The sequence below is a fragment of the Pituophis catenifer genome, unplaced genomic scaffold (assembly GCF_029215685.1).
Source record: "Pituophis catenifer annectens isolate HBS135680 unplaced genomic scaffold, rPitCat1.0.hap2 SCAF_1, whole genome shotgun sequence".
Lineage (NCBI taxonomy): Eukaryota > Metazoa > Chordata > Lepidosauria > Squamata > Colubridae > Pituophis > Pituophis catenifer.
The window spans coordinates 200,047,748-200,191,926 of NW_027256881.1; the positions used below are offsets into that span (position 1 = coordinate 200,047,748).

The 144,179-nt window shown below is 37.7% G+C and overlaps 3 protein-coding genes and 1 pseudogene across 4 annotated transcripts in view; 3 read left to right on the plus strand and 1 right to left on the minus strand.

Moving 5' to 3' along the window:
* The first annotated feature begins 7,286 nt into the window (after nt 1-7,286).
* On the plus strand, nt 7,287-64,953 carry LOC139327205 (sodium channel protein type 1 subunit alpha). Its single transcript, XM_070956933.1, has 26 exons — nt 7,287-7,550; nt 14,087-14,205; nt 18,953-19,042; nt 19,762-19,890; nt 21,062-21,153; nt 22,186-22,461; nt 24,096-24,159; nt 25,207-25,348; nt 25,495-25,701; nt 28,501-28,800; nt 29,969-30,349; nt 31,755-31,887; nt 32,959-33,197; nt 34,453-34,626; nt 35,383-35,739; nt 36,817-37,299; nt 40,743-40,860; nt 41,186-41,340; nt 41,770-41,943; nt 43,079-43,201; nt 52,980-53,261; nt 55,523-55,576; nt 55,830-55,967; nt 60,597-60,701; nt 61,361-61,631; nt 63,779-64,953. Exons 1-26 carry the CDS (start codon nt 7,287-7,289, stop codon nt 64,951-64,953), a joined length of 6,045 nt encoding a protein of 2,014 aa, XP_070813034.1.
* Nucleotides 64,954-75,921: 10,968 nt separating this feature from the next.
* TTC21B (tetratricopeptide repeat domain 21B) lies at nt 75,922-119,520 on the plus strand. Of its 2 annotated transcripts, none has more exons than XM_070956935.1 (29): nt 75,922-75,957; nt 77,977-78,106; nt 78,902-79,012; nt 80,547-80,716; nt 82,533-82,655; nt 85,419-85,576; nt 87,017-87,101; nt 90,213-90,311; nt 91,373-91,565; nt 92,732-92,829; nt 93,605-93,805; nt 96,072-96,201; nt 96,948-97,105; nt 97,854-98,072; nt 101,336-101,574; nt 102,090-102,162; nt 103,278-103,388; nt 104,653-104,791; nt 105,276-105,382; nt 106,258-106,446; nt 106,545-106,655; nt 108,185-108,266; nt 109,789-109,939; nt 111,553-111,714; nt 112,519-112,714; nt 113,401-113,625; nt 114,187-114,307; nt 118,718-118,785; nt 118,975-119,520. In XM_070956935.1, the coding sequence occupies exons 1-29, from the start codon at nt 75,937-75,939 to the stop codon at nt 119,050-119,052; spliced, it is 3,948 nt and encodes a 1,315-aa protein (XP_070813036.1). In that variant the 5' UTR covers nt 75,922-75,936; the 3' UTR covers nt 119,053-119,520. The 2 variants fall into 2 exon arrangements, with proteins under 2 accessions (XP_070813036.1, XP_070813035.1); XM_070956934.1 differs by lacking the exon at nt 75,922-75,957 and adding an exon at nt 76,432-76,488.
* Nucleotides 86,207-86,302, minus strand: LOC139309204 (U6 spliceosomal RNA; annotated as a pseudogene).
* A 17,960-nt stretch (nt 119,521-137,480) lies between the features above and the next one.
* GALNT3 (polypeptide N-acetylgalactosaminyltransferase 3) overlaps nt 137,481-144,179 on the plus strand; it is a 22,718-nt gene continuing 16,019 nt past the window's right edge. The window contains exons 1-3 of the mRNA XM_070956936.1: nt 137,481-137,995; nt 139,098-139,270; nt 142,386-142,535. Coding sequence (XP_070813037.1) covers nt 137,481-137,995; nt 139,098-139,270; nt 142,386-142,535 — 838 coding nt within the window. The remainder of the gene's footprint in view (nt 137,996-139,097; nt 139,271-142,385; nt 142,536-144,179) is intronic.

Genomic DNA, 144,179 nt, shown 5'->3' on the forward strand with positions numbered 1-144,179 from the left:
TCATTGCTCATATCTCAAAGATAGCTTACCCAGCATGCTGACTTAGTAGAATACGACAAATAATAAGAACACCCTGATGAGTTTATTAAAAACATACCAATGTCATGTTTGTCATATACATTGTGTCTGCCTTACATGTGTACATACACACCTACCGTCTGGACTATTGTAACACTCTCTACATGGGGCTCCCCTTGAGGAGCACTCGGAGGCTCCAACTGGTGCAGAGTGCGGCCACGCGGGTGGTTATGGGAATGACGTGGCGTTCCCATGTAACACCTCTCCTGCACGAGCTGCACTGGCTCCCAGTGGTCTTACGGGTGCGCTTCAAGGTTTTGGTTATCATCTTTAGAGCGCTCCATGGCTTAGGACCTGGTTATCTACGGGACCGCCTGCTACCACCAATAGCCTCCCAGCGGCCAGTACACTCCCATAGAGAGGGGCTCCTCCAGGTGCTGTCGGCCAAACAATGTTGACTGGCGGCCCCTAGGGGGAGAGCCTTCTCTGTGGGGGCACCTATGATCTGGAACGAGCTCCCCCCAGAGATATGGAGGATCCCGGATCTGCGCACCTTCCGTCGCGCGCTCAAGACTTTCTTATTTCATCAAGCTGGCCTGGCCTAAATCTTTTCCCCTTTTAAATGTAAATTTTAATTTGTTTTTAAATTATTGGGTATTTTAAATTTGTCTCAGCCAAATTATTTAATTTGTTTTTATTCTATTTTAAATTTTTGTATTTATGTGTTTTATTCTGTGGCTGTTCACTGCCCTGAGTCCTTCGGGAGTAAGGTGGTATATAAATCCAATAAATAAAGAAAATAAAATAAAAAAATATAAAATGCCCGTGACTACTCAATCCCAGGATGGAAAGAAATTGGCCACTGGTTTCCTGGGACAAAAGGGTGGGAGGCTGGGAGGGCCCAAGAGTGAAGAACTAGTTAATAGGAGGACAAGATAATCAATCCAGATTAAATCCCTTGCAATATGTGGCCAAAGTTGTCTCTATTCAGACAGTGTGAGGCCATACTATGAGTGCAGACACATGCCTTAGAATCTCTCCCAAGTATCCATATTTTAAGACACTGTGCTGGAGGGCCCAAGCAATGATCAGAAAGTATGGGTATAAGAGAGGGGGAAATGAATCTGAAGACTCCATCCTGGAGGCCTCCAATGTTTGTCAATCTTGGCAACTTTAAAATGTGTGGTTATGTATATTGCCTAGGGAATTCTGGGAGTTGAAGTCCACACATCTTCAATTTTCAAAATTGAGAAACACCAATCTATATTTGCTAAACACTGCAAAATGCAGTTTTGAATAGACAAGTGTTTCCATTCTAGCTACCTTCTTTCCATCACCCTTTCTTGCCTCTTGAGTTTTGGAAAACATGAAAGCCTGCAGCCATTTTGTAAATCTGGCCTTTTTTTTTCCCTCAGGAAAATATTCTTTTGACAAAGTATTGCACCATTTCAAACAATAAAAAGAATTGTTTCCTTTTTGTCCAGATATGTGTGTGAGAGAGAGAGAGAGAAAGAGAGAGGGAGGAAGGGAGGAAGAGAGACATATTGAGCCCAAAAGCTTGCAATCACTGAGTAGATTGATATGTAGGTCAGATAAACTCTTATAATCTACCACATAACAGTAAGTAAATATTGTTATTATTATATTTTTATTTAATCTTTTAAATATATAACTACAGTGACCATACATCCTTTATTATAAATGACAGTTCTTTGTTTCAGAAAGCTGTCCTTTAGTTTTATTTATTTTTCTAAAATTGACTTTTACTTCTGAAACTCACTTCACCTTTGAATTACAATTCTTTCCAAATGGTATGTTTCCCTGACATTGAGGGCTTCATGCAAGAGAACAGTGTTCTGCAAATAGTTTTATTTTTCTGGACATTTCTCCTGCTCCAAAGTGATAGGTTATAAGGAACATCCCTTTGGGAGACTATTAACTTCCATAAAATACAATTCTTGTTGCTGGCAAACAGGCATCTATATCATTTTTCTACAATTAAAGCTAAGCAATATATGACAAAACAAAAATTCAAAAAATGAACAAAAGTAATAAAGCCATTTTTAAAATACAAAGGGGAAAACAAAGTATTAAGCTAAAAATGCAGCATGGGCCAACTGATAATATAAATTTTAAAAGAGAAATTAGCCCCAAATTTGTCTGTCTGTCCATCCATCCATCCATCATCTATCTCAGGATGTCCAACCTACCTATTGTAATATTCTTACTGTTTTTCCTCAAGAAGCAATCAAACATTGAAAAACAATTTAAGAGCACTTTTCTTATCTTGATGTGAGCTTTTTTTGTACTTTGACAAGCCTCCTTATTTGCCTAAGCAGACAATATCTTCAGGGGCTTATAGTGCCAATATTTTTTTCCCTTTTAGTAAAACAACATCAGATTGAAGTCACAACAGCTAGTCCAGTGTAATGCACAGCACTGTAGCTGTAGTCATTCCCTTAGATCAGTGGTCCCCAACCTTTTTATCGCCGCGGCCCGCTGAGCGTGCGCAGGGGTGGGGGCACGGCCCAGGAGCTTTTGCGCACGGCCCATTGCGCACGGCCCAGGAGCCTTTGCGCTGCAGCATTCATGTCCCCCGGCCGCTGCGCGGCCCGGTGCCAGGTACTCCACGGCCCGGCACCGGTCCGCGGACCGGGGGTTGGGGACCACTGCCTTAGATGTCCCCTTGTTCCCTGCCCCACCTCATTTTTTTAAAAAAAATTAAACTGAGTGAGGGAAAGAGAGTGAGAGATTGCTTCTTATTTTATAGCATGCCAATTTCCCATTTAATGCTTTTCTTTTTTAAAAAAAAAACCCTATTGCTATAAAGAGGCAGCCTTCAGTCTTATCCTTATTTCCAGAAATATCTTGGATCCACATATAGGACTCAGAAGCTTTATTGAAAAGTAAAAATAATAAATGGCACCAGTCCATTGCTCTGCTTACCTAATTCCATAGAGAAAAGAGATAGGTCTCTACTACCAAGGAGTTCCAGTCTAAAACAGAGGAGCAGCTAAAATCAGATGTTTGGTTGCTTTTAATATGATTACTTTTTCAAACTTTAAAAATAATCTAAATAACAAATGAAGGAAACCCAAATGAGACTGGAATACAATACTGCTTAGTGTAAGATATCTTTCTCTATTTTAGTACTATGGGGAAAAAACCACTAAAAGTGCTATTTACCGCTGAAGGAAATTTCTATTTGTTCCAAAGTTTTCCTCCTTGAGTTAAAAGCAGTTTTGAGAAGGCCAAGATTTTCATTCAAATGTGGCATGGCAGTGACAAAGTGAAAATAAAATAAAATCCTACATCATGTTTAAAACATCTGTCCCTCAGATGTTAATAATAAGATATCATCAGAAACTGAACCTTATCAATTATTTGTTGTAAGTAAAGGGGGAAAATAGAGGGGAAAGACTTGGGGACAGATTTTGAGCCCCACTATTTTAAGTTAGTATTATCTCTAAGCCTAACTCACAGGGTTGTTCTTGAGAGAAAAATAAGGTGGGAACACTGTATATGCTATCTAGAATTCCTGTTAGGAAAGGTGAATAAATAAATGAACAACATAAATTTGTATACTTATCCTTCAGAAAAACAAGTTTACTACATTAACCCTGGGATCATTTAAAGGAAAATATAAATATGTATAAATGAACACAAGAGGACGAAGGATATGCTGGGAATCTTTTTTTTTCCCTTCAGGTTTAAATTCCCAGGTATTCATAAGGCTAAATTTTGTGCTCTTTCCTTACCTACTTCTGCCATAGTTGTTCTCCAGGCTCCAGCTCTTCTATAGTTTGTTAAAATGAGAGGCAAGGCAAATTTGGTGGAATTGTTAAAGGGTTTGAATAATCAATAGCACCTATTAACTTTGAGTATTTAAGAGGATGGACAAAAAAATTCAATCACTCTGTGTTTTGTTGAAACACTTTGGGAATTCTGTCATCCCTGGTCAGAGTTAAGAGTGGGAACTGAAGTGCAACAAATGGAAGTGGTGTGTTTACAGTAAACGGGCAAGCTCCTCTTTTGGTTCCTTCAACATCTTGGGGTATGGAGGGTGGTAAATTCTGTGCTGCTTTCGCTCTTATCCCAGAATTTGACAAGATTACTGTTCTAAGATTTTTAATATTACCATTTCAGTTAGAGCTCACTTCCGTCTTGATATTGAGTTGTGTGGACGTTAGGAAAGGAGAAGAACCCGTAACAGATGAGTTGATAGATAGCTTATTTTGCAGCTTAGCCCCAATGGGAGAAATCTAAAATAAAGCATTTCAAAGTATTATAAGAAATTTCACCTTAATTACTCATTAAAAATGAGGCTGGGAATTCCTGTCGCAATTTCCAAGATTCGATGCTGACCTCAAACAAACAATCAAGAAACCTTCCAGAAGTTTTAGTCTTGCACAGCTGTATGGGGATGGACATTTCTACAAGCTTTTCTTTACTGCCAAGTTAAAAGGACCAGAACTTGTTCCAGCAGAAAATTACACTGGCACAAAATTTGCTTTTCCATTGCCAGTCTATCATTTGTTTTGCTATTCAGTGGTGACATCTTGTTTTTGATTCATGCAGTATATATTAAACAAAGCAAAAGATAAAACCCTCTGAGTGCTGTTTTCTTGTTCTCTATCAATGGGCAGGAAATTGTCTGGAAATCAGTGCAATGAGACTGGAATGGGGCTTGGTGTGTGTGTGTGTGTGTGTGTGTGTGTGTGTGTGTGTGTGAGAGAGAGAGAGAGAGAGAGAGAGAGAGAGAGAGAGAGAGAGAGAGAGAGAGAGAGAGAGAGAGAGAAGTCTTAACAGGTGACTGTACCACCTCTCTTGTTTTACTGCATGAGTCAAAGTGGATCAAACCTGGAATATGTAATTTAAAGTACTTAAACCAGGAGTGTTAAACTGGCAGCCCATGGGCTGAATGTGTCACATGCAGGCCATGACCACCTTAGCTCCGAGAATGTGAAAAACTTAACAAAACGTCATATGATGGCAACGGGACACCACGAGTTTGACACCCATGACTTAAACTGTCTCTCTCAAAAGCACATCATCCGGATGCTAAAAAACAAACAAACACGAGGTGGCCAAGGTGTGTTCATACTATGATGAAAGGCCTTGCTTAATTCCTTTGGCAAATGTGGTCAGGATTCATCATACTATGTTGAAATAATTCAATGTACATTAGGAAATCTAGGGCAACCATTTTATTGTTATCACCAGGGAATGCTTGTAAAATTACAGAATTCTTCTATGGTATGCCTCTGCATAGTTGGTTTGATTTGCAAAACAATATTGTGATTAATTCCAACCTTTGCTGCATTCATATTAGCATGTCGCCAAATGAAGGCTCTATGTTTGAAGGCTGAAAATGACATTAATAAATGTACATGTCTCTGTAAAACTTCGCCAATTATACAGTACCATCAACTACTTTCTGTGAGAAAATATAGGTGACATTCCAGACCACTGTGATCATATTTAATGCTTAATTGATTCTACTTGGTTCATAGTCAAAATATCTGAAAAATTTGAAATTGTGTCCTAACTGATATATTCCTCATACTCCTTTAAATGTTTACTGTATTCAGATATTAAACCTGAGCTATACTGAAATGCATCCATTTAACAGATGCGGTTAAGGGAGACCTTTGAAACCCAGGCCTTATTTATTTTGCAAGTACATTAAGGATCCATTAGCTGTTTTTGCAGTGTAGGGCTTTTCCCGCTTCCATTAAGGTTTTTTTCCCCTTTGCCTCCAAACACTGGCAACCAAAAGAGAGATCAGATCAATAAAATTATTCCTCTTACATAATTGCAAAAGGTTTTTTTTTTACTTTATTTTCCTGCTCTTCCTCCTCCTTCTCCACCCTCCCTCCTTCTTCCTTCTCTTGTCATTCTGCTTTGCCTTCTGTTTTGCTTTTTTAATGAATTTATTTATTTCTGGGGCTCATGTCCCTCTTTCAGTATCTTTTTTCAACTCTGATCGTCCTTCTGACCAGGTTCAATTTTGTGCTTCTCTGCTATTCCTCATCTTTCCCTTTGTCTGGCTAAGTGCTCTGGCACTAATAATCATAGGCCTACTTCAAGGCAGACTGCCAATGATGAGACAGCAGTCACAGAAGTTTAATCTCTAGAAATGAGATCTTTTGCTTTCTACCCACTGGACCTCTGAAATCTGCAAAACTAAAGAAACCGTTCACCAGCATAAAAGATATAGAGCAAGCTAGTCCTTCCCATCAGTTATCAGCTTCCCCACATATCTCATGGCTTTACTGACCTTTGGCCACATGCTGTATTTATGATAATATGTTATATTCTTCTTAGGCACATTTCCAAAATAGTATATTAGATCCATTAAAAGAAATAAAACCATCTGCTCGCAGGCTGTTCTTTCCCACATATCAACTTGATCTGTGTGTTTTTTTTTAATGGCTGCTTCAAATACAGAATATAACATCCAATGGATTTTGTCTCCCCACCACAATCCACCACCCCCTTTCTGACCTGATTCTGAAAATCTGAGATGAATCCTGCTCAAAATAAATGCACAAAAGAAATTGCTGAATGAAACCTTTTCGTAATTGACAATTGTGGTTTAATTAACTAGTCCTCTCCTTTGGGCTTCTACATTAGAACAACTTTCTCAATTTTTATAATTAATAAAATACTGTTTGCAGTGAAAGCATTTTTGAATATCTTCAGATAGTACAATCCTTCACGTTGCTTGCAGTTTTAAAAATATTCAGCTTGTAGACTGCCTCATTGATCAAGGCATAGTCAGGAAGCAACTAGGCTCATATCTACTATTCACTGCTGTTGGAAAATGCTCCCCTTCCCTCCCCCATGCTGCCTTCTAAAAAGCCTCATGGTAGAGTCCTAGTGTTGTTTCACAGCTCCATGTCAAACAGATTAATGTCTTCTTATCCCTGAACCTTCATGCCAACAAAAATGTTTTCTGATCAATTTTGACTGGTTCGGTTACCGTTAAAACTACAAAAATTTGCCAGTAAGGTGGGGGAGGGGAATCTAAAACAGCTAACAATCTTATCAACCCATAAGAATTCCCCTCAAAAGTAAATAGTTAAATAGTTAAAGTCTTCATTTTGTTACTCTAAAGGTATAATTATTTTCTTGAATATTATGTTAGCTTAATGAAGAAGTGATGGGAATTTTTGCGTTGTTGATTCACTCTTTGTTTTTCTCTTTTCTTCAGTACTTCCTTATGCAAGAGAATAACTAGTAATTAAAATGTGCAGGATGACAAGATGGAGCAGCCAGTGCTTGTACCACCTGGTCCGGACAGCTTTCACTACTTCACTAGAGAGTCTCTTGCAGCTATCGAACAACGCATTGCTGCAGAAAAAGCCAAGCAGTCCAAACAAGACCATAAAGACAATGACGAAAATGGGCCAAAACCAAGTAGTGACTTGGAGGCTGGCAAATCACTGCCATTTATTTATGGTGACATCCCTGCTGGAATGGTCGCTACTCCCTTGGAAGACTTGGATCCATTTTACGTTAATACAAAAGTGAGTGTTTCACATTATCGTTGGTGTTGCCTCTTTGTCTCCTATTGGGTATCTGCTTTGATAGTCACCCTTTCAGGTTTTCTGACGTCAATATACAATCTACAGTTTGCACAAGGTTCCCTTTGAGAGCTCTGCAACTGGTGATATACGTCTGTATTTTTCGATATGAAGAATTGTTATACTGTATAACTTTTTATTTATTCTGTATAGGAAAATGATCCTAACAAATCACTGAAAATGTATATTTCAAAGATGACTAAGAAAGTTCCCCAGCAAAATTAAAAGAAAGATCACAATGTGTGAGTAATGTTAGAAGATGAGTCTAAAAATTATAATCTGTTTTACAGTAGATCATTTATAAGTGAAGTTGGTCCTTTCTGCAAGATGACTATTGTGCTGTTCTGAGATTGGCACAGAAAGTTGCTAGAGTAACAACCTGGCATTCAGTAGCAGCCTGTAATGAGGCCTTTTTCATCTGTGATTAAATCATGGATGGGAGAGCTAACTGAGAACTGGCTGTGCATCTGGGGCAGATCCCCTCTCTGAAATGTACTCTACCCATAGGACAGCGGTGGTGGATAAGCTGTGGTCATTTGGGGAATTCCAAGAGGTGCTGCTGTACAGATAAATAGATACAAAATCCTGTTGTTACAAAATCTTGGACTGCTGGCAATAGTGGTTAGAGTGATTGGTGCCCACTAACCACTCTAGAGTGGTGGTACAGTGGTTAGAATGCAGTACTGCAGGGCTAACTCACTGCTCCCTTCAGGAGTTTGATTCTGAGCAGATCAAGGTTGATTCAGTCTTCCATCCTTCCAAGATCAGTAAAACGAGGACCCAGATTGTTGGGGGCAATATGCAGACTCTGTAAATAGCTTAGAGAAGGCTGTAGAGTACAGTGAAGCGGCATATAAGTCTAGGTGCTATTGTGGGATTGTTTTTTTTTTTTTAATTTGATTTATATGCCGCCCTTCTCCGGAGACTCAGGGCGGCTTACAATGCGCTAAGCAATAGCCTTCATCGTTTTGTATATTTATACAAAGTCAGCTTATTGCCCCCACAACTGGGTCCTCATTGTTGTTCTTGTACCAGCTTCCCTGCTGTGTTACAGCTGGTGGTGCAGTTTCCCAGGCTTATAGCGTAGGGAACTTCAACTTGCTTTCCCTGGGATTGATCTCTGAGGTAGCTTGGGAATTCATAGTCACCATCATAGCCATACAACTGACCTAGCTCATTGAAGGCCTAAAATGTATTGATGATTATTTCCAGATCTTTGTGTATGTGTGTGTGTGTGTGTGTGTGTGTGTGTGTGATTGTACGTGTGTCACAGCAATGGTGGTGTAATATTGGAGGAGATCACCTTCACCCCCCCTATCATTGTCAGAGCATTGATTGGTTCATCCTAGGCAACTAATAGACCCAACTGGATTTCAGGGGGGGGGTCAGGGGGTGGGTTTGAAGTCTGGTACACAGTCCGACTGAAGCCTTAGTTGCTGCTTGGAATGAGAGGATCTGCTAGGGCTTTGGATCGGAGCTCTCTCCTTTTGAGATCCCAGAGCCCCCCACCACTTTGGATTATTGAGAAGCTGAGAAAGATGAAGTATGAGAATAAGGGGTGAACCCAACCAAGCATGAGTTAGAACCATTATTCACTACAGCTACCTTATGATACTAAGAGCAGCAAAACATCAACGTTTTCCCACCCTTATTGAATTTGCAGATAGCTGCCCATCATTCCTGTTTAGAGTAATTGAAGTTTTTCTTCAGACCAATATGAGGATATATGAAGCTTCTGTCAGATAAGGTCAGATTTACCCCAGGTTGGACTTCTGCCTTGAGGCAGGTCCTGTAGAGCTAACTGAGGCCCAGTCTTACCAGTTATCTGGGGTGAATTTGAGCCTATTAGTCCTGATGGTCAAGGTCAGGGTACTTGGAATTGTTACCATGGCCACTTATGCACTGAATCCATGTTCCTTCTGATTAGCTAAAGCTTCCAGGTAGACGATATGCAGAATTCATCCTTGAGAGTGGGTGCAGTCCTGCTGTTATTTAAAGAGGGAACATCTTATCCTCTCATCAAGATGCCATTGCTAGATCCAACCGTTTTAGATAACCTTTGACCTATCTGGACCCTTTTTCAGTCAGGTTTCAGATCTGGAAATGGGTCTGAAATGGCATCGCTTACTTGGAATGATCTCTTGCAGGAGCGGGATGGGGAGAAGTGCATCCATCCTTACTCTTCTCTCTCAGTAGTGTTTGATATCATTGATCATGGTATCTGTCTAGACTGACTTCAGGGGTTAAGATTGAGAGGCACAGTTATATGCTGGTTCTCCTTTTTCCTTCAGGAGTAGTTCAACTGATATTTACAGAGGATGAGAGATCTATTCTATAGCCTCTTCTGTGTGGGGTAACATAGGACTTGATGTGCTTCTCCCTCCTGTTTAAGCTCTTTGAATCCACAGCATCTACTTTACATCTCTGCCCCAGATCAACCAAGTGATACGGTGTAGGTTCTCTCTCAGTGTCTGGAGGATGTGTAGGATCTGTATCAGTGTCTGGAGCTGTGGTGGTGCAGTGGTTAAAATGCAGTACAGGTAGTCCTCGGCTTACAACAGTTCATTCAAGGTTACAACGACATTAAAAAAAAGTAACCGATGACCATTTTTTCACACTTACGACCATTGCAGCATCCCCTTGGTCATGTGATCAAAATTCAGGCGCTGGGCAATTGGCTCATACTTATGATGGTTTCAGTGTCCCAGAGTCATGTGATCACCTTTTGCAAACTTCTGACAAGTCAAGTCAATGAAGAAGCTGGATTCACTTACTATAACAACCATACTAACTTTAACAACTGCAGTGATACACTTAACAACTGTTTACTCTGACACACTCTATGACTGGAGGTTAGATTGGCCTCAACTCTGCTGGTCTTTCACAAAGTGCTGAATATCTGTAAGTGCTCCAGAGCAGAGGGGTTGAAAGGTTAGATGGCCTGTGAGATGTGTTTGTTGATTGTTGATTGACTTTGTTTTTACTTATCATTGTAGGTTTTTATCCTCTTGCTATTTTTCCTTATTGTTTTTAATATGTTATTAGCTGCCCAGAGTTGCACTTTCAAGATTAAAAGTCATGTAAATTGATTAAGTAAATAAAGTCGTTGTTCACACTATCAAGTGGCTTTTGAGAAGCTAAACCAATTGCATATTCCTTCATAGCCTATTAAAGAGAAAGCTGCAGAAACAGTTTTATAACACTTTACTTAAAGCCACTGATGGGATTGCCTACCTCCAGGGATTTCTTATCCTAACCAAACCCTCCTGCCACACTTTGAAGCCATCCCGTTTCACCCTCCCAGGTCTTCATAACGACAGTGAGAATCAGCATTGCCACTTCCTCCATATAGTGGCTGATCAGGGAGGTTCCTTTATTTCCTCAATGTTGTGGCCCGTCAGCGGCCTGTGCAGACTGTAGCTGATTCCGACAACGAGGAGACTGCTGTGGTGCTGTGCCAGCAGCCTGTGCAGCTGGCGCTCGAGTCGGACAGTGAGGAGGCTGGAGAAGATGTGGTGCCAGAGGCAGGGATTCAGCCAGGGCCTTCAGAACCTCCAGAAGCTCCTTTAAGTGAACAGGACGAAGAGGAGGAACCTCTTCTCAATGTACGGGCGCGCAGAGCTGCCAAAAGGCAGGAGTGGCTTCTCAGGAGGAGGTCTCCTCGATAGTAAGGCTTGGGGCTAATTGGCCACTCCCTTAGCCTATTTAAGAAGGAACGCCGCTTGCAACAAGCTGTAGAGAACAACTTTAGTTCACTCTCCTTCACGTCTGCAAAATTGCTTCTGGGCTTTGTGCCAACTCTAGTAAGACTATGATTACCTTATCTTAGAATTCTGGTAGGCTGTTAAGACAGTTCATTAACAGCCTTTGAATGATAAAGACTAAGTTATTTGAGTAAAATACGCTTTGTATAGAGTTTGTGTGTGCTGCGTTCTTTGGGGTCCATAGCTAAGGCAGAACACTCAATGCCACATAATAATACCTTACAAAGGAAGAAAAAGGAAGTAGGAACTGATTGGTTGATTGTTTTTGGGCTTCCAATCAAAAGGAGAGCCTATTGGCTCATGGAGAAGAAAAAGAGGATATTTGATTAAGTAAGTAAATACTTGCTGAGCAACACAAAAATGGTTGTGGAGATAGTCAAGGGTCACCAGGAAAGGGATATACTTTGACTTGAAGCTCATCTGATCTAGAATTTTCTAATATTAACTGTACCCATTGTGGCATTTATATAAGTGGTAATTATTTGGAGCTGAGTTTGGATTAAAAGTGAACTATCGAGCTGGGTTTATTTGTAACTGATTTATTTTAGATGCAATTTGCAGCAGTGTCACATACAGCACATTGCATCATATCTTAACTTTCCCATTTTCTTAAAGTGCATGTGAGTTGACGCCATCTCTTGATATGACTTTCACTTAACCCACCTGCCCCCATTTAATTCTATATATTGCTCCTAATGCAGATCATATCATACTTTCAAAATGTCCAATTTTTTATGATTCTTCTGGCCACTTAGCTAAATTATTTCCTGATAATAGTTATTCTCTATAAAGAACATGCCTTTCATATGCTTTGGTTCTCACTTTTGGAAGTTCTCCTTAAGCTTATTGTTTAGACACAAATGTTTAGCACCAGGGATCCATGGCTTAGTTTACAGAAAACAGACTACCGCTGTTCTCTCTCACATTCTGGCGAGAGAGAAATTCCCTGAGAGTGGACTCCAGCTCAGAAGACTAAACCTCTGGTCCTGGTGACTGATCCAGATTGGCTGTATCCGATGGATTTTTGATACTGCAGTATTTTAATGTCATTCCTCATAAGATAACATGTGTTTACTACCATAGAGGCTGCTGCTTTTTCACATTTTGAGTTATGCAACCAGGCAAATCTTTAAAAAATAAAATCTTCACATTAAATCAATTCCTGAAATGGTGCAGCTATTTATATAAAGGTGAAGTTTGTTTACAACCCTAATAGCTGTTAAAAATAAATTTAAAATATACAAAAATACTTTATCCAGATACAACTTACTTTCTACAAAGACTAAATAAAAGCAAGAGACTGCTAAAATGAAACAAAGAATAATTGATAATCAATGCAAGAAGCTTAAATGTCTGTCTACAGAAAATAGATTTTGCCTGCTAACTGAAGGCCATCAAAGAAGGAACTAGAGAAGCTGACTCAAAAGTGAATTTGGAACTTTGTGTGGGAATCAATAAAAAAGCAAAAAAAACCCTACAATCTTGTTAGTTTTAATGCCTGCATTGGGCAAGAAAATAGATTGACATGCAATAGTCTACAGACATTCAGAAATAAATACCAGTACTACCATTACCAAGAACCAGTATGGGTTTATCTAGAGTTGTAATGTCAGTAACTCTACTCCAGTGGAATGACTAGTTTGGTAAATAAAAGGAACACTCTATATTTTAATTGAAGTGAATTGGTAGTCATGATATTGCTGTGGATAAAACGAATAAATGTGAGCAAGAGGGTATTGCAATCCAGTGAATTTGCAACTAGTTGAACAACCACTTAAATGGTTCTCGTAAAAGTTCTGCATTGACCTGAAAAGAAAGATTAAGTAGACTTCCATTTTGGCTTTGTGCTATTCAATATTTTTGAAATGATTCTAAGGATGAGATGGAAGAGAATGCTGATTTGCAAATCTAGGGGGAATACTAAACATTAAGAGGAGAACTTCATAATTCAAAGTAAACTTGGCAAGCTTAAACAAGATTAGATCGAACTGAATGATATTCAACTATGAGAAATAAGGTCTTATATATGGGTGGGAAAACTCAAATGCATAAATTTAAGATTGGAAAGACTTTGTTTTGTGGCAGTACACAGAAAGAGGATTTTAGAATGCTAGTGAATCACTATAAAGTGTGAACATGGGCTAAAAATGCTAATGAGTTGGCTTGACTGAAGGATTACATCCAAGTCATAGCAGATCATAGTTTACCGATATGAGAAAGAATGTGAACATTAAAACTTGAAAATTACCGAGATGAGAAAGAATGTGAACATTAAAACTTGAGAAAAGGTTAAAAGCTGTAGTAGAAGACTTTAGAAGAAGGGAGAAAGAACAGCAGTAAGGGATCAATATCTTATTCTTTGTTGAAAATTAAGTCAGGACAATGGATTGGAATTAAATGAATGAAAACTGAGTCAGAATATTTCTGACAGTAACTGCTTTTAAGCAATGGTTTACCTAGAACTTTTCAAATGGAAGCAGCAGGGTTGGACTAGATGCCTGATAAGATTCCCTTCTAACTCACATACCCTTTGACATTATGTTTCTATGCCATGGCAAATGCTATATTGTTTATACAGTAAATAATAAGTATTTTTACTGCAAAGTTTGGTTCAGGGTTGTCTGGATTTTCCTTCTTGGAAAAAGCAAACACAGAAAAATTAATATAACATTGCATATGCTTAAATTGCTTTCACTGTTTCTTTTTTTCTTCCAGACTTTTATAGTATTGAATAGAGGGAAGGCAATTTTCCGATTCAGTGCCACCCCTGCCCTATACATTTTAACTCCTTTCAACCCTCTTAGAAAAGTAGCTATTAAGATTTTGGTACATTCATATCCTTTTCAAGTGGTTGTTAACAAATAGTTTTCTCAAGATAGCAATTTATAACTATAACTTGTTATTTAATTCCTTATTTCTATATTGTTTGTTAGGTTGAAAAGAAAGTTGTGCCAAACTATTTAACTGTAAAATGAAAATCTAAAATTCATGGAAATGCTTGGCCAAATCTCCACAGAATACTCAAATAAGCAAATGGCCTCAAGAGCCAGGTACATTCTAGAAATGAACACTGGTTGTGCCCACCATAGAAAGATATGCCTACTTTCACTTGTCTTTATGCAGTTCTCTGCTATGAAGTATTGGCCTGCAGCATAAAAATGTTTTCAAAATTGGGTGTTTTTTTATGCCAGGATCCTTCAAGAATACTCACATTGGTATTCTGTTTAAACTTGATGGGCATCAAGCACAGTCAAGAGTGTTTGAAAAGTTCTCAGTATTTTGCATTACTACAGTCCTTTAAAAGTCCTTGTACAGGTTTACTCTGTAGTAAGTTTAATGGATTCCAAAGATTCCTAGGTAAGTGATTACAGAATCACAATCTAAATTATCTAAATATATTAAGATCTTAGATCTTAACAATTGTCCACTAAAATTTATCAATGGTAAACTGGAATAGATTGCATCAAACCATTGTCATATATGCAGGTGGTCCTCGTCTTACAATAGTTTGTTCAGTGACCGTTCAAAATTACAACAGCACTGAAAAATGTGACTTATGAACATTTTTCTCATTTATGATCATTGCAGACTCCCAAGGGTCACACGATCAAAAGTCAGATGTTTGATAACTGGTTCATATTTATGACGGTCGCAATGTCCCGAGGTCACGTGATCACCTTTTACAGCCTGAAGCCGGATTCAGTTAACATACTAGTAACTAACTTAACAACTGCGGCAAGAATGGTTGTAAAATGGGGCAAAACTTACTTAACAAATTGTCATTTGGTAACAGAAATCTTGGGCTCTGTGGTCATAAGGGGAGGACTATCTGTATATGTTGTTGTATTTTTTCACTAAATATAGATTGTATTATAAAGTCAGATTATAAGTCATTATTTCTGGGGATTTTTTTTCTAGAAACTGGATGTTAGACATATTTACAGGATGGCTGTTTGGAAAAAAGCTGATAAAGAAATTATTGAATATGACACTTAAAAATATTTTAGTTCTTTGCATATGATATAAATAAGAAACTCCAAAATTGTCTGTATAATGCATTCAGATTTATGTTTTCAATGTCTGAATGGTATGAATGATACGACAGATTTGTTATACACAGAGCCTAGTATTAACATTTATCATCTAGTAGTTGATAAAAATAATAGAATATCATTAGGCAAAACATATTGCATAGAACTGAGTGGAAAGAACATGTCCTGCTTAAGGTAAAGGTAAAGGTTCCCCTGCACATATGTGCTAGTTGTTCCCAACTCTAGAGGGTGGTGCTCATCTAAGCCGAAGAGCCAGCACTATCCGAAGATGTCTCTGTGGTCATGTGGCCAGCATGACTAAACACCAAAGGCGCACGGAACGCTGTTACCTTCCCACCAAAGGTGGTCCCTATTTTTCCACTTGTATTTTTTATGTGCTTTCGAACTGCTTACTCCAGGGCAAAAACATCCTGCAACTATTTATTGAAGATGTGTGAAACCAACCTTGCCCATTACAAGGGCAACCTCTGCCTATCTTTGAAATTGAAATTTTCCACCTTCTGCTGGCATGCACAGTAGTATGAGATGTCTGTCTGGTACTTGATTTCATTTCATTGTAGATGATGAAAGTAGGATACGTGGGCATTCAGAATTCTGGTAGACTTGTCTTCAGAAATATCTTAGTTGTAGCTTACCCATGCAGTGCATCATTGCATCTCCAACTTGTTATTCAGTCAGTTTGGAAGTTGGTTAAATCCTTTATCCCAGACCCTAACCATAAACCATCACTTCTGTACATATCCAAGCCTGTCCCAACAAGGAGGACTTCTACTGTCAATAACTGGCACCAACAGCAACTTTCTATATTTTCTATATTGCTTCATGTGAACAGAATCCTGATTGTGTTTCGTTGCTAAGGTAAAACAGGAGTTGGAAATGCAATTAGGACTTCTTTCACACTGGATATTAACATTTCAGTGCAAATCCAAAGTTTTTGGTGCTACCATTTAACCAGGATAGTGCAGTATAATAAGTAAATGCTTATGTTTTAATATTAATTTTATTAGTAATTGCATTTTGGCTTAAACAAGAAATATCTAAATATCAGGACCTCTTTTTCTTTTCTGGATTCCTCTCTAGTTGTAAACATAAGTATTCAGATGCTGAGGCTGCAAATAATGCATAAGAATAAGTATGTATGTGTCATAACTCTTCCTTCAAAATGCATTGCTATTAAAATCATTAGTTGAAAATTAATTATGTGCCATCAGTGGGTTGTCGACTCTTGCAGCCACTTCCAGTAGATAGAATTTTTCCAGGATGATTTGCCCCCAATCTGGTCATCCGGAGTTCCTAGTGATGCACCAATTTTTGATGTAATTAAATCCATCTCTACCTTGCTGGTGGTCATCCTCTTCCTTTCTTCTAATCTTTATGGTATTATGGGCTTCTCACAGGAACTTTCCATAATATATCCTGTTAGAGTATGCAGGAATCCAACCAGCACACAAGTAAATAATTCAGCAGGATTCATTTATATAAGAAACTTATTTATATACAATACCATACAGCAGAAGCCAGAACCAGAACTCAGAATCCAGAAGTACAAAATCTATAATCACAGAAGTTATAGAATCACAGAAGCACTCATATATACATACATACATACATACATACATACATACATACATACATACATATATATATATATATATATATATATATATATATATATATATATATATGTTTTCTGAGGTTTACAAATAAACCTCAGAGGTTTACAAATAAACTAGATGATACCTCCCACCTACCAGCCATTTGGAAACCTGCCCTCATTGACAAACGAGTCCCTAACACAAAGAATGACACCAGACCCACACTCACAAAAATCACACAGGATGTCACCACCACACATCCACGCAAAAAGCAAACCCACACCGATGAGGCACGACCACAAACCAGAAGCCAGACCACAGCTGCATCATTAGCCACTTTAAACCTCTCCAATCCATACATGAAGCAAACTGACACCCACCATGAAGATGTGGCACGACCACGAACACGAAGCCAAACAACAGCAATGCAGCTCACTAGCTCAAATCCCCCTGCAACTCAGACTAACCCGAGCACAACCAAGCCCCCACCTAAACAGAACACACCCCCATCCAATCAGAGCACAGCCAAACCCCCATCCAATCAGAGCACAGCCAAACCCCCAACCAATCAGAACACACCTCCATCCAATCAGAACACAGCCAAGCTCCCACCCAATCAGTTCACACCCCCACTGGCAGTTAAAAGGAAGAAATAGCTGCGATCACACACATTGCTCCTAGAAGCACAAAGCCGAAAACACCAGCCTGAAGATGACGAATGAGACTTCGTTGAAACGTCGCCAAGACACTTCCAATTTTACGCAGGAGAAAACCCGAATAACCAAAGACCTACATACACACAAACACACACACACACACACACACACACATATACATACATACATACACAGATCAGTGAACCTAAGCCACGCCCAGGCTCCGAGCCATCTGGGTCACCAAACAGTCCCCATTGGCTGACCTGTTACCATGTCTATTCCAATTCATGAACCCTTATATACTGACATATCCAAAGAATGGTTGTAATTTGAGCCTGGTCATTTGTGCCTGGAGTGAGAACTCTGGATAATTTGTTCATTGATCCATTTGTTTGTTTTCTTGGCTATCCATGAATTCTCAGGAATCCTCTCAAGCATCAAACTTCAAAAGCATCAATACTTTTTTTATCCTACTTCTTCAAGTCCAGCCTTTGCTTCTATAAAGTGCCACAGGGAATAATACTGCCTGCACAATTCTAATCCTTGTAGCTATAGACATGACACAACACAGAATATTTTTTCCAAGGCCTTCATTGTGTTTCTACACAAACTGTAGCATATTTCTTGAATGTTGGTTTGATGAGATCTTGTGGGATTCCCATTTTCCTAAGCATATTCCACAGTTTGACACAATCAACACAACTGAAGGTCTTTCTGCAACATACTGGCTTCCTTCTAGTATTCTTTGGCTTTCTCAGTTATCCATTAGGTGTCAGCAATAATGTCTCTTGTTCCTCAGCCTTTTCTAAAATCAGCTTGAATATCTGGCATCCCGCTTCCCATATAGGACTCTATTCTGTGTTTGGAAGATATTATTTTCTTGGAAATTTGAAGTAACAGATATTGTACAAATATTTGCACTGTTTCTTTGGTACCTCTTATATATTACAATGTTTTTTGTATCCAGTTACTGGATTCTTTATTCCACCTGCATCAGTTTATTAATTATACCTTTTGCCCATTTCTAAAAATAAAATCAAAACAATATTCAGAGGTTTGTTGTGGAATAAAATGGAACTTTCTTTCATCTCAATTGTTTTTATTTTACTTATATATGATATAGTCCTAGCCCTTTAGAAATTTATATACATTGTCCCTTAATTGTAATTATATTATCAGACATACGTATTTAATTAAAACAGAACAATCTATTAAGACGTATTTATTTATTTATCATTGTAAAAAAATTACTATATGTTCCTTAATAATATAACTCACATTATTCAGCATGCTCATTATGTGCACTATTTTGACCAACTGCGTATTTATGACCTTAAGTAACCCCCCTGAATGGACAAAGAATGTAGAGTAAGTGCAATATTATTCTTAACTGCATGTTTGAATGTGTTTTTGTGGGATGTAGAAGACCTAGTAGAATAAGCTCATATGCATGCTCATATACAACGCACATATAGCATAGCTGTGATCTAGTGAACTTTAATAAGCAAAAATCTGCATGCATCCAACTGATTTATCACTTTCCATTCCAAAAACCTCCCTGTTACACTTCACAAACTCTTCCTTTTAGCCTAACAAGATGGTGTAGGGTAAGGAGTTCAGAAAATAGGCTAGGCTGATTGTTGGAGGATTAGCAGTATTTTCATGTTCAAAAACAGTACGCTTGTGAGTGTCAGTGAAGAAAAGGCTACCATCTTTATACCATGTAGCTTCTCATGTAAAGTTTGAGTGGAGCCAAGCCTCTTCTTATACTGTAAGTCTCTGCATGCAGGAAAATACAGCAAGGCTTCTTGTGTTCTTGCAGTTGCATGCAATGCACAGGAGCATCTCCTGATAGCATATAATATGGTTCGTTCCCACATATGTGTTGCCTGAATGTCTGAGAAGTAGAGAGTAAAGCACGGGCTTTTTTCTATGGGTACCTTTGATTTCTTCAATAATATGGGAAGGAGTCCCCATATTACCCACAAAGGGAGGGCTTGGTAAGATCTAGGATGGTAATTCTGACTTATCTGAGTTTTTAAAAACCATTTGCATTAAGAATGAATATGCTGTTTTGTTTTTACCAGATATACATTCACAGGAATATATACCTTTGAATCCCTTATAAAAATAATTGCAAGGGGCTTTTGTATAGATGGTTTCACCTTCCTCCGAGATCCCTGGAACTGGCTTGATTTCACTGTCATTACATTTGCGTAAGTTTTCCATTCCTTTTTCTCCCACCCTATTTTTATTGACATATATTGATGTATATTCGTGTATTTACTCCAACTTGATATACAGGAGCATAGAGGCTATTGTAATTAAAATATGCTTTAATAAATCAAGGATCAAGATAATGTTATGACCAATACATTTTCAGTAGTATTACTAAATCCAACTATTGAACTAATTTATTTTTGCTGGAGAAAATTAAAAAAGAGCAGACAATATATTCTTTTGTCACCATTGTTATTTGTAATTACAGTATATACACAATAAATTAAGATCGCCTCATTTGCTATTTTTTCCTTGCTTGCTTGATTTGAGGACAATAATAGTATTCTTTTGTTTGTGAAACCATAAAAGTGCATTCATACAGCAAAGTAAATCGTACAGCAGCTAGTAATGTAGAACACATAGTACATTAATAGAGTAGCTGTCGGAGAATCTCTTTCAAAAACTGTATTTTTCGTCTTTCTAACAGAAAAAAAAATTTTTTTTCAAGCACCCAAGATTATGAATTAAGTTTCTTGATGTAAGAATGGTTGATTTTCCCCCCATTCTCTGCCAAGGGGCACAATCCCTTGTTTTTTCTTAAAATGTTCATACCTGACATGGATTGAACTTAATTCTGATACATTCATACAGGCTGTAATGTCTGACCTAATATTGGGATGATGATGACGACGACGATCCTTTCTCATTCATTTTTTAAAATATCTGACATAATGAGAAATTTTGGAGAATATGGTAGCTTGTTCATTTGTTGTGTCATTTGGGTTGATCAAAATAAAGCCATTTGTCCCTGCGTACATGTTGTTCTGCTGTATAAACTGATCATTGTTAAAAGCTCTTAATGGAAGATGTTGATATTTATTTTTCCCCCAAAGTTACCAAGGGGTCTTGATGAAGCCCCCAAGTAAGTATCGTGAAGTCTACCTCAATTCTGAATAACTGTGGTTTAATTCTACAGGTATATAACAGAATTTGTAAACCTAGGCAATGTTTCAGCTCTTCGAACTTTCAGAGTATTGAGAGCTTTGAAAACTATTTCTGTAATTCCAGGTAAGATGTAAGTGGTGTAAGGTGTTAGGTCCCTTGTACCTGTCCAACTGTTCCTTTTTATCCTGTCATTGTGTTTGTGTGTGAACTCCCCTATTACAGATATGTGACAGAGTTTGTGGACCTGGGTAATGTCTCAGCGTTGAGAACATTCAGAGTTCTCCGAGCATTGAAAACAATATCAGTCATCCCAGGTGAGAGCTAGGTTAAACCCAGAGGCTGACTTTTTAGAACTCCATGGGAATTGAAAATACATTTTTTCACCATAAGCCTCGTTGCTTGCTCATTCATTTAAAAGAACCAAGAAGAAAAAAGCAGGAATCATGTATTGAAAGAAATTAATCTTGTGATCCTTTGCTTTTTGCCATTTGCTTGTTCATTTTTGAAATCAGCCTTTGCGTTTAACACATTGTTGCATGACATGCTGCAGAACACGGCCTGTGTGATTTGCATCACAGAATGTCAAGCTTTGAGGTCAAGCTGTGACAAAAGCATAACCATGTAATCTTGGTTTAGCCATCTGTTTTTTTACCTGCAAAATGGAAAATGATGTTTGTCCTTAGTACTTTAATGGAACTCATGTCTGAATCGTTATTTGGCATCATGAAATATTTGAAATTAGTCAAATATAACAGAGTAAGATATGTAAGAGTGGAGAGAAAGAGAGGGTGTGCATAAGAGACTATTATTTTTCCAATTTCATTTTCTTCTACCTTAATTTGATTCAAGGGAAGAATAAGGCATTGTAAGTCTGATGGTTTGGGGCAAGAGAAGTTGGCAGTTAAAAAAAAAAGCCATTAATCCATTCCAATCCATATGCCTAAACGTGTTTATGCTGGAGCAAGTTGCGTTGATAGCCATATTCCTTATTTTGGTGTAACGTGCTTAGGCTTAGTGTGATTGGAAAATTTCCTCTGTGAGGGAAAAAGCATGATAGCACACGCACTTGTTTTATCATTAAAACAAGTTATTCTTCGTTTAAAAAAGCACAATACATTTTCATCCACAATTTCAAGGAGCATAAACTTCTGGGCCTCATCCTCACAAAATACATTGTCACAAGTGACAGAACCATTTAAAACGTTAGTTCACAAACCAACAGGGCCATTGATTTGAGCTTCTGCATGAGGGTTTCTTTAACATTACTGGGGGTCACCATTTTGTTTTTGTTGTTGTTTTTTTCATCTGTCTTTTCAGTTGTTCTCAAGATGTTCTTCTGCTTCCAGGTCTGAAGACAATTGTGGGAGCTCTCATTCAGTCTGTGAAGAAACTATCCGATGTGATGATTCTGACGGTGTTTTGTCTGAGTGTCTTTGCTCTCATAGGACTCCAACTGTTCATGGGCAACTTGAGGCATAAATGTTTGTTTTGGAATCCACCAAATTCTACGAACGATACTGATATATTTAATGCTACATTTGGAGAAAACAGCACATTGAACATTACCCAATTTGACTGGAATGCATACATAGAAGATGAAAGTAAGAATATACTTTTTCTGGGTTTTTTTCTAATGGCATTCCTTGATATTGCACAATTATGGTTCAGATTTACTGGCAGTGTTAAGACACAATGAGATGGAAGCTGCTGTACTCTATCAAATTATGAAATGTTGTCCATGCCCATCCTCCCAGGTTACTTGGCTTGATTTAGCCAAGCTGTTCTCTATTGTCTTAAATTTGCCATTGTGAGAATCAGTAAGCAATGTCTCTTTGAACATTATATATTTTAATTTTGAAAGACATGTCAGTTCTCCCGTCATAAACATTTATGCTAGGGTAGTTTGCCATGCCGCTTAAAATCAGAATGAAAATACATATGCAATAAAATAATTTAAATAGTGAACTCTCAAAATGAAAGACCACTGCCTCCATCTCCCTGGGTTTGATTAGGATGATTCATCCAGCTCAGGAAAATAACTTAATTTCCAGGTCTTAGTTAGTTATAATTCCTTTTTTTCCCATAGGAATAATCTATTTCTAGGAAGGGATCAATATTTTGTAGGCACTTCTTTGATTATGTGCCATCACATGAGTTATTGACTCTTAGAGACCAAATAGATAAATATATTTTCTCTCTGACAATCTATCCCTATCTTGATCTTTCAGATTTTCCCACAGTGCACCTATTGCCATTGTAACTGAGTTTACCTATCTTCTTTCTGGTTGCCCTCTTCTATTTTATTCTGCCTTTCACAGCCTTCTCCAGAGAGCTAGGTCTTCATATAATGTGTCAGAAGTAGGATAATTTGAGCCATTTGTAGCTTGAACAATACCTCATTGTTCAATGATCCCTTTGGTTTTTTGGGTCTCCATGCTAGCTGCTACCTGTATAAATGGGTTAGGAAGTAAAGTTCTTTTTTTTTAAAATTCATTCTTTGATTCTTGTGGCTTTTCACCTGGGTTTTTGTTTTTTGCCTCTATTTACTATGGTAGGATGAAAAATGTCTAATGAAGTTGGAAATAAAATTTAATAAAATAAAAATTAAAAATGGGTGGGAGGAGATTAGCCTAGTACTTTATAAGTAGTTTTTTAAGATTTCTCACAAGTTGGAGTTAAGTATTTGGAGGATCCTACTAAGATTGAGAACTTGGGAAAAGTCATTTTTTTTCAGTCAAAAATCAAACTTATTTGCAACTCAAGAACAGTTGCATCTTTCAAATGGGTTTACAACAGCTAAGAGGACCAGATCTGCAAAGTCTGAAAAGTTTTCTTTTGCCTCTTAAGTATCACTGCATTTAATTCAACTTGTCTAGTCTCAGCGCTTTTGCTTAGTTGGAGAACAGAGTGCAGGTATCCTTGGCTTCTTGCTATTATGAAATTAAGGTTACAAGACCTCTCTTGAATAGAACATATGCAGATAGAACCACTTGTAGGCCATAACAATTTTAATGGTCCCTGTGAGTTAGTTTTATATCATGCCCTCATTTTAATCATTCAACCTTATCTAATTTTTATTTGAGTTCCTTGTTCAGTCCTTCTGCACAGGCACCTGTTACAATTAGGCATTGTTACTTAATTACTGTTTGCATAGGAACTGCTGATAGAATTATTGCAGGAATGAAGGGTCATTGGGCAAAGTAGATATAGATTGGGTTATGATTGCTAACTCTTTTTAATTTTTTTATTCACACAGATAATTTTTATTTTTTGGAAGGACAAAATGATGCTTTGCTTTGTGGTAACAGTTCTGATGCAGGGTAAGACCTATTATCAAACTTTTAAAACAGCTACAACAGGTTTTGATATTGGCCTGTACATTATAATTGATTTAATGTATGTTCTACCTTATATATTGGGACTAATTTGCTCAGATACAAGTTTAATGATTACTAAGGTAAGCTCTGTCATTATTTAATTATGTCGAATTGGAAATAAATAGTTGATTGATTGGTTATATGCCATCAAGTCATTTTCAATTCCTAGCAACCAGATAGATTTTCTCCATGAGTAAATAAATAATAAAGAGACGAAAAAGAAGGTAATAGTGTCATGAAAAATCCAGAATTCCAGTGTGTTTCTGAAGTAGCTGTTTCCCATGCAAAATTGCCTCAATAATGAGAAATAACAACAAGCATGTATAGGGAGAAAGATGCTTATTAAGTATTTGAATATGAATTCATCTAATTTTATATTTTTAAGTAATTTATGAAATGAAAGTCAGTTATTTTTCTCTGAATTAGGAATGTAGATTATTATTATTATTATTTTTATTAAATTTTTATACCGCCCCCTCTCCCGAAGGACTCGGGGCGGTGAACAGCCAGAATTAAAAAGATGGCCAGGAAAAAGAATGTTTATTGACCAAAACTCTGCACAAATAATCAATTTATGAAAATAATACAATGCATTATTTGAATTATGTGCAAAAAATATGGGCATTAAAATTGTAAACCAAAATGAATAGATTTGACCTTGAAAAATAAATATTAAGGCAAACTTTAAAAAAAAATCTATCAGACTAATATAGGAATGGCATTAAGTTGAATTTAGGAATGAAAACATGAGAAACTGAAGGAAATTGAAAGCGATACATTCACTGATGCAGCAGAGAAACATAGAAATAAAGGTTCCAGCTTGTTAAGAGAATGGGCAGAAAGTGAACAAAAAGATGGGATACAGCCCTCTGGGGGGAAAATTGGGTCTAGTTCTTCCCTTTATACTCAGCTGTAGGCAAGCATGAATTCTATACATGGTAGGTATTACTAGCATTAATGAATGCACTTGTATTTATTTGTTTATTTCAGTCAATGTCCAGAAGGCTATTTTTGCATAAAAGCTGGAAGGAACCCAAACTACGGTTATACAAGTTTTGATACATTCAGCTGGGCCTTTTTGTCTCTCTTTCGACTGATGACTCAGGATTTCTGGGAAAATCTTTATCAGCTGGTGAGAGAGAATTATTTAGGTAGCAATATCTTAAGCATACCAGTTTCAAAAGAATGTTAAATGAGTGATTCAAGCATAAGTGGCATGATGCTTGGGTATCACATTTATATATTTGTTTTAAAATGTCAACTGTTATTTTTTCTCAGACTCTACGTGCTGCAGGCAAAACATACATGATCTTTTTTGTCCTGGTGATTTTCTTGGGTTCTTTCTACCTGATCAACTTGATCCTGGCTGTTGTTGCCATGGCTTATGACGAGCAGAATCAAGCCACCATGGAAGAAGCTGAGCAGAAAGAGGCGGAGTTCCAGCAAATGCTGGAACAGCTGAAAAAACATCAAGAAACAGTTCAGGTATATTTTTGATAGGAAAAACCCATAGCTGGCTTTAAATGTACAATAAGTTGATATAAATTGATAGTTGATATAAGCCTAACAGAGAACTGCTACTCTTTAAAACATGGATGAGAAGCATGATTTTCCAGATATTATTGAACTTCAACCACATTCCTCAGCCCAGCCAGCATGACCAGTGCTGAGAGTCTATTCCAACATCTGGAAAGTCATGCAGTGAAATTGTACAGTTCTCATGTTTGCCTACAGGTTTAGGGTTATCCAACAATACTCCAGTTTACTCACAGAGAAAAAGCCCCAAAATAATAATTCAGAGACTAGAATTAATTAATAAAAAGGTTAAATTGGCTACAATTAACTCATTTACTGCCTGGAGTCTCCATTAAAAGAAATAAAAAGGAGATTTCAACTGAGTTCCAAGTTAATGTTATAACCCACAAAAGAGCTAAAAGAAAGTAATACCCCTATGTACAATCTGGTATGATCAAATAAGACTGAAGGTAGTCCTCATTTAGCAACTACAATTACTTCTAGCAAAATGGTCACTAAGCAAACCATGTGACACAAAGAGAGAGAGAGATTGCAAAGATTGCTGGTTGCTACTGTCTCATTGAGATAAAGTCTTCTTGAGCAGCAGTGGCAGGGTTATCTCACCCCAACATGTATTATTGTCAGCTAAGTGTATGCACTGATTAGAAATTGATTTTTAATTACTATGTACTACCGTTGTATTTGTGAATGGTCCCTATCCAAGACAGTTATTAAATGAGGATTATCTGTACACATTGTTACAAAGCTAGAGCAAAGAAATAAAGAATATTTGACTTAGGGAGAATTCAGCTATGCAGTGGAGGCTGTTTGGGACATTATGCATTTCACCTCTTTCCTGCTTCAGTCCAGTAATTTCTGCTTGGTTATTAAAGGACCAACCCTTTTTCTAGCCCCAGGAAAGAGAGGAGCTGGGATACAATGAGACTGGTACATGATCCAAAACTCACCTCTCTCCCTCTGGATTTGTGGATTGAGAGTGTTCTCAGCCTGCTTAAGATGAGATATGTATTCTCTCTCTGTTTGCAGTTTGTGCAAGTTGCAGATAGAGCAGTATTTTTCCCTGAAAGCAAGTCGCCTTTGTTTTAATAAAACTTTTGTTACCTAAGTGTCCATTGGGATTGTAATACTGCAGCTGGCTTGCATAGCTCTATACGGATATCTGCAAAAGGATATACTTAATGTACATATACTCCAACCTAAATATATCCTACAGGGAGTTAAAAAGTGCTTGCTTCTTAATAAATATGTATTGGGTTTCAATCCTAGTAATTTACTAAGTGCCATTTTTACACAGGCCTATTCATGGGCAACTATTCATCATTGTTGCCAGTGCCATTTAGCTGGAAGTGGGGAGTAAGTTATCATTTTAATTTCCAATTGTCCCCGCTCAGGTGTTTGTGAAAGGAAGTTAAACAAGCTCTGCTGGTTGATTGGCTTTACTATTGTTTTTTTATTGTAACCTGGAATTGATTTTTGTGTCCTCAGCCATTTGTGATATGGTTTGTGGTTCTAATTATTGTTGGTTTTAATTCTTGTATGCAGCTCAGAGCCATTGATTTGAGATGGGTGGCCATATAAATTGACTAAACAGATAAACCTATCAATGCTGTGGAAACCTGAATGCTGTCATATTCCCTAGCAGCAGAAACTACGTGGCTCCTTCTGGTACTGAGCATCTTAAATGAGCTCAAGAGCCCTGGTACAAGCAGCCATGGAAAATAGTTAGCCTTGAGAAAAGCACAGCAAGCCTGCTCTAGCAAGATAGGATGCAGCTACTGTTTGGATCCCAGTGCCATTAATTTATTGTTGCTTCAGAATGGCACAGTATTAGGAATGCTGATAGGGAGCCTAAAATGAAGATTATCTTGATTGCTGTGCATAAGGCCATTCATCCTGTGGCACCAGCTGAGATGATTCCAGGTGCTTCTTTATGTTGCTGCCATGGGGACAATAGGACACCACCACAAGTAGGACACTAAAATCACTTTGCCCGGAGCCTCCCAAATATGGAACAAACCCTTCTGATACTCCATTTATTTTTTTGCTTGTTTATTTATTATTAAACTTTTCTGCCACCTATCTTGCTAGGGGTGTGAATCTAGGCAATTTACAGACATGCAATTAAAATTCACTGAAACATTAAAACAGTAAATGGGGAATCTTAAATTTAAAATGTGGTTAAAATAAAACTGAACCAGATAAAGAGGGAGAGAGCAAAGTGTGCACAGGAAGGAGATGAAGTGTTCTCTAATCCATTAGCCACCTCTAAAATGTCATGCGCCCATTGAGGCTCCAGGCTAATTGACCCAGCCATGTCTTCAGTGGCTTTTGGAAGGCCAAAAGGGTGGGTGTGCATTTTAAGGGACAGAAATCTGGTTCTTCAGACGTATGAAAAGGAGATCATCTAAATATGGATCTAGAATGGGAATACCTGGTTTAGCTAAGTAGGTAGAGAACTTGAATTGGAACTCTTTGTGTCATAAATGCCTTTTTCACTACTTGTGTTTTTATCTGGTTTCAAAAAGACCACTTAGCATACATTTCTTAAATTAGACAAATGAATGTAATATGGTAATATTTTAAGTGTAAGTGCAAGACAACAATAAATATTCTTTTTGTTTTTTTTAAATTTTTAAATATTATGCAATGTTTTTTTTTTTCCTTGTGGATTTTCATGTTAAAATTAAGAAAGCTGCTCTTTTCATAAGGCCAATAAAATATACCAATGCTACTAATGCTTCATGGCAGGCAGCGGCGATGGCTGCAGCAACTGCATCCGCAGAATCTAAAGATCCCAGCGCAAGAGGTGGAACAGGGGAACATTCAGAAAGCTCATCTGAAACATCAAAATTGAGTTCCAAGAGTGCCAAAGAAAGAAGAAATAGAAGGAAGAAGAGAAAACAAAAAGAACAATCTGGTGGAGAGGAAAAAGATGAAGATGAGTTTTATAGATCTGAATCTGAAGACAGTATCAGGAGAAAAGGTTGCCGATTCTCTATTGAAGGGAATAGGTTAACACTAGAACGGAAGCATTCTTCTCCCCATCAGGTAAACTGTGATAACTATGGAACTTGAGCATTATTGTCTCTAGAAAAAGTACAGTCTTGTTATGCTATTCTGGAAGGGACTGATCTTTTACAAAACACCACTTTTGTTCAACCTACTGGGAGGTTGAAAGCTTTTGTTTTTAAGTCTAGGGTGAGTGTTCCAGAGCAATGGTCCCCAACCTTTCCAGCTTGGTGGACTGGCGTGGGGAGGGAAGAGGAGATGGTTTTGTGTGAGTGGCATGAAGTGGGGTTTTGTGTGCGAGCACAAGTGCCCGTTGCTTGTGTGAGTGAAGTTCATGGGGTGGTGTGGGCTCGCTGCTTGTGTGGACCAGTTCCAAATGGGCTGTGGCCCAGTAGTGGAGATCCTTGTTTCAGAGAGTTAATTTTTCATGAAATGTAAACTTCACAGAGTGAAGCTGTGAAACTTCACAATATTTGAAATACCGTACTAAGGGTTTACATTAACTCCTAATAATTTTGTCATGTTTCTTATGGTCCAGTCATGAAACTTATGAAGTCTACTTTGGTGATAAATTCAGTGGCAACAGATCATAATCCTTAACATTAGTATCAAAGAGATCCATTGTATTGCAGGCAAATAATTTTAGATACTGAGAATCAAGATAAGCCAAGGCATTCATAGAGATAGTGGAAAACAATGATTTCATTTATATCAATGAGCTGGAGACTTCCTATTCAAAAAACTTATTTACATTTTTAAAAATTCAACAAGTCTGTAGTATTCTGACCTTTGTCTACAAGCATTTTTGCAAAAGAGATATTCAGATGTATGTTTAGTTAGAAGAATAATTAAATCACATTTAATTAAATGGGCTTATTCCCAAATAAGCATGGATAAAATTTGAAACCCTAGCACAGGTAGTAAACTAATTATGATCTCAGGTATTGGGAAGGAGAGTTTTAATAAATATTGAATTGTTGGATATTTGAAGGTTTTTTGTCTCACATTTCTCTCTTTCAGTAGCAGCAACTCAGTGAAATGCAAAGATAGGAACTCTTAGAGCAAAATCTATCATTAAAAAAGGACTATCTGAGACTATATTTGCATTCTGTATGTCTGTGTGGAGAAAAGAAGCCTCTCTTTTTATCGGTGGAGGTCAGGACGTAGATGGTGTGCTAACTTTCTATCCATTTGTCTTTTCTTTCAGTCTTTGCTGAGCATGCGTGGCTCACTATTTTCCCCACGGCGCAACAGCAGAACAAGCCTTTTCAGCTTCAGAGGTAGAGCAAAGGATATAGGATCAGAGAATGACTTTGCTGATGATGAACACAGCACTTTTGAAGATAATGATAGCAGAAGAGATTCTCTCTTTGTGCCGCGCAGACATGGTGAACGGCGCAACAGTAACATTAGTCAGGCCAGTAGGTCATCCAGGATGCTGGCAGTGTTTCCAGTGAATGGGAAGATGCACAGCACTGTGGATTGCAATGGGGTAGTTTCCTTGGTTGGTGGACCATCTGTTCCTACATCGCCTGTTGGACAGCTTCTGCCAGAGGTGATAATAGATAAACCAGCTACTGATGACAATGTAAGGAAGTTTTAAATAGTTCAGGCATGGTGACCTTTTCTTAATGCACCAGCCAGTGTTTCTACACAATGGAATCCCTGGGAATGATCCTTGGTTGGTCAAGCTGTGAATGCTCCTGCATCTTGTAATATTTTTTTTTATCTACTACTAATAAAATCAGTCTTAAACATTAATATTTGCAATACAGTGGGGGGGGGAACATCTGGAAAATGTGCAAAATATTTTGCTTTGTGTGTTTTATATTCAGAAAAAAACCTTGCCATATCTTATTTAATCTGGCTCTGAATTAATTGTGTCTGGCCAGGAACATCTTTCTCCGTAACCAAAAGGAAGTTAAATCTTTTGATGCCATATGGATTCTGCCTTGGTTGTGAACATTTGATTACATTCTGTCTCATGAACATCATTACAACATACAAACAATATGGCTAAAAGTTCTGGTTCCCCAAACATTGGTAAAATCACTCCAAAATTTCACTTTATATATTGAGCATTTTCATGCGTCTTTTAATCTGATGTTTAATCTTTGGCTGATGAAACAAATATATCTAATTGAAATACCATATACATACATTTCAAGTCACAGTGTGCCAAATATGTGTTTTCCTAGACACACATTTTATCTTTCTATATACAAAAAATTGGATCTTTTATGCCAATTTGGAGAAACATGACAATGCTGGATATGATTTTTCATTTCCTTTGATTAAGCCTGAATGAAAAGCTTGCTGTCCATCTTAAATACAAAAAATAAGCAAGTGACATGTCATTATTTCCCCACATCATCTAATGTTTATTGATAACCTGGAATTTATGCCGTAATCCTACATATGGGAAATGTTCACAAGTAAATGATTATAGATTTATAGCTGATGACTGATCAATTGCAATTTATTTTTTCTCCCACAAAGTGTCATTTTTTTTAAAAAAAGGTATGAGGATGTTTACAGAAGATAGCATAAATCTCAACTGTAGTTATATATAGGTGTAAATTTGGCAAAGTTTAATATGTTTTCCAAGGCTACAATCCTATGCAGTGGATGCAAATCTCAATGAAATTCAGGTTGAAATGGATAGGTAAGTGGGAATTTGCAAAGCTAACAAGGATAAACAAGACAGGTTGAGAAATAAATTTGAAACAATCATGGAAAGTTTCTTGAGGATCATTTGAGAAGGATAACAATGAAGTTGTCGAAATGACAACGCGTTTCTTACAATTATCTAACAGTGTACTGAAATACCAGGTTAATAATTCAATAAGTAGCAAATGTTTGGCATGAAAAATTAAACATAATTCAAAAGCATGATGCATGGGCGTCTTCTAAATAAGAGGTTCTATGTATGACTGGTTATCTTGAACTGCCATTTTTAGGATGATCTTACATTATACCCTCTGTTTTTTCAGGCTACAACAACAGAAACAGAATTGAAAAAAAGAAGATCGAGCTCTTTCCATATTTCTATGGACTTTTTGGAAGACCCCACACTAAAAGAAAGAGCCATGAGTGTGGCTAGTATACTCACAAACACTATGGAAGGTACAGATGTAGTGATGGCAAGGGATTCAGCTAGCAAGAGGTTCACTTTTTTAAATCTAGGGTCGGGATGATCAAACAAATCAGGCACAAAACTGAATGCACAGACAAAAATATAAGGAATAACCATTATTTTTTTACAAGTGAGCTTATTGGGGGAGGGAGAAATCCTACATTTTGTAATAACAATAGCAAGCTTCAATAATATAAGAACAATTCATGTTTCTGGTTCCAAGCAGTACCAATCTTTAAACAGACCTCCATAGTGGCTAACATAGGAGTTGCCTCATCATATATAAATTTCTATAGTATGTGAACAATTTCATAGGAAGACCTCTTCTGGGCTATACCAAATTCCAGTATCCTGTGTTCTATAATGATCATCAGACATCTCTGGGAAGCCCACAACCAAGTTTTGATTATAACAGTTCTCCCCACTAATGTTCCCTGACAAGCAAATGTCATGGTTTTCATGTAAATAGTCAATTATGGCTAATACACATAAATGAGTTTATTTTCCACAAATTTAATTGCTTTTTTAAAGCCATCAGAGCTAGAGACCATACTGGTCTCACCAAATTCTGTAGTTGCCTATCCTGAATTTTCTTCTAATAAGTTTTCTCTGGTGATCTTGGGTTCTAATATGGAAGAGAATAATACAATAATAATGTTTACTTATACTCTTGCATCTATTCTCCTCATAACTTTTTTAAACTAATCCCATCCCAAATTGTAGTGTTTCTTAACAAAGAAGTTATCTTGATATTTACATAATTATTTGATTTTTTATTACCCACTTTCTAATTTTAGAGATCCCTTTTTTAAATATGGTGATCTGAACTGAAGACATGGCAATGAGACTCTGGGCCTGCATCTTGAGAATTAACTTTCTTTTGAGTAGACATAGAGTAGTAAAACTGTTTATATTCTCACATGTCCAAATCTCTCTTCCAATATAACTGAATCTTCTTCTTTTTTCTTTATTTATACTTAAAAGTTGAAAAAACAAAACAAATAAAAGATAACTTTTTGCTTTGTGTTACAATGATAACCTTTCGCTGTGTTTTTAAACAGAACTTGAAGAGTCACGACAGAAATGCCCACCTTGCTGGTACAAATTTTCAAACATTTTCTTAATCTGGGACTGCTGTCCGGGTTGGCTGAAAGTGAAGCATGTTGTTAACATCATAGTGATGGATCCATTTGTTGACCTCGCTATAACAATTTGCATCGTTTTAAATACGTTGTTCATGGCAATGGAACATTACCCAATGACAGAAAGATTTGCGGAAGTCCTTAATGTTGGAAACTTGGTGAGTTTGAATATTGTACCTTTAATTGATATTTCTTCTAATGATGTTGTTAATAACAGCACTAAGTGAAGAGTTAAAATCTCTTTTAAAATAAATGAGTGGCCTTAATTACTGGATAGATATGGTTAGCGATATACACTGAATACTATTTTTAAAAAAACAGTATACAGTAATTTTGTGTCCATATATATCAAAACAAGAGAATTTATTTCATTGTGATAACAAAGGAAGTGAAACAATGTCTTTAAAGAATGTTTTAAAATGTAAAATATTGGGATTACCAAAATATTAGCATTTTATTAATCAAAACATTAATATTTCATATGTTGCTGTATATCACTTATGACACTTAGAATAAAAGTACATTGATAATGCAACAATCACAGTATAATAGTTTGACACTTTTTGGACAAGCAAATTTCTGAATTTATATGGCCCTAGTAAACTCAATCAAGCCTTCATCTCACCTAATTTCTAGATTACAAATTATTTCTGATGCTCACTGCAACCTAAATATCAAGGTACCAGAACAAATTCATGAGTATTAAGCTCCCTTTATGGCATTCCAATTTCTCATTGTTCATATAGGAACCTACCCATTATTAGTGCAATCTTGCACTAATTGCAAGCTAATTGTGGAGTTTCTTCCTCCCAGAGTTTTCACTGCTGATGATTTTAAGTCACTTTTCCTAATTGCCTTTAAACTGAAACTATGTAATCTAATTTTACTTTACCAACTGGGATCAATGTAAGTAAAAATTAAACTCACATTGAAATGACACAAAAAGGAGCAGTTTAGAACCAGCAGAAGAAAAATATTACAGCCAAGTATGTGAGGGAAGAAGCTGAAAGGTGAAAATTGTCATTTCCAGATTGTTACAAAATATAAAACTATGTCTGCACGCACATTTAAAGCTGATCTTTGATTGCTGCCCATCGAATTACCATTCTGAGTAGTGTGTTGTTCTAAGGGAAATAAAAGACAGTCCAATCCTAACATTTGTAGCTATCTTTATAGTTGCTATGGATAGTGGAATAAATCATTGTTCTACTGTTCAAAATCTCAACAAATTATTAGCAGAGAAAACCTCATGCAAATTTCCAATATCATTCCTTCAGTTCCCACGTGCTGTTTTAAAATGATACTAAAGAACATAACATGTTTGGAGACATAATGAATAAGAAAATCAGAATAAATCTATCAAATGCATTTGTAAGCTTTTGGAAATTGATAAATCTGCCTGTCACGTTTTAGGTTTTCACTGGAATCTTCACAGCAGAAATGTTTCTTAAACTAGTAGCCATGGATCCATATTATTATTTCCAAGAAGGCTGGAATATTTTTGATGGTTTTATTGTCACCCTTAGTTTGGTTGAACTTGGCCTAGCAAATGTGGAAGGACTCTCAGTTCTCCGATCGTTCAGACTGGTAAATTGTTTCATTTAACAAATACAAGCATATGTACATCATCTTTACACATTCAGGATGCTAAAATTAATTGATTTTGATGTTGAACCACAATTTTGAAACCGAATACTCTTCTTTCTTAATGCTCAAAATTCTGAGGCTTGTATCTGATAGCAATAATTTGAAGAGTCATATGTCTGGAAGATAGCCACTGCAAATCCTTCAGATCTGTTCCAGAAAGATTGGGATTGTAGTATGGCAGAAGGGGAAACAATACAAAAAATTGTTGAAAAATGGGAAGGTAGCTTGAATTATGTCCAAACATATTCCCTTACTGGAAATCTCTGCTAGAAAAAAAGATCATTTAGCAAAATCCTTGATTTTCATCTTCTGTTATTTCTCTCAATGATGAGACTCGCTTGATACATATAAAACTAAGATTCTTAGCTTTTTTATTGAAGTAGCTTGAATGGCATATATGAGCTATATGGTTCAATAAAAGTTGGTTGCACTTTGAAACTAATTATTTGACTTGTATTAGTAAAATCCATTCATAAAATTAGTCTTAAATGTAAAAAGGATTTCAGTTTTAAACTCTAAATTATAATGGGGTCTCACTGGAAGAAAATGAATGAAATAGTCTTCATTTTTAAATAATTATGGTTGTATTTCAGTGTTGTAAAATATGAATACCAATTTATTTCAGTGTAATTTGGCTCCATCTGGTTATTTTTAACTAATTTGTCTTGTTACTTACTAAACTTTTTTGTTTTTCAGTTGCGAGTTTTCAAATTGGCTAAATCTTGGCCAACACTAAATATGCTGATCAAAATTATTGGCAACTCTGTTGGTGCTTTGGGAAATCTGACTTTGGTCCTGGCCATCATTGTCTTCATTTTTGCTGTGGTTGGTATGCAGCTCTTTGGTAAAAGCTACAAGGAATGTGTGTGCAAGATTGCAAAAGATTGTGAACTCCCTCGCTGGCACATGAATGATTTTTTCCACTCTTTCTTGATCGTGTTCCGAGTTCTTTGTGGAGAATGGATAGAAACCATGTGGGACTGTATGGAGGTTGCAGGTCAAGCCATGTGCCTTACAGTCTTCATGATGGTTATGGTGATTGGAAATTTAGTGGTATGTAATTTTTTTAAAAAAATATAAATATTTATTCTAGACCATATTAAGAAGTATTGTCTCTTTAAATCTCTTAAGACATCCTCTTTTCAAACAGAATGACTTTTCATGCAATTGTCAAACATTCATTGAAACACAAGAAGTGTTTGGTAAATAAAATATATATTTGCCAACCTATGAAAATACAGTGATGCTTAAAAGCTTGTGAATCTTTTTGAATTTTCAAACTTTTCCTTAATAAATAAAAGAAGTAGTACAATTATTTTAACACATTTGTTTAATTGAGTTCTCTTTTAGGTTTAGAAATTTACAAATTTTTACAAGTTTTAGGATTTATATGGAGAACAGATCACATTTTAGGTTCTATCTGTGAATATTGAATACTGAATATTCAGTACATTTACAAACTTTGAAACACCACTGTAGTTCCCCTCTTATACACCATGACTGTTGTATCTACATTCCTTCAAACTAGGTACTTATTCTGATTAAGATAAATACGCTATCAATTACTACAATCAAGTTTCAAAGCTGAACATCAGTAGGAACAGAAACATACAAGCTAGACAATTTTTGTTCATGAAGTCAATCTTTCCTTCAAGTTTCATAAATTAGGAGGAAATCTTTACCGAATGCAGTGGGCCTCCATAAGCAGTGATCTTCTAAGGCAGTGCTACAGAACTTCTATTGCCTCAAATGTAGCTCTGGGTTTTCGGCGACTTAGTCAAAACCAGGTGCTATTTTGGGAGGAGAGTTTCATAAGTGAAATGGATTCCATAAACATCTGTACCTGTTCCACCCTAAATAATGCTTTGATGTGTGAACCCAGATTGCCTGGATATGTGTGTGCATGTGTCCTCTTGGTCTTTATCTTGGTTAGCATAGCCTTAAATGTATACATTCTCTCTGTTTTTATCATGTGGAATTAATGAACTAGGTTTTAAATCTATTTTTATAATGCGTGATTAATGAACTAGGTTGTAAGTCTGTAAACCAAGGATGAATTTCAAATAGATCATTTCAACATATAGTATCTGCTAATCAAAACCAAGAATGAATTTTCCTTCTTTTCTTTAGGTGCTGAATCTCTTTTTGGCCTTGCTCTTGAGCTCATTTAGCGCAGATAACCTTGCTGCTACAGACGATGATAATGAAATGAACAATCTCCAGATTGCAATGGCGAGGATTGATAAAGGAGTAGATTTTATGAAAAGGAAAATCCGTGAGTTCATCCAGAAATCCTTTGTCAAAAAGCAAAAAGCTCTAGATGAAATCAAACCTCTCGAGGAGCTCCACAATAAGAACAGCTGCATCTCTAATCACACCATAGAAATCGGCAAAGAGATTGATTTTTTTAGAGATGGAAATGGAACCACCACCAGTGGCATAGGCACCGGCAGCAGCGTGGGAAAATACTTGGTAGACGAAAGTGATTACATGTCGTTCATTAACAATCCAAGCTTGACGGTGACTGTACCAATCGCTGTTGGAGAATCTGATTTTGAAAATTTAAATACCGAGGAATTCAGTAGTGAGTCTGATTTGGAAGAAAGCAAAGAAGTAAGATTGGAAATGCTACTAATGTACATGGTTCAGGGGATAAGAAATATTTCTGAGATAGGGGAGTATATTTCAAAGATTAGACAGTATGAAATATTGTCATGCAAATGGATTAGAATATAAAATCTGCCTCCAATGAATCCTTGGAGAATATTCCTCATTTAACAGTTACCTTGTTTTAAGCAACTGTTGCTAAAGACTAATTTTTTTCAACAACAAAAAATCATTTTATAACTAATACATGTATTTATGACCAAATTTCTGCAGCTGTGATTTCAGACCATCTCTCACATTTATTCTTTTTCACTCTTGTTTTCTCTTTCTCTCTCTCACTCTCCCCTCTTTGTCCCCCTCCCTCCGTCCCTCGTATTCATTTAGCAATCATTTCATTTCCAATTTAAGGGACAGACTGTGGTTGCTAAACAAGAAAAGTACAAATGTATAGTAAGTAAGAATAGTAAGTAAATTAAAGAGACACTTAAAAGGGAATCTACCATCTATTCACTAATGTTGCTTCTATAAATCCAATCCTTTCTTATACCATAATCCAAATTAGTAGGAAAATGAAATTTTTGAAATGATAGCACAGAGATTTGAGTAGCCTTCAGCCTACAGTCATGCCAGCCACATGACCACAGAAGCCATGTGTTCGGACAACGCTGGCTCCTAGAGTCAGGCATGACTTGCAGGTCAAACCTTTACCTATTTTGAGGAGAGGGTATTCAAAAAAAAAAAAAGAGTACCACAATATTTTGATAATACCCAAGTTAATTTCAGTACCTTAGTTACAATCAAGTTATAAAGACTGTTGAAAACAATAGTTGCTTGAAACTAACCTGGTTTTCCAGGAAACATGGTGAACCAACTATCAGCTAATCCAGTTAAGAAAGTGCTCATATAAAAAAATCATTTCCGTCTCCTTGCTGTTGTTGGGCTATAGAAACAAAAATCCTCTCTCCCTCATGCTAAATCTTTAACACTTCTATTTCATTTCTATGAAAGGAAGCTATGTGGGGGATAGAAAGAGAGAGAGGGAGGGAGGGAGGGAGGGAGGAAATGTCCAAGCTACTTTGTCACCATCACCACTTGCATATAATTAACTCTAATGTATAATTATACCATATTAGAAATTTATATGTGTGTCCCACAATATTTGTAACTATAGTGTACTGTTATAGTGGCTAGAATAGTAAGTCGTCAGTGAATTCTCAGTGAAACAAATAAATGTCAGAAATCCTATATTAAAATGCAGTCAGGGGGTGATCTAGATAGTAATTGTTTTCAGGTTCTTGTCACTCTTTCCAGCTCAACTCAGACAAAGCAAGGACTATTAGGAGAGGGGAGATTAAAATTGATCAGAGTTGTCTTGTTTTCCTCTGCTTTTTGGCATGAGTCTAGAAATGTGCAAAATACCAGTGGTATTTTTTTTTTTATAAAACTACTATCTTGAAACAGAATAGCTTGTTTAAATCCAGGAGCTTGGAAGTAAGAATAGATACAAGTTTCCATCAAAGGGAGAACAAACAGTCCACAAATTCCCATATGACAAATTAGCTGGGTTCCATTTCAGGCAGACCAAAAATGCAGGCTCCATTCCTGAAATCTTTTGCTTTGACCAGCCCTAGAGCCAAATTTGTACTGGCACCATTTTGTGTGGGTGATCTCCTGAGTTCTATAGTGCAACCTATTAAAATCTGTGGCAAAGTATTCCCTGATCTGTAATGATAATAGAAATCCATAATAACATGACTACTTAAAAAAATAACTACTGCAATGTGAGAGTTCAGAGCAGGGGTGAAATCTAAAATTTGTTAACTACCGGTTCTGTGGGCATGGCTTGGGGGGGGGGGGTAATGTGACTGGGTGGGCGTGGCCATTTTTTTTTTTTTTTACTTTTAAAACCATTTTTTCTACAACCTCTTCGGCTAAGACGTTGTAAAAAAATGCTTTCAAAAGGCTCTGACGATCCAAGCTGAGTTCCCTGATCGGCAGAGGCTCAGGGAACTCAGTTTGGATCGTCAGAGCATTTAAAAGAAAAAAAGGGTTTTTTTTCTTTTAAATGCTCTGACGATCTGCCGATCAACTCAGCTGGGATCATCAGAACATTTAAAAGAAAAAAAGGGTTTTTTTCTTTTAAATGCTCTGACGATCCAAGCTGTGTTCCCTGAAAGCCTCTGCTGATCAGGGAACTCAGCTGGGATTGTCAAAGCATTTAAAAGAAAAAAAACCTTTTTTTCTTTTAAATGCCTTTGACGAGCCGCACGATCATCAGAGGCTTTTCTTTTTTACTTTTAAAAGCATTTTTTGGCCGAAGTTGTAGAAAAAATGCTTTTAAAAGTAAAAAAAAAAAAAGCCTCTGATGATTGTGCGGCTCAGCTGGGCATGGGAGGGGGGGGTGGGGATTTTTGCTACCGGTTCTCCGAACCACCCGCCTCCATCACTACCGGATCAGGTGATCCGGTCCAAACTAGGAGCATTTCGCCCCTGGTTCAGAGTATTATTTTTTTAAGTGTGGCATACTTCCTGGTAAAAACTGAAAACAACTAACAGGCTTTTACCACTTTATAGCGATTCAGAAGTTGATTATTTTAAAGATCTGAGTGCAGCTGTATTTTCCATCTTCTCCTTCCTGTTTAATTGGATTCTTCTTTTGTATTTGATTCCACATCTTTATAAGAAAGCAAAAAAACCCAAAACCTCTGGATAACTGAGCAGAAACAGAAAATGGTTATCTAATCAGCTATTCTTTCTTTTCATTTTCTCTTCCCTCCCATAGGCTTTTATCTTTATTATTTTGGAGTTGCCATGAACATTTTCATCAGTAATCTTCCTCTCTGCTTTTATTTGGACTCCTACATTTTTTTTATTCCTTCTCATATTCCCTCTTTTACTTCTTTAGTCCTTAGTTCTTTCAATAGAATTAATGCAGTAACCATTAATGCAGTCTATCTCCAGGAGATTTCCAGTTTAATATGTTTCCTTCTTTCTGTACTTCAAATGTTCTATATGATATTCAACCATCATTGTATTCAAAACGCGGTTAGCCTCATTGTTCTCTGGTTACTAATTACAGCTATTGTGTAAAATGCTGTTATTTTCCTCAAGGCACAAGGCTATTGTTGTGTAACCATAACTTAGCATTAGGCTTTAATTAACTTTGCCTCAGAAATGGAATTTACCAGATACCATTAAGAAATCACTAAACATTCACAGACCTGTTTACTGAATGCAGACTTACATGATATTGAGCAGTAAATCATCCTTTGTCCATCCATGTGCTAAATTGGCATCTATTTCAGAATAATGTTCCTATTTCTGATTAACGTTTATCATTTTTTCAAAGAGACTATATAACATCTTAAAAGGACATCTAATGATGGCTCGTCTTTTTTTAATCAGGTATTTTAGACTGTGTTAATTACATTTTTTTTCTTCTTTGACAGAAACTAAATTCTTCTAGCTCATCAGAAGGGAGCACAGTTGATATTGGGCTGCCTGCTGAAGAACAACCAGTGGTAGAACCTGAGGAAGCTCTCGAACCTGAAGCTTGTTTTACAGAAGGTCAGGGAAGATTAAGTATCCAACATTTTTGTTAGTTTATTCCTAGAAGACATACATATTTGAAAAGAATACAAAGCATGTTTTTTCCCTTCACTAAACCGGGAGATAGGGGCGGGCAGCGTGTGATGCATCCGGCCCGCGGGCCATGAGTTTGACATTCCTGCACTACATAGACCTCCTTATTGAAAGATAGGATATAATTCTACTTAATAACATAGGAAAATCATCATGAAGAGGCTACAGTTCATTGTCAGACAGTCTTAGATCAAGAAATGTAAAACTTCTTTGTTTCTCTTTCACCTTTTTAACATTTAATACATTTTAGGTTGTGTACGAAAATTCAAGTGTTGTCAAGTTAGTGTAGAAGATGGAAAAGGAAAGCTATGGTGGAATCTCAGAAAAACCTGTTTCCGAATAGTTGAACACAATTGGTTTGAAACCTTCATTGTCTTTATGATTCTCCTTAGTAGTGGTGCTTTGGTAAGTGAAACTTTAAAAAAAAAATGAAGGGGGGAGGGTTACATTATAATTATAAAACTATTTGCAATGTCTAAAACAAAATCAAATGAAATGGGTTTTTTTTTGGAACTGGAGAAGCCTTTGAATGGATTATATCCTTTATACCTGGAGGAGGGGAAGGTACAATTTTGTGGGTAGATTAAAGAACTGTTTTTGCCATTGAGAACTACACTAATGGGTAGTGCCATGGAGAGGCATTTCAGCATTTTTAATACAACTTTATTACATTTCAGCCATTGCATCAATATTCTATTTGAAATCAGCTATCATTATTTGACAATTTCCCACTAAATTCAGCCATGAATAATGTAATCTGGGAGTGTTTTGAGGGCCACAAAAGTGATCATTCCATTATAATACAGATTAAATCTTGTGGGTTACCATTTTCAGGCCTTTGAAGACATATACATAGAACAGAGGAAAACCATCAAGACCATACTGGAATATGCTGACAAAGTCTTCACTTACATCTTCATTCTTGAAATGCTTCTGAAATGGGTAGCATATGGATATCAAACATACTTTACTAATGCCTGGTGCTGGCTGGATTTCTTGATTGTTGATGTAGGTATCCCATATTATTTATGTTTACAAGTAGAATCTGTAGTAAAATTTTACAGTATAAAGCAGGCAGGTCCAATCCAAAGCCCAAAGACTGCCAGAGACCCCAGACAGTTAGTAATGCAGCCCCATAAGATCATAAATGTGTAATGTTATTATGTGATTTATATACATTAATTATAGCATATTTTACATGCGGCCCATAACAATTTCTCTTCACTCAATGCAGCCAAGACAAACCCAAAAGTTGGACAATCATGGTATAAAGTAATCTTGTTTAGGATTTCAGCCAGCTAGCCAGCTTCCCCTCCATGCCCCAGTAGTTTGTTAAAGTTTTTTCATTTCGTTAACTTTCCCAGTTTTCTACCTTCTCTTTTTGACCTTCTCTTTGTATTATTTATGGTTTACACCTACTCCTACTATTTGGGATAGTCTTGTTTGGGCTACATAATAATCCATTATCAGAATCAATTTTCTTGCTATGTAGGGTATTTTGTATTAAACTCTTTAAAAATTGCCACAACTTGTTCTCTTTTTGCAAAGTGAATTGTTGTTTATTTTGACCAATATGTCATTGAAAAACTTGACTTCTATTTAATGTTTCACACTTTCAGGAGACCAGAGTCTGTTATTTAAAAAATGGAAGTCAGATCATAGACCGCTCTCCAAGCAACTTATAAGAATAGCCTGAGTCTATGTAACATTTCCTTAAAGGCCACACTCAAGTTCCTGAATCCAAGTCCTGCAAAAAAACCTAGGGTGATTTGGCAGATATTACCAGGATGTAAACTTAGCCAGATTAATCATATTAGCACTCCAGTGTATATAATGCCAAAATTGACATACTGAAAAGCTAAAATAACTTGTATATAAACCCAGTCATGGCTCATTTAATAAATTCTAATTTAAACAAAATATAGTTTAGCAAATTGTGCTAGCAACCAATTCTTCCCACCCCTACATACCCTAGTACAAACCTGATGTTGAAGGATTTCAAGTTCATGGAAGAACCTGCTTATCTTTGGGATGTCTCCTGTTTTATAGTTCCTTCAATGTGCATTCCTAAAAAATGCTACAGCTTTAAATACAAAAGGATGCAAAGGATAATTTTATTTATCTTTTTTTTTTCACCCCACAGGTATCTTTGATAAGTTTAACAGCAAATGCGCTGGGTTATTCAGAACTTGGTGCCATTAAATCCCTTAGGACACTAAGAGCATTGAGACCTTTAAGAGCCTTATCAAGATTTGAAGGGATGAGGGTAAGAAAAAAACAAGAAGAAGTTTAATGATAAATAAAATGCATGCCTAAGTCTAATGAATGTTCCATGCATGTCCTGTGGAGAATGATCAATCCATGCAAAAATGCTGCCCTTTCATACAATTGCATATTTATCAGTAGTAGATAAACAAAATATTTCATTAGCTAAATATAAGCCTTTTTTAATACTACATATTAGCAGGGTGATTTATATTACTTTACTTTCTAGCCAATTTGAGGAGTTTGTTCTTAAATAAAAGCACATTTGCTAATAGGAACTTCAAAAGTTAGTCAATTTGGTTTGATTTTCTTCTGAATATTTTTATTTCATAAACAAAGTTTATGTTACGCAGCTGTTTAAAACAGCATGCTGTGCTCAAAAAAATTGGACCTAAGTATTGAAATTAATAGGGGAAAAAACCAGGTCTCATCAAAATGAATGGAATACACACAGGCTACATTTAGGCTTTCATTCAGCTGGTCATATTTGACTAGCATCAGTTTTCCAAATAAGATCAGGTCTCAGTTATTTTACAGTAAACCATTTAAATATTAGTAGCATTCAAAGGTAATTATTAATTGAGCTGTACAGAGATATTTTTATAATCTTTAAATGTAATATGATCTCCTTAATTGGACTAAACTTGTTAAATGGCTAATTAACCAAACAATTCAATTGATTCTTTTTTTCCCCACACTAGCTAATAATTCTCAATAGAGTTAAAATAATTCCAGCATTATCTACACAAATCATGCATTATTATTCGGTTGCTTTCTGGGTAAGTCAGGATCCTGTCTTAATTCCTATCTCAGAAAAGATTCTTATGTCTTATCCCTGTTTTCTTGTCTTTCTTAAAGTTAGTAGTTGAATTTGTGACTGTACTGAAATCAGTAGTGAAACTCAAAATATTTCTGTGAAAATATGAATTTAGTCTCTGCATACAACCTAATTCAAACTGCATGTTGTTCAAACGTTATTTTTAGAGTATGTTTTTTGCCACTTCATGGAAACATAAGAGGAAACAGCTTTTGAATAATGATAAAAGAACCCATCTAGCGAGATGAACAGCTAATAATAACATGCTGTTTATGTAGTATTTAGATTAAAAAACAAATACAAAAAATCACCAATACATGAAATGAGATTCAGATTGGAGCTCATTTCCTCACATTGTATCCATCAGGTTGCATACCTTTTCTTCAAAATTTCTAAAAAGAAATATTGTAAATTGAAACTGACTCGATACATGAATTTCAGGTGCATCTAACCACCCCTTAATTTCAACAAATTCCTTTAAACAAGAAATTCATGAATTGAGAAGTCAGCAGTGGAATAGGGTAAGAGCTGGTCAATTCCTGTAGTGTTCACGAACATTCATTCAGTTTTCAACTGACTGTTTGGTTTATCCATGTTCATACTTCTTTTTCTTTACTATTCATGAACATTCTTGCAAATATGTTTTGTTGACACAATTGTTTGGGAAACTGTTGTGCTTTGTACTCCTTCCTAATTAATCTTCAGAAATGGCAATAATGCTTAATGTTCATGTAATATGTGCACAAGAATATGGCAATATGAAAAATTACTTTAATACATATCTGCTTCATAAGACAGGACATAAGAATGCATTTGGTTTCATTTTTACATTCAGAAACAATTTTGCTAGTTAAAGCTTTCTAAATGGAAAGGAGGTGTCATGTATACACACTGGTATCAGTTATTCACCATTTTCTATGGGTCTTCCTCCTTGAAAAAGCCCCTCTCATTGAACCAAGGAGCAAAGGAAATCAGATTTGATTCTAATGATAGAATCGTTGCAGCCAGAACTAAAGAGATATAATAATAATAAAGGATAAAGTCTGCAAAGAATTTACCAAGTCCATAGCACTTGGCCAAAATTTAAAAAGAATACACATTCATAGAAATCAGTATATCTGTTAATGAATGATTCGTGAACAGGAAAAGAATTCACATAAACTACTGAAATACTTAACTGACCAGCTCTGTGGAGTCACTAACAGCTACCACACAAACTTTCCCCAACAGTTTTATTCTGAAGGGAACAAGGGAAGAATGGGCTGGTGGCGAAGAAATATCTCCTGCAAACCATTAATACCTCTTTGCTCTCTTCAAGGGGAGCAGTGGTTCAATGATATACATCAGAGAATTGGGGTTCGACTATTATCTGTGCGGCAACAGATTGTGGAGTAAGAACATCTTTAGATATTAGGTACTAGCAGTTTTCTATTTGGGGGAAAATAAGGATTCACAACTTCTGTTGGTCTTTTGGGCCCTTTATTTCTATTATGCCTCAACGTATAATATTTTTTCTGCAATGCAGCATACAGCCTGATGCTGAGTATGGGCTTGGGGAACTCCAATGCCATGATCATTCAAGAGCCATATAAATCAAATTAAAAAAAAAAAATCTAAAAGCCTTGAGACTTGAGTTGCGCTTATATACTAAGCAAATTTATAGTTTCAAATTCAGGAGATGTCTTATTATTTGGAAGACAAAAGAGCATATACAAATTGCTAAGAAACTAATGAGATTCCCAGTGAGCCCTCACAGAAAAAGCTACAAAGAAAATGCTTGTACATAGATTTTTACAGTAGATAAGTGGCATTTAAATGAAAGTGAGATCTAGTATCAATATTATTCTATAAATTACATTCTTATAAATATTTCATTTAATTCATTGGCAGAATGGGTAATAAAGAACTTTAAATAGTTTTTCCATTCAAAGTTTAGTTTGAGTTGTTCCCAAATATCAGGTACTAGTTTTTACATATTTGCATACTTACATTTAAATGTGGGACTTTAAAATTAACATTATATGATTTTTCTGTTCAAAAACTGGTAAAAATTATTTCTACGCAGAAGACTACCCCAAGGCCTAAGGACAATGTAAGTCTGTGACATATGACAAACTTCTTTTAATATTTATAAAATACCTGTTCATAAGCAAAAGAAAAAATAACCAAAATTCAATATTTTTAAAAAATCATATCTGTTTTGTTATATTATAGTTATTCAAATATATTTAAAACTAAATTTAAAACACTTTAACTCCACATAGGTGCTGGAAGGCAAAGTAAATAACCTCTTTTATATCTGCTATAGATTGAGAGTATTCTAATCTCACTGCAAAATGAGATTTGGATATGCATTTTGCTTTCTATTTATCATTCTTAATATTTACTGTAATATAAAGTTCTTGTTGTACTTCAAGTATGCTATTGTTAACATAGAAAAATCAATATCAATATCCATTGCTTTGCTAAATTTATAGATTGCTTTTTATAGCAATAAAGCATGTGTTTATGTGTAAACTCACTGAAAGAGAGCATGTTACGCCGTGCTTGGTACCTTTCTCTTAGATCAATAAAGAAGAAAAGGTTTTAAAAAAATAATCCACCTTGCAGTTTTAGTTTTGCATGTCTTACGCACATTTCTGGCTGATTGCTTTAAAGTTTATCATATTTCAAATTTCCAGTCCAGTTTTTGAGATAGTAATATTAAAAAGAAAAATTTACCCTGAATATCATCTATACAGTTTTATGTAATTCAGCAGATATATGAAAACACACTTTACATTTACAAAGTAATGACTAATTGGCAATTGACAGTATCACAAATGTTCGATGTTTACAGACCCAATTATTAAGTATTTATTTTTTATGAATGAGGCATACTGTTTTTCCCAACACTTGGTTTTCCATTACTTATTTCACACAAGAAAAGAAAGAAGAGAAACACAATTAGAATGTTAAAATCTATGAAAGTCTGAGGTACCTTTCCACATACAAAAGATATCTGTTCTGTTAGGTTTGTTTCAGACCTGGCATTAGAGTGTTGTTTAAGAAAAGCAAAAACACATCTGATTTGCATATTAGATTGAATTGATGTCTGATTATTTGGTTTCAGCTTTATGTAATGTGAACTCAACCACTGTGGCATTAAAGTCATGGCTAATGCTTTAGCATATTTGGTGAACCCAATTGGTTGTGGCTTATTCAGTAAAACACAATATATTATTTATTATTACTCACTGAAATGTATTGGCCGCCCAACTCCAAATGGGCAGCTTATAAAACTAAAACAAAACTTTTAAAAAATCACTTAAAAAAGCAAGAAATATTAAATCAAATCAACAGAATAGGTTATAGTTTTGCCTGATGTGTGGGCCTGTTTACCATGGTAATGTATAGTAGAAATGTACAAATATATACAGACATAAATCCTTCTGTATTTTCTGAACATGGCAAATATAGACATAATTGCAGCTCAGTCCACTGTTCTATTTCCTTTGTGTAAAGCTTAGCCCAAAAAGAAGGCTCGGTATTCATCAAAAAGGAGTAACAGGTTGTTAAAAGGAGCCTCTTTCAGTTTAGTAAATCTGACAATCAAATAAGATGTTTAAGAAGTGAAATGGAAAATGCTGCGTATTCTAGACTCACTTTTATATTAATCTAATTTAGTGATAGTACAAAACACTTTTGCTTTATAGTCCTTCCATTTAACAACTACACTCTGAAAAATCTTTTTAACTTTTCTATCTATCTATCTATCTATCATCTATCTATCTATCTATCTATCTATCTCATCCACCCATCCATTATATCTATCTATCTATCTATCTATCTATCTATCTATCTATCTATCTAATCATCTTTGATTTTCCAGAGACAATTTCCTTCAAACGGACTATCTGTAATATCAGTGGATCTTAGATCATTACTAAATCAAGTCCCATAACTTCAATGTTGAGATTCAAACATTGCACTTTTTCAGGTGATAAAGTTGCAGTCTTAAACACAATTTACTAGGAGAAAACTTTGCTGAATTCAGCAATACTTACTTTTGACTAAACATACTTATAGTATCCACTTCATTACATTCTATATGAATATAGTATAACACAGTATAAAAAGACATCAACAACTATTTTCCTCTTTTTAGTCATGTTTTGTTAATCACTTATGAAACTATGAGCACTTAAAGAAGCGTCAGATGCAAAGTTTAAGATTTAACCAGTTCTATTGCAATACCTCATTTTGAAAATATTGGCTCCTTGTGAGGAAAACGTGCAGTCACAGGGTCTTAAAATTCTTGATTACCAAAACTATTAGTTAAAGTTAATTCCCTTAATGTTTCAATACAATTTACTCAAATCATTGGTTCCATCTTGTTGGAGTGATCCAACTGTCATGCCATCAATTTGCCCTATCAGATTTCTGCAATTGTGAAACCACCTACAATAGTGATTTGATCTTAGTTCTTCAGTTAGTTTGCTTGCTTGATTACTAAACTTACAGTACATCACTACATTCTAACAACTATCAGCAGCTTACAGAGTAGAGTGTACAACATAACAACCATTAAAATACCACATAAAAACAAATGATTACACAACAATAGTTCCAATGGAAAAAACCAAGAGCAAAAAGGGAGATCTAATAAGTTAAGAGGATGCTCTTCAGAATCATTCCATGTTTGGTAGTTTCCTGAAAGCCAGCATGGGGAAGTCTGATCTCCACTGAGAAGTCATTCCAGAGCATTGTTGACGATATAGAAAAGCAGCCTTGGCTCCCTCATTCCCCTCCACCCCCCTTCAAATATGGGACTGCAAGAAACTAACAAAACCCATTGCTGCCCTTAACAGATGGATCTTCCTCACACCCATAGCCCTGATGGTAAGCTTGCTGAAAGACCCTTCTCTGACAAGACAACATGATCTCCTTCACTCAGCCAGGTTTTGATAATACGTGTTGGGTCTGTAATTATTAACTGTGACTTGTGTAAGTTAGTTTTAGATAATTGTTACTTCATCTAAACTTGCTGTCCCTAACCTTTGGAACTGATGGGCATGAAATGGATGTTCTCCCACAATGGCAATCACAGTAGGCCTATTGCACCAGCTCTTTCCATTTACCAAATAGCAACCTGGTGAGGTTGCTTTTTCCCATCTCTGCCACCTAGTAGGCTCTCTACCACCTTAGCTCATCATTTGGGTGATGCCAGTGAATATTATACATAAGAGCATCCTTATATTTCCATTGTTTTCTGTTTGACAGTAATAACTTTTCCTCAGATGAAATTCTTCAGATGTGAGGATTGTCCTAATATAAATGTTAGGGTGTCAGAAGGTTTTTGCATTATAGAATGGATTAGAAATTTTGCTAACATGTAAATTCCCATCCAGCTATGAAACCCACTGAGATGCTAGAGTTGAAAATTACCTGTTTAAAGGCTGAGTTTCATTATGGAGTTGAACATGAACCATTCTTTTCCTCTCAAGGGAAACAGGGCCAGCCTTGGAAGACTAAAAATAGAGACTCTTTCTGTATTTGTACTAGTAGGATCCTGGTATCCTTATGTAATACAGTCCATATGGCAATCACTGCTGCTATCTTCACTGTCTTTTAAGATCTGCAAATAGTATTCGTAGACAGAACATGTTGTCTTTTCTATTTTTCAAAACAGAAAAATAACGATGCAGATTAACTGAGAAGGGCTTGGAGTAAGGAAGGTCTGTGCGTATATTTGACTATGTAGAGAAGAATTAGTAAATAAATACTTCCACAGCTCCTCCCCTACATACTTAGAAATCTAATCTTTCACATTCACAATCTGTAATGATAAACTATGAGACGGAGGGACTGCAGTGTTTCCAAACGTGCTGCATCCAATATGATTGTAGTTAAACAAGACCTACCTAAAACATTTTGCTTGCTTCAGTTCAGTTCCATACTTGAAGCTGAACTTTGTTTCAACATTGGGAATAGAGACACATCCTTCACTGTAGATGAAGGGCACAGAGAATCTTCATTATTGCAAAGCAGGTCACTTGGCAAATACGGTTTTATCTATTCTTCATCCCTCAACATCTGCTGACTGAAGTTGCCAGCAAATTAGTGCTCATAGAGGACTCCATTTTATCAAAACCAATTCTTCCCAAAAAAATTTGTATTATGAAATACTCTCTTATTATAATTTTTAACATGACTTTTCACAAATCATGAACAGAACCAATTCTAATGCTTAAAAATTTATGTATGAGTTTATTGCCTTTGAAAAACAGAATAAATTCCATAGAGGTCTGCAGTTTTACTGACGTTCTACTTTGTTAATAAGAACATTTTTTTAAAAAAAACCTTCTCTTTTAGGAGATGTTTTAGTTGTAATAATCTTTATTATGGTCACCAACTAAAATTTCCTTAGTTAATAAAATAATTTACATAATTAAACAATTTTGATTTTGAATACAAAAAAACATTATAAACTTATCAATAGGTACAAGAGGTGAGGTGATCAGGGCATGTCTAGTTTTATAGATGGTATAACAAAATTTTGCCATATTTAAAGAAATGAAATCATATTAGTTTGATAAAAGTTACATGCTGAACATGCATACCTACATCAAAATTGTCTAGTTATTTCACCCCTACAATAGGGATTATAAAGTGAGTTCTTGTATCTATGTAGAAGACCCAGTAAATAAATGATGAGCTATGGATTTAATGGATCTTTCTGAACAAGGTCACAATCTTAGCTTGTAAGAAATTTTTTTATATTTTCTCTCAGGAACTGCCCTTGAGAGGACATTGAAATGTATTAATGTTAGTGCTCTTCTGAGTTTAGGCATAGTTACTTGGTTTAAGATACTTGCCAAAACCTCCTTTAAACAGAGACTTACTTATTTAGGAACCTATTCCTGTGTAGAGTAGATTGATCCATTTGAATCCCAAACTCTTAGCATGTTGTTTGGATTCAGTAAGTGCTTGATCATAATCTCTCATCAGAATGGCATCTCTTGAAAATCCATAGTCTTGTAGTTTTTTTTCAGGGCAGGGATGATCTTTCCATGTTGTTTCATAATTATCCACAAACCACAATGAGCAAATCAGTGGACAATAATGCAACTTCATGCACCAATTTTTACTTAAGTCAGACTTATTTCCCCCCTTGATTTCCACACAAGTATTTCATTTTGCTTGTTTTCACCATAGTCAAAAAGGTTGTGTAGGATAAGGTATGATTCCCATTAGTTGATTTCTTTCATTCTAATCTGGGTTTCTCAACCTTGATGACTTCCAGATGTGTGGCCTTCAACTCCCAGAATTCTCTAGCCAGCATAGTCAACTACTGAGAATTCTGGGTGTTGACATCCACACATCTGGAAGTGGCACAGGGTGAGAAACATTGGTCTTTTCCATATCATACAGTTGATGTTTACCAAATAGGTATTACATCAAAGATATACCAAATTAAAGATAGAAAAATATAACATTTCAAAAACATGGTTAATTATATAGAGCCATGGTGGCACTCTATATAATAGTACAGTATTGCAGGCTACTTCTGCCGACTGCCAGCTGCCTGCAATTTAGCAGATCGAATCTCACCAGGCTCAAAGATGACTCAGCGTTCCAGCCTTCCAAGGTGGGTAAAATGAGGACCCAGATTGTTGGGGGCAATAGGCTGACTCTGTAAACCACTTAGAGAGAGCTGTAAAGCACTATGAAGTGGTATATAAGTCTAAGAGCTCTTGCTCTTGCTATAGAGAGCTGTATTTTGCTGATTCACCTGCTAGCTTTGCATGTTAGACCTCATACTGGATATAAGTCACACTTGGGTCTTGCTTACACAGTTCTGTTTCTTAGTTGAAACATTTGAATTGTTCAGAGAGAGAAATCTTTTTTAATTAAAAATAAAAATGAATTCCTATTAGTGTAATAAATAATAAACCGAGTGATTCAGACTCTTCTCCCTTCTATTCCCAAAGAGTAAAATTTAGTTTTATGGACAGGGATTCCACAAGTATAAAGCAATCTTTGCATAGGATGTTTAACATACTTTTTGATAGAAAATGACAATCTATTGCAGGCTTTAATATTATTAATTTCCCTTCTCTCTCCCCCCTCCCCTTTACAATCCTGAAGCAACTGTGGTTAGGGCATAAATCAGCAAGAGTAATTCCTTTTCCTTAGCAACCCATATTTCTACTATGATTCTGCTAATAGGGTCTTAATATTCACCTCCTTGTGTTTCTTGATAGCATTCACCCGTAATATAGTTAAGGAATTAGATAATATGTTATGCTGTACTTCAGTGTTTCTGGATTCTTTAATTACACTCCTATATAGATTTATGAATTTTTCACCCCTTTATTTTTTTGCAAAATGTTTAATTAAAATAGACTTATTTGCTTAATAAAGACTGGAGCTTGAAATAAACTATGTGATTACTTAGATAAGCACATGTTGCAAATGTGTCTGGCTTACTTATGCAAAGAAATCGATCTTTGTAATAAAACTGCATGGTTAAGTTCACTCCTTGAAATATATGCTGATTTTCATTTGATTTATTTAAATATTCTTGATATTTCTGTTTTTAATTTTGGAGAAAGAATACATTCATTTTTGTTGATAATGATTAAATTATTTTCTTGTAATTTAGTTTTTCATATTATTTTCTATGAAATATTAATACCTATTTCTTTTTAATAGATATCAAAAATCTTCATGTTATTGTTAGCACTATTTTCATTTTTGTTTTAATCTAGATAATTTGATTTTCTCATTTTTTTGTCTTGCTGAATATACAAAAAATATTTTAAAACGTTGCTCTGATAAACTCAAAATAGTACTCAGCCTTTTGGAATTGGCTTTAATTTAAAAGTAGTAAATTGTGCATTCATGCAACAGAATAATTGTATCAATTTTGCATCTATTCTTACACCATTTTCTTTTCCTCCCGTATTTGTGTACTTAGGTGGTTGTGAATGCCCTTCTTGGAGCAATTCCATCCATCATGAACGTGCTTCTTGTTTGTCTTATATTCTGGCTGATTTTCAGCATCATGGGAGTAAACTTGTTTGCTGGCAAATTCTACCACTGTGTTAATACCACAACTGGGGAAATGTTTGAACTTGATCAAGTTGCCAATAAGTCTGAGTGTGAGAATCTCATAGAGGCAAATAAAACTGCCAGATGGAAAAATGTGAAAGTCAACTTTGATAACGTAGGATTTGGGTATCTTTCTTTACTGCAAGTAGTAAGTGAAAATTCTTTAAGTCTTCTTGCTTATTCAGTGCATAATAAAAAGTTAGTTTGATCAAATAAAGTGCTTGTGGCTTGATCAGATATAATGGTTCCTGAAATATAATTTCCCCTTTAATATGAATAGTTTGATAGTCTTCTGCCTCCCCTCTTTAGACTGTCATGAACTTTCCATCTCTGCTTCAAAACATGGTAAGACAGCGCAGCTAAATTTGGAAAGAACTTCATACTCATTCATCAGGGTTGACCCTGGACTTTTGTCTACAAGATTAGTCTTGTCAATACAGCTGACTGATATAATTTAGAAAGTTATGGTCAATATGCCAGGTTAGCAATATGCTAATCTACCTATTAGAGAAGTTGAAAAAATATTTCTATTCTTCAGTTTTATATCTCCTTTTCAGTGTGAGCAACTCCAGGATTTTAATAAGGGTTCAATGGTGTGAGCATGAAATTAGCAGAAACAATGGTAACGGGATATATTAGTGCAACATAGCATTTTATGAAGATCTGGAAAAACAGTCATATAAATTTTGATTGATAATAGCTAAAATTTCCCAATTCCACTATTTTTATTCAAATGTTTTTCTCAAGCAATTACATATCATGCCAATGCTAGGTAATTTAGAACCCCATCAGTCTATCTGTGTACACAGGAACTTCCCAATTTTATCATTTTGATATCACACTGTGGGAGGGAAAAAAAAGAGTGGAGTTTGCACCCATACTTACACTGGCATCATTCTCATCTCCCTTGTGGACATCCCATTCAATTTCAGAGCCTGCTGAGACATCCCGTAACTTACTTAGTTTCAAATGTTTTATCTGCAACAGAGAGGGCAGTCCAATCCAGATGTAGATCACAATATACAGGAGTCTTCAATAATTTGCATTGGATCAGTGAGATTTTTCCAATGTGCAGAGATTAAAATGTAGCAATGAAAGGCTTGCTTTTCTTTTGACTTGTTCACCCTTGCCTAATAATATGCCCTTGCCTAATAATATGAGGTTCTCTCCTGGTAATGTCTTTATAATTTTTTTAGTATCAAGAGAAGACCTATTTGGTCATCCAGAATTTGTGAAGTCCAAATCTCTTCGTTTAAAAACATTTATTGCTAATGAGGATGAATCTGGAACGATTTGCCCCTGGAGATATGAAGGATATTGGATCTCTGGGTTTTTCACCGTGCCCTAAAAACTTTTCTTTTCCATCAAGCAGGGCTGGCGTGAAACCCCCCCCCCCTTTCTTTTTTAGCCTTTTTTAACCTTTTAAATTGTCAAATGGGTTTTAGTTTGAATGTTTTAAATTTTGGGCCACAGTTATATAATTCTTTTAAAAATTTTAAATTTTGTATTGGTATGTGTTTTAGTTCTGGCTGTGCACCGCCCTGAGTCCACTAGGAGAAGGGCGGGATATAAATTGAATAAAATAAATAAATAAAATAAATTCTGTTGCTATTTTACGCTGTGTTTTTAATCCTTATGGATTATGAATTGCTTAGAGAATTTTATTTTAGAGGGTTGCATACAAATGTCAGTTAACCAATGGATAAATAAGGAGGTAGTAAGCTAGCTTATCACCCCATTTTCAAATATACCATATTTTATACCTAAGCATTGTATAATTAGTATACCAAGCATTGGATTTTAAATGTATTTAATCCTTACTTATCTAAAAGATGTACATCTCTAATAAGGTGAAGACAATGCAATCATTCTTTTAGATTTGTATTTGGGACCAAATTCAGGAAATGAAAGTCAACATAATGAGCCTAGCTGTAGGCCAGGGAACCCCAACCATATCCCTGACCTGTGGTGATTGCCCTTAAAACTGCAGAGAGCAGGGCAGAAATGAGGTCATCTTCCTTCACTCATCTAAGAGTTTAAAAGAAAAAGAAATATTCTTTTATTTTCTCTGAATTTCTTCATAGGTTAAGAATATGGTTGGGGACTGGGGAATAAGCATTAGATATGTCCCCTTTGGGGCTTTGTGTGGTTTAAATTCCTAGAGCATAGGCTGGAAGAAACTAATATTGCACAATTCTTGAGTCTTATATGTACTTAACCTTACTGAACACAGTAAAATTTCTATGCCAGTATATACCTGTATCCAATTCATAGAAAGCAAAAGTTTAAACTCATCCCATTTGCTAGTATATATAAAATATTTCTATTGGAATATCCTGTTATTAAAACAGATTAAGATGAATACCATTGATTGCCATCATTTATATGTTTAAATATTTTTGGATGCAGGCCACATTTAAAGGATGGATGGATATTATGTATGCGGCAGTTGATTCAAGAAAAGTAAGCACTTTGGATTTCTTGGGTGTTGTAAAATAAGCTAGATTTTTCTTAGTAAATACGTGAACAGAAAATCTAGTAATATTAACTAATACGTTCATGTATATAAATAATGACCTGATGTTATAATATAGGAATTCCATGACAATCATTGTAAAGGTATAATGTATGTGAATGTATTATAAAATAATACTGATTTGCATGTTTTAAGCAAAATTTTTTTTCTGATTTTGCTCTCCTGTTACTTATTTTGTAGGTGCTTGAACAGCCTAAGTATGAAGATAACCTTTATATGTATATTTACTTTGTTATTTTTATCATCTTTGGATCATTTTTTACCCTGAATCTATTTATTGGTGTCATCATAGATAACTTCAATCAACAAAAAAAGAAGATAAGTATTTATATACATATATTCTTCTATTTTTCTTAAAGGTGGAATCATGGCTTATGTGAATTGATAAATCAAATTTATAAATAAGTGGAGAAACCTACAAATATTCACAATCATTTGAGAGAACACATGCTTTGCAAAATCCTGAATGGTATGAATAGTAGTATATGAATTCAGCTTTTGAATATTCAGTTTTATCTCCTTTCTCTCACATTGGAGCTTTAATGCTTATCATAGTGTTTATCAATATTATTCACCTTATTCATTCATTTCCCTCCCACCCCATCCCATTTTTAAATAATGGGGTTTATTTACATGAAATATTAATTTATTAAATTAAAAATAATTCAACCATTTTCTTTGAGTCTAATTTTATTTGTCAGATTTATTTGTCAGATTTGTCAGACAAATAAATTTGTAATTTTATCTGTGTCAAGATGAGAAGGAAGTATATATCCGGTCTCAAACTTAATTTGACATGGTGAACTGATATCTGAACATCTCTTCTTCTCTTCCTTGATTTGGATTAGTATCACTTGCAAACACACCAGCCCATCCTTCACTTCTAAAACCATTCTTACAATCTCTTCGCATTAAATTAAGATACTTTTTAATTGTTTGAAAATCATTCACCCTGGTGCAGAATGCAGAATTCTTATAAGATGTTATTCAAGTATGTAAAATGTTCTCCAAGAATCAGTGTGAGGTTGACAATTCTTTTGCAAAAATTTGGAACAATAGTTGGCCTATTGTGAATGATGCAAAGGGTCTGAAATGGTTGTCATTTGTGAGCTTAAGAACCCATAATCAAATTAGTTATCTTGATTGCTGTCATTGTATAATCCTGTGCTGATGAGATCTGTTGGAATGTATGAGACAAAATTCACATATTGGCAAAGTGAGTTCTTCAACCTAATCAACTAAATTATAACATTTCATCATTCTGTTCTGATTATAGAAGTAATTGCTTTTATTTTGGACTCAAATTTGCACTGCTTCTAGCTTAACTGTATTGCTGATAACTTAAGTATTTAAGAAGATCAGTGCTTCAGCTGCTCAAATGTTTGAATAAGAGTTTTGTTCACTTTAGAAATCTTGAGGACACACAGCAATCATGATTCACATTGGCGCAGATGTATGGTCCTGGATATTTTGGGAACCCTGTATTTTTTTTTTAAATGCTAACCTCAGAATACATTTTGTTAGAATTTAGAGTGGCACAAGATCAGTTCTGGAAATTATGGCTTGAGAGAGACTGATGTGGTTCATTTCTCCTAAGGCTGGTAGGAAAGCAGCCTTAGAAGGAAAATCATTTGATACAGCAGTGAAACACAAGTCTTTGGAGAGTGAAAATAGCAATAGCAGTAGCATTTAGACTTATATACCTCGCCATAGTGTTTTACAGCAGTCTCTGAGCAGTTTATAGTGTCAGCATATTGCCCCCAACAATCTGGGTCCTCATTTTACCAAACTCGGAAGGATGGAAGGCTCAGTCAACCTTGAGCTGGTCAGCATCGAACTCTAGGCTGTAAGCAGAGTTAGCATGCAATATTGCATTTAACCACTACGAGACCAGGGCTCTGGAAAAAAATTAGCAAATAATTTATATAATAAATAGCAGAGCTGAATTTTACTCCATCCTGGTGGGCACTTTACTTTCTCTATCATGTGATAAAAAAAGAGAGACTGTGCCCTGAGCCCAGAGGAATCTGTGAAAGCTAAAGAGTTAAGTTTTCTCTGGAGTTTGTATTTTTTTTTAAATTTGATTTATATGCCGCCCTTCTCCGGAGACTCAGGGCGGCTTACAATGTGTTAAGCAATAGCCTTCATCCTTTTGTATATTTATACAAAGTCAGCTTATTGCCCCCACAACTGGGTCCTCAATTTACCTACCTTAGAAAGGATGGAAGGCTGAGTCAACCTTGAGCCTGGTAAGATTTGAACCTGCAGTAATTGCAGGCAGCTGTGTTAATAACAGGGTGCTTTAGACCACTGTACTACCAAGGCTCTGATGAACTATTTGATGCAAGCACTAAGCATGAGGCACATCTTCACTTCAGTATATTTCATGTGGTAACAGACCACAATTAAACACTTCAGGAAGAAAAAAGGGTAATTAAAGGCAAAACAGGAAAAGGCATCCAACCATTCTTATCTCAATGCTCTTACTTTAGCATAGCTTTAAATCTGGGAGAACCAGCTAATCTTTCAAGCTGTACAGTTCTGAATAAGCACTAAAGTTTTTTCATCCTAAACGGCCTCACTGATCTCTACAACATGTGTAATGTTCTCTTTGTCTGTGTGAAACTATTTTGGGGATTGCCAGAATTGTCATGACTTTGTTTGTTTGACCTTGGAGTTTTTCAAAAATTGTTTGTAAATGTTGTATAGTTCCCTATCTAGAAGCTCTAGCAAGCTTTTGGGGACCTTCCATAATGCCAGTTCTATTCTCTAGGCCTTGCTTTCCACATTAATCCCAATTCTAGCCATCTCTGGTCCCCAGTATGCCATATTTGGAATTCTCATATTCATCTTTCTTGTCTTCCTAGATATTCATGCCAATACTTTGGTTTTTCTAGAATTGATCTGAACTTTTCCACTTGTTTTCTAAATAATCTATCTTTAAATCACCTTGTCAGCTTCTGTTTGTTGCCTACACAACTTGATTTGAGCAGACTCTCCAGATGTTATCCAATCTATTCTTACTTAGATTCATCCATACTGTAAAGTTCATTGGACATTGATTGCTCTCCAAGAACAACAACAATAATATTTGATCCCCTTTAATACATAATCTCAGATGGCACTTAATACTCCTGCATCCTATTTTCCCATAATTTGGGAGATAATTTGGTCTGAGATAATTTGGTCTGAGGAAGAGTGACTGGCCCAAATTCATTCAATCAACGTTCATGCTTAAGGAGGACCTAGTACTCCCTGATCTTCTGGAACCTCCTTAACCACTACACCAAACTGAGACTCAATTCAATCATGTTGAATTATGTTCATTGTTTCAGGAAAAAAAAGTTTAATGGTGTTGCATTGCCAGCTAGATGCCCAATGTTCCTCTTTTCTCATCCAGGCTTAATACTTATATGTAATTTAACGTGGAACAATGTTAAGTGCCTTGCCTTATATTTTCTGTTTCAAAGAGAGGCATTGCATGTGGTATAGCAGAGGCATAAAAAATTGGCATACATTAATGATGTACTATTATAAGGCATTTCATACCTTCTTTCATCTGTGTGGCCAATTGTAATAAGAACTCCTAATCAGAATACTCCTAAAATTCTGTTACAATAACAGCCCCAGTTTGCCTCTAGCAAGGGTCAGACACTTGTGGCCCAGCAGTTGATGCTGAATTGATCAGTAGTTGGAGATGTTAAGCATTCCACAGTCTAAGGTCATGTGTTCAATCATCTCTTCTCAATGGCAGAAGTAAAGAAGCTCTGCTGCATAAAGACTTCTGATGATGAGCATTTCTCCTCCATAACTGCTTAGACCTGTTCAGAATAACAGAGTTGGAAGGGACCTTGGAGGTCTTCTAGTCCAACCCCCTGCTTAGGCAGGAAACTCTATACCATTTCAGACAAATGGTTTTCTAATCTCTTCTTAAAAACTTCCAGTGTTGGAGCATTCACAACTTCTGGAGGCAAATTGTTCAAGTTAAGGTGCTTTGGTCCCATCCTTGAGGCAGAGGAAAGTATCCTGACACAAAATTACTGACCTCATACCCTACCTTTACTGTGCCATGGCATTATGGCTCGTCAGTGTTGCTGCTCCTACACACCATAATCTGGGAAGTTTTAAAGCAACAACTGGCAGAATCCCCACTATCTTTCTCTTTTCCACTCAATATCATCTTAGCAATAACAACAGTAATAGTTATATGAATGATGGGGGCCCACATATACAATTCCTCACTGGACTGATAAATGTTTTTAAATGCTTTCGTTCTGTTTAATAATGGGAATGTCAACTTCCTAGAACACCTGCATTTGTGGAAAGGGGAAAAAATTCTGTGCAAGAAAGGTAAACCAAAGTGCAAATGGTCATGGAGGCCCAGAGTTTCAGAGAGGATGACCCACACCAGATCTACTGAGCCAATTATCACTATTTTCTGAAAGTTCCTTCCCCATGAACTATAGAAAGGCCTCATGGGTTTGTTTTATGTTGTGGTGGTTTTATGTTGTGGTACTGCTTTGATGTTGACCTAAAGCTGGTCTTGGGCTGCTTCTGGATGCAAGATAAAAGTTGTCTTTAAACATAAAAGAAAATACTGCCATAGGCTGTGGATTTTTTTTCTCCTCTTTCCCTATGAATTCTTTTATTCTCCTTTCCCCTAAATATTTCCCCACATCAGCCTCTAAATAAAATCTTTAATAATAACTATTGTAACATGCTGGTTATTAAGTACATTTATTATTCAACAAATTGTAAAAAAAAATGAATTTGAGTTTGAACATGTGTCACTTTTTTTTACATGGTTAAAATTGTGTAGCATTTTCATTATAAAAATAAATTAGGCCCAATGTTTATTTTTAGCTTGTAATATGTTATAAATGCATTTATATTTAAGACCTATACACAAGAATATGATTATAACCAATTTTCATCTCATGCCATTACTTTGGAGGTCAAGACATCTTTATGACAGAAGAACAGAAAAAGTACTACAATGCAATGAAAAAATTGGGGTCTAAAAAGCCTCAGAAACCTATACCTAGGCCAGGGGTAAGTAATATGATCCAGTCTACTCACAATCAAAAAGTAATTTTAAATTAAGTTAATGAATAGAGGAAAAAAGGGAGAGAGGGCAATTTAGTTTGTTTGCTTTTTAATTCTCATACTGTTGTACAAGTAGACCTCGAGTTACAACAATTGAGCCTAAAATTTCTGTTGCTAAGTGAAATATTTGATATGTGAGTTTTGCCCCATTTTGCGACCTTTCTTGCCACAGTTGTTAAATGAATCACTGAAATTGTGAAGTTAGTAACATGGTTTAGTTTTATTTGATTTGTATACCGCCCTACTCCCGAAGGACTCAAGTGGTCATTAAGTGAATCTGGTTTCCCCATTGACTTTGCTTGTGAGAAGGTTGCAAAAGATGATCACATGACCCAGGGACACTGGCAACCATCATAAATATGAGTCAGTTGCCAAGCATCTGATTTTTGAGCATGTGACCATGGGAATGCTGCAACGATCATAAGTGTGAAAAACAGTCATAAGTCACTTTTTCAGTACCATTGTAACCTCAAACGGTCACTAAACAAACTGTTATAAATCGAGGACTACCTGTATTATTAGCTCCTTAGTTCAATTAAATTCTACTTAAACTAATGTGCCCACCATGGTCTCCATTAAATATTATTTCTTCTTCTATACTTCAGAACAAATATCAAGGCATGGTGTTTGATTTTGTGACCCAACAAGTATTTGACATCAGTATTATGATTCTTATCTGCCTTAACATGATCACCATGATGGTAGAAACAGATGATCAAAGTAAACAAACAGAAGAAATTCTCTACCGCATTAATTTTATATTTATTGTCCTTTTCACTGGAGAATGTGTCCTCAAACTAATTTCCCTACGCTATTATTATTTCACAATTGGATGGAACATTTTTGACTTTGTGGTTGTCATCCTTTCCATTGTAGGTAAGAACTATTATAACAATTTAAATCTTCTCACATTTAGCTTTTATTATTATTCAATTTCTGATACATGAATTCCTTACATAAATTATTCCTATGGAACATATATATTTGGGTACTGTATTTTTTTGTATATTTGTAGTAAAAAAGTCATCATGATGCCTTTGGCAATGTAATCTTAATCCAGGTTGCAGATTCCAGACAGATTATTAGATCTCAAATTATCAGATATCCATCACTCTTTTTCCTCAATATGCTTTACCAACTAGCTGCCAACCTACCTAAATCTGGCAGCACATTAACGGGGTCAAAAGTTGCAATCTGAGAATACAAATTCCCCAACCGCTTTCTTCAAGAAGTATTTGTTTATCCGACCATTAATCAAACTCAAAAGGTAAAATGCAGAGATTCAGGAACACAACACTGGTATAAGATAATTTTTATAGATAATAGAAGGAGACATAATAGAACTGAAAAACCAGGAACTGCTGACTGTATCCCAGGTTCAAATCTTACATCTTTTTCCCTCCTATGTGTCTGAATAGACTGAAAGCAGTTCATTTCTCAGTGAGAGAAATGGTTGGCGGATCTTCATAATTCCTGTAATGGATCTATTGGCCTCAGGCTCTTTCTGTCTAACCTTTGTCCTTTTAGCTCTTATATTACTATTCCATGAGGCCTTCCAAGCCAAGTCAGAGTGTTGTGAGGCTTAAACTTTACTTCAAAAATTATGACTAAAGCATGGTAGGAAGACCCTTCACATTGGCAAAATACCAGTATTTTGTTCCCACTACACATAAAAAGTTTTGACATTAGCTAACCTGATAATCTTAACCTTTGGGTCTTTTGAAAGAGAGATTCATTGGTACATCTGTATAAATTCATCTGCCTTGGAGGAAATTAAATCACTAAAAGCATTAGTTGCCCCTTTTATTTAAATTGCCACAAAGATTTAATTGTGTAATAATGAAGCATAGCAAAACAGATGCCTGCCTTATTCTTTTTCTCTTGCAAGACACTTCATAGATAATAGTCAGAAGAGTAGCCAAATTCTGTTCAATCATCATTGCTGTTCATCGTGAGATAGTTAATTTTCCCTGCTTACAGTCTCATGCTCCACGAGGGTTGAATTTTAAAATTATCATTATATGTTAGTATCTTTATCACAAGCATTTTATAAACTTTTTGGGAGAGGTTACAAGGCTCAAATTAAAATGCATAAAGATATTGTAGATGATTAATAGAGTTAATAAAATTGTTTAGACCATTGAACAATATAAAAACAAAACAAAAATATTGACAAATCTAAATACTTAAAACTAATTAACTAAATTATAAAATGCCTTTGTAAATATGTTAACTTATTAATTTATTAAACTATTAAATGAATACATTTGTATGGAGATGAATCACACTTTTTTCCAGTTTTTAAATACATATGAACATCTAGTACCCTGTTTCCCCCAAAATAAGACATCCCCTGATAATAAACCCAATTGGGCTTTTGAGTGCATGGCAATAAGGCCAAGCGCTTATTTCAGGGTTCAGAAAAATATAAGACAGGGTCTTATTTTCGGGGAAACACGGTATTTTCATGTGCATGTTAAATAATGTAGCATAAAAGACAAGATAGAGCTTGATAATAGCCTGCACACCAAATACTATCAGGAGAGCAGACATCTGCCATTACATTTGATACTGGATTTAGGCTGTCCTAAATTAGAGCCTTCTAAACTCCAGTCTCAAGCATCATAATGTAGATCAGGGCTGTCAAACTCGCGGCCTGTGGACTGGATGCGTCACACACTGGCCACGCCATGCCCGGTTTAGCGAAGGGGGGGAAAGTCCCGATACACCACATGATGCCGCCGTGATGATGTGAGTTTAACACTCCTGATCTAGAAGAATGCCATGGTCAATAGTCTCAAATATCCCTGAGATTATCCAGGACTAAGGGGCACAACTACTTGCCCATTCTTCCACCAGGGCAGTTATCAAGGCTTGCTTCTATTTCCAAACCAAACTGGGAACCAATTGTTTGTACATTTAATTTAAAGCAAAGACTTAAATGCAAAGACTTTCCAATAAGAGAAGTTAAGGTTTGATGCTGATAAATAATATCCCTGATTCTTTTGTTTAATTTTTAACAGGTATGTTTTTGGCAGAGATCATTGAGAAATATTTTGTGTCCCCCACCTTGTTCCGAGTAATTCGACTTGCCAGGATAGGTCGAATCCTGCGTCTAATCAAGGGAGCAAAGGGGATCCGCACTCTGCTTTTTGCCTTGATGATGTCTCTCCCTGCCTTGTTCAACATCGGTCTCCTGCTTTTCCTGGTCATGTTCATCTACGCCATATTTGGAATGTCCAACTTTGCCTACGTGAAGAGAGAAGTTGGCATTGATGACATGTTCAACTTTGAAACTTTTGGCAACAGCATGATCTGCCTCTTTATGATTACCACCTCTGCTGGCTGGGATGGCTTGCTAGCCCCCATCCTGAATAGCAGTCCTCCAGACTGCGACCCTAAAAAAGACCACCCAGGAAGTTCCGTCAAAGGAGACTGTGGCAATCCTTCGGTTGGGATTTTCTTCTTTGTCAGCTACATAATCATCTCATTTTTAGTTGTAGTAAACATGTACATTGCTGTCATTTTGGAGAACTTTGGTGTGGCTACTGAAGAAAGTGCTGAGCCTTTGAGCGAGGATGATTTTGAGATGTTTTATGAGGTCTGGGAAAAGTTTGACCCAGATGCTACGCAGTTTATGGAATTTGAAAAACTTTCAGAGTTTGCAGCTGCTCTGGAGCCTCCCCTTCACTTACCTAAACCAAACAAGGTTCAGCTGATTGCAATGGACCTGCCCATGGTAAGTGGTGACAGAATTCACTGCCTCGATATATTGTTTGCTTTCACCAAACGTGTTCTGGGGGAAAGTGGAGAGATGGACACTCTCCGCATTCAGATGGAAGACCGCTTTATGCAGTCAAACCCATCCAAAGCCTCCTATGAGCCCATCACAACTACCTTAAAAAGGAAACAAGAGGAGCTATCAGCTATCATTATCCAACGGGCTTATAGGCGTTATCGTCTGGCACAAACAATAAAGCAAGCTTCATTTTTAAATAATAAAAACAAAATCGAAGGACGGGCTAGCCAACGTATTAAAGACGAATTCCTCGCTGACAAAATGAATGAAAACTCTTACACCGAAAAGACAGACATGACCATGTCAACAGCTATCTGTCCACCATCCTATGAGCGTGTAACCAAGCCAGTTGAAGAAAAACATGAAAAAGAAGGCAAAGATGTACAAAAGAAAAAATAAAAATCTATGTGATTGGGTGACCAATTGTTTACAGCCTGTGTGAGTAATGTAGTTGTGTCAACAGAACTCCTCCAGGTGGTCTCTGCCAAACAGACAGTTTTTACAAATGTACTGTATTCCTAAGGTCAGTGCCTCTAACAAGACAGCAATCCCTTATCAAAACACAACTGTAAAATGTAGAAAGAATGACAGGAGGTTACTGTTTTCATTACCAGCTGACACTGCTGAAGAGGAGAGAAAAATGGCTAATTAGACTGTAGGGACCAGTAAAAGGAGTTGAGGGGAAAAATTAATTTTTCTTTGGTGTGTGCGTGTGTGAATGTATGTGAGTGTGTGTGTGTGTTAAGCATACAACTCTTAGTACAGTCAGTGTATCTACTGTTTGCATTTCAACTGCCATATTTGTCATCTTTTTACAAAATCTGGGTTGGTGGAGTCACCCTTTTCTTTGTTTCTATTCACACATTGTGACTATTTTTGTAAATGGGGTTTATGTTGGGGAAGGGGGTAAGTAGTAAATTACCAGTATGAGGCCCAGGTGTTCTATGTTATGACTCTCTTATATGCACACCAAAATGATTTGCATGGAGGCATGCTGCACTTCTCAATCACGCATGGGGGAAAAAGCATTTGGTTAGGAAGAGCAACAGGTTTTCAACAACTCTGTTAACCCTGAAGGAATGTTCCATGTTGAGGTGCTTAACCAACAATAAACCAAATGGATTATTTTTGCACAGACAATTAAATCTCACAAGAACTGGAGTCGGAAATTACTGGTTTTATGTCTTGGTTGTTTGTCTTATCTTGTGTGGTGTCACTTACATCAGTGTGACCTCCAACCATCCTCTCTTCCCCACTGGTCCCGAACAGACCCCCAACTCCATTATAATACGTTTATTTTAGTTTTTTCTCCTGCAATATTGTTTAGCCATCTTCAGCTCTCAGCAGGGTTGCCAACATGTGTGTCTAATGAAGAGCCCTCTGTTGTGTAAATAGTCCTTTACTTGTGGTGCACGTTTGAGCAAATGAATAATGACCTGAGCACATTATGTATGTACCACAATAAGTTTAGTGTGCAAGCTTTCAGCAGGTAAAACGATGTATTCTGTACCATTATAGGTAGTTTGGATTCAATCAATGCATGTTTATATTGCCTACGCTTCTCTTCTTTAGACTGGCCAGAATCTTAAATACAGGGAGCCAAATGTCAGAGGTAAAGCGGAAAAAAAAAGAGTTCAACAAGACCTCATCCCCTCCTATCATTAAGCAATATTGGAGAAATCTTTTTCTTTTGTTTGACATTTTAACATTTTAAGTAAACAAATCCGATGTATAGCCAAACTGTACAGAGTATACTGCAAATGCCTAAACCTGTTGAAAATAATGTGGGTAGAATTTTATAAGGAAATATAAATATTGTAAAGATCAAGTTGTATTATTTTTGAGCATTCTGTACATAAAATAAGAAAGAATTTTATCTTCAGGTTGATGTTGCAGCCTTTTAAGTTAGATTCTTTCCATAGCACTTTTTCATGAAAGAATATCAGAAAACAAGAAATGAAGAAGAGACGGGTAATTGTAGCTTTCTGCTTTTTAAATTGTACTTGCTAATATTTTCAAGATGCAATAATTCAACGATTTGTGAAAGGAATATCCCAATTTTGCTAGCTTCCAAACAGCTATTCTTTGCTGTAGGAGAAAGATATAAGATTTGGTTTAATATTTTTAGCTGTGCCTGCATCAGAAAATGTAGCATTTTCCCCCTCAGAAACACAATGTTTTTCCTGGAATTATTTAATGCTAACTGTGGATATTTATTTGATTCCATGCTTTAGAATCATTGCTAATATATCGGTATTTTTTCACAGAAAATAGCAAAATTATATAACCAAATACATCCAGAAATTTTATGTTTCTTATATATGTTAAATATAGATGCTTTCTTTTAATAAACTAACAACTTATTGTATTGTTGAATTGCATGCAGGAAATGCTACTAATATTCTCAATAATGTTATACATAATTACCAATGTGCAAAAATAATAAAGATTACTTTTTTATTGTAATTTCCTTGGTTATTTTTCATCTCTAAAATAAAAATGAAGTTCAATCTCTGTCATAAATAAGAATGTAACTAAAATGTTATTTAAACATGCTTACATGGAACAAAGTTCCACCGATATTAGAAGAAGTTTGCTATGAAAGGAGAACACAGAAATTATATGGCAGCGTTTGATGTCATGTATGTGGTTCCCTGAATCCAGCACTAGAGATGATGTATTCAATTTCCACAGATCACGATCATCATTTCAAGCAGGAAACAGTCCCAGGCCATCACTTCCTTGCTCCAAGATGGAAAGCTGTATCATCACTGACCATCCCTGTGGTCCTTCATTTGTGCTTGTGGATACCAGCCTATCCAAGAGACTTCTTGGCATCCCCCAAACTCTTTGCCCCACCTAACCTTTAGGTTTTAAAAGTTATTTTAAATGAAAAGCTGATTCCAAAAACATCTTTGAAAATAAAAATGGAAGGTGCTTGCATATTGTGCACAATTTAGAAGTAATCCTACTTTCTTCCCCAGGAACAAGTAAATCCAGACAAGAATTAAAACATATGGTATAGTGAGAAGGGTCACTACATTATCTTTTAAAAATGTGTATCTGTGAACATCATGAGCAGGGATTTTGGGCCATCAATCCCAAAAATAGAAAGATCATATCAGCTCAAGTATGGATCCTGCAGTTTTGAAAATTGGTACTTAATGTGTCACAATTTATTAGAACAAAGGCATCGGTGTATTATATCTGAGAGTAATATATTAGATTAATGAAATATCTTTTTTGCCATCATGTATTTTCTACCTGTTCCATTGAATTATCTGTTTTTGTGCTTGGCCATGTTCAGTTAAATACGTGACAGAAATGTGTAATTCATGTGCAATATAGGAAAGTGATTTTTTTTTTAATGGTAATTGTGGTTCAAAAAACAAAGGCTTTTCCTCCTAGCCAGAGACTACAGGAAAATCTACGTAGGTGTTGGAAGCTAGTTCACTTTATTTGCCAAAATATCAACAGCTACTTTAATGATTGCCTGAAAGTAGTGCCTCCATATATTGCTATTATTCAGCATACAGGTATTCCTCGATTTACAACCATTCAGTGACGATTACAACAGGCCTGAAAAATGAAACTTATGACTGGTTTTCAAACAACTGTTGCAGCATCCCCATAGTCATGTGATCAAAATTAAGGGACTGCTTTAACAATTGCTTTGTTTAGCATTACAATGGAAATTTTGGGCTCAATTGTGGTCATAAGTCGAGGACTACCTATACTAGAACTGTGGAAATAACGATTAAATTTTAAAAAATGCTCTAAAGCAGGGGTTCTCAACCTGGGGGTCGCGACCCCTTTGGGGGTCGAAGGGCCATTTCACGGGTCGCCAAAGCCCTCTCTCGCCCCCCCCACGCCTTCACTCATCCTCACTCTCTGCTCTGTTGGATCGCCGGCCGTTCGCTTACCCCGCCCACTCCCAATCTATTGCTGCCTCCGATGGCTAGAGGAAAAAAAACTGTTTAAATTCTTGCCACGGGGCTTCAAAGGGCCGCCCTATAGCCAGTGGTACAGCTGAACCCTTTGTTAAATTGCTGGCTTGCCCCTCCCCTCCGTACCACTATTTATTGCCAATAAATAGTGGTGGGCGAGGGGCAGGGGAGCCAGCAATTTAACAAATGGTTCGGTGTTTTTTTGTAATTTTATTGGCCCCCGGAGCTTCAGCAGAGGCTAATTAGCCCTTGCTTAGATCGGCTCCCGACCCCCAGCTGATTTGCTCTCAGCTGTTTTGCTCACGGATCTGCTCCTTGCTTGGAAAGAGTGCAGATTTTTTCCCCCCTAGCTATACTAAAAAACGAAAGAGAAAGTAAAGCAGGCTGTTGGCTTTGCATGTTGGAAAATTAGGCAGGCAGATTTCTTTTCTTTTTCCTCACCAAAAAAGGTAGGTGCAAACAACGGGAAATTTAGAGAAAAAGAGGAGATTTTAAAACACAAAAGAAAAAAAGCTCTATTTAACTAGGGAATTGTAATAATTGAGATACTATTAATTGTATATTGTGTTGAAAGCAGAAATGGTTAAGTTGTGGTTTGGAAGAATATATGGGGGAAATTATTTGGTTTATTATTATTGGTAAATATAATTAATTGATTTGTAAGAAATTGGATTGCATGGAAATAATTGGAATATTCAAGTTCATATTGATTAATATACAAAAAAAGATAGTTATATAACTAATTGATTTATATTAAAATGTTGAATTTGTATTAAACAACTGTAATATTACATAATTAACCAATGTGAGGATGGATATAAAAATAGATGACAATGGGAAGGGGTATAATATAGAATAGAAGGGAAAAATTGAATTTGATTAAGATTAGAGATGAGGATGAAGGGTAATATTGGTTTTTTACAAAAATAGATGAGGAATAAATATGGCAAAAAGGAAATATAGAAATTGTAAATTTAATTGAAATGATTAAACACTGTTTAAATTTATGAACCGGCCAAATACTCTGTTCAAAGAAAATACATTGTATGTTTGTATGTGTGTTTCTAATTATTGTTATTTATTCATATTTGTTCTCTTTTATTCTTTAAAGTTTAACAATTCATTCTTTATCTTAATATCTTTATATTTGTTTGGGGTTGGCTTTCTTCCTTTTCATCTTTTTTATTGTACAGCAATCTTTCTCCTCAAACCTACCACCTCTCTCTTTTCTTTCCTTCTTACTTTCTCTTCCTCACCCTCTTCTTCTCCTCCCTACTTCCTCTTCCTTTCTCCTTCTCCTCCTCTCTTCCTCCCTCTCTTACCCTCACTCCTACTCTAATTTCCCTTCCCTTCCTTCATCCTCTCTATTGCTGTATCCTTTTATGCATATGGACTACTCAGAGGGCTGAAAAAGTTATTTTTGACTGGTCCTCGCACTTTTGACCAGTCTTCGAACTGTCCTCACATTTTACGTTTTTGCCCTATCTTGTCACCATGGTGAAGAGAAGCAGTTGTGAAATGAGTGACACATTGTTAAGAATGCTACAATGGGCATAAATGATGACCAGTCATAAGTGCGAAGACCGGTCAAAAGTGTGAGGACCTGTCAGAAATCACTTTTTTCAGCCCTCTGGGTAGTCCTTTTGTGCATATGGACTACTCAGAGGGCTGAAAAAGTTATTTTTGACTGGTCCTCGCACTTTTGACCAGTCCTCGAACTTACGACTGTCCTCACATTTTACGTTTTTTGCTCTATCTTGTCACCATGATGAAGAGAAGCAGTTGTGAAATGAGTGACATGGTTGTTAAGAATACTGCACGGGCATAAATGTGAGGATGGTCATAAGTGTGAGGACCAGTCAAAAGTGCGAGGACCTGTCAGAAATGACTTTTTTCAGCCCTCTGAGTAGTCCCTATACACATAGCCATGGCCACCCGGTCACATGACCAGCTAGCCACACCCACCCAGTCACTTAACCTCCAAGCCATGCCCACAAAATAAGCCATGCCCACAGAACCGGTAGTAAAAAAATTTAGAACCCACCGCTGGTTGGGGGTCACTAAAACATGAGGAACTGTATTAAAGGGTTGCGGCATTAGGAAGGTTGAGAACCACTGCTCTAAATAATGGGTAAAACTTTGCAAATTAAATATAAGGTAATTTTTGTTTGACTAGATACACCTGAGAAATTGTCCCTTTTTAAAAGGTTTCTTTTTTAATATTACAAAGACAAAAATATTTCCATAGATTGAGGGGAAAAAAGGAAATATTTCACTAAGTATGAATTAAAACAGTTTTGTTCCTTGATTAGGGTTTCTTTTCAGGATGGAAAATCTGGTTGTAGACCACATGCAGCAGTTCTGCTCTGCCCAAAAAATAATACAAACTTCCCTCAGTTGAAAATAAGATTTCATAGAGGAAAAAAAGTTATTTTGATTTTCTATGTCCAGGGCTGTTTTTCTTTGCTAAGGAATAACATTGTCATGAGCCAGAATTATATCCATTAGTGAAATTAAACAGGGTAATTTCCTCTCCCCATTACAACTCCTATGTTTATTTTAATCAAATTATAATGAGCATCCATCAGCCCCGTAAGGCGAATTTGAAGGGTATGTTATGTGCTTTGAGGAGGAGGGGAGGAGGAGGAATACATTTGCTCTAATTCAGGAGATGTCTGCTCATAACCTAGGCCATGGGTGTCAAATTTGCCGTGTCACGTTGCTGTCACGTGATGTTTTGCAATGTTTTCCCCTTTGTGGAGCTGGGGTGGGCGTGGTTTGCATGTGATGCATCCAGCCCGCAGGCCGCCAGTTTGACACCCCTGACCTAGGCCCTTCCTGCTTCACACCAGTCTTTTCCAATTTGATGCTACTCAGTGTCTTGAATTACTCTATTTCCAACCACTGTAGTTGGGAGATGGAGAGAGATAGTCTTTATTGAACTTACCAGTGAATTAAACAGTCTACATAATAATAAAAAAAATGAACAACATGTGAGAAGCCCTAACCTAGGAAGGACAGCATATAGACATACTGTAGAAAAGACAATAAAATGCCTTTAAGTCTAAAATATTTCTAAGACATCAACAGATGTGCATACAATATTTATTACAGTAGTCAGTATGGACTTCTGGACATTAAAAGTACAACCTACATGCTAAGTGGTTTCCCACCTTGTGGCTATCAACTTTCATAAACGTTTTTGCTTTCCCATTGTTTGGGGTTCAGTTATTTTACTTCTCCTCAGTGTTGAGCTGTATTGTTATGAATTGTCCATGACAAATTGCTCTAACTTTTATGTGTGCAACTATTGGTAGGACATTAATGTTATTTTAATAGAGTTATTACCTTTCTCTCTCTAAGGAAGCTAAGGTTGGGCTTTGAAGAGGCAAGATAATTTATTAACACTTACGAACTTTGGTGTTGGAGAAGTCACCTGAGAACACTGTGGAAAGCCAAGAACAAACCAATGGGTTATTGAACAAATCAACTCAAGTTCTCACTTGAGGCACAAATAACCAGGCTTGAATTATCCTACTTTGGACACATTGTGTAAAGACCTAGTTTTCTGGAAAAGGCTCTCATGCTGGGAGAGACAGAAGAAGACAACAACCAACAACAAGGTGGATGGACTCAGTTACAGTGGTAATGAATGCACTGCTGGAAGATCTGAAAGACCAGGATAGGGTCAGAGCATCATGGAGAAAATCAGTCTAGGTTTTAATAACAGCTTGATGGCACATAATCAATTTCTCCCCTTCTGTTTTTTGACAGCAAAAAATGCAAAATGAAACATCAGTACTACTACACAGGACAAACAATAGAAACAACTTTCTAGACTGAAACTTTCTAGACTGGTCTCTGTTACATAGAGTTGAAGTCAAATTTGGGGCCACTTTCCTTCTTTGATTTCAGAACTGAAAACCATTCTGTGTTACTACATCCCTTAAACAACAAACATCCAGCTCTACATTTATACAAAGGCAAGAATATTTTATACAATTAAATTTTGGAAAATTATTCTTAGCCACACTCCGCTATCCTGAGAGTTTTACTTAAAGAATTCAGGATTACACTCTGCCTGTCACTCAACAGCTAAGCAAGCTCTTTTTAAACCCAGTATTATTTAAACCCAACACGTGAAAGCCAGTTTGGTGTAGGAGTTAAAGCTTCTGGGATGGAAAGCAGGAGACTGTGAGTTCCAGTTCCATTTTATGCACAAAACCAGCTGATAGTCATTCTCTCTCATTCTCTTAGCCAGTTACCCAATGGTGTAACTACAGAAATCTTTCGAAGAAAATTGTGGGGACTAGTTCAGGCAGTCACGTGGAGTCAAAACCTTGCTTGAAGGACACATATATACATATATACATCTAATACTACAATCTTAGTTTTCTTGCAAAAGTCTCATGGAGAAGTTTCCTCCCCTCCCTTCTTGACTTTTTGTGGTTCTCCTCTACTTGCACCTCCAAAATCCAAATCTTGGCCCAATCCAAATCCAGGTCAGCTGCTCATTGGTTCTTCTAGTCACATCCTACTCTCCTAGCTGTTCTATATGGGTATATGCTCCTCACTCTTTTGACCTTTCTGATGGTGTATCTTGATACTCTTGATACTCTTGATACTGGTGTATCAAGATACACTCTTTGGTGTATCTTGCCTGTTGATCTACCACCGTTCAACTCAACAGGCACATCATCAGGAGAAAAAAAAGAAAAAGAAACTTTGCCCATCATCCATTTACTCTTGCTTATCTTTCTATTATTAGCTCTCCTGAATGCTCTTCATAGCCTTTCCTCTTAAAACCAGAAAGCTTTCCTCTCACTTTAAAATTTCACTCCCTTCCTCCCTTAATCTTAAATTGTCAGGGATGCTGTTTGAGATACTTGCTCCTATACCGAGTTCTTGGATCTCAGTGGCCCTGGGCTTTGGCTATTTCTTCTGCACCAGGCCGAGCCTAGGGGAAGAGGATGGGGAAAGGCATTGAAAGCTGTCACAGATTTTGCTTTGCAGATAATAACCAGATGTGTCACTCTAGTTGAAGTTGGGCCTTAGAGGCAATGGGGATTGCTGCTGTTGCACTGCCCTTCCCAATGCAAAGCATAATCCCTCCTTGAACTGTTTCCTGGTTTCAATTCCAGGAAACTATAGCCACTTTTTGTCCTTGGAGATTTAATTTGCCAAAAGGGATGCTGAATCTGGGGCACCACGCAAATTAATGGCCTCTTTGTTAACCATGGACTTGTTCCTGGTCATTCAAATCTCAAGGCATACATTTAGACTTAGTCTCTCTTTTGGTCAAAGCCTTGTTTGGGAGAAGCAGAGTCCCTGAGTCTGTATATGTTTCTTCATTCACATCTTTCCATATGTTTTCCAAACTCTTAGTTTTTTGGTCTTCTTCTCCATTCTGTAGGTGGCTTTCCCCTTTCATCAGAAGGTCCCAATAAAGATTTCCTTGACATCTTCCCATGATCTGGGAAGAACCTCTTTATTTCATCCAATGATGGGTTACCTATTTTCCCCTTGTTTACCTGCATAACTTCCCCTCTGTTCTTTCTCCAGTTGGGCCCCTAGATTCTTAAGCATTTACCAGTAAGCTATTTCCTTGCTCCTTATGACAAATTCCCTACCAAGTAGTATCAGCTCACTTTTCCCGTCAACTTCACGATGTCTAGATCAATTCCCCCCGCCCCCCATAAATGAATATTATGGCAAAGTGCATTAATTGATTAGATGTAGAAGCTGCCCAAGGGATGCAATGGCTCATTGACTGAGCTTGTCAATCGAAAGGTCGACAATTCAGCGGTTCAAATCCCTAGTGCCGCATAACGGGGTGAGCTCCCGTTACTTGTCCCAGCTTCTGCCAACCTAGCAGTTCGAAAGCACGTAAAAAATGCAAGTAGAAAAATAGGGACCATCCTTGGTGGGAAGGTAACAGCGTTCTTGTGCACCTTTGGTATTTAGTCATGCCAGCCACATGACCACAGAGACGTCTTCGGACAGCGCTGGCTCTTCAGCTTTGAAACGGAGATGAGCACCACCCCCTAGAGTCAGGAACGATTAGCACATATGTGGGAGGGGAACCTTTACCTTTACGAGGCTGCCCAATTCCATATAACTCCATGTAGCTTACAAACAATAAAATGTAATATAATAAAGCAGTAAGAGCACAAACCATGTGCATCCCAAAAAGACCATTCACCAGGCCTAAAATCCTAAATGAGATTAATAGCCATCCTTACATAAAACCCAGGAAAACAATTAGATTTTCAAAGATTTTCTGAACAGCACCAGAGTAGGAGCCGTGTAAATCTCTGGAGGACGCTACAATAATAACAAATGGGGAAGCTATAATTCATAACTGTGAAGTGGCTATATTTTGCAATTAATCAGAATTAAAACATCATTCAGGAACATAACAGCAGCAAACTAGGCAGAAAATTAAATTAGAAGTGTGCCAAAGGAGTGGTATATGGCACATATTAGATGCTCAAAAAGATTGTTTGGGACTCCAGCTTCAATCAGTTATTGTCTGAACAATCACATTTGAATAAGGGAGCTTATAAACGCTTGTATGATCAGGCTCAAATTATCCTATTTTGTACAATTTTGAGAATCTCTGGAAAAGTTTATGTTGCTGAGCAAGGCAGAATGAAAGAGAAGATGTAACTTAGTGTATCGGTGGAAGAGTTGAAGGGACCAGGCTAGGAGAAAATCTGTGTGGCTGCTTAAAAGTCACAACGACCTGAGGGAGCATAACCAACCAGTTTGAATGAACCTCTTTGGGCGAAAACAAGATGGGGCATTCTGTAATTCTTACATATTTTTGGCATTAAAAACAATACTTTTAAAATGCCCATGAAATCAATCAAGATCACTAGGTTGGCGCAACTTTTTTTTTTTAAGGCCGCCGTCGTCTTTGTCTGCACCCGCACCCAACTGAATAAACTCCCATCAGGCGATGGGTCTTGTCAGCAACCCATCGATTCGAGGGTTAGGATCCCGCGCAGGAGTTCGAGAACCCTGGGAAGGGCTGGGAGGAAGATTCCACTTCGTTCTGTTTCGCTACGCTTTATCATGGGGGGGGGGAGGATTGAGCGGATCCGGTTCACACAGAATGGGCTGGAGGGGGGCTTTTCGCGGCTCCGAGGCAGTCGATCTCGCGTGCCGGGGCATCGCCAACCCACTCAACGACCCCGTAGAGGGCAGCTCGGTCTCGCATCCTTTGGCCGCGGGCTGCAAAAACCGCGGGAGGCACAGAAATTCTAACCCGCTGGAAGGCACTGCGGAGGGAGGAGCTGCCGCCACCCGCCTCTCCTGCGCTTCAAAGGCGAAGCGTCGCTTCTTGCTTTAAGCTCCACCTTTCACTGACGTTTGGGGGCCATCCTGTTGCATTGGCAACGAGTGTTGCTACCGCTTGGATTCTTCAGCGGCCATGGATTCTTCCTTCCTGCAGGTTGGTTGGAAACTCTGCTCCTTCCTCCCTCCCTCCCCTCTCCTTCCTTCCTTGTTTCTCTCCCTTTCCTTCCTTCCTCCCTCCCTCCCTCTTTTCTCTCTCCTTCCTTCCTTCCTTCCTTCCTTCCTTCCTTCCTTCCTTCCTTCCTTCCTTCCTTCCTTCCTTCCTTCCTTCCTTCCTTCTTTCCTTCCTTCCTTCTTTCCTCCCTCCCTCCCTCCCTCTCTCCTCTCCCCTTCCTTCTTCCCTCCCTCCTTTCTTTCCTTCCTTCCACCGCGCAGCGATCCCCCACTTCCTCGCCGCCGTGCATCGCCCCAGGTCTCCCTTCCTCCGTTCTGGAAATGGCAGCCCCGTTTTCTGACGCTTCTCCTTGCCGGCATGGTTGTTCCTCCTTCCTAGGGAAGGACGCTAAGCTCCGGGAAAACAACGCCGGCAGCAGCCGGGCGAGGAAGGCCAGGCTCCCCTTCCCTTTTGCAGATGGTTCTGCAAAGCCCTTTGGGTTTTGCTTGGAGGAGCGGATCCGCTTCCCGCAGGGTTTGGCCTCGGCAACCGCATCGGACGGCAAAAAAAGAATAGCTTGGCTCTTTTTCTCCAGGGCCTTTGAAATTGCCTTCCTTTCCCGGCCCCTTTCACTTGTCTGCCTTAAAATCCAGAGCCGACACGTTTTCCTCCTGTCCTGAGGATGGCTATGATTTTTGTAAGAAGCTCAGTGAATCGAGCTCCCTCGGCACGAACACACTGGCATCATTAAACGCTAGAGCACACACTCCTTCCCTCCCGGCTATCTTGGAACTACGATTCCCAGAATTCCTGGCTAAAATTCTTGAAAGTTTGTCACGCCGCTTGGTACATCCAAAGAGCATAGTAGTGAGGAGATCTGCTGGGCTCCAGAAGCAGCAATTGAAATTGTGGGGGAGAAGGGGTGTAAATTTGGAGGCAGCTGAGCGTGAGAAAACAACAACAAACACTCCCATTGCTTCTGCTTGGGTCTGAACTGTTTTTTTGAAAGCTGATGCTGACTTACTAATCAGCCGCTTCATGTGTTTTGCTGTGGGAAAAGGCATCTTTCCTACAGCAGTCATAAGGTGGAGAATTGTTCCAATGCTTCACCTTTGTGAAAAATGCACGTACAAAACATAAACTGTGTTGGGGTCAGACAAGAAGCAATGGGTGGAAACTAATCAAGGAGAGAAGCAACTTAGAACTAAGGAGAAATTTTCTGATAGTCAGAACAATTAATCAGTGGAACAACTTGCCTCCAGAAGTTGTGAATGCTCCAACACTGGAAGTTTTTAAGAAGATGTTGGATAACCATTTGTCTGAAGTGGTGTAGGGTTTCCTGCCTAAGCAGGGGGTTGGACTAGAAGACCTCCAAGGTCCCTTCCAACTCTGTTATTCTATTCTATTCTATTCTATTCTATTCTATTCTATTCTATTCTATTCTATTCTATTCTATTCTATTCTATTCTATTCTATTCTATTCTATTCTATTCTATTCTATGTGTAATGCAGATGTCAAAAGCCAGAGAAAAAATGGCAATCAGTCAAGACTGGCTTCTCCCTTACACCATCCTTTTGTAAGCTGTCCTTCAAACTTCAAGCTGAGATCCCAACTCCCAGGGTTTAGAGTTCTTGCACTGGGGCTGGAGAGATGCAGGTTCAAAAGCCCTACTCAAATTCAGTGGTGACTTTTGGGCTAGTCACTTTTTCTCAGCCTTTGGAAAATAAGTGATACACTAAATCAACAAGCCACTCGTAGAAATTTTACAGGAATCATTAAATACTTGAATACTGCAGGAGGCCAAAAGACTAGGCATCATGTGGGGAAATTCATTCTTTGCTTGAAGATTCTGCAGTTCTAGCATCTTGGGGAAGTGAATCAGCTTGGAGAAAACTACCAAAAAGCTGTGCAAAAGAGATTTTCAGATTTTGAAGTAACTCTCCTAAATCCTTTTTCTCTGTTTTATGAGTGTGATTCCCCTGCTTGCTTGTGTACATCCGAGTCTTTTAATTTTCTTTCAGGCTTTAATTAATTACTACTGTCAGGAAGGCTATTTTCGCCATGTTCAGACTATTGCCAATGAAGGCTTGAAGACATTTGCCAATGACCCAGTGTTTCTTTTCTACCATTCTTATGGTATTTTGATGGAAGGTAATTCTTTATATACTTTCACATTTGCAGTTATTATTTATTCATCTGATAATGAATACTTACTAAGAAGTAAATTTCATTGTATTTCATGGGCCTTCCTTTCAGGAAGGGGCACATAGAATTGCAATCATAAATCATCTCATTTAAAAGTTTCTGTAAGTAAATCTTTTTGTTCTACAGTCAAACATGCATGCCACTATTTCTGCCTGGTAAACAGTTTACGGGACTGGGTCCTGGATGCTGCAGAACTTCAGCCCTTGGTAATGCTGGATGGGTAAAGGTAGCACTAGCGGATTTGGGCAGAAAAAAATGGGAACACTAATGATGTCAGAAAAGAATCACAGAAAAATCCAGCTAGCTGTAATCTTTTGTGGATGTTTAGTTTTTGCAGCTCAAATAGTTGGAATTTAACATCTGAAGTCCCATGTGATCCATCTCTGCAATTTCTGTTGCAAAGGAAAATAATTATTGATTTGTTACCCTTGTAATTTGTTTCTTCAAATAAACTCTTTTAAGATCATTTGGGCAATTCATGATTTTCTAGTCAGCCAAGAGAGTTATCGTCTTTTTGTATCTCCTAGCTTTTTGCTTTTTTGATTTTAAGTGATCATTTTTGTAAATACATAAATCGTTTACATAATAATGTAAGCTTTAAAAGGTACTTTGCACACACATGCTAACATGTTCATGCATGTTCATTACAGCATTACATTGAAGAAGGCATAGTGGGGAAGCCAAAGTGCTGCTACACAAATGAATGCAACCTACCCTGACTGATTTTGTTCTCCTACCTAGGGCACGTCCAAGAAGCTCTTCTCAGTCTTGAATCCATTAAAAACAAACAAGAAGTATGCCTGTGCACAATGATGGCAATGATCTATGCCCATAAAAAAAGATCAAATCCAGGTAGTGTCTCACTTATTTTTACTCAGAAAAATGTTATACTTGTACATGGTGAATTGTAATAATGTTATTTCTCCATTTTAATATGAAGGTACCAGTGGAGTTGTGCTACAAAAGAGATGTTCACACCTCACCATCCTGATGAGATTGTTGCAACCACCAACCATGTATTCTTCTAACAAGGCTCTCCTTCCCTGACCTCTCTCCCATGCCATTATTATTTTATCTTTTTCAGTTATCACAAAGTTCCTTGAGTGCTGATTAGTTGCATCACCATTTTCTCCATTCTTTTATGATCTCTTGTAAACATTATTTTCCAATCAACATAGCAAATCTCTTTACAACACTGCATGTAGGAACTGGGTTTCTCTGGCAACTGACCTCCAATAGCTTCCAGATATCTTTGCAAACTTGAAGAACAAATGATCTTTTCTTTTAATGAAGTCCAGATTCGCACAGTATAGGAGCAAGGCTTATATTTCAGGCATAGGGTTCATATGAAATAAGTTTTCTATAATCAGCTAAGTAGAAATTAGCTTTCTGTAAAATTATCAATTATTAGTAGGAACAAGGTTTCAAATCCTCCTGGAAGATGATTTCATTTCAGTTGATCCTAAAGTGGATGTTTTGAGTTATGATGAATAGTCCATCTCATAATTTCCAATTTCTAAATCGCTGGTTGGCCAGTTTTATGGTGTATTTAACTAAATTAGCTACCTGATTTGGATTCAGATGATGTTTTATCCCTCATAATTTCCAGGAAATAAATTTTACATCCATTGATTCAAAGCGTCGAAGTTGTAGTTTGAGATGTTTGCAGTACACTACATAGATAAAGGCTCAAATTTAATTTCTGTCATGCTTTATCAAATCCCCTTGTGGACAGTAGCAGGTCAAAAGTTTTCTTTAGTCTGCAGTGACCCAGTTCTCTCCATGAACCGAATTACTAAATACAGTGTGACAGCCAAACCAGTCACTGGAAGTATAAGCTTGATTAATAGATCTAGCATCATAGACAAAATGGAATTGTGTCTTTATACCTTTATCAGACATCTTGGAGACTGCTGTGTTCAATATTAGATGACGCCATTCAAGAATATTGCAAATGGAAAAGGTCCAGAGAAGAACAAGAAAGATGGAGTGGGTTCTGAATAATCTATGATTATTCTTGAGAAAAAATATGAAAAGAATAAATATATGAAAAGCCATCTTCAAAAATGGCTAAACTACGTTTCTCAGCTATTCAACAGCAGAGCAGATTATGGTGAAAAAAATGGTGGGCTTTTCAGAGAGTAGATGTTTGTCTGTTAGGGCACTTAGGACACCAGATTGGTGAATTTCCTGCATCAGCTGGACTAGATACTGTACCATTTGCTGTTCTGCTCTATGATACTATATAACACATTTACTTTATTGTTGTTAATAGGGTTTGATTGCTGTTATGTAATACCTTGCAATAAGTCTTTAATCTGCCGAAATCATTGTTAAATGATGGTCCTTCAAACTATATGATTATTACTTCCTCCTTTGTTTTTAGATCGGGAAGTTATCATGGATCTGGATGCCAAGTTGAAGGAGCATCGTAAGACAGCAGGACAGGAGGCTTTATATTTTGCAGGACTGTTCTTGTGGCATATTGGCCGCTATGAGAAAGCCCGCGAATACATTGACAGAATGATCAAGATCTCAAATGGTAGCAGTAAAGAGGTAACCCATTCCCTATAGTTGTGTGTTGTACTTGCTATAAACAAGATTTGATGACTCCCAGATTTGCCTTGTGATGCTCTTGGTCATCTTTCATATCAGAGTGGATTATCACTAACTTCCTTAACCCTTGAGAAGTACAAAAAAAATTACAAGAAAACCAATCATATTGGTACTGTTACAAAATAGCCTGATAGTTTTCCTTTAGTTTAATGTTTGGGAGACCTGCTTCCTTAAGTGGAATGTACTACTGGCCAATGAAACACAATATGTTCACATTCTGCTACTACTTATTTCATAATTAGCTTACAAGTGCTGTTCCTGCAGATATAGTGGCATGTATATGGAGTGTGGGGTAACTAATGGTAGTTTTGTCTTCTGTTCACACAACTTGGAACACCCTATGTATTTGCTGATTTTCCCAGGTTGCTTTGTCTCTCTATATCCTATCATATTCCATTTTTTAGAATCCTCAAAACACTCAGGAATAGATCTTGGATCACTTGGGGGCTATAACGGGTTTTGTTTTGTTTTTTAACCATTCGGATGTTTTAAATGGAAGAGTCCTGAAATCCTAAATGCTTTCTTTACCAACTAGTTTTCTTTGTTATTAACTTCTGTTATGCTAATATTCCGTATGCTTTTGAAAAGGTGCCAGGCTTCATCTGGACTATGACTTGGACTCCAAGGGTGAGATTCAAGAATTCAGCTGTTCAGTAAGCTAGTTTTATTACAGATACCGTGTTTCCCCGAAAATAAGACCCTGTCTTATATTTTTTTGAACCCTGAAATAAGCACTTGCCTTATTGCCATGCACTCAAAAGCCTGATTGGGCTTATTATCAGGGGATGTCTTATTTTTGGGAAAACAGGATGGATAGATAGATAGATAGATAGATAGATAGATAGATAGATACCGTGTTTCCCCTAAAATAAGACCCTGTCTTATATTTTTTTGAACCCTGAAATAAGCACTTGGCCTTATTGCCATGCACTCAAAAGTCTGATTGGCCTTATTATCAGGGGATGTCTTATTTTAGGGGAAACAAGGTACCAGGAAGGCCATAATTAGAACAGAAAATTTGCCAGTGCTGACCATAAACCTTCAAAGCCTTATATTTATTTATATCCATCTTGAGGTTCAAACCTTACATCTCTTCTTCCTGCCTGAGTGTCTGGATGGGCTAAAGGTTGATTGCTTCTTAGTGGAAGGAGTGGTTAGCATCTATGGATTTCACTGTAACATCTTTTTGGTCTTGTGATTTTGTTCCTTCTAGCTTTCATAGCAGCTTTTAGATCAGTTCATCAGTGTGTCAGTGTTGTGCAGTGCTAAGAGTTGTCTTTCTGCCTATCTGGAGCGGGCCTCTTCGTGGGGATGGATAAATAGGGAACATCATAATCCTTTAAGTACTAAATCCATTCCATCCCATGAGCCATGATGGCACAGTAGTTAGACTGCAGAATTGCAAGCAAACTCACTGTCTACAGCCAGGAGTTCGATCCTGACTGGTTCAAGGTTGACTCAGCCGTCCATCCTTCCGAGGTGGGTAAAATGAAGACCCAGATTGTTGGGGGCAATATGCTGACATTGTAAACTGCTTAGAGAGGGCTATTGAAGCACTATAAAGTGGTATAGAAGTCTAAGTGCTATTGCTATAACAGCAGGTATGAACACCACAGAACATATATCAGTCTTCTGCATTGCATAAATTATTGCATTTATGTTAAGTAGAACTTTATATGATTTTTTTTTTAAAAAAATGTATCCAGTAACAACAGCAGAGTGTTGCATCATTTAATGTTTTGCTTTGTTCTTCCAGGGGTGGATTCTAAAAGGGTGGCTTGATGTGACTAGTGGGAAAGAAGCAAGCATCAAAAAAGCTGGGAAATGTTTTGATGAAGGGCTCCAAAATGAGAATGATATTTTTGGCCTGATGGGTAAAGTAAGTGTATAAAAAGCTTTTAAATGCATCTAAATAGTAACAAACATTGCAGCTGATGCAGACTGATCCAGCACTGATTAATGCAATTGCCATCCAGGATGAAGGAGCAGATCAAGACAACCTTATTTTGCATTCAGAATGCTATTTATTCCCCCCCCCTCTCTTAATCTTATTTTTTGTGATATGAATATGGGTTTTAAGAATCTGATTGAAGTCAATATTCTTTGATTCACAGGATCAAGTCTTTTAGCCATCATATCATCAATTATTTGTATTTGCTCTGACATATGCTTTTCTTTTATGAAAAACAAAAAAATGCATTTGGAGTCAATTCTACACTTAAGAATTGAAGCAATTAAAGAGCAATGTACATAAAGTCTTGGAATCAAACCACCCCAATGATGCCCTTGATGTGATGTCCCGCTGCCTGGAGGCCGTGCGGGTCTGGATGGGGAAAAATAGGCTCAAGCTCAACCCTTCCAAGACTGAGTGGCTGTGGCTCCCGGCATCCCGGTATAGTCAGCTGGTGCCATCGCTGATTATTGGGGGTGAATCTCTGCCCCCCACAGAGAGGGCTCGCAATCTGGGTGTCCTCCTGGACTCACGGCTGTCTTTAGAAGAGCATATGACGGCCATAGCCAGGGGGGCTTTTTATCAGGTTCACCTGATCCGCCAGTTGCGTCCCTTTCTGGACCGGGACGCCTTGCGCATAGTCACTCACGCCCTCATCACCTCCCGTCTGGACTATTGTAATGCTCTCTACATGGGGCTCCCCTTGAAGAGCACTCGGAGGCTCCAACTGGTCCAGAATGCGGCCGCGCGGGTGGTTATGGGTGCACCTCATTACGCCCATGTAACACCTCTCCTACGCGAGCTGCACTGGCTCCCAGTGGTCTTCCGAGTGCAATTCAAGGTGTTGGTCACCACCTTTAAAGCGCTCCATGGCATAGGACCAGGATATTTACGGGACCACCTTCTGCCACCAACAGCCTCCCACTGACCAGTTCGCTCCCACAGAGAGGGACTCCTCAGGGTGCCATCGGCCAAGTTATGTCGGCTGGCAACACCCAGGAGGAGAGCCTTCTCTGTGGGTGTTCCTGCCCTCTGGAATGAATTGCCCCCGGATATTCATAACATCTCTGACCTCCGGGTTTTTCGCTGTGCCCTCAAGACCCTACTGTTCCGACAGGCGGGGCTGTCAAATTGAATAATTTTAAATTGGGTTTTAATTTTGGGTTTTAAAATTTGGCCAAAACTATTTAATGATTTTAATTAATTTTAACTAGGATATTGTATATTTGTATATTTGTATTTTAATTCTGGCTGTACACCGCCCTGAGTTCTTCGGGAGAATGGGCGGTATATAAATAAAATTATTATTATTATTATTATTATTATTATTATTATTATTATTATTATTATTAATAATAATAATAATAATAATAATATATGCTATAAAGGGTTTTACCATTTGCAACTGTAGAGAAGAAACAGTTCTTTTTGTTTCTTCTTAAAAAGAAGCTTCGTAGGTCTTTTTAAAATATGTATTCTGTTTTAAAAATCTTACTACAAATTGCATTTTGAATCAGTAGGTTTACAATCACTTTGCTGGTTTTTTTTTTTAAATTCCATTTAGAAACTTGCATTTTGCATATTTACTGCTTTGAATGGTTTTGCTTTCCAAGTTATTATAATCCTGGTTATAAGCTCATTGGTTCAGGCACTGTATACTAAGCATGGGTTGTTTAAACATAGTTATTGAATAAACAGCAATTGGCTAAATTCACACAACACACTAAATGGAGACCAAAGAAACCACATTGTACATAATAGCATATTGTAGGAATATTGCTATTTTGTCACAAAGTTTTATTTTATACAACAGCATTAAAACTGATGACCTTCAGTGGAAGATATATTTATGTACATACAAATAGTCCTCGACTTGTGTGACCATAATGGAGCCTGCCTATCATGGTCATAAATTGAGATAATTGTAAGAAAGGTCACCCATCTGACAGGCCTGACTTTATGAACTTTTTTGTGGCAGTTGTTGAGCAAACACTGTAGTGTCTGTGCCCCCCCCCCCAATCCTGTTTGTGTGGAAGGCACTTTTGGGTTAAAAGAATTACCCAGTGACATGACCGTTGCCCAGGGAACTTCTGTGGGGGCTCCTTTCATGTCATCATCAAGGAGCTGGAGCAAGTGACAGGAGCTCATCCCGCCACACAGCACCATTCGGGTTTCAAACATGGACTTGCTAACCCCAACCCAGTGTCCTCACCATGTGAGCCATCACGCTCTGTGGTCATTAAGCAAACCAATGGTTCACTATGGGTCAGTTTTGCTGAAAACCAGAAGTAAATACTGGTTTTCAGCAAAACTGTCATATAATGTGAACACATGACCATGGGATGTGGCAAAGAGCTGTAAATGCAGTTACTGACATGCAGTCACATGACAGTCAGAGGGGTGGCCCATTATAACTTTGGAACCAGGTTATAAATACCGCTGGGGAAGTCTGACATAACTTCAGATAGTCACTAAGCAGCCAGTTGTAAATCAAGGACTTCATAATATTCCAAAATCTTTATATTTGGGGAAACAAGTTCTAGATAAGCAGTCACAATAGACTGCTTTTCCAATGGTGTGCACCAGCCAGGGAATTGTCTCAAAAAAACATTTTTTTTTTTTGTAGTTGGAAAGCTTTTTTAAAAAAAAGCAAGACAAAAGTGACCAGGTGATCATTTCGTTGTTCACTAGGCCCAATATTATGAAGCGCGTCAGAATTATACAGGAGCTTTGGAAACTCTGAATCAAATAATTGCGAATTTCCCACGCTTCCTTCCAGCATTTATTAAAAAGATGAAGCTACAGCTGGCTTTGCAGGATTGGGAGCAGTCAGTTGAGACTGCCCAGAGGTGAGTCAAGTTAATTATTCTTGTCTAGATCCATTAAAAATGCTGTATCATCTCAGCTGCAGTGCTTTTGCAGAAGGCAAAATGATCAAAGGTGATTTCTCCCCTGGTGACTTAGATCATCTTGTAGAGTCGTCCAACCTTGTAGTGCCAAAACGACGGTAAGGGAGATAAATTTTATATCTCATTAACAATGGCTGAGTGATGCTGTGACAGCAGCCTAAAATACTAATGGGAAAGGTCTTAAAAAAAATAATACTACAGTTTTTCCCTTATTTATTTCCCAATCTTGATCTAGCTAGTCAGTAGCTATGAAACTCTGTGAAACTCATTTTTTCAGTCATTGCTTCAGTATTATCGGATTGTACATGATTGATGGTGGGTAACCAAATAGGTGAAGGCTGATAACATTTTTTATCCTGGCTGAAGCATCTTCTGTGTGTGTGTGTGTGTGTGTGCGCGCGCGCACGCACACACACACACACACACACACACACACACACACACACAGTGGAGGTAAATGGCTCCTACATCAGCTGTTCCCACTGATTTTTTTTTTGTTTGAAATTTTATATAATGAGAGTAGAGAATGATATGAGAACTAAACAAGAATGGGCAATTTACTGCTTTGGTAAAGTAATGTAGCTTTGTGTGCCCAACCTTGTGCAGGGACTATGCAAATCTTTTTTGTATTGTTCCAGTTTTAACAAATGTGCTGCCAAAGTGAACAGGGTAGCATTGTTTCCATATCTCTAAGTTGCCTTGAAAGCTGGAGATGAGTGGGACATAAAGATGCCAGGCAACGCAATACATTTTCAAGAGGGTGTCCTAAGCATTCCCAGTTAATCTGACATTTGTCCACAGAAGCAATTAATTGTCATTAGTGTCACAGAGACGAACTCCCCTAAAGTTTGTCCTAAAATAGAAGCAGGAAAGTCCTTCAAATGGAGCCCAGCTATTAGTCTGTCAACCCTGAAGTGAACCTGACTGAGGCCATTCTGGAGGTTTCAGGGTTGCCATGCAACAGTGAGAGGGGGGAAATAGTTAGATGGGGTTATGTAGCCAAAACAATATTTTTTTCCTGTGGGAACCAAGGACATTCTCACAGGTGGCTGGCCAGAGGAAGAGCGAAGTAACCAAGCAACCAGTCAACAATTGGATTGGACAGCGTGACCAGTGAGTTGGGGGAAAGGGAAAACGTTTACTTTTTAATTAGGTGAAAACCACAGGAACTTTGAGTTAGCTTTCACCAGTTGTGCCAATACGATATATCCAATAAATTGTTCTTGCCTGCCTCAGAGTTCTGCTGTCTATGGGTGCATCACTTGAACGCTGACATAGCCATTCTGTTTGTAGCTTCTGTGTCTTGTAGATCAGCAGTTTTCCTTGAAAACACCTAAAAATGGAGTGTTTTGGTGTGTGTGTTTTTAAATTTTCCTTTAGGTTGTTGCAGAAAGATGCTTTCAACCTAGATGCCTTAAAAATGGAGGCTGTTCACTATTTGTGCAGGGAAGGAAACATACCTGAGGTGAGTCTTCAGTTTTTAATTCCACATTGTTGGATGCATTTTATATAGAGACATAGGAAACAATTACTCAGGATATATAGAACTAAGTTCCATTGAATTTAACTCCAATATCAACAAACGGAAAATTTCAGGTGTAAAATGTCTTTTGAGAACTACAATCCTGACACAGGAAATACCTAACACAGGTATTTTAGAATTGCAGTAAAATAATGGATCTAATTTAAACAACTAGTATCATATTATCAAACAGCCATTAGTAGAACAAGAGATCACCTTTCCAATGCATACTGTCCTAAATCTCATTTGGTGATAGGCCAGGATGGAGCAGATCCAGGCATCACACAAGAAGCTGCAAGAAGAATTTGAGCTGTCAGTAAGGTGTGTTTTGCTAGAGGGAGGTAGCAATTGGATGCAAAGCAAACAGCCTCCCCCCCTCCCCCCTCCCCGGGGGCTCTATGGTATTTTTGTCAATAGGCTCCTTAGTCTGTGATTGATACCATAACAAAGAATTTCCAAAGTCTACTCTAGATTGGTCCAAAGATACATTGATTTTACACATTGCAGAAAGTGTTTAATGAAGGCTATCAATGAAACTGTTGAGTGGTGCAGTGGCCGAGAGGTGGCGCTCTTGCCTCACAATCAGGAGGCTGTGAGTTCGATTCTAGGTAGAGGGAGATATTTCTCTCTCTGGGCACAATGAGAATATATCTGCTGTGAACTCCGCATTGGCGACAGGAAGGGCATCCGGCCAGTAAACACTCAGCTCCATTCAGTTGCCCCGACTCCACTCCAATGCAAGGGATTATGGGGTCATTAAAAAACAAGAAAAAAAAATCAGTGAACTGTTGGCTGGATTTGCACACCTAACCATGGTTTAAAAACCAGATGTGTTAGATTCATTTAAGATGCTAAATCAAGTTAAAAGAAAACAGAATGGTTATAGGAGTATTTTTACCTGATGATTCTTGATGAATGTATCTTTTCTTTTATGTACACTGAGGGCATATGCTCTAAGACAAATTCCTTGTGTGTCCAATCACGCTTGGCCAATGAAGAATTCTATTCTATTCTATTGAGTGAATGAGCTTTGTTTTTGATATGAAACTTAAGCAATGTATGCATGTTACAAAGTATTTCCTTAATTTCCATTAAGATTTAAACCAAAATATGGTTGTTAGGAATGGGGGAGCTATAATATTGGCATTGGGATTCTTAGGTGTAACTCTAATATTTTTCAAGGAGTTTTTTTTTATTGCATTATAAAAATGTATGGTAGAATAAACTAGTGTTAAGCATAAACCTAGCTTCTTTTATTGCCTGAACTGGTTAAGCACTATTCCTGTCTGCTGCTATTTTTACTTTTGCTGCTGTTGCTTGTCTAGAAAAAGCAAACATAACTTTATAGCTTACATTTGCATTTAGCCTTGTTTAGCCTGAACTCAAAGTCTATAGATGAATGGTTGTGGGACATTTTATTTAAAACATATATAAATGTTCTAGTACAAACTCGATTTCATTGAGGCCGCATCAGGGTTGTGTTTGACCTTGGGGCTGGGTGTGTGTGGCCAGGGTGGGCGTGGCCAGCTCAACATCACTCATGTTGGGGCCACCTGTGGTAGCCCGAGTGCTCTGTCAGAGAAAATGGAGCTCGGGAGGGCCACGTACGGCCCTCTCAAGCTCCATTTTCTCCAGCAGAAGATTGCAGGAGCTATCGCAGCCGAAAACGGAGTTCAGGAATGCAGAGGCACCATGGGCCGGTCCTTCACTGTTTCCAGGGTTGCCCTGCAGGCCAGATCTAAGCACCCCACTGGCCGGATTCAGCCCATGGACCTTGAGTTTGACATCCCTGTACTATTCCCTCAGAAACACTTGTATAAAGGAGATACTTAAATTGGCTTGCATTAATATTACCATTTCAAACTAGATTCATATGAATATTAACTGCTGGCACAGGTTTTGCATTCCAGATGCCTCTGTATTCAGCTTTCCTAAATGCTAGTGTTTGCTCCCTCCACCTTACTCCCCAATAATAAGACCAGTAGACAGGTACTCCTTGACTTACAACAGTTTGTTTAGTGACCGTCCAAAGTTACAACGGCATTGAAAAAAGTGACATGACCATTTTTCACTTTACAATCTGTGTAGCATGCCCATGATCATATGATCAAAATTCAGACGCTTGGCAACTGGTTCATACTTATGACCATTGCTGTGTCCCAAGGTCATGTGATCCCCTTTTACAACCTTCTGAGAAGCAAAGTCCATGGGAAAGCCAGATTTGCTTAATGACCGTGTTACTAAGTTATCAACTGCAGTGATTCACTTAACAACTGTGGCAAGAAAAATTGTAAAATGGGGCAAAACTCACTTAACAAATGCTTCAACAACAGAAATTTTGGACTCAATTGTCGTAAGTTAGGACTACCTACCGTATTTTTCACACTATAAGACGCACCAGACCATAAGACACACATTAGCTTTAGAGGAGGAAAACAAGAAAAAAAACCTGACTCTGCCTCCCAGCATCCATCCAATATTCATCTGGCTAGTCCTTGCAGCAAACAGCAAACAGCTTCAGCACGTTATCGCAGCCCCAGCATGTGTCTCATCAGGGCTCTGCTCCGTTGTGGCCACCACCAGTCAACTGAGCTGAGCTGCTGCCACCATCGGGGAACGCTGCCAATTGCTGCCTCCTCCATGCCTGCTGCCTCTGCTGGGAACGCTGGAGCCTTCACTGCCGAGCAGCTGATTGGCAATTAGATCGGCTTCCCAGAATACTGCCGATCAGCTGTTCTAGGCAGTGGGGATCGCTACTGTCGATCGCCGCTGCTGATGCACGCTGGCGGTGGCAGCAATCACCGCCACCTAGAACAGCTCATCAGCGGTATTCCAGGAGGCCGATCCAACCGGCAGTCAGCTGCTCGGCAGCGAAGGTTCCAGTGTTCCCCAGCAAATGGGGGCAGCAGTGACAGGCAGCACAAACAACCCCCTTCCCCCCCGCCACAATATATGCTCTATAAAATGCACAGACATTTCCACCCACTTTTTTTTGGGGGGGGGGGGAAATGAATCTTACAGTGTGAAAAATACGGTATATTTTGTTTTTCCTAGGCTTCCTCCAGGCTGAAAGATCTGATTAGTGCTTTAGATCAGTTGGAGCCACAGAATCCTCCGCTTTTCTGTAAGATAGCCTTGGTTTTTAGCAGAACGGTAAGTAGAAAAGATTTTTTTTTTAATTGCCAGTGATGACTGATTCAATGACTCTCTTATATAAGCAGGTAAGCTCTCTATGTACATAATGCTAACTTTGTCTTTCATAGGAAACACTAATTTATGTCCTGGTCATGCCTTTTGAGGATAAGGCAAAGACTAATCGTTATTGCAGATACCGGTAGTCCTTGACTTACAACCATTCGTTTAGTAACCATTTCAAACAACCAGATGTAGGTCGAGGACTACTGGAGTTAAAGCCCAGGTATGCTTCAGGAAGTGCTAAATTAATTGTAATTGGAAAAAGATTATTTGGCATGTAAAATTAAGGGATAGCTGTAACCTTTGTTCAGCATTTCTCTCATTATTGCAACCCTGAAGAACAGGGAACAGTTTTCTTCCTCTCATGGCTTCCTATAGTCACTTCCCTTCTCTTTATTTGTGTTGGTTAACTTTCTGTGGCAAGAGACTTGCTTATGATTGATTCTGATCAAAATGTGAGATGTGCATTGGTGTAAAAAAATGGAGGCTTGGGAACATTTGCCCAAAGCAATCAAAGATGGAGATGGTTGGGGCAGAGCAATTCATGGACTTCATGGATGCCTTTACTGGCCTGGATTTTAGTTGCCCAGTATTGGTAGCAGAATTGGAAAATCCGATTTTCAGTCACATTGACTAATGCAAGGAATATAAATACGGCTTTATACATTAGGCAGTCTTGCTCTGTCAAGGAATACATTTTCTTAGGAGTAATTTGTTGGGGGCTGCTTGCTAGCAAAGGGCATGGCTTAAATAAGCATGCCAGAACCATTTTCTCTTGCTGAAATGTTACTTTCAGAATAGGGGATTAGTAAAAGGATTTAATAAAATTATGGACAGCTCTCTTGCAGAGAGTTTCTTCGACCAGGCCATAAATGCATGTGATGATGGATACAATTAAATTATTTGATGTAAAGGTTATCGTTTTTAATTAATATTGTGATTATGTCTGATTGAGTTTTTCAAAACAAAAACCATTCACAATGGATTTTTTTGTGGCGGGATGTTTGTTTTAACTCTAGTGTGGCCGCAATCCACACATCCTGCAGCTGACCCAGATGTTGGTGGACAGAGCTTTCAGCTTAGCTCCTCAGAATGCAGACATTGCTACAGAGCTGGGCTATCAGATGCTTTTTCAAGGAAAAATAAAGGAAGCTATGAAATGCTACAAAACTGCTATGGCTCTTGATGAGACAAGTGTTCCTGCACTAACAGGTTTGAATAATTGATAGAGGGGAGAGAGGGAGGGACAGAGAGAGTGGGAGGGAGGGGGAGAGGGGGAGTGGAGGGAAGGGGAGAGGGAGAGGAAGGAAAGGAGGGAGGGAGGGAGAGAGGAGGGGAGAGGGAGAGAGAGAGGAAGCAAGGCAGCAAGGGGGAGAGAGGAGGGAGGGGGAGAGAGAGAAAGAGGAAAGGAGGGAGAGGGAGAGAGGATGGAAGGGGAGAGGGAGAGAGAGGAAGGAAAGGAGGGAGGGAGAGAGGAGGGGAGGGAGAGAGAGAGGAAGCAAGGGAGCAAGGGGGAGAGAGGAGGGAGGGGGAGAGAGAGAAAGAGAAAAGGAAAGAAGGGAGAGAGAGAGAGGAGGGAAGGGGAGAGGGAGAGAGAGAGGAAGGAAAGGAGGGAGGGAGAGAGAGGGGAGAGGGAGAGAGAGAGAGGAAGCAAGGCAGCAAGGGGGAGAGAGGAGGGAGGGGGAGAGAGAAAGAAAAGGAAAGGAGGGAGAGGGAGAAGAGGGAAGGGGAGAGGGAGAGAGGAAGGAAAGGAGGGAGGGAGAGAGAGGAGGGGGAGAGGGAGAGAGAGGAAGCAAGGGAGCAAGGGGGAGAGAGGAGGGAGGGGGAGAGAGAGAAAGAGAAAAGGAAAGGAGGGAGAGGGAGAAGAGGGAAGGGGAGAGGGAGAGAGAGGAAGGAAAGGAGGGAGAGGGAGAAGAGGGAAGGGGAGAGGGAGAGAGAGGAAGGAAAGGAGGGAGGGAGAGAGAGGAGGGGAGACAGAGAGAGAGGAAGCAAGGGAGCAAGGGGGAGAGAGGAGGGAGGGGGAGAGAGAGAGAGAGGAGGAAGGGGGAGAGTGAGAGAGAGAATGAAGCAGATCTTTTCCAGTTTGTTTTTGAGTGACTATTATATTTTCATAGCTTTAGGTTATCTTTGATTGAATTTGCCTACTGCAGATTCAGATTTAGGGCTTTGCCAAGAACAACCATTTCTCCCCCAGAGCCCAATGTGGTTGGCAATAGAGGTGATGCCCTTTTTATTGCTGACTTCAGTCTAGGTCCTGCTAGCCTGCGGTTCTTGATAGAAAAGAGTCATTGACGCCCTCTTGTAATCTATGAAATTTGATCTGTGCCCTGAAGACATTTCGTAGAATAAAGCTGAAGAGAAACATCCTTGCATTACAGGAATTATCCGAAGCCAGTTAATGGAAGGGAAGTTAGATGATGTAGAACAGCAGTTGGAGTTCCTGAAAGAAGTTCAGCAGTCTATTGGAATATCAGCAGTAAGTGGAAAGTAATGTTTTCCAAAAACGATTTAATACTAATCCATGTTCATAATGTGGATATGAGGCCTTTTGTGTCATAGTTCTGTCTTCATGTTCTTACAATATCCTGCTCATGGATTTCATGACAGAGGATAATGTGACCAAAATTTAGGTGCCGGATTCACTTAATGACTGTATGATTCACTTAACAACTGCAGTGATTCATTTGATCATGGCATTTTTTTTCTTTTTACAACCCAGTAATCTCTTGCTTCTGAGTGGGGTTAGGGTAACTAAATGGAGCTGAGCATTTACTGGCATTTGCTGGCCAGATGCCCTTCCGAATGCCTATGTGGAGTTTGCAGCAGATATTTTCTTTTTGCGCCCTGATAGAGAAACATCTCCTGCTGCCTAGGACTGAACTCTCAACCTCCTAAGTGTGAGGCAAGTGTCTGCACCTCTAGGCCACCATGCCATTTCACTTAACCAAGGCAATAAGGCAAGCTGGTAAAATTGGACACAACCTAACAACTGCCTTGCTTAGCAACAAAAATTCTAGTCTCAATTGGGGTCATAAGTCAAGGACTATCTGTATGTAGATAATCGGAATGGAACTTTCAGGTTTTAATCTGTTTAATGTAAGACTTAGACAGATATGGAGGAATGCGCTACAAATTTGATTTAAGAGGTTGGATCCCTAACAGATTTTCAGCTACAATAGTAAGTATCAGTGCCCAACACCTGATGGAATAGAAAATATTTTTATGTATTTTTTAAAAAACATGTTTTGTAGGAGCTGTCTTATCTACGTGCAGTATTGGCTATGAAGAAAAATAAAAGACAAGAAGAAGTTATTACTTTGTTGAATGATGTACTCGATGCCCATTTTTCTTCTCTCCAAGGTTTACCTCTTGGTATAGAATATTTTGAAAAATTAAACCCAGATTTTTTGATAGAAATTATTAAGGAGTATCTTAATTTTTGCCCAAGTCAGGTAAGATAATAAAATTCTTCTCTTTTTCAAGTAATCAAAATATATAATGTTTTCTTTTTCATTCTTTCTTTAAAAAGTTCCATAATGATGGAAAGAACAATTATTAAAATGTTTAGCCTGCCATGCGTAGAAAGTAAACACTGATTTATAGTGGACTAACCTATGAATGGGCAAAAAGGTAGTGTTAATAGTTTTATGTTATCACGAAAATAACAAGATACAAGCTCAGTTGTGAGAATACTTTTACATTTTTAACTACTGAAAACATTTCCCCCCTTTTCATTAAAAATGTAAATGAAATTGTTATGATCCAAATTAGTTATAACATGCAATGGATAGCAGACTTATTCTGCTTGGGACAAAAGCAAAAAGTAAGATAGGTCCCTCATTTTCTGTTTTGTGAAACTCTCTTTCTGATATCCCTTTCCTCTATAAGTCTGTAGAGATTCTCAGCCATCCAGGTCATGGCTGTCCCAAAGGTGCTTTTTTCAGGAGGCAACTGGACTTGCTTGTTTTTTCTTTTGAAGACGTTTCGCTTCTCATCCAAGAAGCTTCTTCAGCTCTGACAGGATAGTGGGGAATGGAAGGATTTATATTCCTTGCAGACAGCTGGTCATCTGCATCCTTTTAGAGGGTCATTGAAGCATTTGGAGGTTTATCTGTGTCCTCAGAGTCACCTGAGTAGTGCTCCTGGTTCCTGTAGTCTGTAGTTTTTGGATGAGAAGCGAAACGTCTTCGAAAGTAAAAACAAGAAAGTCCAGTTGCCTCCTGAAAAAAAGGGGCAACCATGACCTGGATGACTGAAAATCTCTACAGACTTTTAGCTATACAATTTGGGATGAACACCGTTTGAATGGTGTGGAAGTAGGAATGGATTTCCAGTGGAAAAATTGCAGGCTACAGGAACTACTTACGAGACCGCCTCCTGCCACCAATAGCCTCTCACCGACCAGTTCGCTCCCATAGAGAGGGACTCCTCAGGGTGCCGTCGGCCAAACAATGTCGACTGACGGCCCCCAGGGGGAGAGCCTTTTCTGTGGGGGCACCTACCATCTGGAACGGGCTTCCCCCGGAGTTACGAAACATCCAAGACTTACGCATTTTCCGCCGAGCCCTGAAAGCATTTCTATTCCAACAAGCTGGTCTGGCCTAACTCTCCCTTTTTAAATTGGCTTTTTAAATTGGCTTTTAAATCGGGTTTAGACCTCTTTTAGATAAATTTGGATGTTTTAATCTTTGAGCCAAATTACTTAATCTGTTTTTAATAGTTTTTAACTTCTATATGTATTTGTATTTATTATGGCTGTTCACCGCCCTGAGTCCTTCGGGAGTAGGGCGGTATACAAATATGAAAAATAAATAAATAAATAAATAAATAAATAAATAAATAAATAAATAAATAAATAAACAAACAAACAAACAAACAAACAAACAAACAAACCAGGAGACCCTGAGGACACAGATAAACCTCCAAGTGTTTCAGCAACCCTCTAAAAGGATGCAAATGACCAGCTGTCTGCAAGGAACATAAATCCTTCCATTCCCCAATATCCTGTCAGAGCTGAAGAAGCTTTTTGGATGAGAATGAAACATCTTCAAAAGAAAAAAAAAAACAAGAAAGTCCAATTGCCTCCTGAAAAAAAGCACCTTTGGGACCTTACCTCTATAGTTCTTACCAGAAGTTTAGATTGTTTGCAAAATTACTGTCTAGTAACTCTGGGAGATATAATCCCAACATATTTAGAGGTGAGGGAAAACTGGTGTAGCCTAAATGATGCCAATTAAACAAGGTAACACCCCCCCCCTCCAATTTTGCAAGAAACCTAATCCTAACCTAATTCCTGAAGATTTATTTACTAAAGCTCCTTTTGAGTTAGGCTGTCTTTGGAAGATTCTATCTTTGGAGTGCTTCCTTTGGAGGCAAGCAGGATGACGAACCTAATCTGTCTATGTCTCACCCTCTTGTCTTAGTACCCAACGTGCAGTTGGACATCAACAACAAATGGTTTCAGAAATGCCAATTAATAAAGGAGAATATTTGTAGCTCAGGGTTGAAATAAGGGGTCCTTGCTGCTCTCTGAGCTTGGTTGTTTTCTTGCAGATGTTTCATTACCCAAACTAAGTAACATGATGAGCACCGATGATGTTACCTAGTTTGGGTAATGAGATTTCTGCAAGAAAACATCTAAGCGCAGAGAGCAGCAAGGACCCTCAGCATAGTTGGAATACAGTAATGTTTAATCATGAAGTCTGTGTTAATTTTTAGCCTGCAAGTGCAGGGCAGCCTCCTTCACCACTTCTGAGGCCTTGCGCATCCGTCCTTGAAACGGTGATGAAAACCGTCCCTGGTCTTTTACAAGCTGCCTACTTGGTTGCAAAAGTGAAATATTTATCAGGTAATCATTTCTTTAAGGACACATTTTTTTTTTTTGTTCTTTCAAATTATACACTCAGTTTCAGAAAGCAGCTTCAGAGAAGTTAGATAAAGTGCAGGCTACATTGCCCCACAGACAAACTTGCTGAGGAATATATTGCTAAAATTCAGTATAAATGAGAAATGGTCGTTTTAGGTTGGAAATAGACTAAAAAATGGCTTTGGCCTTGCTGTAGACCTGGAGTATTTAATCACCCAGAGAAGAAACAAGGTAAGGAAAGGATGAAGAACATGGTTTCTCACATTCTCTCCATCCCTATTATCAGAAATGGCCATAGGAGTGGTTGGCATTTTCTTGTGCAACAAAATAATGTTTTTGTGTGTATTGCATGCACTATCTTTTCATAGATTATTTAGGATGTGTGCATAAGTGTTCGCTCTGAGAGTGTGGGTGTGTGAATTTCTAATTAGGCTATCCAGACTAAAATGAATCATTCCTTTATTGGCTAGTACAGGATGAAGGGGACAAAGAAACATACTGTATACCAGAGGTCTTCAAACTTGGCAGCTTTCAGACTTGTGGACTTCAACTCCACAAGTTGAAGGAGTTGAAGTCCACAAGTCTAAAAGCTGTCAAGTTTGGGGACCCCTGCTGTATACAGCCAGGGGCAGAAATTATTTTACAGATTCTTCCTTAAAACAACTTTTGAAGATGGAGGGGTTTTTATTTTTCCTACCTACTGTGTTTCTTTTGTTTAATCTGCTCAGGCAACTATGAAGCCTCTGAGAGGATCTTACAACACTGTCTGGAGCAGAATCCTTCCTATGCCGAGGCTCATCTCCTCATGGCCCAAGTCCAACTGCTGCAAAGCAACTTCCAACTCTGCGCTCAGTCCCTGGAGCTCTGTCTAAGTTACAACTTTCAGGCAAGTCAGATGAGTCTGTACTGAAACTCTACTTCCACTGGATCAGAGTTTGACAAAACTTTATTCTGGCCACAAGAGAAGCTAGCCCAGATTGTAGGTATAGCAAAGCACCAGATACACACAGAGGAGCTCATAGTATAGATCTAACAAGTTTGGATCAGAAAACCTCAGGCGATTTTAAGTTTTGATAAATACAGGCCTGCAATGGTGATTACAGGAGGATCATCAGAAGTTTATAGCAGAATTGTATTGGTCATTGCCTTACAGAGGATTGGAATGTAATTCCTAGATATTTGAAGGCCATCGTTTGTTCTATAGATTTTTATTTTCCAGCAGTGGGTATAACAACTGGCCTACCATTTAGAAATCATTCTGATATTTGTTTTACAGTAATTAATTGTATTTTTTCCTTTTCAATGTATACTGTACTCTTGATTTTCAAAATAATCAAACATTCCAACACCCCTTGTATGATTTGAAGGCAGAACTCCTGGGAATCTTTTAAAAAGCTTAGCAATTATATAGTGCTATAATTGCTCAAAGAGTATTCTTTTTTTTTTATTGATTTAAAAACAAAAACAATAAAAACATATACACAGGAAAGAAAAAAAACGTACGTACAGGTACATATAAAACATATAAATATCTGAATAATATATAGTTGGTTTTCAATGTTTTTTTAAAAAAAATTGCAGAAGACAGTCAAGAATGCAGATACCAATTATTTGTTCAAATTACTTTTCACCAGATTAGGGAACATCCTGTTTACCACTTAGTAAAAGCTCAAGCCCAGATAAAGATGGGTGAGATAGCAGAAGCCATCAAAACCTTGCAGATGGCAATGAATTTGCCAGGGATGAGAACAAGTACATCGTCCTCTAAATCGAAAACAATTGAAATTGATGGGCGCGAACGTCTGTCTCTCTACCTGGAACTGGTAGAGGCTCATCGTTTGAATGGTGAACAGGTATTTATTTTTATTTATTTGTATATCAAATGATATGACAATGTTATGAATTGTAATGGAATGTATGGATAACCTTGAGGGACGAGGGAAAGGGATGCAATCAGACAACAGGGAAGAAGTCCCAAGAATTTAACAGTCAGAGAAAGAAACTTAGTAAGGACCCACTTTAATTGATCAGATGGTTAAAATGCCGGCAGAAAGTTTGTACCTTCAGATTTGCCAGATTCTGTTAATGTAACCTTACAATAAAGTAGATTTAGCTCAGCTAGTATGTTTCCTATCTGATTTATCCAAGGGAGCTGACATGTGCATTTAACATTTGAGCATGGTTTTATGAACTAAAAAGAGATGTTAATACATTTACAGTTTAAAATCTTTAAAGTATTTGCAATACCCTGATAGCAGTGATTAGTAGGATGCACATAGACATTGCCCTGAATGGGGTTTGATGAAACATGATTGACCCTAGCTTTCTTAGACACTCATTCTGTTGCCTTCTCACACAGAGGAGGGAATTCATGCTTAAGCAAAATTAACTCTGGCAAAACATGGCTAATTTTAAAGATGTCTATTTCATGAAGTATGGCTTGAAAGTAGTTTCTTTAAAACCCAATGCAAGTAATAGTCATTAGGATCTGAAGAATTTGAGCAAAGAAGGTCCAATCCAATCCAAGAAAAGGCTGGGAGTGATAGTTCCTTATTCTTTTCTGAATTAAGGACATATGAGCTTTCTTCATGTTGTTAGACGCTTTATAGGTAACAAGAAAGTAAGAAAGTCAGCAATCATAAGGTGCTTTTTAGAACATTGTGGTGGAGAAAAGTTTGAAATTGAAAGGCCATGACTACAAAGAAAAAAAAATTGTCCACCCAACTAAGAAACCTCTATAGACTGCATTTACCTTTTGGATTGCCCATGACTGCATCCATTTAAAAAAGATTTTCGCCTTCTCTTCAGTTGGAATAAAGAAGGTTATTTGGAAGCTTTTCAAACTGCCTTCCAGATTATAGCAAACCTTTTTTTCAGCAGATGCTGTGGAATGGTACTAATCAAATTAGGATCTACCTAGAATGAAAAGTGCATTTTCAGGAATTTTGAATAAAATAAGGCAACAGATTGATTCTGATCCTCTCCTGGCATGCTAGAGATATTGCCAAAATATATACGACAACGCTCTTCAGTTTGTATTCTGAAGAATCCTAACTGGTTCTTTGCAAGCTTTGATTTGACATTCCTGAAATATATAAAGGAGAAAAAGCCAGGCTGAAGATTACAGCCTTGAAGGGAGGCTCAGCCAATCTCATTGTACACATATTGTACTCTGATAATAAAGGTTTGAAATTTGAAATACCCTCCATGAGTTAGAAGCAGGGGTGAAATGCTCTCGGTTCGGACCGGATCGCCCGATCCGGTAGCGATGAAGGCAGGTGGTTCGGAGAACTGGTAGCAAAAATCCCTGCCCCCCCCATGCCCAGCTGAGCCGCACAATCATCAGAGGCTTTTTTTTTTTTTACTTTTAAAAGCATTTTTTCTACAACCTCTTCAGCCGAAAAAATGCTTTTAAAAGTAAAAAAAAAAAGCCTCTGATGATTGCGTGGCTCAGCTGGGATCATCAAAGGCTTTTAAAAGAAAGAAACCCTTTTTTTCTTTTAAATGCCTCTGACGATCCAAGATGAGTTGCCTGATTGTCAGAGGCATTTAAAAGAAAAAAAAAAACCTTTTTTTCTTTTAAATGCCTCTGACGATCCAAGCTGAGTTGCCTGATCGTCAGAGGCATTTAAAAGAAAAAAAGTCTCTGCCGATCAGGCAACTCAGCTGGGATCGTCAGAGCCTTTTGAAAGCATTTTTTTACAATCTCTTCGCCGAAGAGGTTGTAGAAAAAATGGTTTTAAAAGTTAAAAAAAAAATGGCCACGCCCACCCAGTCACATTACCCCCCCCACCAAGCCACGCCCACAGAACCAATAGTAACAAATTTTAGATTTCACCACTGGTTAGAAGACTAGCCTTTTCTACTTCTGAAAGTTCCATGACTTCTAATTTAGAACCCGTTGAAGAAATTGCACAGGGAGGCAAGTCAAGTGGGGACGATAACCTGCTTCAAAATATCTTCCTATAGTTTGTAGAGGGTGACTGGGAAAATAACAAGAGGAGTGAGACAAGATAATGTGTTTTTCCTATTAGAATCTCAGTAGGGCTATTGGTAAGTAGGCTTGTCAGATAGACAGTGTATGTTTGTTGCAACAGAGAGCTTTGGGGAATATAAAGACCAATAGATCTGGCTGGTGCTCCATGTGAATGTTTTTCTATTTTTTATAATAATTTATTAATTTTACAAATGTACTCAAAGAAAAGGCAAAAGAAAAATAAAAAGAAGAAAAGGCAAAAAAAAAAAAGAAAGAAAGATTTTCTAGCATTATAAAATTTGTTATAGAGTATGGTGGGGTGGCCTAGAGGTGGAGCTCTCGCCTCACAATCAGGAGGCTGTGAGTTCGATCCTAGATAGAGGCAGATATTTCTGTCTCTGGGCACAACGAGAATATATCTGCTGAAACAATCTCTGCATTGGAAGGGCATCTGGCCAGTAAACACTCAGCTCCATTCAGTTGCCCAAGACTCCACCCCGCAAGGGATTATGGGGTCTTTAAAATAGGATGATGATGATGATGATAAAATTTGTTATAAAATTCAGAATAAGTTATTTAAATCTGCAAATCTTAAACATTTAACAATGTAAATCATTGTAAACAAGTCATCGTTGTAAGCCATCCAGAGTCACTTAAGTGAAATGGGCAGTGTAGAAATTTAATAAACAGTAAGTCAATATTAAAATTAGATTACTGTACAGTAATTAATATCTATGGCCAATATGACTCAAATTATAAATGTATAAATTGAGATAAATTACCTTTTGACTAATTTGGTGTGTGAACCAAATATGAGCCTTAAAAATGCTCCCACAATATCTTGTACAAGATACAGACAGAAAATTTTATAAGATGCCCAGAATCACATGTATGAGATGGGCAGCTATATCAAATGAAGGAAGGAAGGGAGGGAGGGAGGGAGGGAGGGAGGGAGGGAGGAAGGAAGGAAGGAAGGAAGGAAGGGAGGGAGGAAGGAAGGAACTGATGAACTAGGTAACTAATTAACTAGCTAGCAACTAAGTATATTGGCAGACAACCTGAAAGGATTTAATCTGAGAGCTGAAGTTTTGCATGAATGTGATTGCTGGCATTTTGACAAAACATTTGTTTATTTTGTAGCATGAAGCTATTAAAATCCTCCAAGATGCTATCAATGAATTTTCTGGTACATCTGAAGAACTGAGAGTCATGATTACTAATGCAGACTTAGCTCTTATGCAAGGAGATGTTGAAGCAGCTTTAACTATGTTCAGAAATATAACACCAGAACAGACTTATTTTGTTCAAGCTAAAGAAAAGATTGCAGAGATTTATCTAAAGTACAGGAGAGACAAGAAGCTGTATGCAAGCTGTTATAGGTAAGACCTTATATTGCCCACATCCTTTTTTCTTCCCAAAAGAAATTGCATTGTCAATTTATATCCAAGAAACCATTTTAATGGTATGGTTTGTGAAAAGAGACCAGCTTCATACATGAATCTAAAACTTGGTTTGATTTTGCTTAATTCAGTTAACATAGTTAATCAAAACTGGAGATGAACACTTCCAAACTGCTCTTCATCTTCCTTGGCTAAATTATGTTTTAGGGGTCTTTTCAGAAAATACTCAGAAAAATACTTGCCCACAGATTCATGCATGTTAAAGTTAAGGTCTCCAGGATATCAACTGATTCCAGTTTTCTTTCTGTAGAAGACAAGAATTCTTTATTCCTACTAAATTGAAGTTTCCGAGGGAGAAGCAAATAGTTACCAGTTAACTATTAAAGATCAACCCCTGAAATTTTTGATTGTAGAAAACTTATTTTGTTGAACTGCCGGTAAAAGTTTCTGTTTCTGGCCATGTTTGCCATAATGTTTCATATTGTTCTTTGTAGAGACCTGGTGGAAAAAATGCCCAGTTCCCATACCTTTCTTCTCCTTGGTGATGCATACATGAATATTCAGGAGGTAAGCTTCTCCAATTTTAGGCTAAGAGTCCAAGAATGAAGCTAGATATTCAGATAATTTAGCAAAAAGGAGAGGATAATGTTGTAATCTGAAAGTGAAGAGATTAGCTACTGCTCTGTCACAATACCATTGCACTAGATATCTTCATGAAAGTGAAGAGATTCTTGTTCTCCCTACTGGCATGGACACATGAGTTGATCTTAGTTCCTCCACTGTTCCCAATCAGACTTCCTGTTCCCAAGCAATGTCACTCCCTTTGGGAGATAAAATGAAGAATGCAGGTGATACATATATGTCTTCTGAACCCTGTCGAGGCCCAGTACCCAGTACAGCAGCTGTCTCTTTGTAGACAGCTGCTTTAAGCCCCAGATTGGATAGTTTGATAATTTTTGGAAACATTTAAGATCAAAATCTAATATGTAAAAAAGCAAAACAACCCCAGAAAGGTTAAAAGATGCTATTTTTTTTTTTGCAAGGGACGCAAATATAGAGTTCATAACGGCTAGCAAGCAAAATGACTTAGATGGGTTCCTGTGTCTCTTCATATGCAGATTTTGCGCATGCACTAAAATGGCTTATGCTCTAAAGTCTGAGTTGTCTGTTTTTTTAATCAAAGTAATGCAGGATCTGTTAGGTATATTAATGGGAATTGCTCTGAAGTGGAGTTGTTTTGTCATACCTGGCTTTGTGAGCTACATTGTTCCTGGAAAACATTCTCAAAGGATTTGTGTGCATTTGCCCTCCTTTTTGCCAGAATGTCAATATGGACTTTGGGGGCTTTTTGCTTACTTGTCTTTAAGAGTTTTCCAAGCATGAGGAAGGAAAACCAATGACTGTTTCCTAATGATGCTTCAGCCCCCAGCAACCCAGCCAGCAAAGCCAAAAGTGAAAGATGCTCAAGAGTGCAGGTCATCAGTATTTGGAGAGTCACACATGCCCTATATTAATAAATAATTTAATTATGCATTGATTGTGAGCTTTTGATTCTCTTGAAAAAATATTTCAGGAATGAGTGTACTAATGAGTTTGATAGCAATTTTGTGAAATTGTATTGTGTTGTGTTGTATTGTAAGTCCAATCATATATAATCTTCACTTTATCTGTTGCGATTCTAGCCTGAAGAAGCCATAGAGGCTTATGAACAGTCTTTAAAGAAAAATCCTAGAGATGGAGCCTTGGCTCGTAAAATTGGGAATGCTCTAGTCAAGACTCACAATTATTCAAAGGTACAGTATGAAGAACTTGAAAGCGTGGTGGCCTAGAGGTAAAGATGCTTGCCTCCCTCTCAGAAGGTTCAATCCTAGGCAGCAACAGATGTTTCTCTGTCAGGGCACAAAGAGAAAAATATCTACTGCAAACTCCACATAGGCATCAGGAAGGGCATCCAGCTAGTAAACGCTTAGCTCCACTCAGTCACCCCCAACTCCACCCCAAAGCAAGGGATTACAGGGTCATTAAAAAGAAAAAATAATAATATGAAGAACATACAGAAATAATAACTGGTATATTTTTCACAAGCACCAGGAACTTTTAAAATTGCAAAGTAAGCAGATTCCCTAACATGGAAAACTGGAATGCTACCAAGCACAGATCCTTTTTGCCCAGTTGAATTGTTCAAGTTTGGTGTAGAGTGCACTTAAACCTTAAATCCTTAATTGGGGAGTTTAAGGTTGTAATCATGGTGAAGTTCGTAATGCTTTCCTCATCCAAAGGAACTGCAACTCCCAGGAACCCAGCCAGCCAGCCAGCTACTCAGCCAGTGATAACAAATGCTGGTAGTTGTACTTTTGCAATACTGAGAGGGCTTTATGTTTCTCAGCTCTGATCTAATTCACATTTGCATCTTGTTTGCAGGCCCTCACTTTCTGCATATACATATTATTTTTCCATAATTATTGTATGCATATTGCCTTGAATTATAATTGGAACAAAATAAGAATATATTGAAAAGTAGAATGTATCTGGGTCATTGGATAATGTTATTCCTTAAGCATAGCTCCCAGCGACCGGTAAGATCCCACAGAGTTGGTCTCCTCCGGGTCCCGTCAGCTAAACAATGCCGGCTTGCGGGCCCATGGGGAAGGGCCTTCTCTGTGGCGGCCCCAGCACTCTGGAACCAGTTACCTCCTGAGGTCCGGACCATCCCCACCCTATTGGCCTTCCAAAAAGCAGTGAAGACCTGGCTTTTCCGGCAGGCCTGAGGCCATTGATCTCACTCTTGTGATCTGGTGAGATCCGGCCATGAATGGCGTGAATGAGTTTTTAATGTTTTTAATGTTTTTAATTTTAAAATGTTTTTTATAATGATTTTTTAAAATGTATTGTGAGCCGCCCTGAGTCTTCGGAGAGGGGTGGCATATAAATTGAATTAATTAAATTAAATTAAATTAAATTAAATCTAAGAGATTTTGAAAAGGCATTAGCACTCATCCGTAAAAATGCATTGGAAATTTCACTTACATATCTTCAGAGGGAATCTTTGGTTTTTAGGCAATCAGTTACTACGAAGCTGCTCTGAAAACTGGACAGCAGAATATCCTCTGTTATGACTTGGCTGAGCTACTGCTACAATTGAGCCAGCATGACAAAGCAGAAAAAGTTCTTCGGCAAGTCTTAGATCACGAACCTGGTAAGGCCTTCTCCCGTTTGCTTCAGATTTGTATACGTGGGATAGGCAAACATTTCCAGGACTTATTTAAGCATTTTAAATTTGACTAGTCAGCTTGCTTCAATTGCATATTTTATGTAAGCACTTTATAGTTACCAGTTAAGTAGATTTTAAAACAAAAAAACTTTCAGCAGATGTTAGAGAGAAAAGAGAAGCATTGTGATCTGATATGTAGCTAGTTTTTCTTCTCCAACCTGGGAAGCCTCCAGAAGGACCGTTCACGGATCCTTCTGTTTCGCAGAAATAATAACTGAGGGGATTTTGACAATTTCCTCTGCCATGCCACCTCAGTCACCCCATTTTCAATCAAATCAAATTAAACGAGCTATTTAGGGCTACATTTCTTTCCCAACTCTTGCTTAAGTTTCCTTAGTACCTTTATTTTCATTGTAAGCCCCCCTCTATAGTATATCTCTCTCAATTCCATCTTCTTGTATTCCGACAGTCAATGATTTGTCTTCTCTGATGGACGATATCCGTTACCTGGTTCTTCTTGCAAAGATTTACAGCAAAATGGAGAGAACTGAGGATGCTGTTTTTTCATTGCAACAAGTAAAGAAACCCCTTAATCAGCTAAAGCATATATAATTGAAATGACCTTGGGGTTTTTTTTTCTAATGGTGATCTGAGTTTTTGTTTTTCTTTCTTTCTGTTTTAAACTGTAATGTATTGTATGCTTTGAGGATGGCCTAGAGAGGATGAATTTTCAATTTCTTTCCTCTGCCTCTTTTACGGCGCAGTCTTAAGGAGGATTAAAAAAAAGACCTTTTATAAATGTGTGAAGAGGACTCTCCGTGGTTTACTGTAGTTTTTTAATGCTCCACTAAAATTGGATGGAAAATTGGACCACTCGTTTTTCAATATATCGCGGTTCCAGTTAAGTCACAATTTGGGAAGAATCTTGAGGTGATTGGAAGGGTGGGTTGCTGATGGAAATGCAGATTGTACATAGACGGTGTCAATCAATACACTATTGTCTCTTTAGGTTTTTGGGGTGGGGAATGGGAGTCAGAAGAGAGATGTTTGGCAGACTTGGCTGAATAGAATCTGGGTCTCCCAAGTGCCATTTCAGTGTTGACCCATTATAGCAACCTTGTGGACTGTTCTACTGCATGTCACTTTGCCCTCGTGTGAGAGCTAAGACTCAGCAGCAAATGCCCTTTGCATGCCTGAGGTTCAAAGATCCATCCCTGGCATCTGGAGGGGAAGCTTAGAAAGGTCCCTTCTTGAAACCTTTGAGAGCAGTACAAAGTCACAGACAGCACTAGACTAACTTAATACAACTGCTGGTCTCAAATGTATCAAAACACAAAGGAGCACAATCTTAAATTACAGAAACCCTCAGATCTCTTCAGAATTTTCTCCCAATGTCCTTACTCATGATCTCTTACTGAAAAGCTGGGGTTTTTGGGGGGCTTTTCCATCAGGCTCAGGAGATGCAAGCCAAAGTATTGAAGCGGATTCAGATTGAGCAGCTGGATGCTGTTCCTTTGCAGAAGCAATTGGCAGCCGAAATTTGTGCAGAGATAGCAAAGCATTTGGCAACCCAGCGGAACTACGAGAAAGCCATTACATTTTACAAAGAAGCTCTTGCGCATTGTGAGACCGACAACAAGGTTAGCTGAGCTCCAAACCTTTTTCCTCAGGTTTGGTGGAAAAGGCTTAGAGTTGGTCGTATTTGGAAAAATAGTAAGGATCTGTCTTTGATTCTCAGGTGATGCTGGAACTTGCCCGTTTATATCTTGCGTTGGATGAAGTGGATGCATGCCAGTACCAGTGTGCTGCCTTGCTAAAAAATGATCGAGACAATGCAGCAGCCACTATGGTGAGTTAGAATGATTTTTTTTTTAAATGAATGTGTAAACCTTTGTTGCATGGTTACCAACACAGCCTGCTAATCTGCATTCAGACATATTCACAGTGTCAGACCACCGATACAAATAGTAGTCAAAATGGAATCTAACAGTTTTAAAATCATTTTAAAATGTAATGCCACTGTCTTTTCCAGGCCTGTCCCACAAAATTTAATGTTTTAATTTAATGTTTTAATTTACAGCCAAAATATCTAATTATTTTAAACTGTTTTTAAATTTTGTATGTCCTGTTTTTTACTTTGGCTGTTCACCGCCCTGAGTCCTATTGGAGAAGGGCGGTATAGAAATTGAAACAACAATAATAATAATAATAATAAAATTCTGTACCGTGTTTCCCTGAAAATAAGCCCTACCTTGATTTTACATGTGCACCCAATATAAGCCATATCCCCAAAAATAAGCCCTAGTTAAGACCCCTCCTACTCCGTTGCACAAGGTGAGGCGAGGCGCACGGGTAAAAATCAAGCTAGGGTGGGGATGGGGGTGTGGAGCTGCCCCACATGCCCCATACCCGCTTACCTTACAACAATTACAGCCAGGCCTCCCACACATGGAGGCCTGAATGGCGCCAGATATCTGACACATGTAATACAACTACTGCATGAGCTGCATTGGTTGCCAGTATGTTTCTAGGTGCAATTCATGATGTCACCTTTAAAATCTTTCATGGCTTGGGACTGAGTTATCCGAGGAATTCTCCTCCCTCAGTTGTTCTATCCATGCAATTTGGTCCAGCAGGTTGGACAATAGACATGTTACAGGTCCCATCAACCAAATGTATGTCAGCTGGCAGGGACTAGGAGACAGGCTTTCTCTTTCATAGCCCCTGCCTTCTGGAATATTCTCCTTTCAGAGATCAGGATGACCCTGACCCTGCTTGTCTTTTGTAAGGCCGTGAAGACCCGGTTAGGTGCTGTGGCCGGGGACTTGACTTTGTTAAGGACCATGGTTTTTGGCTATATGGCAGTAGTTTTCCTCAGCAACGAGACATATTTATTCTGTATTGTTTTAATCGTTTTACGAGGTAGGCCTCCCAGGGTCATTTATTGAGATGAACAGCTATAGAAATGAAATTGATTAAATAAACCAAATTAATTAAATAAATAAAATAAATGAAATATGAAACTTCTCTCCATTGCTATGAGAGTTTCAAATAGATTCCATTTATATCATTGCTGGGGTTGAATGGGTGTCATTTTTAATGGGATTCATTGATGGGAAAGGGATGCTAATCTTTCCTCTGGCGTGTGGTAAAATGCAGCATTGGCCTCATTTAAATTCGATCCTCCGTCAAAGTGAGCAATTTACTTTTCCTTAAACATTTATGGTACGCCGCTAGCCTTTGCCTAGGTGAAATACCTGGCCCAATTGGACTTTTACTCACTGTTGCCAAAAGCTGGTGTTTGCAAGATTAGTTCAGTGTAGAGCAGGCCATGCGCTACTTTCTGATTGGTGAGCCTGGCTGCTTTAATCCTTGTAGATGATGGCTGACCTCATGTTCAAGAAACAGGACTACGAGCAGGCTGTGTTTCATTTCCAGCAGCTTTTGGATCGCCATCCCGGTGAGTATTAAAGCCTTTTGTTGTTCTTTTCTTACAAGCCTTGTTCAAAATCAAACAAATCTTGAGAAAGGGCTGAAGGAGCCAATTCTTTTCCACAAATGATTAGAAACAAAATATTCCATAGAAGTGCGATAGGACAATGTACCATGTTCAAGATCAGATGAGAAAAAGTTTTCTAAACCATAAAGGACTTTTATTTTTTAAAAAAGTAGATGAATAGAGAATATATTTACATAATTTGCAGAGCTAAATTATACAACAATTCTGTTTTTTCTTGCTTCCGTGGCCTTTATTGCTTAAACTTTAAAGCATCTGAATTTGCTTTACCCCAGGAAAACAGAATTCCAGTCAGAATAGGAAGTAGGCTATGTATTACTCAAATATTAGGGTCAATTTAACAAAGAACATTCAGACACTTTGCAAGCTGACACAATTATTGTAGCAATCGCTTTCACAGTCTGCAGGAGAAGTGTCAGATATTTGGCTGAATCAAGGGTGCTCCCAGCAAGAGTTTCCAAGGGCAGGGGACAAGAAGACGGGAGAAAAGAGAATATATTTTGCGACTTTTTTAAGGAACTATCTTTTTGCCATTGGTAGCAGGCAATCTGGACTTCCATTAATTCTTGAAGTCCTTAATGCAATTAGGATAAGAAGCTAAAAAGTGTGTTCTGAGAAATATATTTTTTTTAAAAAATAAGAATGTTCATATTCTTAAAAAAGAGAGAGAGATACACTGAATATTTGTAGATTGGAAATGATGATGTAGGTATTGTTTGATACATAGCAGAAAGCCATGATAAAAGCTGGGTGGCTCAGTGGCTAAGACACTGAGCTTGTCTATCAGAAAGGTCGGCATTCGGCGGTTTGAATCCCTAGTACAGGTCTCCTGCATGAGCAGGGGGTTGGACTAGATGACCTCCAAGGTCCCTTCCAACTCTGTTACTGTTAAAAACATAAGGAGCATTCTGCAAACATTCTGAGCCTTATTCAAGAGTTCCTGTAGTACAAAGGAACAGAGTACAGATGAATAACTTAGTGCCTATAACTCTGTTGTTATCCGAGTTCTTAGATGCATAGGCCAGCCTTAGCTATTGTCTCATCTTCACCCCCTACCCACCCTTCCCCTTCAGCAAAATTAAAGAAATGTGAGTGTGATGGGGGAGGCAAGGACTATGATTGCAGGCTTCTCTCTTTACAAGCACGGGTGTCAAACTCGCGGCGTCACATTGACATCATGTGATATTTTGCGGCATTTTCCCCATTCATGGAGTCGGGATGGGTGTGGCCTGCGCGTGACGCATCAGGCCTGCGGGCCGCCAGTTTGATATCCCTGCAAGTTTACAGAGTGAAGAATGTATGACTTGAGTGTTGGCTTTCTTATTAAGTCTCTTTGGTATTGTGGTTTGTTCTGTGTGTGTATATGTGTGTGTTTGTATATGTATGTCTTTAAAAAATAGACAGTTGCCTTGTGTAATCCAAACATATATTAATAAACAATTACTCTTCATTATCATATGCTTAGATGATTATACTACACTCTCTCGTTTAATTGATCTGTTAAGAAGAGCTGGAAAATTAGAGGAAGTTCCAAGATTCCTTGCAATGGCTGAGAAACATTCCCCAAGGACAAAACTTGATTCAGGTTTTCATTATTGCAAAGGATTGTATTTGTGGTAGGTATGGCTAGAAAAGTTCTAAAAATAAAAGAAATATTGGAAAAATAAGTCTTTTTTATTTGCCTTTATGAAATATTAGCCAAGCAAGTTCATTTAGTGTATCTGTATCATATATGCACCATGATTGATTCTTGATGCCTAGCAAAGTAGGGGTTTTTTGCTGTAGTGAAATCCAATTTTTTTACTACTGGTTCTGTGGGCGTGGCTTGATGGGCGTGGCAGGGGAAGGATACTGCAAAATCTCCATTCCCACCCCACTCCAGGGGACAGATACTACAAAATCCCCATTCCCTTCCCACTCCTGGGGCAAAGATATTGCAAAATCTTCATTCCCATCCCACTCTGGGGCCAGCCAGAGGTGGTATTTGCCAGTTCTCCAACTGCTCAAAATTTCCATTACTGGTTTTCCGAACTGCTCAAAATTTCTGCTACTGGTTCTCCAGAACCTGTCAGAACCTGCTGGATTTCACCCCTGTTTTTTTGCATTTTCCTCTTCTCTACCTCCAACATCCTTGAGCTATAAGCTGCTATTCCTCCATAACCTCTTGTCTCTTATGTGTTTATGTGGCTCTTTCAGTTTAAACGTAATGTGTTGGATAAACTCAGCCACTCTGAGTTTATACATACAGTAGCAGAATGTGTCCCTCTATAGAATAATATGATATAGAGGTACACATCCTGCTACTCTTATTAGGCTAGTAAAAAAGGTTGAAAATATTGCCATGCTTTTGCAGATCAAGGAAGCGATAAACGGTGATGTGCTACAAATGCTAATTGGATATATACATGTGTAAATGTGAATGGTTGACCCATATGTTTAAATAAAAATTTTAAATTTTTATTTGATGATGAGTCTTGGTGGTAATGACATGATGTGGAAGAGATTACGTTTCTCCTGTAAAGGATTACTTGTCAATCTTAGAATTAGCACTGTTATTCTATTTTCATATTTGAAAGGGAGATTGGATGCCACATGCTTTACATAGATAAGATAATTAATTTGCTAAATGTGATTTAAAAAATGAACCTGGTATAAAGCTGACTTGAGTCTGTGTGTAAAGATAGCTCCCTTAGCAGCAAGTGTAATCTTTACTGCATTATGCTTTGTTAGTCTGGTGCCCTAGACTATTTTTCATTTAGCTACAAATCTATTCTTGCCTTCTCTTATGCTTGAACATGCTATTTTTTAATTTCTGGGAACTAAATGAGACATTATCCAAAATGGCATTTAATTTTCTCTAGTAGCTGTATTAGCATTTACTATTATCCTATGTCTACTTTCCCTCTGTGAAATCATAATGAAATATGAACTTCATATTTTCTAAAGATGAAAACACATAATGTTTTTTTGTCCAGAGAGATTCTCGGTCATCCTGGTCATGGTTATCCCAAAAGGTGCTTTTTTAGGAGACAAATGGAAGCAAATCCTTCCATTCCCCACTATCCTGTCAGAGATGAAGACGCTTCTTGGATGAGAAGCGTGAAACATCTTCAAAGAAAAAACAAGAAAGTCCAGTTGCGTCCTGAAAAAAAAGCACCTTTGGAATAATGTTTTTTCTTTTCTTTTAAATTCTTTCCACACAAGATATTAATTTTAATTATTTTGCTAGGTACACTGGTGAACCAAATGATGCCCTTCGACATTTTAACAAAGCAAGAAAGGATAATGACTGGGGACAAAATGCAGTGTATAATATGATTGAAATTTGCTTAAACCCTGACAATGAAACGATTGGAGGTGAGGTATTTGAACATCTGGATGGTGACATAGAGTAAGTGATGGCGACTCTTGCTACTTTAAGATGGTATCCTGTTCAATGAATTCAATCAGTCATGTTTGGAAGACTCCATCCTGTTTGTTTTTGGGTGCAAACCATATAGGATGAAGCAGTAAATTTTGTGACAGTTCATTTTGTGGATTGTTAGATAGCAGTATTAATAAGAAATATCTGATGCTGAAAAAAACTTGTTTGCTGGTTTAAATTTTCACATGGTGATTTCTACTTCAGCCCGACCTTACACTGAAGATGTCTAAAGGGCTTCAAAGCTTATCTAGCTAATTCAATAGAATGGGAAAATAACTTCTCTAATTGTACAGTTGTTGACTTTTTTTGTCAACAGTTTTTTTTTTGTTTTTTGTTTTGCTTTTTCCATGCTCAACAAGAAAGACTGAATCTGTCTTCAGATATTCAAAGAACAAAAAGAAAAAAAAATACATTATGGAACTAGAGATGCCTGTTATAGCCCTGCCCTTTTTGACAGAGTGGATTTGCCTTATGGGTGGAATCGTATCTGATGGAGCGTTGACATTAACATCCATCAACCAAATTCCACTTCTGAGACCCATTTTCATTGAACCCTCAAAAGAGGGCTTAAGAGCCAAGGGACCGATACAATATGAGCATTGTGGTGCCTTGTTGCATAAAGAGACACCGCTTCTCTCTATGCATTAAACTGAAAAGTGCTCTTAAATACTTTTTTTGCATTTATATCTTGAATACATGCAAGAATGTCTCTTTCCCGCCTACTGCTAATGCATTCTAAAATATAATCTTGATGTTTTTTCTTGCATCTAGTAGTTCTACAGAAAAGCAAGAATCAGTCCAGCTGGCTGTGAGAACAGCAGAAAAACTCCTAAAAGAATTGAAGCCTCAGACTGCTCAAGGTCACGTTCAGCTTGGCATCATGGAAAATTACTGTTTAATGGCAACCAAACAAAAATCAAATGTTGAGCGAGCACTACAGGCCTTTACAGAAATTGTTACTAATGAGGTAAGTTGAAAACATTTGTTCAGTTGAACATCTAGAGCACGGGTGTCAAACAGGCAGCCTGCGGGCTAGATGCGTCACACGCAGGCCACGCCCACCCCGGCTTCATGAATGGGAAAAACATCACGAAACATCACATGATGGCAGCATGACACAGTGAGTTTGACACCCATGACCTAGAGTTTAATATAGAAAAGTGCACTTTGTGATAGGATGTGGATAGAAAATAGGATATAAATCATTCTTGGTGAGGTGGCTGTAGGCATTAGATTCTGGCTTCTAGTGAAATATAGTTATTGATAACCATATTCCTGTCTTTTGCTAGCCTTAGAGTATACATGAAAACCACTGGAAGAAAAATATACTGACTGCGAAGTTCATCAATGAGATTGAGTAAAAAAACAATGATTTGCTAAAATGATTTGCTTGGTGAGACGGTTATGCTGGCTGTGGGATTCTGGGAGTTGAAGTCCATACATGTTAAAGTTGCCAAAGTTGAGAAACACCACAATAGGAATCTGTTTTCCTGCACCTGTTTATCAGAAAAGTGTTTAGGGCTCTTGAGAACAATGTATATTAATCTTTAGATTAAGACTGAATGTGCATCACAATATACTTTTGCTGTCGGCAAAAGTTTTTTTTTCTGTAGCATTCTCAATTTATCTTCTCTGTTCCATCTATTGTTGCAGAAGGATCATGTCCCAGCACTTTTGGGAATGGCTACAGCATACATGATTTTAAAGCAAACCCCAAGAGCCAGAAACCAATTGAAACGAATTTCAAAAATGAACTGGAATCCCATTGATGCTGAAGAATTTGAAAAAAGTTGGCTTTTGCTTGCAGATATTTATATCCAGTCTTCAAAATATGACATGGCGAGTGAATTACTAAAGCGATGCCTTCGTCACAATAGGGTAATTAGCAAACCAGAAACCATTTTAAAACTATTAATTGGTTAATCTATCTCTTGAGATTTGTAATGAGCACTTAAGAGGAAGAGGCTTATGGCTACAACTATAGCTCATAATGGGTTTCCTTGCAGTCCTTGGCAGTTCTTCTAAGTTATTTCCTTTATAGGTAGTTCTAGACTTACAACAGTTCATTTATGACGGTTGCAACGTCCCCGGGTTATGTCACCTTTTGTGACCTTCTGACAAGCAAAGTCAATGGGGAAGCCAGATTCACTTAACTTAACTAACATGTTACTAACTTAACAACTGCAGTGATTTACTTAACAACTGTGAAAAAACAGGTCGTAAAATGGAGCAAAACTCAGTTAAACAAATGTATCACTTAGCAACAGAAATTTTGGGCTCAATTCAGGTCGTAAGTTGAGGACTACATGTATTAGCAAACAAAGGGAAAGTTCTGGTTTAGTCTAACATCCACACAATACTTTTTAGAAAAAGCCCCAGAACTAGCTTATTCTTTTAATAATTGGATTCTAACTTTAGGAATAATTGTTTTTTTTTTAGTCCTGTTGCAAAGCTTATGAATATATGGGATACATTATGGAAAAAGAGCAAGCTTACAGAGATGCGGCTATAAACTATGAGATGGCGTGGAAATATGGGAACCAAACCAATCCAGCCATTGGTAGGTCTGTTCTTGGCACCTGCTTTTTGTGGTCTTCCAATTATTATTACTAGCCACGGCAAATTATTTATGAAATCTTGCAGAGTTTGGAAATGGAAAACTTGCACCTACTATCAGGTCAAATTATATGTTCTCCTATTCTTTACCAGATCATTTTTCACCTGCTCTGATACCTAGCATTGAAAGCAGAATATTGAAAAGAGGGATGGACATTGCCAGTGGTTCAATAAAATGTGCATGATTTGTTCTTTAAACATTTCTGTTTTAGCCTTGATATCAAGATCTGTGTTCAATTTAATACTTTTAATTGGAAACTATATTCTTTCAAATAGTAGAAATCTATTTGAATGTATCTAAAATTAGTCAAATGTATTAACAACCACATTAGAAGATAATGACAGAGCTGTCATCCAAGTAAATGCTACATATGTTTGCTTGGAAATCTGCTTTTAAGTAGATATATAGCACTGTGCTGCAGGCTAACAAATTGTTTGGCTTTATCAAGAGGCAGCCCTGTGGTTAAATTAGCAAAACAGAACATAAAACAGTAATTCAGAAAACAAAAATTCATTCCTCCTTTTTATAAATATGATGCATGTATTTATTGCAGTGTAATATCATATGGAAATAACGTTCTGTATGTAATAGAAAATTGCTAGTTTTTTTTCTAAAATTGGTACCTGTCTCTTTTTAAAATATTTGGAAAGCCAGTAATGCAATTAATGGAGATTACATTTTCATCCTGAAATATCATACTTTTCAGAAGAGCTTTTTGAGCCATGGTGGCACAGTGGTTAGAATGCAGTATTGCAAGCTAATTCTGCTGACTGCCAATTGCTAGCAATTCAAATCTCATTGGCTCAAGGTTGACTCAGCCTTCCATCCTTCCGAGGTGGGAAAAATGAGGACCCAGATTGTTAGGGGCAATAGGCTGACTCTGGTAAACCGCTTAGAGAGTGCTGTAAAGCACTGTGAAGCGGTATATAAGTCTAAGTGCTATTGCTATTTTTGTGCACGCGTGCACTCTCTCTCTGTCTCTCTCTCTCTCTCATACACACACAACTTATGATAGGCATTCATAGACAACCATCATGTATCTAGTTGGAAAAGTACATACTTGGATACATTACCTCTTGGATTTCTAGAGAAGACCTCTGCATTTTTCAAATTGATGAGGTTAAGTGCTATGTATGATAGCTGATTTTATACTATTGGAGATTGTTGGCAGCAGAGAGCAGTGTAGTTCTAAGAACTTTCAGGTTGGCTAAGGTGGAATTTAGCTGAAAGGAAGCTACTTAATTTCCTTATGGATAAAAACAAACATGCTTTCAAGGACAGCAAGCTTTCCTCTCATTTATCCCTTCAAAAGTTCTTAAAACTGTGAGGAGAAAAATGCTACCAGCTTCAACATTTGTAGAATTTTGGGAGTTCAGCTCTCTCTCTTCTTTTGTTTACTCTAGTCCTCTGTAATACCTGTAGGCCTTAGGAGAAAATTCACTTGAATTTGGGAGAAGAGTGTAGCTTTCTGTATTCAACTCTTAAATCCACAAGCCCTTTTCCTCTGCCTGGCCTTGGAGCTCAAATCCATGTTGTTACAACACATTCTTCATTCCATGAAGCCACTGAGGAATGCTGCATACTTACTACTGAAATGTAATTGACTCCAGAGTGAACTCCATAAAAAGAATGTGTACTGAGTCTGTCCAAGCCCAAGCTCCATAGAGCTGGCTTGTTATCATTTACGATATAGCTCAGCACTTTCTAACCTGAGCAACATTAATATAAACATATCTAATTGTGCTAAATCCAAAGGTTTCCTCAGTTCCATAGGACCTGTTGAGGATTATTTCATGCACAGTACGAGAATGTGGGTGAAAGTTTCTACCTCTCTAGAACCACAGAGGCAATGTCTCTGTGAATAAGGTGTCCCTTCTACGGTACCGCAAGACATGCTTTAATTTCACCAATCAATTCCAAATACAAGGGCCAATCAGATAAATTTTATGTTCGTTACCTTTTAAAGGATACTAACCCTATACTTACACATCAGGTGGCCAACATTTTTTACCAAGTCACACAACTGCAAAATTTTTAGTCAGCCATGCTGTCTTATTGACCCATTTTCCCCTTCCCTAATTGTTGTATTAAACTGTTCCTTCTTTTGCTGTAATTTTATTATTATTAAACTAGCTGTACCCGGCCACACGTTGCTGTGGCCCAGTCTGGTGCTTCCATTGGGCTAAAAGAGCGAGGCTGAAGTTCCAAACTCTCCATGAACATTTAGTGGGTGTGGCCAAATCAACGTCACTCACTTTCATCAGTCACATGACAACCCCCGAGCCACGCCTAGCCAGCTGGTAATTAGGGCAGAGAACCGGTTGCTAAAAAACAATGGGAACCATAAAATCCTCCCTCTCTGTCTCCCCCTCTCTCTTTGTATCTCTCTGTCTCTCTCTCTCGCCCACCTGTATCTATGTCTCTCTCTCCCCCCGTATCTGTGTCTCTCTCTCCCCTCTCTGTATCTATGTCTCTCTCTCTCCCCCCTCTGTATCTATGTCTCTCCCCCCTCTGTATCTTTCTATGTGTGTCTTTCTCCCCCTCTCTCTGTATCTCTATGTCTCTCTGCCCCCCCTCTCTCTGTCTCTCTCTCTCCCACCCTCTCTCTATCTCTGTATGTCTCCCCCCCCCCCGGTCTCTCTGTATTTCTCTGTCTCTCTCTCCCTCTCTCTCTGTTTATCTCTGTCTCTGGCCCGGCCTCTTCTGCATCCCCCGCCATCGCCCTTAGCTTTTCAGGCCAGGCCTTCGCAGCTTTCCGCACCACAGCAGAAACTCGGGGGCTCCCTCCATCCTCCCTACACTGATGTTCTCTGGAGGCTCGATGGGGAGACATATAGCAGGGAAGGGGAGGGAGGGAGGGAGGGGGTGCGGCGGGGGTTTGAGGCTGGTTTGGGGCTTCCCGCCCGAAGGAAGAAAGTGGCAAAGCCAGGAGCCCTGCACACCCCACTGGACCCCTGCTGCGCAGTTCTCTTCCCCCGCCGGCCAAGGGCAGGGGAATGATTAAATCCCCTGCTCTTCCAGGCGAAACGAAGGCGGGCTGGCCATCCTCTCTCCTGCCCGTTTCCGCCCCCCGAAGGCTCTCTGGAGCCCTTTTTCTGCCAGAGGCCAAAATTTTCGTGTAGGCTCCGTGAACTGCCAGAGTGTCCACCTGGGAATCAAAGGCGGTGCTGGTCAAAGGCTACCCCGAGGCTCCAGTTGCCTCCATCTCCCGCTCACCAACCGGATTCACATAGCGCTGGTTAGCGGCTGGTCTTTCTGACCTCGGGGCCCGTGGTAGCGCTGGGCCAGGAACGATTCGGGCCAGGCAAGGGACGGAGGGTTCCCGCTCGGCGGACCCAGGCAGCCTCGTTGCCAGGTGTTCTTTGGAGGGAGCCCTGAGAGCGGCTGGCGAGGGGGATGGGCAGCAGCGGTGGGCGAAGCTAGTTCGCGGGCTGGAGGGGGGAGGTCAGAGCCAGGCTCGGGCGGGCCCCGCCCAGCCCTATAAGTGCCAGCTGCGAGGGCTTCCCGGCAGGGAGCTGGCTGCCTACCTGCTGAACCTGGTGGCAGGATATGGCCCTCGGGCGTCTCTGCCTTCCAAATGCGCAGTTTTTCGGAAGCAATATGGAGAGTTTAAATATAAGGAGCAGAAATCTGTTGAGTGTAATCAGGGCTGGGAGGCTGCCATGTTGGTTTTACGTCCAGAAGATGGCGCTGTTTTTCAATGTTTGTCAATGTCTTTCAATGTTTTTCATGTTTTTACTTGTCACAGGTGTGACATGTATATAATATAGGTATATATAAACATGCCCGTAGTCAAATGCAATGTTGTGTCAAAATTTGAAAGCAATAAGTGAAGAACTTTTGGAGATGTGCGGTTATGTACAAACGGACATTTACATTTTTATTTATATAGATTGTAAAAAGCTGGTCAAAGACTGTAATACAGATATTTGATTTGATATTTCATGCAGATGAGCCTGGGAAATTCATTGGGATGTTCTTTTCAAATCATGTGCTTGTGAGCTGAAATAAAGGTGTTGTAGTAAGCAACTATGAAATTAACTTTTTGCAGTCAGAAAATGTGAATGAAAGGAGATGGGTGGTGGGAAATTAAAAGAAAAACTTCTCTATGGTTTGTCTTTTCTTTTCCTGTTTGGTGTTGTTAAGGATTTTGAGCTTGAGTGATAAGGGTAAATTTTGACAGAGATGAAAATTCTGTATAACAGACCAATAGGTTATCTTCTCATTTTAAAAACTTCCATTTGTACCATAATTTAAACTGGAAAGAGAAACATGCACATGTCATCCTAGTTCTTTATTTTTATTTCTATTAAAATATTTATTTGCAAAATCTGTATCATTCTGCTTTTACAGGTTTCAAGCTAGCTTTTAATTATCTGAAAGCCAAGAGACATATTGATGCTATCACTATTTGTCGTAAGGTAAACTACACTGACTATCTGATAATGAAAGGGGTGTGTGTGAGTGTGTGTTGCATGTTAAGAATCAGAATAAAGCAAACGTATAAACGGATGATGGAGCAAATCTAGACAATATAGTTACATATGTTTTAAAGTTAACTTGTAGCTTGAAAAGCAGTCTCAATGCAAGTTTTTTTTTTTATTCAACAGGTTTTAGAAGCACATCCAAATTACCCGAAGATAAAAAAAGAAATACTTGATAAAGCACGTGCCTCTTTAAGGACTTGAGCATTGATGAATGCATTTATGTTAATTTGGAAGATAAAAGGAGCTTTAAAGTCATCTGTAAAATTGAAGATGCTGCACACCCAACTAGTTCCCAGTGAAAACCAGCAGAGACTACTTGTAGATTTATTTTAAAAACAGGCTGCTTTAGTATTTAGAGTTCAGTAAAAACAAAAGATCATTGGTGTCTCACTTTCCTCCTGTAGATACTGGCTGCAATCCAGATAAACTGAGTAAAAGAAACAACATGCACAGCTGGAACTTTCTTTGAAGATCACTCTGTGGCAGAGAAATCTGTAGAGAGAACTTCCAGCTGTGTCTATTGCTCTTTCTACATTGTAGAGGTGATTTATTTGGAGTGTAATCAATGTTTTGAAACAGGGTCTACTCTGAATCCCCAGGAATACCAAGAAAGGGGAAAATAAAGTACTATACTACAATGTTATATTTGTATCTCTCTAGTTTTAACCTTTGTTTTTGTAAGCTATCATTCTTCTTTGCTGGAAAACTTAAGCAATAACCTAATTCTTGTTTAAATTTATTTTACTATAGTAATAAGACTTCAATTTTGCATGTTTGTGTGCAATATTGCATATAAATATGCAACAGTATGAAGAATATGATATAAAATGAAAGATCTCTGTTCCAGGCTTTTCCTGAGGATTTTTTTCCCATGTTAACAGCTGTATTTTCTGTTGTCCCTCCACAATATTCAATCTCTCCATCATTTGGAAAGTGAATCAAACTAAGAAATAAAGCCTTTTCTAAAATTACCATGGAGTTCTTAAACTTAAGGAAATATTTGAACTTCAGTTGCCTACATTGAAGCCCAACATTTAAATAAAAAACAAGGATTAACATCCAAATTACTATCTATATCTCTGAGTCTATATAGTACTAATCTTTTTATTATCACTTCTGGTAAAGATACAATTGGTTCTCATACTTGCTCTTAATTGATTCTTTGGGCTATTGTGACAAGGAACTATCAAGTGATTTATTTCCTGCTTAGATTTAGAATTTCCAGACAAGATTATTTTTGAGAAACTTTGGTTTTACTGATCCAATGAATGCCTATGCTATTTTGAATTGATTATAATCTAAATAGATATATGCACCATACAACCATTTTTGTTGTTCTATCTCGAAAACATGTTCACCTGATCTGCTTTCTTCCAACCGTTTGCTAAATCAGTTGGAGGTAAAGAATTCTTTAAAAGGAAAGGATAGCCCCTCGGCCAGGCCTTTTTTTTCCAGTGTTTTTATTACTTTTTTTGTGGAAAATCTGGGTGGCGTAAGATTGCTTAAAAAAAAAGTAGTGTACATTGCCTTTTGCCACATTTGGATTGTTTTAAGGCTTACATATTTAAATCAAACAGTTTTTATGGCCAGCAGTTTTTAGTGTAAAATTTTGGGAAAATGCACCAAACAGGACTGATGGTCTGTCCCTTTCCACATGTGACAAATCCATGAAAACCTTTAACTATTGTGTCCCAACACAAAAAAGAACCAGCCGAGTGCATCTATTAGCTTTACTAGGTTCAATAATTTGGATCTTGAGTGTGGTAGCTGGAAGTTTAAATGTACTTTCAGGGGAGTGGGGCACTAGCCCTGACATAGTTACTACTTGTCAGTTCTGCCTGTGATTCTATAAAATGGGCATGTCAAATTGGCGGGTTTATTTATTTATTTATTTTATTTCTATGCCGCCCTTCTCCCGCAGGACTCAGGGCGGTGCACAGCCAAAATAAAACATTGTATACAAAATTTAAAAAACAATTTAAAAACAATTAAATAATTGTGGCCCAAATAATTTAAAACAACCCAAATTAAAACCGAATCAATTAAAACTGAGAGGACGGGATCAAGCCAGCCCAGCTAGATGGAATAAGTGTGTTTTTAGGGCCTGACGAAAAGTCCGGAGGTCTGATATCGTGCGTAACTCAGGGGGTAGGTCGTTCCAGAGGGCTGGTGCCGCCACAGAGAAGGCTCTCCCCCTGGGGGTCGCCAGCCGGCACTGTCTGGCCGACGGCACCCTGAAGAGGCCCACTCTGTGCGAGCGAACCGGCCGGTGGGAGGCTATTGGCGGCAGAAGGCGGTCTCGCAAATACCCCGGCCCTAAGCCATGGAGCGCTTTAAAGGTGATCACCAACACCTTGAAGCGCACCCGGAAGACCACAGGAAGCCAGTGCAGCTCGCGCAGGAGAGGTGACACATGGGAGCGCCCTGTCGCTCCCATAATCCCCCGCGCGGCCGCATTCTGGACCAACTGCAGCCTCCGGGTGCACCCCAAGGGGAGCCCCATGTAGAGAGCATTGCAGTAGTCCAGGCGGGAAGTGACGAGTGCTTGAGTGACCGTGCATAGGGAGTCCCGATCCAGAAAGGGACGCAACTGGCGTATCAGGCGAACCTGACAGAAAGCCCCCCTGGCCACGGCCGTCATATGCTCTTCTAAAGACAGCCGTGCATCCAGGAGGACGCCTAAGTTGCGAGCCCTCTCCGTGGGGGCCAATGATTTGCTCCCAATAGCCAGTAATGGGACCAGCTGGCTATATCGGGACGCCGGAAGCCACAGCCACTCGGTCTTGGAAGGGTTGAGTCGGAGCCTGTTTCTCCCCATCCAGGCAGCGGGACATCACATCAAGGGCATCATTGGGGTGGTTTGATTCCAAGACTTTATGTACATTGCTCTTTAATTGCTTCAATTCTTAAGTGTAGAATTGACTCCAAATGCATTTTTTTGTTTTTCATAAAAGAAAAGCATATGTCAGAGCAAATACAAATAATTGATGATATGATGGCTAAAAGACTTGATCCTGTGAATCAAAGAATATTGACTTCAATCAGATTCTTAAAACCCATATTCATATCACGATTGAGTTTGGCAGCCCTGTTATAAAAGGAGGTATGTAGGTGAGGCTACCTGAAGTAGCGAGGGGGAGTGCAAAGCAGAAAATTCCACTGTTATTTCCTTTATGGTCATACAAGAGAAACAGCGGAATTAAAACTGTATGCCATGTAAAGCTCAGTACCTATATCTGCATCATCCAACTCTCAGGCATTGTATAAAATATTTATATAATTTTCTCATTGGTATCTATGAAGTTTGAAAACTATCAATCAGTGTTACAGGTTATTATTTTGGAAAAGTAAGTGAATGTTTACTATATATTATTATATAAAAACAGATACTCAAACCTATTTTTACTTATTGCAAAAGTGTGGGTTCTGTGATTAGGTCCTGCAACTTCCTGGTATCCTTAAATCCAATATCAGTTTTCAAAGAGTGATGTTATGGTTTCATCCTTGTGGTTGAGTGTTGGTTATTTTTTCTGTGTCATATCCACATCCTGTTGTTGCACCAATTGTTGCTATACAGTATACCAACAGTCTTTATTTAGTTCTGGTTTTGCTTTTTTAAAAACTTCCTTTTATGTAAACTATACATAGAGATGGATTTTTGCAAGAAAAGAAGTGACTTTTTACTTCAGTTTTAAACTCTCCCTCCATTTTTTTAGAATGTTATCTGTAACCACTACAGGACAAGATTTGTGCCCACAGTTATCTATACACACTTATTTTAGGCACTTAATTTTGCTTCAGTTGCCAATGAACTGAAATCTAGTTATTTATGGCATAACCAGTTCTGTACAATATTTTGCTCATTACTGAAACAATAGGCATTTTTAAGTGGATTGGAATTTGTTATTGCCAGAAACTTCCTATAGAAGAGTTTAAGGGTATATTGCGCAATAAAACTATCAAAGAATAATTTGCCAGATAAAAATAGTCTAAGCTAATAGTCTAGTTATTAGGTGGGATCCTTCTTATTCCCATGGCAAATAATCCAACCACCACTAAAAAGGGGTGGACTATATTTAGAAAGAAAAATAGGGACAATTTTCCAGACCTGTACAATGATATTGCTAATAAAACTCTGGTCTTCTGATATTCTGATAAAAGTAACATTGCTTTACAATTCATAAAAGTAGAAAGAATGGTTAGATTTCCACGAAGATACCAACGTCTCCTGCATCTTTCACATTGATCTAAATTGCAACATGGCTGACTTCTCAGTTCCTCTATCATTCAGCTCCTGTTCTTTTCTTCGGCCACCCTAAATGTAAACAGGAAGGAAGAACAGGTTAACAGCTAATAAAGCCAAGGTTTATCCCATTTATCAGTGTTAATTTGCATGAAAATTTATGGAAGATACTGTACTGCCACTAATTCCAATTCCAATCGAGCTTTTAATATCCTGCCTCTTAGCCACATTTCCGCCTGATTGGTTGGATTCAGATAAGCCATTTTAAGCCATTCTGCCTCCATGAGAGAACACTGGATCTCTTCCTTCCTTCCTTGATTTTACTCTCTGCCCAGTGAAGTAGAAAGACTCTATTAGAGCTTTTATCAATATTTTAATAGTATTTCATATCCTAAGCCTTCTTTCTAATACATGGCCTTTGAATTAACTCCCGCGAGGGAGCCAGAGAGGTAAGAGTAGTTATCTTCATGAAAAAGGCCAGTGTTCCATATGAGGTTGCCTAGCAACTCACCTTCTACTCTGTTTTTGGAGTAGGAAGTGGAGTCAGTTTTCCATTTCCTATTGCTTCGCTCAGTTTTCATAGAATATTTAAGTTCTTCATACCTCTATTAGTATAAAACAAGGGATACCCCTTTCCATTTTTAATACTTTGGATACTGACAATGTTTTTTTGGAAAGCTTTGGTGTTCTCACTGCTTTATATTTCCAAGAAAAAATATCCTTAAAGTGTTCCATTTCATCTTCAAAAAAGAAAAACTAATCAGATTGTTAGCAGCTAATCAAGTCCCACAATATGGATGCCTACTGAATATTACTTTATTCAAATTAGAAGCTGGATTTCAAAACATTTCACTAATAAGGTGATCTGGATGCAAACGAATTGAAATTAAAAAATGGGAGATAACAAAAGGGAAAGGAAACATAAGGAAAATAATTCATATTAATACGGTTCACTGCCTCCACACTTTTCTGTTTTTGCAAACATTTTAACACATTCATAACTTGCTTTATGCTTGGTTATTTTTCTTTAAACTTGTCACTTCCCTCATTTTGAGAATTTCATCAATTCCAATTAAGGAAATTTTCTTGTTTTTTCTCCCTTCACATTTCAACATATTACAGGTAATCCCCAATTTACAATCATTCATTTAGTGATTGTTCAAAGTTACAATGGTACTGAGAAAAAGGGGCTTATGATCATATTTCACACTTACAACCGTTGCCATATCCCCATGGTCACGTGATCGAAATTTGGACAGTGGCTCACATTTATGATGGTTGCAATATCCCTGGGTCATGTGATCACCTTTTGCAAGCTTCTGACAAGCAAAGTCAATGGAGAAGCCAGATTCACTTTACAACCGTGTCACTAACAACTATGGCAAGAAAGGTTGTAAAATGGGGCAAAACTCACTTAACTGTCTCACCAACAGAAATTTTGGGATGAATTGTGGTCATAAGTCAAGCACTAATTGTACCTCTTTATTGATTGCTCATTTTTTTCAATAAACATTCAGTTCTCATTTGTTCTCAAGTCTATCTCTTGTATTATCACATGCATTTAATTACCCCGTTCCATTTCATTCAACATTCAATATTTCACCTAACATGCTTCCATATAACAAAAATTGGGCACTAACATGCTCTTATACACAGCCATTTGGTTTCTTACAACAGCATTCCTCGCAACAGACTATAGAGTGCCTATTAAGTTTCTATCAGGATTTTCACATATTAAAATTTCATTTTTCTATTTGCATTTGTATTTTCTATTTAACAAAACTTGCATTAAGGTACACAAGTTCAATTACAGTACTTACATAGGTTTTTGTGTAAGTTTTTTCAATTGCATACAAATCTAGTTAATAGTCACTGCAAATCATTTGGTTTTTATTCAGCACAACTTCACTATGTACAGTACAAACATACATACCCACATTCTAAACCAGGGCTGTCAAACTCCCGGCCCACAGGCCAGATGCATCACATGCTGGCCACGCCTATGGCTGCTTTAGCGAAGAGGGGGGAAGTCCCGATATGTCACATGACCCCACTGTGACGACGTGAGTTTGACACCCATTCTAAAACAAGTCACCTCTAATGTCATTACAAATTTATTTTACAGAAATACATTTCATCCTTCTTATTTTTAATAGTACTCACTCTGGTGGAAGATCCTTGTTCAGCCCTCTTTATCTGCTTCCAAAATAGATTTTTATTTTTATCAATATCACTCTACATTTTCTTTGCTGTGTCCAATCTTAAATCCCTTGCTCTCTTTGACATTCTTTGCAATTATCTTTTTCTCCTTATCCCCGTAACAAAATAGCTTTCTCATTGTTTGCAGCAATCATTTTCTGCATAACTTTTGCACTTGAGTCTTTCATTTCATCATTCCAAGAACTTTTTTCATAATTAGTGTGACTTCATCCATGTCTGTCATTTTTTTCATCAAGCAGCTTCCATAGCCTCTGAGAAGTTAATCCAAGCAAGTAGAAATTTAAGAGCTCTGAATAATATTACTAATTTAAAAGAAATTTAAGTGTATAAGAATTCCAGCGAGCATTTTACTTTCAAATGATAAAGCAATATATAGGCAATCTGAAGTTGTAAAACCTTTACATTTTGGTACACTTAAGCATACTGGCTTGTGGGCTTTTATTTTGGTGAAAGCTAGACAATCTGCATCTGTTCATTGTTCTGATAACAGTATTACTTTTATCAGTATGAGAAATAATGCTCACATTTACAACAAATGCCACCCCAATTAAACTGTTGAATTTAATTACTGTATGGAATTCAAGTGAATGGATTTCAGAGTTCTTAAGAAACATAGATATTTTAGAATGACAAAGCTGTATACAGATATTATACACTAAGGAAAGGTTTCCAGTGCCTTATAAGGCAAGGAACTGACACTGTGCGATAGAATAATTTATTTGAGAAACCAGGGAATGAGAGATTAGTACCATGGAAATTTATACTGATAAAGGAGAATATTTGTAGTTGAAATGAGGATCCTTGGTGCTCTCTGAACTTGGTACTCTGTCACAGATGATGTTACCTAGTTTGGGTAATGAAATATCTGCAAGAAAACAACCAAGCTTAGAGAGCACCATGGACCCCTCAAATTTATACTGATAGTTATTTTTCAGTGTTCTTGATTTTCAGTATTCATAATACAGTAAGAAAATTACAGACATTATAGTTACAGTCCAGCTAGTAATGGCTAAGGTTTCAAACCTATTCACATCATTAAGAGTATGTAACATGAAACTAGTAAGAATTTATTCTGGGCAAATACGTGTTTTACATTCTTTTGAATGTAAATTAAATTAAGATTCTAATGACTCATTCAACTGTCAATGTCAGCAGAAAAATCATAACTGAACAAATTATGAGATTTATAAAAAGTACCATAGAATTTGTGTCAAATGTCAACATGTTTAAAGGCGCTTAATTTTTGATTATGTACCATCATTTTCAATTCCACAATTGGAGACCAAAATTGGATTTGACTCCATAGTTTGTATACATAAGCATTAAGACATATGCCTGAGTTCTTTAATTTACCTGATTTACAAATCTTTATAGTGACACAGCCCCTAAAGTCTCTAGGAGTAGGGTGGCATATCAATTTAGCATTTAGCAACCACTTTTTCCTTTTTTAAAAAAAATTCCTTTTTAATTAAAGAACCTGGTCTCCCATTAACCATTTGATAACACTCCCAGTATTTTATATTTGGACTTTTTCCAAGCCAACAAGACTTTCTGAAGGCATCTTTAGCAATAGGTTTGACTTTTGAATTGGAGGAATCCTCACCTAGATAGGAATAGAGCAAACTAACACGAAACTAGCAATGCATTGTGGAAACCTTTTGGGAAGTGTATTTTCTAAAACTAATAACACCACTTTTTTTTGGAGTAGTACCATAAAACTATATATCAATGGAAAGATAATTTAATCAAGAATATAATGCAATAACTTTTATGAAGGATTTGCTTTGAACATTTAGAATAGCAGTTACAGTATAAAGAAGAAAAGTGAAACGTAGAAAAAACAGGTATACAAAAATTATCACGTCAGTTAATACTTAGTTGGGTAACCTTTAGCATGAATTACGGCCTTACAACATCTTCCCATGGAGTGAACCAAGTCTTTTAGTTCTGCAACTGTTATAATGTGAAACCAAGATTGAATGATTGCTTTTATTAACTGGGTTTTATTGCTGGGTCGCTTCTGACTAACAAGTTTTTTTAGTCGACTCCATAGATTTTCAATTGGGTTAAGGTCTGGGCTATTCCCAGGCCATTCCAGCAGTGGAATATGATCATCTTGAAACTCCAAAAAAAATGGTGTTATTAGCCACCAAACCTCAAAAATACACTTTTCCCAAAAGGTTTCCACAATTTTGGCCACTACTGTACCTTCCTCTCTTCCCCTCCCTTTTTTTTTTTTTTTTTTTTTTGAGTTTACAATACTGCGGGAGGAGAGGCTGGGGGGGAAAAAAACTTAAATCGGAGCTAAAGGGTGCGCTTGCGATTGGGGAGTATTAAAAACACGCTACTACAGCCAGCCTAGTCTTATAGTAGTAATTGACTGGCTTCTATATGGAAGTCACAAACGCAGCGCCGTAGAGGCGGCAAATATCGCCCGGGTGCGCTTTCTCTTAAGTTCCTCGCTCTCTTCCCCACCCCCACCCCACCCTCCGCCACTCCCGCAGCACGTGGCCTCCCTGCCTTCCGTTAAAAGAACGGAAGGAGGAGCTCTCGCGCTCACCTGAGCTCTCTTCCAAGAGAAGCCGCAGGCGAGCGCTGTCGCGTTCGGGTTGGGCGCTCACCTGGGCGCCGCGGGCGGCGGATTGTCAGCCAATCACCGTTTTCCCTTGACCGCCCATCTCGCGCGGGAGGCGGGTGGGAGGGAGGAAAACGACCCACCCAGCAGCGAGCGCCCGAGGTTGCTTTCCTCTCCCGCTGGTGGCTGGTCGAGGCCACAGGTAGGCAAGGGGTCCGAGGCGGGGAAGGAAGGTAGGTAGGGCTCTGCGGCGTCTGCCTTCGGAAAAACGGCGTAATTTTATTTTATTTTTTTCTTCTTCTCCTCTCGCCCGCTTCCCGCACTCGCTCTCTCGAAGACTTTTTAAAGGGCTGCTGCGAAGCCTTTCGTTGTTCGCGTCGAGAAGGAGAACCGGAGGGGACAGCAGCAGCGCCCCATCCTTGCAAGACTCCCACCCCACCTCCTCTCGCTTTGCATCTAGAGATCGGGCAGTATTTAGTTGTTCATATTGGGTAGCGGTACCGTGGTGTATGCAAGGCTTTGAGGGACGGGAGTTTGGATTGGGGGGGGGGAAGCATCGCGCATTGACGCGTCTCCAACCCGTCGGAATGATTCCTTCATGCCACCACGAACTACTAAAAAGTGCAAAAGTCTTCTGTAATTCGGGTTACTCACTTGGTTGTGAGGTAAAATGTGGCGTCTAGCCGTTTCCTAATGGAACAATGCAGGCACTGTCTGTCAAAACCCATCATGTTAAGTGTATAGATTTTTAGAATGATAAAAGAAACGGGGGTGGGTGGGAATGGGGATATTTGGTGAAATATTGCACCAAATATTGGACCATGTGGTCTGCAGCAACTTTGGGTTTTGAGTTAAGGCGCATTAAAAGTTTCAAGAGGGCAGGTCTAATCTGCATTTTTATTTCCAGGAACTGCTTCCGGGAGTGATGTGGAAGGTTGTAAGGTTGAATTAAAGAGAGGAGTAGCAGCAGCAGCAGCGTGAAACTATTCAGGGATTACTGTGGTTTAGTAAGACCCTGAAGTCTGAGGTGCAATTGCTAGATTCAGTTCAGTTTCAAGAACATTTTGGAATATGTGGGATGTAATCTGAAGCAGGCTTGAGGTATGATGGGCATGAGATGTGGTTAAAAAAAAAAAGTTTGATTCTGACATACATGGCAGTGTTTACTCAGAAGAAAGGTTTTACAGTAATTTCATAAATTATAGAAAAGTAAGTCTCCCTTGTATGTAAATCATTAAATATATTGAGGACTAAATCTTAAATGTTTTTTTTTCCAGTAGTTATAATAGGTCACAACATAGAAAACAATTTTCTGTTAAAATATGGAGGTTTAGATAATTATTAGGAGTTATCAGATCCGAGGGGGGGGGATATTTCTATGCTTCATCCTATACTTCTATTCTGTTGCATAATAAGTCACACAATTTTGGCATAGTCTTTAAATGCATTTTTGCTATTAAAAAAAAATTCTGATATGAACTGCTACAGATCTAGTAGCATTGGAAAACCATTTCTAGTGTATTTGTCAGTCCATAATTAACCTGAATGGATCCAGATCCAAAACCATATAATTTGAAATGTTTTGCCATGCATGTGGATCCTAATCTGACAATTTTAAATAACATATCAGTAGTTACTAAACACGTTATAATTGGATTATTGTTGCTTTCATTCAACTAGACGTCAGAGAACTGGACCACTTCCATCCCTGTCTGGTCCGCTGTGGGGGGATGGGGGTAGTGGGGTGGGCCAGCAGTCCTCAATTATCCCAGTTTCTCATATGGGCCCTTGGGAAAATTGTCTACCCCTGTGTTGGAGCAATACTCTATTATATTCGTAAGTCTGGTCACTAAGAGTTACATGATGAGATATAATAATTATCAGTATTCTATAACCTATATTATACCATGTAGATGGGTTTGATATTCTAACTGTGCTTTTCTTTCTTTTTTCTTTTTGTGCTAACTAGAGAATGACATACCAGGCTTAACAAAATAACTCATTCTCTGACCATCTGTTGAACTCAAACAATAAATGTTTGTTTCCCAATGTAAATGAAGACTTTTCTTGGAAAAGCAGTTATAAACTACATTTTATATAGTTCTTATAGTTGAAAACATTCACTCCTCTTCCCCAAATTTAACCAGAAGTGTAATTGGAGCAAGTTTTCTGTAAATTTTTAGAATAGTGCTACTTATTCATGATACAAATTATGTCAGTATGACATACAAAAGCTTTCGATTGAGGGAACTAGGAACGTTTCATAGCCAAAATACAGGATCTCTGCATGTATACTTTTATTGTGTTTGCCAACGCTGCTTGCTCAACCATTCATATGGGCTTGCCACCTGCCTTGACCACTATATTTACTATTTATACAAATGGGATTGACATTAAAATTCACAGTAATTTGTGAATTTTTGGTTTATTTACAAACAATAAGATATCTATATCCTACATTAAAATAAATATAAAACTGCTGTCTTCCAAAACATCCAGAGTTTGAGGCAATTTGGTATTTCTGCTCATTGCCTTAAGAATTTTTGTTAACGTGTATCTTGAGGGTTGGTAATGTAATACTATACCTGCAGGCTATAGCATCTGTCATGCCACTAGATGGCATCCATTTACATCAAATTCATTTTTAAAAATGAAACATAGCTACTCTTGAAAGATTTCTGTTTTCACCTGTGCTCTCGGACATTTTTAACGTAAAGGTTTTAAATTATTCTTCTAATTGTAAATATAATGGTGTTAGCATGGGATATCATAAGAAATCATGCAGAAGACCAGTCATCACTATACAACTGTTCTGTTAGTCTCTCATTAAAAATATGCAAATAATGGACATCTTCATTCATACAGAACAGATCCTTTCTGTTTTCTAAAAGCTAAGATGATGCTTTCAACAAATTATTGCAGTTTTCTATCCATAGCTCCAACCAGTTAATCACAATGATTCCACAATACTATTACATTCCTCCTCCTAACTGACTTTCTCTCTAGAAATCTTTCAACATTGTGTTTTTATTAAGTTTTGTTTTTAAGAATTTTTATAATTTGGGCTTGCTTTAAGTTTTTTGTCCTCTTTTGTGTGCATAGTAAGGTGGTGTTAAACTAAAGGAATATGGCAATATAAAGGTAGAACCTGCAACAAACATCTGTAAAATTGAGTGCTGTGCTCAGAATTATAGCTAATCCATGCTTTGTCCATACATTTCCCCCCCTTTTAATATCCAGTATTCTGGGATCACTGCATGAGCAGTTAAGTACTTATCTAACAGATCAGGTTACTATTGCATTTATCCCATTTTCTTGGTTCACACAATACATTGAATCACATACTAACCAATTGCACTAATGTCTGCATAAAAAAGTAGGCTATTAAAAAGCTATAATTGAAATTAACCAAGCTTAGTGTAATCACAGTGATTTGTTTAACTGAATTGGTTAGCTTTATAAAGTTCATGTCTTAAGATCTTTCAGAGGTGTTGCTCTCTCTACTCAGCCACTATAAAATGTACTACTGGCAGAATTATGAGAATGGCCTTCTTGGTATCTGCTCTAAGTTTTAGAAGCCCCTGTGAGGAAGATTGTGCTAGTTTAATATATGTTATCTTTTTGTTAGAAGCTAATGTGTTTAATTAGTCAGGCCTTGAAATTAAAACTGACTTGATGAAGCAGATTTTAACGATGTTATGTCATTTATTTCAGTTTTAAGTACATATTTTAAGCAGAAAAACATGGTATTAAGCAATACCACTGCATCATATGCATGTCAGAATAACACCTCTATTAAGTAAAATAGCAATTGTACATTTTTCCAACTTTAAACGTTGCTTTTTAAAAATTAATGGCTTAAAAAACAGTGCAAAGTATTTGTATACAATTAAAGTGACTGCATACATATTTGAAAGACATTTTAATTTTATTAATGAGAAGAATGAATTACAGCATTAAACATCTTTCTTCATGTAAATCGTGCTTATGATTTACATGAACAGAGTAAGAGCAACTATGTGAAAATCATTGGCGGTTGGCTCCCCAGTTGTTTATGTACTGGGAAATATCATCTTCCTTGAATGGGAGGCGGCAGTTATCAGGAATTTGTGGCATCCATGGCAACCAAGGGCTTGTCCCAAGTTACCATGAGGCAAACTATTGTGGTACCACCATGATACTAGTGTTCACCTTGGAGGAATTCATGGTCGGAACATCAAGGACATCAATATCAGTCTATTGTCATGGTCCAGCTGCTGGAATTCACAATCAGCACCAATCTCCATAGGGAGATTGATCTGCTCCAAGCACTTAATTTCCAATGGATACTTAGGGGATTTCCCAGCAATCATACAGATAACTCTTGGATTGATTGGCTGAATTTCGGAGGATCAAGATAGGCAAGGATTTTGATGGGGTTGCTCTGAAGTGACCTGATTGTCTTGCTGATCCAAGAAGGTCTTTGGTTTACTGGGGAGAGCACTGGAAGAGAAGATGACTAAAATATGATCAGACATAGGCATGAGCCCACATTTGTATCTATTCTGTGGCATTAAGAGCAGTGAACTATGGGTACTTTTCCATGGTTGGTTACTGCATTCTCAGAGGGCCATCTAGCAGTATTAATTACATGAATGGAACCCTTAGTGGCTCTAAGAACTTCTGCTTGAGCAATTTCTAAGCATTTTGAGGATACTGTTTCTCTTGAAGTAAACTAAGCTGGGACCACCCAATAAATATTTGAATTCTATTGATATTGAATTGTGAAAGCCTGATGGCTTTTCTCTCTCCCTCCCTCTCAGGATCAATCTGGATTTCTTTCTTACCCTTTCCTATCTTACTGGGCTAAGCTGGTGTTTATATAATACAGTAGGTGTTGCATATTTTCTTCAAGACCATCTGCACCCTTCTCTACACTCTTATACTGGTTCTGAATTGGATGGTAGATGGGCAGACACTGATGAGATGACAGAAATAATGTCTTGCCAGGTAATTTGGGATTTTTCAAGCCTGTGATACCTGAGGAAGTTGACAGTGTCCTCTGTAGCATGAGCTCAGCCATCTGCAAGTTAGATCCTTGCTCTTCTTGGATAATACAAGCAGCCATGGAGGACACAAAAATGCAAAGATCAAGGAGAACTACTTCGACATCCCCCTTTATAAAGTATAAACAACTTTAACAACTTATACCATCTCTTAAAATATAACAATCTCTTCATCCTGCATCTCATCACATTCTCTATAAATCTTTAAAGTGTCATCCATCCTAATTAGCAAAAGTTCAGTAATGGTTACCAGAAATAACATATCTATTTTTAACTGGATCTAATAAACTGATTAAATTCCTTCCTTTTACATTTATATCTCATTTTCTATGTTTAATCAAATTCCCCAAACTTCATAATTCCAATCTAGTCAATATTTGATTTATTGTAGTCCTAGACCAGTATAAATAATAAACAAAATAACATTTAAGACATTCAGCATTTAACATGCTAACAGAGGCCAGTAGATTCTGAGATGTAACCATTGGATTTTTTTACAATCTCTCAGCATTTCATGGTCTGACCCTGGGGTGAATTTTCTGAGACATCCAGTCCTGGGAGGATTGGCAACTGTCTTGAATGTTTTCCACTTGTGAATAAATCTTCCTCACTGTAGAATAGTGGATTTTAAATTGTTTGGAAATGTCCTTATAACCCTCCCCAGACTGACGGGCAGCAACAATTGCTTCTTTAAGATCATTGCTGATATCTTTCCTCTTTGGTATTATATCAGCACATACCTCAATGCTGGAAACCAGTAAAGTCCTAAAACTTCAGCTTTTATAGAGGTAATCACACTTGCTGTTGATCAATTGAGAAAGTTTTCTGATGGGTGGGTAACTATATAAGCTTTCTGATGGTTTTCTGTGAAAGCTTTCTGATGGTTTCTAACTATGTAAGGTAGCTGGCAGTGGTGATAGTATATCTGTTGTGTACTGGTGACAGGAAGGTTAGAGCCTTTCCCTAGATCTGCTTGTCTCTACTTACTTACTTATTTATTTATTTATTTATTTATTTATTTATTTATTTATTTATTTATTTATTTATTTATTTATTGGATTTATATGCTACCCTTTCTCCACAAGGACTCAGGACAGCTCACAGCAATAAGCAACAACAAGTCCAAATTAAAATTCAAACAATAAAAGAATCTAAAATTCCCATTAAAACCCCTTCAGTCCAGGCCAGCCTGGCAAAACAAACATGTTTTAAGGTCAAGACGGAAAGAGCGAAGGTTGGGGGCCACCCGGAGCTCCAAGGGGAGCTGATTCCAGAGGGTAGGTGCGCCTACAGAGAAGGCTTGCTCTCTAGGGGCCGTCAGCCGACATTGCTTGGCTGACGGAACCCTAAGTAGGCCCTCTCTGTGTGAGCGCACCAGGCGATGGGGAGCTGTTGCTGGCCGCAGGTGATCCGCCAGATACCCCGGGCCTAAGCCATGTAGGGCTTTATAGGTAATCACCAACACCTTGAACCTCACCCGGAGGGCAACCGGTAGCCAGTGCAGGTCATGCAGGAGGGGTGTGACATGGGAACATCGGGACACTCCCATCACTACCCGGGCGGCCGCATTCTGCACCAGCTGAAGCCTCCGAGTGGTTTTCAAGGGCAGCTCCATGTAGAGAGCGTTGCAATAGTCGATCCAGGAGCTGACGAGTGCATGGGTGGCCGTGCGTAAGACATCTCGGTCCAGGTAGGGGTGCAACTGGCACACAAGACAAATCTGGGCAAATGCCCCCCTGGTCACTGTCGTGACATGGTCTTCTAAGGTCAACTGTGCATCCAGGAGGACGCCTAAGTTGCACGCCCTATCCACAGGGGGCAACACCTCTCCCCCTATGACCAAAGATGGAATATTCCCTTGGAACCGAGACGCTGGTACCCACAGCCACTCTGTCTTGGCAGGGTTGAGTTGGAGCCTGTTCCTCCCCATCCAGAGCCGCACCACCTCCAGGTATTGGGACATCACGTCGAGGGCATCACTGGGCTGATTCGGGGTGGATATAAAAAGTTGGGTATCATCAGCATACTGATGATACCCCACTCCAAAACCACGGATGATCTCCCCCAGCGGCTTCATATAGATGTTAAACAGCAGGGGAGAGAGAACCAACCCTTGGGGAACCCCACATGTGAGGAGCCTCAGGGTCGACCTCTGCCCCCCCGCCAACACCACTTGCGAGCGTCCAGAGAGGTAGGAGGAGAACCACCGTAAAACAGTGCCTCCCACTCCCAACCCCTCAAGGTGCCGCAGCAAAATACCATGGTCAATGGTATCAAAAGCTGCCAAGAGATCTAACAGGACCAGGGCAGAGGAATATCCTCTGTCCCTAGCCCTCCAGAGATCATCTACCAGTGCGACCAATACAGTCTCCATGCTGTACCCAGGCCTGAAGTCCGACTGGTATGGGTCTAGGTATGATGCTTCATCCAGGACCAGCGGGTATCCTTTAATCTTTGCTCTAGGGTCTGTTTTGCCTGATCATATTCCATTTTAAGAACTGTAGGGAAGGGTAGCCTGGATTTCAAAGATTAGATTCAACAGCCTTGATCCATGTGAACTGAAAACTCTCCTCAAGAATTAATGGTGCTAAGCCTTGAGGACAGAAGTTGAGTTTCAACCAACAGTTTATAAAAGCTAGACACACTGTTGACTGAAGTTGATCATATGTGTCTCCACTCTTAGATGTGCATTTCAGATACAGCATGATATCTGGAGAGCTGCTGTGATGAATTTAAATTGTACCCTTTCCAGGATACATCCTACGGGATGAGGTGGAACCAGAGTCCCATGAAAAAGCTGAGCCTGAAAGAGCTTAAGTATGGCTAGAACAATGTTCTCCCTTGGCTTGAAAAAAAATTAAGGGTGGTGTTAGCAGATCATTGTCCAGGAGCAGTAGCATATTCACAGTGAACTTTCATTGAGTCAGTGGTTAGTGGTTAGGGAGTCTAGAAAATCTGGAGCTTTGTTCATCTTACTGAGTTTTAATCTATCTAAATCTAAATCTGAGTAATGAATATAAAATACTTTACTTTGCTGATATGGCTCTACCACTCTGGACTACTCCTGAATTAGAATTTTCCTACAAGTTCATAATTTTTAAAGAGATTTATTATGGAAGGTAATACTGAAAGGTGATACAGATTTTCTTTTATTTGTGCATATGGCTATTGGGCAACTTTTCAAATAATTTGATTATAGTAAATGATATATACAGTTTGGATGAATTTTTTTTACTGTACAAAAACTAATATGTGATTTAAGACATAGGATTCCAATCTTGCATAAGGCAATATGGCTGAAGGGCTAGTGCACATCTGTTGTAGAGCAACATTCTTTCCAATGCTACATGAGAGATCATCTCTAATACTTGATTGGGCAAGATGCTTATCAAATAATAAATAGCATATACTATTCTGATTTAGACATAGTTCTTGTTCTCCAAAGCAAAATGCCTAGCAGGTAGCAACACATTCAGAAGTAATGTGAGAGACATACTGGTAAGTATCCATCCATCTGGAAAATTAGAATTGCTACCATGTCAAATAAATGCATAACATTACAGTGCAGCTTAACCTCTCTGTCCTCTCAAATGATATAGAACTGGATATAAATAATCTGTTGCTTAATACTGGTTTTTCTTTTACTGTCTGGCAATCAAAAATACAACCAGAAGTTTAATTTGAAAAAAGAAAAAAAATGCAGTGGTTCTAATTAAAGTTTAACTTTTACCATTTGGATGGTACTGTTTTAATATGTTTCACTACAATTTCAATATGGATGTTTCTTCAAGTAGAAATGATTCTCTGCCAATAGGGAAATTGTAAAAATGGTTTTGCTAATCTTACTTTCAAAAATCTTCAACCATTCAAAGGTGTAAAAATGGATTTGAAACATCTGAAAATGCATATAGGGTACCGAAAGAGAAAATGGAGATTTAACTCAGGATGCGCAAAACATTTTGTCTTTTCAATCCCCAAAATGGGCCATCTGAATGTTCCAGAGGTGATCAACTGAGAAACCGGCATTAATGGAAAAGGACCACTTTAAAGTTGGATCATATCCAAAACACTCAAAATAGAAGTACCTTTACAAAGTTGGAACACTTCCAAAACACAATGACTCATTTTGAAGTTTGAATCACCTGTTTCAGGGATACATAGCAGAATATTGTGAACTTTCTTAAGATTCATAGCTCCAAGTGGTTATTTATGGCTAATAATTAAAAATTTTAGAGCATCTGATCTAAAAGATATAGAAGACTGTACCTCAAGGGATAAGAATAAATTGGCAGGTGTATCTAATAAGGGTTCTTATGGGATTCAAATACTCTAATAAATTTAGAAAAAGAGCATTATTTCAGTAATCCTGAAACGTAGAGTCTGTGAATTTATTACGATATTAATTTAAACTGTTGCAATTATTTTTATGAATAAACATAATTAGTATAATTTAACCTTTTTTAAAATCTTGCAGGTTTTCCCATTTTGTGAACTTTTTTGTATAAAAGAAAACATTTTTTGAAGCACTTCTATATGTCGACTCTCCATGATGACTTATATGAGAATGTTACGGCGCTTCATAATGAAACAGTTTTCCCAGAAGAAACTTTGGAAGTTTACCTTCGTTATTTTTGTCTTCTTAATATTTTTGGTTTTGTTACAACGAGAAGTAGGTGTTCAAGATTTTAATGAGGAACCAGGAATGCCATCTCATGATGAAAAGAAAACTGTATTAGATCTAGTGTTAAATGCTGTGAACAACATTAAGGCTGCAAAACCAAAAATGCAAATAAAAGCACCTCTTAGGCAGACTCATAATGCTGAACAGAAGCATTGTTTACCAGGATATTACACAGCTGCAGAACTGACTCCTTACCTTGAGCGCCCCCCTCAGGATCCTAATACTCCAGGGGCTTCTGGTAAAGCATTCAAAATGATCAGTTTAAGCCCAGATGAACGGAAAGAGAAAGAGCATGGTGAAGAAAAGCATTGTTTTAATTTATTTGCAAGTGATAGGATTTCTTTACATCGAGATCTAGGACCAGACACACGACCACCTGAGTATGTTGAAATGTATTTGGATTTAAGAGCAAATATTCTAGTTTTTGGTTAAAAATATGTAAAATATTAGAAAAGGGTGTCTTGAGCTTCCATTTCTGTATTAAGATGTGAACTGTGACTACTGTTATTATAGCTTCCCCCCCATGCCACATCATCCCTGTGGAAATAAAATTGGCCCCCATCTTGACACTCCTTCAGTCTTTCTGAAGACATTATTTTGCCAGGGTAATATGGGACTCATGATTGGTTGGATTGTTATCGTCAGGGGTATGCGGGTATATTAGGTTTTGTATTGGGATTTTATTTTTGTAAGTTGTCCAGTGTCACTGTGAGTGAGTAAGATGTCTAAAAAATTTTTTAATAAATAAATTAAATAAATAAATAAATAAAATAATTGCTAATTCTTACATCTGTAGGTATACTACAGATATATATATACCTATATCTGAAGTAGTTGATAGCAAATCATGCTATCAATGCTAAGAAATCTTGAAAAATTTATGTGGGATTAGAGTACTTCCAATACATTGATTAAACTCTTATTGACAATTTTTCAGCAGAAGTCTTCTGTTTATTTTAAACTTGAGTAATTTGCTAATTATGATGAAGCTTTGTGGGTAATTATTTTAAATCTTTATATTCCCTCATAATGTCAGCCTTATAAAGTGGATGAGATAGGAAATTTCACCAAATGAGCTTAATTCTACTTTATTGTAGCCCATATTAGTAGAATCTTGCAAGTCTGAAAGTATAGATCTCATCCCCAAGAAATTAGTAAAGGCTGCTTCTGTATCTCTTGCTGCACCCAATTTTCAACTATAGACTATGCTGTCTCTATCTGAGCATTCCCTAGACAGCATCTCTGGGCCCAGTCTCTCAAGGTCATTTCCACATACAATGTGATACACAGATTATCACTTTATTGTTAGAATGAGATTCTTAAAAAATACCTGTGCCATGTTACTTTCGTTACATGTTTTTTTTAAAAAATAATAATGAAATAGTTCTACCATACATGCAAAGCTCATTATCTGTACCATGAGTATTAAGATGTAACATTTCTTATTCATTTTTCCCCATAAACTATGGTTTTATTCCCCAGATGTATTGAACAGAAATTTAAGCGCTGTCCTCCATTGCCAACTACAAGTGTCATCATAGTGTTTCACAATGAAGCATGGTCAACTCTTCTGAGAACAGTTTATAGTGTGATGCATACTTCCCCTGCAATATTATTGAAAGAAATAATTTTGGTAGATGATGCCAGTGTAGACGGTAAGACGCTATCTCTATAGATTATTTTCATATTTGGTTTTCTTCTAATTAATATATCCTGGAAATATACACATTTTTCTTCAATAAAGAAGAGACAACCCTTTCAAGAGATGAATTATCCACCTCCCATATACTGTACCTACATTTACATACAAATAGTCCTTGATTTAGGACCATTCTTTTAGCAACTGCTTGAAATTACAACGATGATGGAAAAAGTGACTTCACACAACCATTCCCACAATCATGGTCAAAATTGGAGCGCCTGGCAACCCATGGTTTCCAGTGTCACAAGGTCATAATGATCGCCATTTGTAACTTCAGCCAACTTTTTATAAGCAAAATCAATGGGAGAAACTGGATTTGCTTAACAACATTGGTGATTTGCTTAACAAACTTGGCAAAAAAAAGGTAAAATTGGGCACAACTCACTGACCACCTCTATGGTGATTGAAGTTCCAATCCAAACTGGTTGTAAATTGTGGTCTATCTGTACAATGTAGATACATCCACATATGCATTTAAACTGAATTAGTTTGTGTTCACTTTTTTTTGGCTCAGTTCAATCCAAGTCAAATTATGGTTAAGGTTATTTTACATCTAGATCTCAATTGATCAAACTAGAATTGGAAATCACGTGTCAAATTGTTTTAACAGAATGGTTGAACTAGTTGGTTTTATGCAATGCTTGATATGATGCCAAACCTGATAAATTGCTGCCAAAACTATTGCTTTTTCTTGAAGGTCTGTTATGCTATAAAGCAGGAACATTTTTTCTTTTTTTCTTTTTCTTTTTTAAATTTTTGGTTTATTTAAAGATATGAACAAAACAAAACAAGTAAAAACAAGACATACCAAACATATACACAGAAAAAAGGTATAATCTTATCAAAGTTATCGCAACTGTAGTCTGTTATGTAATTCTCATTTGTATGTTTGACTCCTCTCTCATTGGGTCCTTTATGTTGTGTTTAAACTTTTTAAAGTCCCTATTGGCCTACGGTAAATAGTTTGTGTTTCTATATCTATCTTAGGTTCCATTGACCACTTCCTGGTCCTGTTTTTTCCTTTTCCTATCTTCCAACCAAGTGTACCATTTATCCCATACTAAATAATAATCATGTTCTTCCTTATCTTGAAGTTCCTTTGTGAGTCTGTCCATTTCTGCACATTCCATGATCTTGCTAATTACTTTCTCCTCGCTTGGTATGTCATTACTCTTCCAATTTTGTGCAAAAATTATGCGTGCTGCCGTTGTTATGTGAATTATTAGGTATTTTATTTCCTTTTCATATTGTCCAGATATAATGCCTAGTAGGAAGGTTTCTGGCTTCATTTCTATTCTGTGTTGTGTGGTTTGTTCTATTTGTGTTTTGATCATTCGCCAGTATTGTTTTGCCTTTGGGCAGGTCCACCATGTATGATAGTAAGTTCCTTTGTTTAGCTTACATTTCCAGCATGTTGAAGATGTGTTAGGAAACATTCTTGCCAACCTAGCCAGAGGGAGATGCCATCTATAAAACATTTTAAGCAAGTTTTCCTTATAGGGTAGAGACATTGTCAATTTGTAGTTTATTGTCCATAATTTTTCCCACTTATCTAATTCGATGTTATGGCTGAAATTCTTTGCCCAGCTTAACATATTGTCCTTGACTACCTCCTCTTCTAATTTATATGCTCGCAAATAATTGTAGACTTTTTTTATCAGTTTATCCTGTGGTCCTTGTAAGATTTTGTCTAGCTCGTTTTGGCCTTTTTGGAATTCAAATTGGGTCAAATCCTTCTGATATCTTGATTTTATTTGTAGGTAGGGCCACCAGTCAATGTCTGCCCCCATCTCAGCAGGAACATTTTTTCTAATGAAGATATTTCTTGGTGATCGAAAATAAAGGACGTGGAATTCTAAATCATATGTAGATAGCGTTACATTGAGAAGCTGAAGATGGATGTTTCTGAATTAAGTCACAGACTGTCTTTGCATGCCACAGTTACTTAGATTCATATTAGAGAATACAGTGCATCAATTAATCCTGACGGTTCTTCCCCTACAGTGGCCATTACTGGCTGTGTTTATGGCTTAACATATTGTTGAAATACAGGATGCTCATTCTTTTTATCCTCACCTAACTAGTAACTGAATCCATTAAAGCAATTGTGGGGAAGCTCAGTACTGCAAAGAAGGGAAGGGCGGGCACATATGGGCAATAAGTTATTTATCTTGGTTCTGAGCTAATCAACAATATCTTTTTTTTTGTTATCAAAAGAAAAAACTAGCTGATATTACATGTTTAATCATATACATAGTAGAATATGGCATAGGATGTGCCCCTTTGTCTTGTTAATCAGTAAGTATTTTCCTAGTATATCAGTTGTCAGTTTCCAACTTTTTCTTCTGTCTTCTAAAAGCATCATTCTGATTAGAACAGCTTGTCTTGTTGCTGATTGTTCCTATTGCATGACACTGCTGCAACCATTAATGCAGTTGAATAATATTCTGAACATGTCTGTGTGTAGTCCATTGAGACCTAAGATTATCATTTTGGATTATGTATATGTAGGACTTGGTGGAATGTTATTCCCTTGAATTAATGATAAATGTGATACACATTTATCACACAGTAATTCATATTGAGAACATATTTCTTAAACAATATTCTCCATCAACAATTTATTCTCTTTAAAGCATTGGCCATAGTCTTTAAGTCAGGATGAGCTAATCTTTAATTTTTCTTTTAAAATATAACACTTGCCTATAACAATATTCATTATAAAGTGCTTGATCGTAAAGCCAAATTGCTTTAAATGATACAAAATAATGTTCATTTGAGTCCAACTAAATATATGGATTACTTTTTCCAAAAGCACAAAAATTTGCCAAAGCTTAATTTTACTAGTAGGTGTTAGCAATTACAATTTTGCTGAATTAAGGTGGTACTTATTTGGTTGTTTATTCATTTTTTAGTAATCAGATGGTAAGGAAGCTTTTAGAATTATAACCATGGTCATTGAAAAATTACATCATTTTTTATTTTCTTCACTGACGAATTGATCCTAACAAGTAAACTTTAACAATGTTTTTGTTCAAGGTATAGAAAATGACTTGTTCTTTTTTCAGACTACTTGCAGGATAAACTGGATGATTACGTGAAACAATTCCAAATAGTTAAAGTTGTCCGACAAAAGGAAAGAAAGGGGCTTATCACTGCTCGGCTGTTAGGTGCTTCAGTAGCTACTGGAGAAACCCTGACTTTTTTGGATGCACACTGTAAGTATGTCTAGATAGCTCAGTGAACACTAGAGGAGCACTAAGTAATTTGAGACCATATTGTCCTATTTTGTCATTGAATTTCTATCTAATCTAAAATTAGGATGCACTGACATAGGGAAGTTACTGTAGCTCATTTCAAGATCAAGTTGCTTATGGTGAGCTCTTTTCCAGATTGGAATGAATATTCTGAGGTCAAGGTGTTTTAATTGCAAAACATGCTGCATGTCTCTAAAGGAATAATAATGTGAAAAATATGCTAAAATACAATAAAAGAAATCCATATAGTATGTGTGTGATTTTCTTCTGAATTATTTTTTTAAATTTAATAGGAGCATTGCAGATGACATTTTTCATCTTGTTGGGGTGGGAAATAGTTTTTTGTTTCTTAAAAGTCAAAGATAGATTCTCAAGTCAGTATTTACAGTACATGGGGTTACATCACAAAATCTGGCATGCAAATGGTTGCATAAAATATGCATAAAATGGTTGGGATTTTTATAGTGTTACAGAGGAACTGAGAAAATAGACAAGCTTAAGAATTCCATAGCCCCACTGCATCATTTAACCTGCTATTTCTCAAACTTGAGAACATTGAGATGTTGCCATCATAGCTTCTTATTTAGTAATTCAGAACTTAAAAGGTACACTTCTGAACATTAATAAAGAGAGTTGAAGGCAGATCTCAGGAGTAATTAATAATAATTGAGTAATTCTAAATAAGTAAGTAAGTAAGTGAATTCTTGGCAGAGAATTGTTAGGCAGAAATAGTGATTTGATAAAAATATTTATGAGCACATGTATATTTTTTCCTGTCTTTATCCATTAAAATAAAACTAAAACCAGTGCCCAGTAAATGGTACTGTGGATCTCCATGATTAGAAAACACATGTTCTCTGCCCTTTTTCAAAACCATTCATGCCTTTCCAATAACACCTAAATATGTCAAGTGCTGCTAGAAGTGATTGTTCTATCAGGTCTTCTAAAACTTTTATGAACTCTGACCAGGAGTATGTTTCCAGTCTCTTGAAATATGGAAAGAAAAACATCTCTGAACTTGCATGGAATACTTTTATTTCCTTGGATCACAACAGGCTGCCAATTCCTTGCACATTTAAAATTCAAGAACAGTTTGCTTCCAAGCACCCGCAGAGCTTAGTCTTTTCAAAATAAAGGTTAAACCAATATAATTTTATAGTATCAAAAACAAATAAATATTGCCAGAATTTAATCAAAAACCAAAATATCCACTAGTTGTGAACATTGCCAGAATTTGTTAAAGAACAAATTGAAGGCACAATTAGAAGTACACTGAGTATACTGAGATTTAAGTTGATTTTTTTTAAAAGTGGGAAAGAATAGGATATCTTCGCTACCAATTCCTAATTAGCCCCAAAAAGAAATAAAGTCCTGTTTTTCTTTATTATTTCTTCTTTCCTAGGTGTGATCACTAAATTTTAAACATTATGTTTGAAAAGGCACTTTTTATTTAATTTAGTGTTCCTCTTGGCTAATTCAAAATTCCTTCCAGTAAACAGGAGAAATAAGGAAAAAAACCTAACACATATTACAAGTTTTCTTTTGAGTACTTAGACTTTTGACAAGAGAGTTGAGTGTGAGGAAACAGAATTAGTAATTGAATAT

Bases quoted from the DNA above. Each gene is read 5' to 3' on its own strand.
- LOC139327205 (XM_070956933.1), top strand. From the start codon at position 7,287: ATGGAGCAGCCAGTGCTTGTACCACCTGGTCCGGACAGCTTTCACTAC. The intron at 19,043-19,761 runs GTAAGTGCAATA...TGTTTTTACCAG, and splicing joins GAATGGACAAAGAATGTAGA to ATATACATTCACAGGAATAT. The intron at 40,861-41,185 runs GTCAGGGAAGAT...AATACATTTTAG, and splicing joins TGAAGCTTGTTTTACAGAAG to GTTGTGTACGAAAATTCAAG.
- TTC21B (XM_070956934.1), top strand. From the start codon at position 76,432: ATGGTTCTGCAAAGCCCTTTGGGTTTTGCTTGGAGGAGCGGATCCGCT. The intron at 90,312-91,372 runs GTAAGTAGAAAA...TTTTAACTCTAG, and splicing joins CCTTGGTTTTTAGCAGAACG to TGTGGCCGCAATCCACACAT. The intron at 106,447-106,544 runs GTTAGCTGAGCT...TTTGATTCTCAG, and splicing joins ATTGTGAGACCGACAACAAG to GTGATGCTGGAACTTGCCCG.